Source organism: Eriocheir sinensis, chromosome 1, assembly GCF_024679095.1.
Source record: "Eriocheir sinensis breed Jianghai 21 chromosome 1, ASM2467909v1, whole genome shotgun sequence".
NCBI lineage: Eukaryota > Metazoa > Arthropoda > Malacostraca > Decapoda > Varunidae > Eriocheir > Eriocheir sinensis.
The window spans coordinates 16874089-16999088 of NC_066509.1; the positions used below are offsets into that span (position 1 = coordinate 16874089).

The window sequence follows — 125000 nt, forward strand, 5'->3', positions numbered from 1 at the left end:
GCCGTACCAAAAGATCGGTCACTTGTCAGCTCGCTCAGTCGTGGAGGGTACTGGCTGACGGTCGCCAAGCTGGCCACACGCAGGCGATTGGCGTCACGATATTATGAGGACTGGCGTCAAAAGGCCAATCCCCACCGTGTGTGGGATCTTTCACGCCAGTCGTGAGATAGAATGACGCCGCCTCACGGAATTATGTCTGGTTATAATTGGGTATATTCAGAGTTTCCAGCCAGCGGGTGTCACCACCAACTATGTCTTTGGCCCAAGAAGCAGGGGGAAGTTGTAGAGTTCGATCACGAGTATGACATTTCCGGTCCTCCTAACCTTAGTTTTTAACCTAGGCCAATTATTTTTTAACACAGTATGCAGGGACTTGTGTTGCGTTTGTCAAGGAAATTTCATCAAAACATCTGCTTAAATGTTGAAGAGAAAAAATAATTGTCTGGCGATTTGAGTTTTTTTGGAATTACGTAAATGGCGTCAAAACTATGAAGAGATTATCAATTTCCTTTGGCCCACTGATAGGAGAGATCCAGAAGAACTTACGTCAGATCTTTTGTAAACGTAGCAATAAAGACAAAATTTTCATGACGCGGCCAAAAAACTTATTTTTTCCTTCAGAAAATCGACTTTTAAAATTAAGGCATATATGTATTTGGGGGAGATAAGGCATGATTTATCCCAATTTGACAGATACAAGTGCCGTGAACATTTTGAAACCAAAATAATTAAAATTGCATAATTATTTACCGAGTTATTCTTACTTTTATGCTCCAAAAAGAGTTTTGAGATAATTGCACTTTTATGTTCTACTGTTCACTACCCCATAAAAATGGCACAAAACATTACCAAATTCAATTTTCTACTTACATCACCCCCTCAGCACTTCATGGAAAGTCCGTAGTTGAGGTTGAGGTCATATCAGGTCATATTCATGTCATCTGTATGACCATCAGTGAGGGAAGGTTCTACTTGGCCTGGTTCAGCTCTTTATTAGCCAGGCTCCTGGTCCCCTGTTATTTATATATTGGTGCATATAATACATTATAAGCATATTACATACTCCCTAATACATAAATAACATATTATGGGTAGAAAATAGCTCACAAAATGAACTAATAACAAAAGCAACAGGGGAAGACAGCGCACTGTCGCACTGGCATGATTTGTGTGCGGAGAGTGGCCGTTTTGGCAGTAAACACAGCTCAAACTATCGTGCAGCACTAATGGTCCAAAAAATTACGAAAACAGCAAAACAAATGGTCAAAAAACAATGAAAAGAAAGAGAGACCAATGGGGGCGTGGCAGGAGGGCGGGCGCGTACATTTAAACGCGTTATTACGTGGACAGGTGTTCGTTATTCGTCTGGCAGCTGCTCGCAAGGGGTGAGTTTACATGTCACTATTCCACAAACGAAGTTTGAAAAAATCGATATTTTGGGCCCGAATCAAAGAACTTCCTCCTTAATTCAATATAATAAGTGATACTATTGTTAATAAAATGGTAGTTGTTCATTCTTCTTGTTTTATTTATTGGTAAACGAGAGAAAATAAATGACCGTTGCAAGGCTCTCCTCGTTAAAAAAAAATATTTTTTGTATGCAAAATTAAGCAGAATTGGACTTTTTGAAAAATTATATTTTTACAATATTTGTTGAGTTCCTTCTTAGGGTGTATCAATCTCGCCTTTGACGAAATTTATCAAAAAACATTACGGCATCAAGCAACTTGACAACCCCCCCACCCCAACACTAGGACTGTCAGGTGTTTGGGTCTCCGTGAGGTTACTGGCTTCCGCTTTCAGGCTGTTACACTCCGCCCTAAACTGACTGCCGGTTATTGTGTGGGGTGGACCAAGAACCTGCGGGGCCGCGTACCGCTACCAGGAGGGTGGGCAGGTCAAAGATGATGACGTTTAATGCCAGGAGTTGAGGGCGGAGTGTAACACTGGAAGCGGAAGCCAGTTTTGCCCACGGAGATCAAACAATGGATGATACGGTTTCTGTCGAGATCCTTAACGCCCTTATGTTTTTGATAAATTTCGTCGAAGGCAAGGCTGATACACCCAAAACGGGTACTCGGCAAAAATTGTAATATAAATAGATTTTTTTATAAAGTTCATTTCTGTTTGATTTTGCAGGGCTTTTCTGCAAGAAAGATTTTTAATGAAAGCTTTGTAACGGTCATTCATTTTCTCGTTTACCAATAAATGAAACAACGAGAATAATCAACTAGATTTTTATAAACAATAGAATTACTTATTGTATTGGAGTGTAATTGTTACAAGTCCCAGAGAAACACAGGTAATTTACGATAATTGATAGAATAGTTCAAGCTTCGTGGGCCCAAAGACGTAATCGGTGGTGACACCTGGTAAGGATTAATATACCCCATTTCACATGTGCCCAGAAGAGGACTAGCATCATTGACACCAGTCATCTGCGTGTAGGGACGCATGAGGCTAGGCGCCATTAGTCTGCGTGCTGGGACGGCGTGCGGTACACCAATCGTCTGCAGTTATTTATTTATTTATTTTTACATTTCAGCATGTCTCCAAACACCAGATATATGTCTCCTGAATTCATCCGAGAATTCATTGGCATGTTTAGGAGCTTTCCATTCTTGTAGAAAATTTGAAGTGATGAATATTCAAACAAACAAAAAAGTCACGCTGCTTATGAAAAACTAGTTGAGTTGTGCAAAACTGTGACTGAAACTGCCAACATTGATTTTGTGAAAGCCTTATTGTAACGTCTCGCGGTTCCTTTAGAAAAGAACCCAAGAAAGTTCGGGAATCCAAAAGATCAGGCGCTGGGGATGTTGTGTATGTGCCCATGTTATGGTAGCTCGAGCTGTTCACAGCTGATCAGTAAACTCCGAGAGAGTCTACTTCAAACTTATTAGTGGAACACCAAACCTTAACGACAATCCTCAGCGTGTGTTGGATTTTGACGGACGCCAGGAACCAATGCCCTGTCCACAAACGATAGTCGTCACGCCAATCGTCAACGTGTGAGGTCAACGCCAGCCAATAAGGGAGGCGGTGGCTGAGTGATCAGCGTGCGGGTGCGGTGTCCTGGAGGACCGACGTTCAAGTCCCGCCCCACCGCTACAAGCTGACAATTTTCGATCGCCGAGTGACTTAAAACTATCTACATGCTGTCCTGAAGACCACCTATCTACTCGGACTTTAGCGAAACTCTCTACAGTGGAGCAAAGATGAGTGTCAGGGGGACACCATGAGTCAAACAAGATGGCGCCACTATAAACACATGCCTGCACCACGAACGGGCTGGGGCTGACCAGCAGGCCTCATCAAGATAGCCTACCGGTGCAACAGTCCGAATGTTATAAAAAAAAATGTGATTTTTTACACTTACTGTCCTGCCATAGGTCCCCTTTCACATGGGGACACTTACCAGCGCTACTCAGCAGAGCTGCCTCTGGTAAATACTGGAGATAAATTAAAGCTTTCACACGCAGTCACGACCACGAAAAGTAGCGCTGCAGGCGGATTTGAGTGGTTGGCTTCGCCCTCGGTGCATGGCGACAACAAAAAGTAGCGCTGCTCGTCACGATACATGGCATTCAGTGGGAGCTTTCATGCGTAGCTGAAGCTGCGCCCCTTTTTTTAGCAGCGCGTGTGTGGCGCAACTGTAGCGCTGCTGAAAAGTGCTGCTCATTCGACACCCTCCCAACACTTTCTAGAAAGACAAGCAGCGCTGCTAAAATTGAGTCGCGCGTGAGTAGCACTACTGCAGCGCTGCTGAAAAGCTCTGCTAAGTGTCCCCATCTGAAAGAGGCCTAATTTTAGCAGCGTTGCAAAGTGTCCCCGTGTGAAAGGGGCCTAATGTTAGCAGCGCTGCCATGTGTCCCCGTGGAAAAGCGGCCTAATTTTACCAGATCTGCTAAGTGTCCCCGTGTGAAAGTGGCCTAATTTTAGCAGCCCTGCCAAGTGTTCCCGTAGAAAAGCGGACTAATTTCAGCAGCACTGCCAAATGTCCCCGTGTGAAAGGGGCCTTGGCGTCGCCGACACGCTATACTCTCCCCGTCCTCCTACCGATGGCACAGCCAGACCAGCCAGCCCCCATCCTCTCCCTCCAACCCTCCGTTTTATTGATTTATTTGTATGAAATTTGTAAAGTTTCAGCTTAGTGGCTGTGAAGACTAAGTAAACAACTTATTATCGTCATAATAATATTTTTTTTTATTAAAGCAACACACACACACACACACACACACACACACACACACACACACACACTAAGCTCATATTTTCTGGCTTCAGTTTACTTCAATACCGTAATGATGATGATGATGATAAAAAATTATAATAATAATAATAATAATAATAATAATAATAATAATAATAATAATGACAATAGTAATAATAATAACGATAATAATAATAATAATAATAATAATAATAATAATAATAATAATAATAATTTATAATAACAAAATCAATAATGATAGTAATAATATGATTGACAAAATAATAATATGCTCTTATAACTCATTTTTGCAATTGCCACGACAAAAACAACAACTAGCCTACTACTACTATTACTACTGTTGCTATTGTTGCTACTGCTGCTGCTGTTCCTATTACTACTACTTTTACTACTACTACTGGTGTTTTCTTTTTTTCTTTTTTTTCTTTTTTTTCTTACATCTCTGCCTATAGCGCCGGTAGGCTTTCTTCAGGGGCCTGGTGGTCGGCCCAAGCCCGTTATGGCGCAGGCAATTTTTATAGTGGCGCCAGTTAAGCTACTACTACTACTACTACTACTACTACTACTGCTGCTGCAACTACTGCTGCTACTATATACCACTACTACAAGTAATGCTGCTGTTGCTGCTATGGCGCAACAGCAGCAGCAGCAGCAGCAGTAATAGTAGTAGTAGTAGTAGTAGTAGTGAGGCACTTCATATACCTCATCATCACAACTACACAGGACTTGCATGTTGTTATACTTTCTCTCCTCATTCATCCATCATTAACAGTCCACCATACTTTTTCTACTGGTGCCATCTGCTTTTACGTTTACCTGTCACGTTTTATCTTAATCATGCTCCCATGAGCCACTAAGACACCTTTCTCTTATGGTGCCATTTTCTTATGACAGTATGCAGGTGGTGCCATCTTTTATATATATTTATATATATCTGCCTTGAAATTTATATTTTCTGCTCATAGGGATCTTAACATATGGTTCTTTCTTTATTGTTTTCTGTGTGTTGTCCTTTTTTTATTTTTTTTTCATTATCGCCCATCAGCTGCTCAGCACAACTGTTGCGGCGCCTCTGCTGCTCTGACATGTACTAAGGCTGACCTCCGCAACACAACTCATCATTTGTCTTCAGTAACACTTGTTTTCAGTGCTGTTTAGTTCTTTTCTCTTTTATCAACAGATTCACCTTCTCATTTTTGGTGATTTTTTTCGTTTGGTTTCAGCCCGGCCATGATTTTTTTTTTTTTTTTTCATCTTCTCATTGTTTCTTGACGTTGATAATTTTTTTCGTCACAGCTTTATTTTCAGTGTTTATGTGAGTTTTCTTTAAGTCCTGTTTCAAAACTCGAGTTTCATATATTCATTTGTTTCGTCCTTCCTTCCGTTCTGCCTTATTCTTTTATTTTCTTCTCCATTTCATTTCATGTTTCCAATATATGCAGTATGACTTTTCGCTTCATACTTATGGTTATTTTTATGTCCCCTTAACTTAAGAATCTAGTTCATAAATAAAACATTTGTCATATCAGTTACAATATATTAATCAATTCCTCTTAATTACAGTTATATTATCTAAATTAACATTACAGCTCATCATAGTAGTCCTGTTATTCTTAATTAAGGCTTGTTTCATTTTAAGAAAAGACGGTATCCCATATTTCCCAATTATGATTCCTTGCCTTCTTGATTAGCCCAGTTTTCGACCCAGTAAATCACTTCTTTTCCCTCTCCGAGCCAGTACTCGTTTCCATCACAGTTATTTTTGGCGCTCACAGAGGTTTATTCTTCAATAATCACAGCCTTGAATACTCGGAACAGACTCTCAGTCACTGCCAACACCCAGATGCTGACTGGAAAAAGTGGATTGTTTACAGTCTTAAACATTTATGTTTACCTTTCCTTTCTTCCCCCATCCCAATCTTCTTCCGCGACCTCCTACTCCTGTCCTCCTTGTTGGGAACGATTAGTGTCCGACCCGATCCGATGTACACAAGTACGGGGAATCGCCTTTGCAGAGTCCCTCTCCCCACTGTTGATTTTAATTACTCAACTTGTTGCAATGTACTTTTTGTACTCAATCATACATTCGCAGTCCCCATACCCCCCCACCCCACCCCCACTTACACAATAAAGCAACTAATGTTTTTTGTCTTTTGGTATTCAAAAGCTCAAACAATAAGTGTGCGGAAGGATAATGTGGTCAAAAATCATTGCGAGCTTTGCATGAAAGCATACACAATGAATGATAGTTAACACCTATCATCATATAGCGATCTTTACAATGAATGGTTATTTTCAACAATGTCCAACATATAATGAGATTTACAGGAAATGGTTGTAATAGTGTGGCCGGATAGATGGCCGACGGATATTAGGTCGAATGGAACGGAACGGAACAGCCGACAGCCTTTTGACGGAATGGACAATTGACCGTACGGACAGTCTGCAGAATAAATATTTGGTCGAATGGACATCTGGCTTTTTTTTTTTTTTTTTTTTTTTTTTTTGAAACAAAACTAATTATTGCGATGGATGATTGCCATTCTCTGTTCAAACCTCCTTTTCAATCCTTCAAGGCAGTTTGTTGTTCGTGGAATGCCTCGATGGTTTTCTGCTCAGTGTACTCCACATACTGTGTCCAAGTGGTGGTCCTCGTCGTCTTCCACGCTGCACAACATCAGGCCGTGTTGCTTCACAGCAACCAAGAAACTTTGAGGTTCACCAGTTTCATCGTCTACATGAAAGGCATTCCACAGATAAGAGGGTTCGAGCACTGCTTGCCGTCTGGTTTCAAAACCAAGAAAATGCAGTCCGACTGAGAGTTGACAATTTAGCAGGCAGTATCAGGAGTGGTACTGACTGAGCCGAAGAAATACCAGATTAATTATCATACATAACATTGAAATGTCATTAAGAAAAATACAAAGTATCCCACAATCAACTGAAAATTTGCTTGATGAACAGCTTTTTTTTTTTTTTTTTCTTGGCCTTTGGCGCCAGTAGGTTTTTTTGGTGGAGCCTGGTGGTCGGCCCCAGCCCGTTGTGGTGCAGACAAGGGTAAAGATTCGTTTTAGTACCGTGCCAGTCTTTCATTATCTACTTTATGAAACATCACTATCTCTTCATATATATTTTCTACAAACCTTCAACAGTCATGGAAACGCTTTCAAAATGCGGTGCCGCCGCCGCAGCCGCAAAATAGCTCGCAGAGGGTTTAGAGTGGGGGAGCACATTTAAACTACTCCAACCGAACTTTACGACCTGCTAAGGGGGGGGGGGCTGCGCCCCCCTCGACCCCCTCCTTCTAACCAGGGGGGGCTGCGCCCCTCCCCTTGACCCCCCCCCCACACACACACACATGTATATGCGACTTATTTCTGCAAGGAGGTATTTCTCGCAACACCGGCTGAACCGCAGCCTCAGCCGTCGCCAGAGCAAACCGTTATTTTTAAGCAAATACCGCGAATTTTATCATGGAGCATGAATATAACCTTACCTAACCTAACAAAACCCTCTGCGAGCTATTTTGCGGCGGCGGCGGCGGCACCACCGTCGCCGCGGCCAGCACCAGATGAGGCGACGCGCTTTCGTAAACATTATCTCCTATTTTCAGGAGTAAAAAAAAAGTCTTTGAATTGGATTTTGAAAGCGTTTCCACGCCTGGCAAGTCAACAACTGACCGTATCCAAGCGCTTCGCGTACTGGTGGAGCGCCGACGTGAGTTTCGACATGGGATGCTTTCAGATTATGTCGATCTCAAGAAGGCGTTTGATTCAGTTCATCATGAGGCACTCTGGGATCTTCTGCGACTCCGTGGGATTCCTGCGAGGACTATTGGTCTGCTGACTGGCCTGTATTCTGGGACAGAGAGTGCTGTGAAGTGTGGGGGAGGCTTGTCCAGCTTCTTTCCCGTGAATGCGGGAGTGAGGCAGGGCTGTGTCCTTGCCCCATCGCTTTTCAATACTTGTATGGACTGGGTACTGGGCAGAGTTGTGGGCCAGAGTTATTGCGGAGCATCCATTGGCAATACCAGGGTGACTGACCTTGTTTTTGCTGATGATGCAGTAATCCTGGCGGAGTCGCTGGAGGTTTTGGTGATGGCTCTCGAGGCACTGCACGAGGAGGCGAAGCCCTTGGGACTCCAGGTCTCCTGGGCTAAGACCAAGGTACAGGTGTTTGGAGACTGCTGGATGACACAGTACAGTCTGTTCATTCGTGTGGGGAGGACGTTGAGATCTCAGAAAGTTTCACGTATCTTGGTAGTGTAGTTCATAACAACGGTGAGTCTGGCCAGGAAGTCTTACGGCGGATTGGTCTGGCCCACGGTATTATGGACTCGCTCAACACGAGTATATGGCGTCGGTACCTGTGCAGAAGGACAAAGATCCTGATCTGCAAGTCCCTTGTGCTCCCTGTCTTACTCTATGGTTGTGAGACATGGACACTAAATGGGGACTTGGAGAGGCGGATTGATGCCTTTGGTAATAAGTGTCCACGCAGAATCATGGGATATCGCTGGAATGACTTTGTGTCAAACCGGCGACTACTCCGTGAGACTGATTCGACATACCTGCATAGTCCGTCAACGCCAACTCCGGCTATACGGGCACGTGGCACGCTTTCCGGAAGCTGATCCTGCTCATCGGGTTGTCTCTGTAAGAGACAATCCTGAGTGGAGGAGGCCAAGGGGACGCCCACGGAGTCGGGAGGTACTCGGGTTGGGAAGGGGGCATGCATGGAGAGGAGACTCGCCCGGAAGGACCCCCGGGCTTGGCGTCGTAGGGCGGGCGAGGCGACGCACCCCCCGGCGTATGCCCCCATTAATTGATTGATTGATTCCATGATTGTTGAAGGTTTGTAGAAAAGATATATGAAGAGCTATTGATGTTTCATAAGGTAGGTAATGAGATACTGGCACGATACTAAAACGCATCTTAACCCAGGCAAGTGTTTATAGTGGCTCCATCTTGTTTGACTCATGCTCATGAAAATTATTTATTTTTATTGTTTTCATAATGTGTTTTACAAAGCTCTTACATTCTAATTAATATAATTTATCCACTGGTAATTGTTCATCATTGGTTTTCACATCACGCAATGTAACATTTTTATCACTGGTTTCAAAAAGTAATTACATTGCAAAAACAGTTACATTATATGTTGAAATAACGCCAAATATCCGACTTACTAAATATTCGTTTGGTCTATTGTCCATTGGGCTCAATAGATGTCGCCCCGATGTCCGTTCTGCCAAACGTCTATCTGTAAAAAATCACTGTCTGGCAGCCATTTGACCCGGAACCAACTAAAAGTGGCCAACGTACAAAGAGGTTCTGGAACAGGTCGTGGAGTTCGGCTTGTCGGTATGTTTAAGTAATTTTATTTGACATCTGACCCCGAGCGTTCCGTGCACTGAGCGGTCAACCATGCGTGTAGCCGGATATCAGTGTGTGTGCGTGTGTGTGTGTGTGTGTGTGTGTGTGTGTGCGAGAGAGAGAGAGAGAGAGAGAGAGAGAGAGAGAGAGAGAGAGAGAGAGAGAGAGAGAGAGAGAGAGAGAGAGAGAGAGAGAGAGAGAGAGAGAGAGAGAGAGAGAGAGAGATACAAGACAGCCCGACAGCGTCGAGAAAGAATGAATATTTCCATGTGGAATGTTCCCGCCGCTGCCACACACTTAAAGATTGTGCGGACTTGTGAATTTGCTTAAATTAACCATTCAGAGCATTCACAAACTCCTACGACGTTTTAAGGAGTTAAAGAGGGGAAAAGATAGACGGAGACTCGGTGGACATGCTTGGAGAGTTCCGAACACTCGTAATTAAAGCTGACTTGTGTCTTAACTATGAAAATATATTAGATTTTATTTTTATTATCATTATTATCGTTATTAATATTATTATTATTATTATTATTATTATTATTATTATTATTATTATTATTATTATTATTATTATTATTATTATTATTATTATTATTAGAATTATTATTATTATTATTATCATTATGATTATGATTATTTTATTTTTTTTACAAGAAAGGAGGCAGCTCAAGGGCACACAAAAAAGAAAACAATAATATAAAAAAAGCCCGCTACTCGCTGCTCCTAAAGAAGAAACAAAAGAGGTGGCCGAAAGCAAGATCAAATATGGGAGGAGAGGTGTCCTGATACCCTCCTCTTGAAAGAGTTCAAGTCGTAGGCAGGAGGAAATACAGATGAAGGAAGATTGTTCCTTAGTTTACCAGCGTGAGGGATGAAAGAGTGAAGATGCTGGTTAACTCTTGCATAAGGGGTTTGGACAGTATAGGGATGAGCATGAGTAGAAAGTCGAGTGCAGCGGGGCCGCGGGAGGGGGGGAGGCATGCAGTTAGCAAGTTCAGAAGACCAGTCAGCGTGGAAATATCGATAGAAGATAGAAAGAGAGGCAACATTCCGGCGGAATTTAAGAGGTAGAAGACTATCAGTATGAGGAGGAGAGCTGATGAGACGAAGAGCCTTAGCCTCCACTCTGTCCAGAAGAGTTGTGTGAGTGGAGCCCCCCCACACGTGAGATGCATACTCCATACGAGGTCGGACAAGGCCCCTGTATATGGACAGCAACTGTGCAGGGGAGAAGAACTGGCGGAGATGGTACAGAACGCCCAGCCTCGAGGAAGCTGATTTAGTAAGAGATGAGATATGAAGTTTCCAGTTGAGATTTTGAGTTAAGGATAGACCGAGGATGTTTAGTGTTGAGGAAGGTGATAGCTGAGTGTTGTCAAAGAATAGGGGATAGTTGTTTGGAAGATTGTGTCGAGTGGATAGATGGAGAAACTGTGTTTTTGAGGCGTTGAAGGACACCAGGTTCCTCTTGCCCCAATCGGAAATAACAGTAAAGTCTGAGGCTAAGCGTTCTGCTGCCTCCAGCCTTGAGTCGTTAAGTTCCTGTAGGGTGGGTCTTCTATTAAAAGAAGTTGAGTAATGCAGAGTAGAATCATCGGCGTAGGAATGGATAGGACAGTTCGTTTTGGAAAGAAGATCATCAATGAACAACAGAAAAAGAGTGGGAGATAGGACAGAACCCTGTGGGACACCACTGTTAATAGATTTAGGGGAAGAACAGTGACCGTCTACCACGGCAGAAATAGAACGGTTAGAAAGGAAACTGGAGATAAAGGTACAGAGAGAAGGATAGAAACCGTAGGAGGGTAGTTTGGAAAGCAAAGATTTGTGCCAGACCCTATCAAAAGATTTTGATATGTCCAGCGCAATAGCAAAGGTTTCACCGAAGCGGCTAAGAGAGGATGACCAAGAGTCAGTTAAGAAGGCTAGGAGATCACCAGTAGAACGCCCCTTGCGGAACCCATACTGGCGATCAGATAGAAGGTCAGAAGTGGAAAGGTGCTTTTGAATCTTCCGATTAAAGATTGATTCAAAAGCTTTAGATAGACAAGAAAGTAAAGCTATAGGACGGTAGTTTGAGGGATTGGAGCGGTCACCCTTCTTAGGCACAGGCTGTATGAAGGCATACTTCCAGCAAGAAGGAAAGGTAGATGTTGACAGGCAGAGGCGAAAGAGTTTGACCAGGCAGGGTGACAGCACGGAGGCACAGTTTTTAAGGACAATAGGAGGCACTCCATCAGGTCCATACGCCTTCTGAGGATTGAGGCCAGAGAGGGCATAGAAAACATCATTTTGAAGAATCTTTATAACAGGCATAAAGGAGTCAGAGGGGGGATGAGTAGGAGGAATATGCCCTGAATCGTCCAGATTACTATATTAGAGTTATTATTAGTAGTAGTAATAGTAGCAGTAGCAGTAGTAATTATCATTATTATTATTAGAAGTAGTAGTAGTGATTAGTAGTAGTAGTAGTGGTGGTGTTATTATTATCATCATTATTATTATTATTATTATTATTATTATTATTATTATTATTATTATTATTATTATTATTATTATTATTATTATTATTATTATTATTATTATTATTATAATTACTATTACTATCGCTCCGACATCTCACCATCACGCTCGTCTGTCCCCGCACAATACAGCGGCCATAGTTACTCTATTTTAAGTAAATACAGAGTCAGAGAGGCCCTCGAGTTTCATTTCCCGGACGCCCATTTTCTTTCCGCGGAAGACTGAGGGTAAGCCACTCGAGCACAAGATCGCGCATAGAACAAGTCTAGACTAATCTCGGTTTCGGTAGGTTCGCGAGACTGCCGCTCCTCGCATCAGAATATTTAATATCTCAGAGCCTCCTACACGCAAACTTGAGTTGACCGTTGGTAGGAGCTGTACCGCGGCTCAGAGAATTCTGATTCAATAAAATACCGTACTTAAGTGGAAGACGAATGCGTCGCACGTTTGGGTGGGAGAAAGGAGCTAATCAACCCCACTGCCGTTGCCCTCGCCAGCTATGAAGCCCCGTTTGCGTGGAGCCCACAGTTACAACTCTGTGGTAGGGCCAGCTCAGGGAATTCAGTGGCCATAGGGCTGCCAAACCTAGCCTTAATAATAATGACCTCCGTCGCCTCCGCCTCCGTCACATTATAAAATTTTATAAGTTCTTTCTCCCGTCTGCGGAGCACACGAGAGCGAGTCGAAGTAGCTGCCATCGCGGGTGGAAATCAGGGAGAATGTGACATGGTGTCCATGATCGCTGACAGAGTCGGAGAGCAACGTTGTCACTTGTTATGGAATTTATACAATTCATTAATATTATAAAAAGCTTATTATAATAAAAATACAGAATAATAAATACAGAATAGTGAATACAGAATACTTAATACAAATTCAAATAGTAAATAGTTGACGTAAGAGAGAGAGAGAGAGAGAGAGAGAGAGAGAGAGAGAGAGAGAGAGAGAGAGAGAGAGAGATTGGGGGTGATGCGGCAGGGCTGTGGAGAGGCTCGGGCATCACCCAAACGGACTTCATATTTGTGTCGGACTATAATTTGAAGCAAAATAAGAACGATAAGTCGAAAGAGATAATATGAAAGACAAGTTTCTTTTTGCTGCATAGACTTCCGAATTGGCTCTTCAACTCTACCAAGTCGAAGGGTGATGCGTATCCGATCCCCCTGGCTATTTTCCTCCCCATGTTCATCCTCATCTTCCTCCTCCTCCTCCTCCTTTTCGTTAATATTCTTTTTCTTCTCGTTCTCCTCCTCCTCCTCCTCCTCCTCCTCCTCTTCAGCCCAAGTTAAGGTCAAGGGAAGAATGGAGGTATTTTCATTCACCTTTTTTTTTTTTTTTTTTTTTTTTATTCCGCATCAGTCACGTTCCCATGGCAATCTGTAGCCTAAAGAACGCCTGGATGTCATCACTGATTTCATTAGTTCTTACTCAAAAGTGTGTTACCAGTTGCATTGAGAGCAGTTCTCAGTTAGTTCAGTCGGTCCTTCCTTTAACCCCGCCGACTACCAACTTGACTCCGCCCCTCTCCAGCAGTCTCACGCTCAGACTTTCGTTTTCTCTTGTCATTCAGCAAGCATCCGGGATACTTGTCTTATATAATCGCCAATATGATTTTTGTTTTCCCTGACATTCCAGACCATGAAGATGACTGGCTGGTTTACTTATATTTTATTTAGTATGCATTCATTTCTTCAATAGAATTATTTTTCCTCCACACTGTCACGGCCTCGACCCTCGGGCCGCCGTCCAGAGACCGCTGAGGTCGCCGACGCCATCCCCAGCGTCGGCGGCCTCAGAAGCTTTGGCCTTGTTCGAACATTTCTTTCTTGCAAATTCGCTGATGACTATTTGCTTCTCGCAATGACTTTCTTTATTCACGTTGCTCACGTTTTCTGTCACAGTTTTCACTACCCTGCAGTTATGTAAATGCTTGATGATCATGAAGAACATTTGTCATACTCTACTGTATTTTTCAGTCGCTAGTAATGCTGCAGTCACAATTTTACATTTAAGGAAGTGATTCCTGAAAGAGGAATGAGCTTGATTTGTTTTCCTTTTATCAGTTGTACGTCCTTTTGACAAAAAAAAATCAATTATATAATATTGTGAGCATTCCCTTTATTTTTTCCGTTTTTTCATTAAAAATACCGTTGCCTGTTCCTGCAGCCAACGGCTCCTGACCCCTTGTCTTATTTGTTACAATCTGCAGGACGTTATCAATTACAACTGCCGGTCATTGGTGGCGTCCGTACCCTTTTTTGCCAATGCTGACCCTGGCTTCGTCTCAGAGGTCGTCACAAAACTTAAATACGAGGTCTTCTTGCCAGGTTGGTGTCCCTTAGGAAGCAGCACGAACACTTGTCTCAGTTTCCCGCCGCTGCACAGTCTGGCCTCCCCCGGCCGGGGGGAGGGAAGGCCTTTGGTGCCAGGCGGGTCAGGGGCCCTGGGAAAGCTGGGGCGTCAACACTCCTGGAGCCTAAGGGCCACGATGGGCAATGTGTGTGTGTGTGGACCGCCAACAGTTCATTGGCATTTGAACCACAGCATTGATGCACCAAGTCAAGGCTTTTGGTGAAGCGGAAGGTACCGCTAGATGTGTTATTATGCACTGAATCAATAGTGGTATGAGGAGGTGAACCTGATTGTCACACATGCCCGGAGGCGGTTCAGGGGTGTTGTGTCTTTCGTGAGGCTCGCCACTCGCTCCAGCTTTCCATATCACTTGAAAGCAATATGCTTCATATATATTAGGACATTAACAAATATTCTTGCATTTTAACTGGGGAACGGTCAAATTTCTAATGAAGTTGATAAAGTGCAAAGCAGCTTTGGCAGCAAGCTGTGTGCGGCCCAGACTGTGCGGCGCGGCTCCTCTCAGCCACACGCAAGTGCCAGGTGACCGGGCGCCTCCTCCCTCGTCTCCTGGGCGGTTCCTGGCCACGAGCAGCAGGCGGCAGGCGAGCAGAGTACCGGCAGTGCCCAGAGGAGGAGGAGGGAGGCGGCGCCCAGTACACAGCGGTGATTTTACCCCGTCTACAGACACAGTGCAAATCTCTTCCGTGTGGTCGGGACTCATCACTTGCCTTCATTTTAGTCTAGTTTAGTCATAGACAATAATACATACTATAGTCTCTAATCTGAAGTTTTCAATCACCTCCCAGGACGTGATAAACTTCAACTGCAGGGCCTTAGTTGCTTCCGTGCCATTTTTTGCAAATGCTGATGCACGCTTTGTGACCGACGTGGTTACCAAGCTGCGATACGAGGTGTACCAACCAGGTAGAGTAGTGGCCGAGAGCCACGCCGAGGACAGCGAGTGTAGCATCACGTAGACAAGAAAGCGCAGAGCCACGGGCCACAAATGAACATGCTTTTATCATCACGCCTTCTTGAGCAACTCACAATTAAAGCAAATAAATCAATGAGAACGTAGTTCCTGTAGGCCCGTGGCTCACACAGCAGCTCCTGCTGCCGTGTTGGTCGCTCGTTTGTAATGGAGTCAGTGTATTTCCCCATCCTTGTCGCACTGTCTGGAAGCAGCTAACTCCTGTGCTCAGGGTAGGCCAGGACACCAGGGTGACTTAGCAAGTGTAGAAATCTTTGACTTACCACAGTAGCCTTTGCCCAGTAACTCACCACCAGCCCACTACTACGAACACATGTATGACTACCCATGTAAAGATTTCCTTTTGTATATAGAATTTTATTACCTAAAGTCCATTTAATTTACCATGCAAGTGTCTCAGCATTACACAGTGCTTTTGTTGATCAGATTCGGTCACAGTTGTATTGGCAGTTTACTTGGTGTGTCACTCATAACAGTTGCTTTCACCTTAATGCTTTGACATCTAGTGGCTTATACTGAGACACAGTGTTTGATCTTCCCTGGGAGAGATGCGTCAGCAACCTCTTATGTGGTAGACCCACCTAGGTTGGTATTTTAGCATTGGCACTGGTCATTCCTCTGCCTGGTGTTTCACACTTCCTCTGCCTCTTGGTAATACTCTTCAAGAAGCTTTTGAGTTTCCTACCTTTTTGCTAGTACTCTCAGCATGTTGTCTTGCATGATTTGCTCCTTTAACTTTAATTCAGCTTATTGAAGCCCAAGAGAATTCAAATCTTCTTATATATTATCAATCTATTTACCTGTCCTTAGACATGCACTGTCTTCAGAATCAGTTTAGCATGTACTTCATTAAAAAAAATCTATTGGTTTTTACTTGTCATGCAATCTTGTATTCAGCTACCACAGTTTTTTCTCACCTATTATTGCTACATGCACAAAAGAGACTTTAAGGTTGTGTGGTTCTTACTTTTCAAGCTTTAAACATTCTTAAACATCCCTAAAGCATGACCATGAAGAATGACCACATTGATCACTGCACTTGCTGCTTAGGGAAAAGTTTAGGTCTTTAGCTTTAGTGGTGTTCCGCCTCCGTGCCTGCTGCCTCATGTTGCCCTTCCTGTCGGACAGGTGACATCATCATCAAGGAGGGCACCATTGGGAACAAGATGTATTTCATCCAGGAGGGCATTGTTGATATTGTTATGTCCAACGGCGATGTGGCGACCTCCCTCAGTGATGGCTCCTACTTTGGTGAGATTTGCCTTTTGACCAACGCAAGACGGACGGCCTCTGTGCGGGCGGAGACCTACTGCAATCTGTTCAGCCTGAGTGTAGAGCACTTCAACACAGTCCTCGACTCCTACCCACTCATGCGGCGGACCATGGAGAGCGTCGCGGCGGAGAGGTAAGGGCACTGTGGCTCTGAGTCAGTATTTGTCCATGTGCACAGACAAACCTGATATTTTCGACCTTGATGCTACGCCTGTCGATTGACAAGCTAGTGCTGTTATGTATTAGGTGATCTGAATATTTCTACATTTTATTGTTATATGAAGTTGATCGTTTCAGATTCAATTCCACTGCAGTCATTTGATCAAAATGTGTCGAGTTTATATCACTAATACCACGTTTCTTGACAGGTTAAACAAGATTGGAAAGAATCCATCCATAGTTAGCAACAGAGAAGATCTAACCAATGACTGCAAGACTGTCAACGCAATCGTGAACGCCTTGGCATCTGTGGCGTCGACGGAGCAGTGTGACGGAGGGACCAGCTCAGAGGAGTCCATGATGCACGACGGCTCCAGCACCAAGGGTCGACACCACCACCACAACCTGCTCGACCTTGGGTCCATCGGGAAAGCATTGGCCAAAGGTCACTTACCAAGGCCAAAGAGTGAGAATAACTTCGCCCTCTCTTTAGACAGCCCTTCCCCTCTAAACCGTAACCGCCCTTCCTTTCACAAGTCCGATACTTTCCATAAAGACACTTCGTTCCAATAGCAGGCGGCCCCCGCCCATGCACTTATGCTCGTGGGCGCTACAGCTGATCTTTTTTGTACTATCATGAAACACGGGGAGAGACCAAGTGACCTGCACCAACAAGTAACAAAAACAAACTCAAACTTCCAAGCACATAGTGAACAATCTTTGTGATTTGTAATGATAGTGATTATTATTGTAGGTAAACAAGAATTGTTAGTGTGTTTATTAGGTGCTCAATCCATGAGAACCTCTGCTGGTGAGTAGTGCGTTGACAACCCCCCTTCCCGGTGCATAGCGAGGACACGCGTACACGCTAACAAGTAACCAATCACGACAAGCTTCTGCCACACCTGAACTATCTAACAGTAAGAGGGACACTATTGTTGTGTTGTTATTGCTTCAGAGGATTATCTGTTACTATGAGAAGGTGCCAAAGTCCAAGGAGATCTGGCCTTTTGGGTGGTGGTTGAGTCTATGTTCCTGACAAACATCTGCTGAAGGTAGGTAAGCAATAATATTACGTAATCAAAGCGCATTCTTGTCGAGTGCAGGACAGGCATGACATGGGTACAACATATCTACTTGGGGTGATAAATGTGTTGCTATATGTTGACCTTTTGTAAAGTTTTACATTATATCGAATTTTTTGAACAGTGTTAGAAAGGCTTTGGATATTACGGTCACGACGTGTATCTGTTGTAAACTGGAGTTTTATATCAAGAGAGTGTTATTAAAATCTAGTCGTAAGGTCCCTGCAGCCTGCTGTGTGGTGCCCATGTATGCTGTTTGGAGTTTGTATGCACGATATAGAGCTCACTAAGCCTATATTGAGCTCCTTCATGCTGTATAAAGCTCTCAAGCCTTTACTGAGCTCCTTTGCTGTAAAAAGAGCTCACGAGCCTGTCGAGCTCATCTATGCTATATAGAGCTTATGTTAGCTGTATAAAGCTCATGTATGCTATATAAAGCTCATATATGCATTATATAGCTCATGTAGGGAGCATAAGACTTATGTATACCGTATGAAACTCATACGTATATAAAGCTTATGTATCCTATATTGAGCTCCTGTATGGTGTAGAGACCTCGTGTATGCTGTATTAAGGATTTGTATGCTAACTAGAGCTCAGCATATGCTACAGATGAGTACATGCCTTCATGCGCGTGGAGGACTAGGGCGGTCAGGAACAGTAGACAGTCGGACGCTGGAGTAAGCTGCTTGCGAGGGGGCGTTGTCGGCCCCGTCTGTGATTGATGCAACACTTCATCTCGCCATCCCGCCGCCGCCACCACTGATGCTCCTCCGTGACTCGTACAACGCTCATACTGTACACTGAAAAGCCTACCAATATTCCTAATCCCTCAATATAATAATAATAATAATAATAATAATAATAATAATAATAATAATAATAATAATAATAAAGTTTGAATATAGTTTTTAATGTTACATAGAGATATTTTCAAAATCCTTTATGTTTCTTAATAATTATTCTTTGTATATCTGATAAATGCTGTAAATATTAAAAATTTTCTACTGTAAATACAATAATTGCATAACACTGAAGTACTCGAGTCAGGGATTGTTAGAAAATATTGGTAATAACACTTCTTGTGTACTACAGTTGTGCAACAAGTGTTCAGTGGTGCAGGCAACGTCATCTCCCATACTTCACACACATTCTCAGTGAGACATCTTCATGGTATCATAGTCATGCCAATTCAAGAGTTTATTTTCGCTCGTCAGTGAGGATAGTAAAATATGCAATAATTAATGTCCACATGTAGAACCATAAGCTCAACTAGGGGCCCTAGGGAGGTAGTGCTAATTTTGACATTGCTATCTAGCCTAGACCAAAGCTCACTTCTTGCAGCCACACCAGAAAGACTAATTCATTAAGTAAATGAGCACCCCAGTCGTGCTTCATAAAAGGAACCCATAGATATACATTATTGTGAAAGTGCTTCTTGTAGGTTATAACTTGTTGAGGTCATGTTTTCTGTGTGAATGTCCTCTTAGCCAGTAGCCCGTTGGTCACCCACCGCTCCTCCCTCTTTGAGTGCGTCACCCCAAACCATTGAACCCGTAGCACCAGGAAAAGCAGTGTGATTCTTTCCCATTCTCCTTTCGTTTCCTCTCACTTGCCATTGTAGTGATCACGTAGTCGAAGTGCCTCAAGTACTGAAGCTGTAGAGTTTAATCTTCTCAGCATCCTCTCCACAGCCTCTCATCAGTCATGCTAACGCCAATTTGGGTACGAATGTCCATGACAACCATGCTAGTTTGCAATGGTCATGTTAAGTTTCCCGTAGTGCTTCCCTTTCCTAACCCCACTGCAACCACCACGGCCTTCTTTTCCCTCCTTCTCCTCCTCCTCCTCCTCCTCCTCCTCCTCCTCCTCCTCATTCTTCGTTTCCTCACCCTCCGCCCTACGAGAATGATGTGACAGGCATTCAAGATCTGAATAAGTTAGGTAACGTCAATCACTCTCAAATTGTTTGTACACCGAATTTACCCAATCAGCAGAGATAACGGTCTGTCGTTTCAAGCGAGGTGATTCAACATACATTGGCAGGATTTTTTTTTCTTACATCATATAGAGTAATCTGTCATCAGAACAAACTACCAGCAAAAGCAGCTAATTTGAAAATGAGCAACTCAATAAAAAATCCCATTAACCTATATTTTGTTGCGACAGGTGTGAATTGAGAATTATTTTACATACTCTTCTTCAGCAAGTGCTGTAATCCGTTCTGCAGGATACTGGGGCATCTGACAAAGAGATTAAATCGTTAAAGAGGGTATCCTCGAAATTAAGCAACATGCTTTCTGTTGCCTGTTCGTACAAGTTTTTTTTTCTTCCTCCTCCACCCATCGCGCCAGTAGTTTCAATTCCTTCACCCAGCCTTCCCCTATTTTTTGTCATGGATATTCTGCCGCAAATAAATATATTGCACATTGTTTTAGGTGAAAATTATAAAATATCAAAAACTGTAAATTTGTTAACGCCATGCTCCACCGCGTTGTTTGAGAAGCATGCGTATGCAGTATATATATTATATATATTCTTTATTTGAATTGTTGATCATTTCACACAGTAAGTGTTGGTCAAGGTTAGGGTATAATAAGCTATCCTTCCATTTTTATGATAATCATATATTTCAACAGGTATTATTTTAGCTCCCTACAAGCAGTAATAAGCTTATTACAGACATAATAGAGTTGCATAATGTACAACTGCATAAGATAACCATTAGAGGGTATTATAATAGCAAGGAGAGTTATGTTAATTTTCCTGTCAATATTTTGTAGATTCCTTTGGCCACCGTTGTTCTGGGATGCTCTGTTCTTGACGGCAGGTGAACGCTGCACGTAGGTAAGGTACTTTCTTGCCACCTACGTCTATTTTGAATTTCAAGAACACCAGCCATCCTTAGGCGGGGGTTGGCGCCTCCCCTTCGCCACAAGCTGCCGCCCCCGCCGCCCTCCCCCAATTTGTGCCCGGCCTTCACGCCCCAGGGCTCCTCACCCCCTACCCCCATCATTGTTATTGTTGATTTCCTTCCCTCTTACTACAGTGATGTGCAGTAAGACGAGGTTTCCAGTTCAAACCTAGATATTCGTTTCATTACCCAAGAAAAATGTTTCATATGCAAGAGAAAACTGTTCAAATTGTGCTACAATCATGTAAATTAACAAAAATGTCTTATCATTAGTTCATTCCTTTGTCTTGATAGTGACTATTCATCTAATAGATCAGAGGGTTTAGCCCGACCAGTGACGGTTTGATGAACATTACTTTCGTTTTACACCTAATACTTAAACAAGGTAATTTATGTCTTTTATATGATTATAATTTTTTAATGCTAACTTATGTGCTAGCATATTGCTAGTTTATGTAAATAATTTACATTATGCAGAGGTTATTAGTTAAGTGTGGTTTCATTTCCTCCTTGTGCGTGTGTGCATGGGTCTGACACAATGACGCCTTGATTGTAAAGTTCGAGTCCTGGAGAAGCTATTGAACTGTGAGGCTCATGGCGGGCTGCTTCACTGATGGTTCTTTCCAGAGTTCATGTTTACAGTAAAAGAAGTTTGTTCAAAAGTCAAGTAACAAGTTTGAAAAATGATCAGCTAGATGCTCATGCAGAAATATAAGGGTAGGTTATGGAATTTCATAAAGGCGCAGAGCAAATATTTTATGTGCTCTAGATGTAGGAAGGTAGAGAAGTAAGCTGAGCCAGACTGTTTCAGAGCTTACCAGAGACAGACGAAGGAATAAAGCATATATCGACGTCATGATATGGATTACATTAAACAATATCGTCCTTTCAAGTAAACAAAAGGAAAAAAGAATTGCTACACGGGAGACCAAAGAAACTTGAAGATTGAATTGAAAACTGGAAGCAGGCACATTCATGAATCTGAGTTCCCGAAGCATCCTGTTTCGAGCAGTGCTGTGAGACCACCATTGCGCCCGCCCAAGGACTTCTTGATCTTGCGCTTGTCAGTCACTGTGGAGCCTTGCTGGAGGGGGAATGTGATAAACGATCCCACTGCAACTTTTCTCCTTCAGGTAATTGTCTCACTGCTGGTGTATATGTCTAAGTGAAGCACAGCCATACTTAAGGTGTGATAGAGTCTCTCTCTCTCTCTCTCTCACACACACACACACACACACACACACACACACACACACACACATTAATTAAGTATATAAAATGTCCCGTAATACACAAATTTCATTTATAGAAGTTGTTATGATTTATATTGCTGTTTATAATTTATATCAGTGATCTGGATACTGGAATTAGTAGTGATCTGTGTAAGTTTACGGATGATACAAAGATCAGCAGAGTAAGGGAATCAGTCAGATGCTATAGTATTACATACATAGAAATACATACATAGGAAGAACAGACACCAGAAGACCTGGCGGTCTACGGCGAGGGTGTCTGTCTACTACCGCTACTACTAGTAATCTACGTGTGGTAGGACAGGATAGAATAGATGAAGGCTCCTCCCCAGTCCCACCCACCTCTCCCTCCGGCATTGTATGACTGAATGGATAACTGGTCGGAATAACCCTTCACATAATTATTCCTTGAGCGATATTACCCTAAGCAAGTCTAGGGACCAACAGGGTACTGGGTTTCACTTTTAAGGAGCGTAAGCAATAGAAGCTCTGAATTCATCCTCAAGCTGTATTTAGCATTAGTCAGACCTTATCTCGATTAAGCGGTTCAGTTTTGGTCACTTTACTATGGAATGGACATAAAGGTAATAGAATGTGAATAGAGAAGGATGACAAAAAATATTCAACAATGGACAAACTTGTCATATGAATAAAGTTACTTCAATCTGCGTTCTCTAGTAAGGCGAAGAGTGCGGAGACTTAGTCGATTTTTTTTTTTCTTTTACACTGTTTACACTTACTTAAAATGTGCAGGCTTTCATAATGATATGTGCTAGCCGGTCCCAGCTCGTTAGTGGCGCAAGCCAGGGTCCAGAGAAAGATAGGGTCTGATCACGCGCAGCTTGAAGCCGAAGAGGGCGGGGCAAAGCGCGGCTGTGGCTGTGACGTGACACAGTGCGGGTGGCTCTCTCCCCTACCCCCTACACCATGGAGGTATGAAGGGTAGAGTGTCTGTGAGGCGCGCGGTCAGTACTGTCATGGGTGAAGCCACCGCTCTCACCCGTCCGCCATATTGTTGTAGGAGCTGTCAATTAAGTAACATTTTTTGTTTTACCCCATTTTACACTGTTAACACTTACTTAAAATATGCAGGCGTGTCAAATGAAACTACAGTGTTACTGCTACCCATATTTGGCATGCCAACAGGTCCTTAAGACTAGTTATTATATATTATACACAGAATCACATTCCACTAAATAATACCAATTTATTCATCCTAGCTCTACTTTTGCCAGTAAACTGTCTGGCTGCATATATGTACCTGAACTGCAGACAGGTCTCCGCTACAGCCTTGATCAGTAACACAAGATGATTAGTGAACGGATCACTGTCTAACATGTGTTGTGCCAGGCTGCATAAGACATCCCTCTCCTGGAACTCAGACAGTGCAAGTGTTACAATGTCGTGCCAAGCATGTGTTGACAACTTTGCATATGGTTGGTCACTATACTGTAAAATTTTCTCTCTGAATTTTCTTTCACACACAAGACATATGGTAACAACATCTCTGAATGGAAAAGATAGGTGGCCTTTATTTTTAACTGAGATTAATCCGTCAGTCGCATCCAGATGTTGGGTAAATAAAGCATTGCAGCACGACTCACACTTTAAAGATCTCTTAAGTTTTAAGCTGACAAATCCGGCTATTTAGCCAACGATCTTGTCAGAGAGATGTTCTTAACACTTAGATCAAATAATCAATGTGCATATGTCCTGTGCATCAGTCTTGTTTATGAAAGTCATGCACGCCTGCTAGAACATCAGATATAAAATTGAATCAATAAATAACTTACTGGTGAAAAGTAATGGATGGATCAGATTTTTTGTTCGTTTGTTCATTGCACCAAAATGCAACACAGGTAGTCAGCATTCCAGACCACACACGGAGCGACACTCCTGCCTTTACTCTAGCTGCACGAGATCTCTACAGAATTATAGACAGAGTATGTGTGGATCGACTAGGCTCAAGACCTGACACCCCTTATCAATTATTATCTGTCCTAACTCTGACCTCGGCTTATTTCGACCTGAGTCATCATTGCCCAATCCTTAAACAGACCTGACTCTCCATATTAACTATGTGACCTCACCCCAACCCCCCCTTTAAGACAGGGGTTGAACATGCCTTCCAACGTAGCAATATACTTCCATGACGTGTTTCATCACTACCCGGCAATCGTTGCCTAGTCCTACAAAAAGACACCTATCATCACTATAGCCGATCCAGGATTCAGGACGTTTCCTAAGGTAGAGGAGGTAACGTTATAATTGTATTTCGTAAAGAATCCTTACAACCAAAAACTAACTAAAATTATGAGTATTCTTTTTCCTGAACACAACATTGAATAAACAACAAAACAATAATATGAAAATACGTATAGTCATCGTTGCCAAATTGTCGTACTTAGAGCATAGTATTTACCTGTTTCTGACGCCTAATTATTGCCAAGAAACATCAGAATCTAACTTTTAACGATAACAATTAATTATGTAGTTTCGTTATTGGATCCCAGAAGACAGTTTGGGGTAGGAAGTCGGGAAATATAATCGGCTGAGTACGACTGTCTGGCAACGTTGAGTCTGTAGCTCCGAGTAGAGTCCCTTTATAGAGAGAGTCCCGACATAGGCGGCCCTGTATATAATGCTGCTGGGCGCCATTTTTGGCCCTTCGAGCACCGCGCCGACTTTGAACTGAGGTAATAAAAACATAATTTTACCTATTTTGGAAGCGGATTCGGCTGCTTTTTAATGTAACATTGCCTTGCTGCCTAACCTTCGGCTTTGCAACATGCCACAGAGGGGATACAAAGTGTATAATTTAACTGCAAGGCCGCTGAGAAGACAGACAGAGGTGTACTAAGTCAGTCGTCTTGGGAGGACACCATCGGTTATGACAGCAAGACACACACACTGCCATTGTGTGTGTCTTGCTGTCATAACCGCCCTCCCTTTGTACTGTCTATGGAAAACTGGAAATTATTGTGAGAGAGGCACAGCTACAAGGATTGAAACAATCGTTCACATCGACCAGGTCCAGCCATCGAAGCTGATGAGGGAAGCTGTGGCCCTTATGGCCAAAATTATTGGATGTGATCTCTCCCACAGGGCTCTAGCTGTTATTACAGACTCACAATGGATATTTCACACTCATCAAGGCCACAATCTAATAGACTGGACGTATTACAAGAGTTTAATGAACAGAAGCTTCCTTTTGGTGAGCCATACCTATCTTGGTAAAACTCTAGAATCACACCCAACTCACGCTAAAAGTTAACACATTATTTGTTTAGATTATATTTGCTAATCATCACTCTGGTAACCGTTTCCATTATTATTATTCGTTTATGAGATTTTAAAATGCGGGGAAATACTATTTCAGCGATGATAGGTTAGGTTACTATTTGCTCATGTACGTGAAGGGTCTTCAGCTAGAAACTCCTCTAGCTTGGGTCATAAGTGCATTTTTATTTAATAGCCTAATGTATAAGGCTGCACAGTCTTCATTTTCATGGGTACCAATGTTATTATATGTTGGAGACATGTGCATTTTCCTACAGTATTCTCTAAACCTAGCTATTTTGACCCTCAAGCAAAATGAAACACGTTTACATGGCCTTAGTATTTTACTGAATTATTTTTTTAATCAACAATAGGCATTTAAATTAAATTAAATGTTACTGAGTAATAATCATTGATGACTTATCTTCACAATACCTTGGAATCGCACAAAACATTTATTGCAGCAATTGTGTGTGTGTGTGTGTGTGTGTGTGTGTGTGTGTGTGTGTGTGTGTGTGTGTGTGTGTGTGTGTGTGTTAACACAATAAAGAAAGCAGCACCCCCAGATAATTAGTTTACGCTAATTTTCGCTCCATATGCTAAAGTTTACTGCAAGTAGGTAATGGAAAGGAAGCAAAGTGCCTTTGCATTGATGGAGCTTGGGTAGTGTGCCAGCCACGTGGCCCATGACAAGTATATCAAGGCTCATGACGTTCACAGGCAGCGTCCCTCCTTGCAGGCAAGGGTCAGGCGATGAAGGGATATGTAGGTAATAGAAAGACTTCCCCAATTGCTGCCGATAATGTTTTACAGCGATAAGTGTTGCTAAATCCATCCATCACAGCAGCAACACTCAAAGAGAAGTACCCAGACTTGTGTGAAGTCTCTCAGTACCTTCTGAGCGCTGCCGCCTCTCAAGGTCGTCAGCAACCCGCCGTGACACGCATATATCACAGGCTACGTGGGTTACTGAGTGCCTATACTGAGACAATGGCTGATCGTAAGGCTAATAATAATCTCCTGTCACCTTCTTACGGCACATTCCAACGGCTGGTGACCAAATTATGGTAAAGTATAAGGGCGTAATATTACGGTGGGTTGGCGATACCTGTTGATGTAGACACAAACTGCCTCTAATATACTTTCCCAGAGCTCGTTGGGCGCTGGCTCCCTGCTGGCTGTTAGAGGAAGGTGTGCAGGTCTGACACAAGTGTGCTAAGTTTCATTGGACGACCCGTATGGCTGTGAAACAGAAATACAAAAGAGAGCGTGTGCTAGCGTTTGAAAAGCGCGGCGAAAACAGTGCCGATAATGGCGTCCAAATCTTAGGTTATCGGGACTCTCTCTATCAAGGGACTCTAGCTCCGAGGCCAGAGGCAGCGCGCACGCCATTTTGAGGGTATCAGATACCTTAAATAGCATATTTTTACTGCACAAAGCAGGTGATGTTACTTATTGTGGCTACGTAAGCTTTCATATTCATCTATTTGTGTATATTTCACAGTGGCAAAACTTAAATTACTAGTTTCATTTTTACCAGTGACACGAACTTGTGACTGTTTTTCACAATAGAATTTCACTCTAATAAGTGAATCAGACCCCACAGAAATATTACCAGTGTGTGTATGAACGAATACAAAGACAAGCACATACTTTGATTTAACTCTAGGATGTCTCGTGGATCATTAATAAATAAAGACAAAATATCCGGATAGGCCACTCTTTAGCCCGTTACCTTCAATGGCCCCAATAACAGTCCCTGCGCCAAGTTTGTACCCCACATTTTGTTGTTGTTAGGTGCGCCTATACCTCCATGCCCTACCCCTCCCTCAGACACACACGCACACACACACACACACTCTCTCTCTCTCTCTCTCTCTCTCTCTCTCTCTCTCTCTCTCTCTCTCTCTCTCTCTCTCTCTCTCTCTCTCTTTATTTTATTTTTATTTACACAGACACTTGGTTACATCAGGGCCTAGTACCTATAACATTACATTATATGGCGGCACTAGTTTCTAGGCTAAAGGGAACATAGTTGGTATCCCCTATCTGAAAGCCTAACCTGTTCACAAATTGTTCAGCCACTGGTTCACAAACAGTTTATATTGTTACCGGTGTGTGAACTGCTGAGGCAGCTGACCGGACGCAAGGAGACTGTTCCATGTCTGCACGTAAGTGTTTATAAACTGCCTCTGGTAGTGAGTTGTCCGGCATCGCTGTACCACCAGAGCCGTGGGTGCCGCCTCCGCTGACCGGGTGTTGGCTGTCACCTCCTGCCTGGCTGGCGCAGCGTCCTCAGGTGTTCCACTCCCTCCTGCTGTATTTTGTACAGAGTGGTGAGGCCGGCCACGTCTCGCCGGTGTTGGAGGGTCTGCAGGGTCGGTAGGTGCTCCGGTTGTCGATCCGCGATGATCCTCCACGCCCTCTCCTGGATCTTGTCGAGGAGCGCGAGATGGGTACTGGCAGCTCCCCCCCACGTTAGGCACGAATACTCAAGGGAGGATCGGATTTGTGCCTTGTATAAGACCTCGCGCCCTCGACTGTCCATCAGCCAGGAGATTCTGCGTAGGGACGTCAGCTTCCGTGAGGCTGCCTTTGCCAGCTGCTGGATGTGCGTGCGGAAGGTCAGCCTGGAGTCATATGTGAGGCCCAGCACCTCCACTTCCTCACGTGGCGTCAGCTTGAGTCCCTCAAATTCAAGCTGGAGATCCACAGGTGTCCTGGCCACTACCAGCAGCTGAGTTTTTGCTGGGGCAAACTTAACTTGCCACTTACTCCCCCAATCTGCAATTCGCCGGAGTGTGGCTCTTAGTTGGCGTGCTGCCTGGGCCTCTCCTCCTGGCTCTATTTTGTGAGTCAAAGTGATGTCATCGGCGAACGCTTTGGCACTAGGAACAAGATGGAGGAGGTCATTTATGTACATGTTCCATAGAAGTGGCCCGATGACGCTGCCTTGTGGCACGCCGGCGTGGATCCGTTGTGGGGAGGACTTGTGCCCATTGAGGACTACTTGAAGGTGGCGTTCCTCTAAGTAATTTTTCATCAGGCACAGAAGCTTTCCCTCCAATCCGGCTGCTCTCATTTTTTCTAATAGGGCGGTGTGCCACACTCGGTCAAATGCACCCTCAATGTCTAGTGCCAGAGCAGCAGTGGCTCTTCCTTGGTCCAGCTGTGAACTCCATTCGTTGGATAGTAGTAGGTGGAGATCGGCTGCTGACCGGTTTTTCCTGAAGCCGAACTGCCTGGCACTCAACAGATAGTGCCTATCCAGGTGTCTAGTGATCCGCTCAGCCACTATTCCCTCCAACACTTTTGCCACTGCTGATAGGAGGGACACCGGCCTGTAGTTCCTCACGTCCGTTCGGTCGTTCTTCTTGTGCACAGGAACAACATGGCTAGTCTTCCACTTCTGCGGCCAGGTGGAGGTATGAAGGCATTGGTTGAATATCTTGGAGAGGGAAAGAGCGAGTTCCTTGGCACACTGACGCAGGAGGCGGGGGCTGATATTGTCCGGGCCAACAGCCTTATCTGCGTCTAAGGCCTTCAGTGCCAGATACACCTCCACCTCCGTTGTTGAGAGGCTTGTCAACTTTTCTTTTGTAACTGAAGGAGAGTCGGTGGCTCTTTTTCTGGGTGAGGGGTCATTTTGGCAGCAAAAGTCTTGGCAAACAACTCTACTTTTTCTTTATTGTTCAGTGCCATGGTGCCATCCTCTCTTCTCAAGGTCGGAACTGTGCCTTCTTGCACCTCACCTTGATGTTCCTTAACCAGGTGCCACCACTGCTTGCTCCCTACCTGGCCTCCTTTTAGTTTGTTTTTTGTGGCAGTCACCCATTGGTCCTTAGCCCAGGCCTGGGCGTCTTGCATTTGGGCTGCTGCCTCCCTGTGCCTCCTCTTGTTGAAGGCAGTTGGGTTACGCTTATACGTTAGCCAAGCGCGGTGTTTGGCGTCTGATGCTACACGACACCTCGGGCCGAACCACGGCTGGTCGGACGGCTTGGATCTGTACTCGCGGTGTGGCACCCACCGGTGTTGCTCCTTGAGGACAGCTTCAGTGAACTGGTGCACCTGCTGCTCCACGCTGCCACTCAGAACCGCGTCCCAGTCCAGCTGTTGCAGGGCTGTGCGCAGCCTCCCCCAGTCAGTTGCCCCCCAGCGCCACAGAGTCCTTGTGGTGCTCTCCTCCCGGTGACGCTTGAATGCCACCTTGGCGAGAACGGCCACATGATCTGAGGTACCCACATAGCCCAGCGGGTGGCATTGCACAGTGTTTGGAGGGAGGTCAGTGACGACAGGATCCAGCGAGGATCCGGAGTTGTGTGTGGGGAAGTTAACATAGTTGTCCAAGTCGTACACTGCTAGTAAGTTGTCGAACTCCCTTTGTGCTGTGCGCTGATTTAGGTCCCCTACTATAATAATGTTGTCACACTTATTTACAGTCAGAATATTATCAATGTTATTCAATAAAAAGTTGAAGACAGCAGGACCTTGTGCCGGAGGTCTGTAGCATCCACAACACAAAATGCCCGCGCCATTATTGTTTATTATTTTGAACAAGATTATTTCTAAGTTTTCAGGAATGTCACACTCTATAAGTTGTACACTCAGTGACTCCTTGTGGCACAACGCAACACCGCCTCCTTGTGATGATCGATCTTTTCTGTACCACTTAGAGTAGCCTTTAATTCTAGCATAGTTTTCAGGCACTGTGTCATTTAGAAAAGTTTCACTCAGAAATACTACATCGGCATTATTTTTTATCACATACTGATGTGTGAGCTCACCAATGTTAGTATGGAATCCCCTTAAATTGGCAGATACTATTCTTATTTCACTATTACGCTGCCTGTGCGCCACTGAACTGTTCGTAGTAGGCATTTTGCTGGCCTAGAAACACAGGGGAGTGAGGAAAGTTGTTTTGTTGCAGCTGAAGAGGCACGTGCTGGGTCTGGGGGTTTGTCTGGGGAAGAGGATGGTGTTGGGTCTCTCTCTCTCTCTTTTTTATTTTTTTATTTAAACGTGTTCAGTACATTAGTACATGGCAGTATTATTTGTCTATGCTAAAGTTCCCCCGACCGTTGGGGAGCTATTTAAAAGCTTCTGCCGATTATATTATACAATTATTATACAATATATTATACAATTATATACATATTTACGGTGGGTGTAGGAGTAGCCACCTGTGGGACGCAACCTTCATCTGCTGAGTGGACAGTTGTGTCACATCCACATCAGCAGTGAGGTTGTTCCACCACACCACCGCTGCGATGGAGAAGGCACGTTGGTGGGTGCTGGAGCGGGCCATTGGCACTTCCAAGAGGGAGGCGTTGCTCAGCACCGTTCTCGTGCTGCGCTCAGACCTCCTCCAGGTAGCCCTCAGGTCCGTCAGGTGGGGCACTAGGCCCACTTGTGCCTTGTGTAGCACCGTCAGGGCAGCGACGCGGCGACGGTGCTCCAGGCTATTCAGCTGGTTCGTGGCTGGTCTTGCCCTTCCTTCGTGTGGGTGTTGTTGTTGTTGTTGTTGTCGCTGTGTCTCCCACTGGCTCGGTCGGTGATGCTGGGTGCCGTTGATGAGGCGTTCAGCCCTCCTCTGCACCTTGTCTAGCAGGTTGAGGTGGCAGCGGGCGCTGGCCATCCAGGTGAGCGGTGCATACTCCATCACTGGACGGACTTGTGCCTTATAGAGGGTGTTCAGGCCTTCAGCATCGAGGAGGTTCTTCATGCGGCGCAGGAGGTTCACCTTCTGGGAGGCTTTTTGCGCCACCCTTTCAAGGTGACGGTCAAACCGCAGCTGGGAGTCCACCTCCACGCCCAGGATGTCGACGCTGGACTGCAGAGGATGGTGTCATTCCTGAATCTCAGTCTGCCGTGGAGTTGCCTCGCGTCCTCCGAGAACGTGATATTACCATGGCCTGGGTTTTGTCAGGGGCAAACCTGACTTGCCACCTCTTTCCCCAGGCCATTATGTCTGCCAACTGTCTGTTGACGAACTCTATCACGTCCTGGGCTTCCTCCCTCTTGTATGTTCTGGAGAGGGTGCAGTCGTCGGCGTAAGCGCTTGCTGCCGGGATGGTTTGCAGGAGGTCGTTAAAGTATATGTTCCACAGAATAGGTCCAAGGACGGACCCCTGTGGAACGGAGGCCTCCACCGGGAAGCTGGTCGAGGTGCTTCCGTTGACTGCTACGTGGAGGCTCCTGCCTAACAGGTAGTTTGAGAGCAGGCGCAGCAGGTCCCCCGTGATGCCTAGTTGCTGTAGCTTCGCCGTCAGACCGCGGTGCCAAACGGAGTCGAACGCGCCAGCTATATCCAGGGCAATCACGAGAGAGGGTGGCTGTCATCAAGGGCGTCATGCCAGGACTTTGAGAGGAGAAGGAGGAGGTCTGAGGTAGAGGCCCTTCCGAAAACCAAACTGCTTCGGTGACTGCAGGTGGTTTTCCTCGAGGAAGGATGTCAATTGCTCTCGATGATCCTCTCAAATATCTTGCTGATGATTGGGAGGAGTGATATTGGCCTGTAATTGCCTGGCTCGGACCTGGATTTTTTCTTGTGTACGGGTGTGACTCTGGCCTCCTTCCACTGTGCAGGCCACACCCCGCTCTGCAGGCATCGCCGGAAGATCTGGGCGAGGGGGCTGGTGAGCTCATCGGAGCATCGCCGCAGTAAGTATGGACTCACGCTGTCAGGGCCTGGCGCCTTCCTGGTGTTGACGCCTCAGATGTCTCCTGACAGCGTCCTCAGAGATTAGCACATTCTCTAGTCTTGAGGCGATGAGTTGGGGAGGTGGGCGGCTGCCTGTCGGGCTCCTGGGTTGTCATCTTTTGACTGAAGTGACAGGCCAGCAGGTCAGCCTTTTCCCGGCTGGTGATGGCCAGGTCTCCGTCAGGTTTCCTCAGGGCGGGATACGTTCCTGGGGTATGGCCTTGCTGTTCCTTCACCAGCCCCCACCACTGTTTCTGGGTCGGTTTGGTTAGAGGACAGCTTTCCTCCTGTCGGCGTCCCACCTTTCTTTTGCCCACTTTGCTGTCCTCGTCATATTTGTGCAGGCTCGTCTGTGTTGGGCCTTATTTTCCTGCGTGGGGTGTCTTTTATATCTTGTCCAAGCCTTGTGTTTCCTTTCGGCTGCAATACGGCACCTGTACCCGAACCAAGGCTGGTCTTTTGGGCTGGATGAGTAGGTGCGGTGGGGGACGTGTTGCTGCTGGACGGTATTGAGGACAGTGGTGAGGGCGGAGACGTCATGTTGTGGGTCACCGTTAAGGACTGTGCCCCAAGCAGTCGCTGCCAGGGCCTGCCTTGCAGCCGTCCAGTCCGCGCGGTCCCACAGCCAGATGAGTCGCTGGTGTTCCTCTTCACGCGCTGGGGCCAGGCTGATGGTGGTGAGTATGGCATTGTGGTCGGAACTGCCCACACGGTCTAGTGGGCAGCACAGCACGCAGTCACTCGGCAGGTCTGTGAGCACAGGGTCCAGGGAGCCTCCTCGCTGATGTGTCGGGAACTCAACATGGTTGTGCAATCCATGCACCGCTGTGAGCTCGGTGAAGGCCCTCGCCACCAGGTGTTGATTTAGGTCGCCCACAACCATCGCGTACTGACAGCTGTGGGCAGCCATAAGGTCGTCCAGGTGCTCTGTGAGGTAGGTGAGGGGGGCGCTGCCTTGCCACTGTGGCCGGTACATGGCACAGAGTAGCGCGCTCCTGTCCTCGAGAATGATGCGGAGGAACATCATCTCCATTTCCAGGGGAGTGTCTGTGGTGAGGGCGTCCATCTGCAGGCCGTTTCGGTGGCAAACAGCAATGCCTCCCCCCTGTCCTGTGTGGCGGTCTCGTCTGGCCCAGTGCGAGTACCCGGGGATCTTATCACAGGTGGTGGCACATGTGTCGTCCAGGAAGGTCTCCACTGTCACCACTATGTCGATGTGGTGCCTGAGGACGAAGGCGTGTGTCAGCTCCCCGATGTTGGTCCTAAAGCCTCGTACGTTGGCGGACAGAATCTTGAGGCCGCTGGTGTCCGTATCGCCTTATCGGATCAGCGGAAGGGGAGTGTGCGGGGGATGAGGCCAGGATGGGTAGGGCGGGGCGTGCACCGCTTGCTGGTAGGGAGCAGGCTGGGTGATGGGTGGCTGGTGTTCAGACAGGATTGCTCGAAGCAGTCGTTCCTGTCTGATGTCGGCGGCTCGAGCGTAACACTCGTCATCGGTGTGTCCTCGCCGCTGGCAATACGCACACTCTAGACTTCGCTTTGCTTCTGCCTGCCTCTTGCGACACTGGTCAGCGAGGTGCCCACGTCGGCCACAGAAGTCGCAGATGGTCTCAGAGCAGTGATTAACTGTGTGGCTGCGCTGACGGCACCTGCCACAGAAGGGTGGTGAGGCCTGAGTCCAGAGGGGTTGGGGCGATGGTGTGTGTGTGGTGTGTCTCCGCGTCCTCGGTTGTAGTGGTGATGGTGGCGGGGAGGACGGGAGGGGGTAGGAGGAGTGGATCGGCTGGGAGAGGGGGGGTTTCTGTTTCTGACAGAGGGCGGGGGGGTCTGTGTGGCCTGGGTGGGTTGGCCCGGCCGGCGAGGGGGTGGGGCTGTCTCGGCGTCTTCTGGGGGGTCGTGAGTCACCTTCCTCAGTGCTCTAGGCTTCCCTGATTCCCACCAGCCGCGCCACCTGGGGTGGGAGGAGCACACCTCCTGCCAGTCCTGGTCAATTTTACTTGGCAGGGCACTTGTAGCTTGTGTGGTGGGGGGAGGGATGGGGGTTTCCTGTTCAACTCTCTCTCTCTCTCTCTCTCTCTCTCTCTCTCTCTCTCTCTCTCTCTCTCTCTCTCTCTCTCTCTCTCTCTCTCTCTCTCAGCCACGTCCTTCCATCCCGCCCGTGTAAATGACACCATACACCGCAACAGACTCGTAACATTGAACCCTCCAGTACCACCACCTCTATTACCAAGCTTCAAGATAACCTAAGAGTCCTTAGTTTCAATGCGCGTAGCCTAAGAAACAAGTTTGATGAACTGCGATGTCTTGCTCTGACAGAAAACTTTGACGTAATTGCTATAACCGAAACATTTATCGACACCACAAATATTGATTTAAGTTCCGAATACAACATAGATGGCTACAGATTCTTCAACAATGATCGTGTAAACCGTAGAGGGGGTGGTGTCGCCCTTTTTGTCAAAAGCTATTTGCAACCCACTGACAAAACACCAAGAAACAGTAACGTTGAACATTTGTGCGAGTAAACACTGCAAAGTCAATTTAAATATATCTGTCACTTACAGGCCTCCGGGGCAATCACTCGATGCCGATCTTGAAATGTACAGCGTCTTAAGGCAGTCACTTAATAACAGCGACTCACTGATACTAGGAGACTTTAACCTCCCCCATATCGACTGGGCGACACTGTCGGGTACAGAAGGTGAGTCCCATAGAATGATCGAATTTCTAGAGGAAAATTATCTAAGCCAAATGGTTTCTGAACCAACTCGACAAAATAACATACTTGACCTTGTTATAGCGATCCAAGATAACCTAGTCAGTAATGTCACGGTAGGAGAACACCTCGGTTCCTGCGATCATAAACTAGTGCGCGTTGACATTAGAGCTCAGACATCGGTGACTGAAAATAAAGTAAAGGTGCCCAATTTCAAAAGAGCCAACTTCGTAGAAATCCGACGAAAACTAATAGATATGCAACTATCAGATGACGGCAATGTAGAGGACGCCTGGCTAAGCTTTAAAAATCACTTACTCACTCAGCAGGACACATTTATCCCATTGTGCGAGAAGCGAATTAACACTAACAAAAGTCCACCTTGGTTTAATAGCGAAATTAAACACTCAATCAAGGAGAGAAAAGTGTTTTACAGGTTAAAGAAAGAGCGAAGCACGCCCGAAAACATTAGACTTTACAATGATGCCAGGCGACGAATAAACAGATTAGTGCGTCAGGCAAAGCGTAGATATGAAGAAAATATTGCAGCCAACTGTAAAAATAATCCGAAATCCTTCTTCAGTTACAAAAACAACAGAAAGGCGATCAGAAGTGGAATTGGACCTTTAACAAACAGTGACGGTGCACTAGTGACTGACAGCCAACACGTTGCAAACCTATTAAACAATTACTTTTCCTCGGTGTTTAATAATAACAGTCCTCCCACCACCACCACCAACACCAGTACTAATGTAAATCCTGAGCATGCATTGCCTAACTTTGAAATAAAACCCGATGAAGTCCTTAAAGCCCTCAAATCACTTAAAACAAATAAAAGTCCTGGACCTGACAAAGTATATCCAACTCTGCTGAAAGAAACAAAGAGCGAAATACTCTCCTCCCTCACAACCGTATTCAATATGTTCTTGCGACAAGGCATCGTCCCTTCAGATTGGAAAAAGGCTAACGTGACACCGATTTTTAAGAAAGGAGACAAAAAAGTACCAGGTAATTACAGGCCCATTAGTCTAACTTCGGTTGTAGGTAAGTTACTTGAGGGCATAATTAGAGACAAAATTGTGAGTTACCTTGAAAGCCACTCATTAATTGGAGACTCACAACATGGCTTCCGAAACAAAAGATCCTGCCTATCAAACCTATTAGCTTTTTATAACGACCTCTTTACTGTTTATGACGTAACCAAATCACTGGGCGTAGTCTATCTTGATTTCCAGAAAGCGTTTGATAAAGTCCCGCATCATAAATTACTTTACAAATTAAAGCAAATAGGTATTGACGGTCAAGTAAACCAATGGATCGCGAATTGGTTGAGCAACAGACAACAAAGAGTAGTGATTGACGGATTTAACTCAGAGTGGGCGCCGGTCACTAGTGGCGTCCCTCAGGGCTCGGTTCTTGGCCCAGTGCTCTTCATTATTTACATCAACGACGTGGATGTTGGACTCAATAACCGCATTAGTAAACTTGCAGACGACACAAAGACTGGTAACTCGGTTCTCACTGACGAAGACAGGCAAAGCCTCCAAGAGGATTTGCACAAAATTTCAGCTTGGTCTGATAGATGGGAGATGCCCTTTAACGTAGACAAGTGCCAGGTCCTTCAAGTTGGAACAAGGAATAAGAAGTTCGATTACGAAATGCGCGGCGTTAAACTCAAAAGCGTTCAATGCGTCAAGGACTTGGGGGTCAAAATCGTGTCAAACCTCAAATTCTCACAGCAATGCATCGATGCAGCAAATAAAGCGAACAGAATGTTGGGCTTCATTAAAAGAAACTTTTTATTCAAGAATAAAGATGTAATACTCCCGCTCTACAATAGTGTTACGCCACCCCCCCTACCACACACCATACACGGGCAGGCAGGTGGCGTGATCCCCAGAACAGCCACACGGGCACCAGTCACTCACAGCGGCCCACATCGAACACCGAGGGGAGGAGGGGACGAGGCAGGGCACAAAGGATACACGTTCAACACTAAGTTCTAGTTTAATGACAGCTAGGTTCCTCACACAGTACAGAGTACAGCAACTTTCAAGGGCACAGAACAGTTAATCAGGCACAGTACAGGGGCACGGCAGACACGCACACCGGATGCACACAGCTCGCGAGCGGAGCACACAGCTGAACACTCTCTAAGCCCAGACACGCCACCCTCAACTTCCCCTCAGCGCCTCTCGCTCGCCACTCTCCACTCTGCCGACTCAGCACTTCCTGCCCGGCGGCCGGAGGCCCCGGGCTCCCCTCTGTCTCTCTTGTCCCAACAAGTAGAGTTGCACCATGCTGAGCTAACATTGCATCATGCTACAATTTCCTCACATTACACATACAATCATACACATACAGCACATTCGTAACACTATCTCCCCCTTCAGAAGGCAGTCGACCCGGCTGCCCCAACATTCAACAAACAAAACACATGAAATTAATCAAACTAATCAGTCCCCTGGGACATCACTAAAGTCTCTTAACCATCCCGGCCGACGCCTCTCTTGCTGAGGGCGCCGCTGGGATGCGGGCGGCGGCAGGCAGGCGGTGGCACCCAGAGCCGCGTCGTCGGCCCCAGGTACTTGCTCAGGGTCGTCACTGACATCTGCCGCTTCGCCCGCACCGCCCATGTTCTCGTTCGCCCCTTGGTCGACCTCATACACGTCCCCTTCGCTGCTGCTGGGGCTCACGTCCCTCTTGCGCCGGTCGTATGTCTCCTTCATTTCATGGCCTGGCCTGCCCCCTTGAGCTTGCCCCGTACGCGTCGGTGCACCTCAGCCAGGCTTTCCTGCAGTGCCGCTGCGAAGCCAGAGGTGACGGTGGGCAAGCTCACGTCGGGAGGCCGCCCCGTGGCCAAATCCACCGGTAGCCTGAGCTCCCGGCCGAGCATTGAACACAGAAAAATACATGCAATACACATAAATCAGTCTGTCCTCCACAGTCTCTTCTCGCGCCCCCAAGGGGCTCCGCCTGTCAGCCACGCCGTCGACCACCCGCCAGTCCTCAGTGGGCTCTTCCACGCCATCCACTCCACGTGACGCTCGGGACAGTCGACACCGGCTCCACGTGACGCTCGGGACAGTCGACACCGGCTCCTGGCCTCCACCCTCGGGGCAAGGTGCCCTCGCTCAGCCGTGACTACCTCCCCACGCAGCCATGCTCGAAAACCTCCTGGAAGCAAAGGGCACCATTCCGGTCACCCTCTCCAGCTCCCGTCCGAGGCCACCACGAGCCTTACTGGCCTGCGTCAGGTAGTCGAGGCCCAGCAAGCACGGCTCGTCTCGATCGGCGACGTCCATCGGCCGGCGCTCCACAGCGCTGCCTACGCCGATACGAGCCTCCACTGGCCCCTCCAGCAGCACACACTACCCCGGGTCAGGCCGCGCCGAGGACTCCTCAGCCCCCGGTGTCCACTGTCACGCGTCGTGGCTACAACTGCTAAGCCTCCCACTGGCAACACGCTGGTCGGGCGGCGGCAGCTTACACAAGGCGGGGCCCGAGGGCGGGAGACGGCTGGAGGTCGGCTCCCTTCTCCAGCCCGTCCGCGCTTCCCGCCCGCGCCGCGTCCCTGGGCCTGGGACAGGCACTCAAGCGGTGGCCTGACTGGCCACAGTCCTTACAGCGCGGCTGGAGGGCGTCGGGGCTCAGCCGGTCGAGGGAACGCGTCCTTCGCTCCCCCAGGCACCGACTGCACCTATGCCCCCTCTTGCCACAGCCCCCGCACGAGCCACGGAGACCCTCCGGGCTCGCGTTCATCGACGCTGCCTTCATCTTCACCTTCGCCATCCGGCCCCGGAGGTCATGGCAGGGCGGGGCGGCCGCCGCTAGGCCGCTTGTCGTCGTCAACGCCCCGAACTCCAAGGCCTTCGTCAGCGCGTCATCGGTCCACGGCAGGGGGTGGGAGTCCTCGCCAGTTTCGTCCCTCAGCGCCCGGCAGTCCTCACAGAAGCGCTGTGTGCCGTCCTTCTTCATATCCAGGACGACTGCTGAGGGCCACGGACAGTCTGTCCGCTCCATCACCCCCTGCGCCGCCAGCTCGTTGACGGCGCGCTGCAATTCCTCCCGCCTGGCCGGCACGACACGTCGGGGCGGGCTCCTGGTGGGCGCACCATTTCCCGTGCTGATGTTGTGATTCAACAACCCCGTGCAGCCCAGCAGGTCCAATCCACCCCCGCTGAACACGTCCGCGCACCGAGCCAGGGTGTGGCGCACCTTCGTCTGCGCCTCCGTCAGGTGAGCGGCGCTCCGGTGCACCGAATCCTCCAGGAAGTCGGGCAGCGGCCTCACAGCGGCCGACTCCGCACTCCCCGACGCCTCCTCTTGTTGCTCCACCTCTACACAGGTGCCCAGCTTGGCACCAGCGGGTACTTTCCGAGCCTCGTCGGAGGAGTTAGCCACCAGCACCGTGACTGACTCCTCCCCCGCTCCTTCGAGACTCCCTCCGGCTGCCACACCACCAGGCAGCTGCAGGCCCTCCGTGGACTCCACCGTGCCTTCCGCTGGCATCGCGTCCGACCGGCAACACAGGACCCTAGCCTCCGTCCCCGGGGCAAGGTGCAGTCGCTCCGCCGCGACTACCTCTGCACAGCCGACCTTCGGGAGCAAAGGCGCCTGTCCGCGCAGCCTCTCCAGCTCCCGTCCAAGGTCGGCACAGGCCTCGCCCTGCGGCAGGTAGTCGAGGCCCAGCACGCACGGCTCGTCTCGATCGGCGACGTCCATCGGCCGGCGCTCCACAGCGCTGCCTACGCCGATACGAGCCTCCACTGGGCCCTCAGACTGCACGCAGTGCCCCGTGACGCCACACAGCCTCTGTGGCGCGTCCTGGAGTCGTGTAGCGGCCGGCATGTCAGGCCGCCCCAAGGTCCTCTCGGCGCTCCCCACCAAGCGGCCGGGCCCGTCCACTGAGCCCCGTAGCGCTGTCGTCAGCAGCAGCGCCTTCTCATCCTCGCCCCAGCTCTGGGCAGCAGCTGGCATCTTGAACTGGGCCTCCCATGCCAACTTCCCGTCGTGCCCCGCTGGCTTAAGCCTCCCTGAGCACGGGGAGGCCGAGGGGCCGCAGAGAGGAGCGGGCGGACCACGTGGGCTGCAAGCCGGCCGGCATGGCGGAGAGGGAGGCGGTGAGAGAGGCAACGAGGCAGGGTTAATGGGTCCGACTCCAGCACCAGCTGGACCCAAGGGAGCGGCTCCGACGGCTCCCCAGCCTCCTGCAGCCTCCACCGGCTCCGCCACGACGCCACCGGGCTTCAGGGGCCCTTGCCAGGGACCCCACGCGGAGCCCCGCCAGTCCGCCACCCGTGCACCCGCCGCCAGCACACGTGACGCTTCTTGTTCCTCCCCGCACCACGTTGCCACCTCTCGCTGCTGCCATGGGAGAGAGAGCGGACTACGTGACCTGCGAGCCGGCTGGCATGGAGGAGAGGGTGGGGGTGAGGGAGGCAACGAGGCGGGGGCTCCCCAACCTCCTGCGGCAGCTATTGGTTCCGCCACGACGCTACCAGGCTCCAGGAGTCCTTGCCAGGAGCCCCAGATAGGCCCCTGCAGGACCGCCGCCCCGGCGCTTCCTGCCAGAACTGAGCCTTCTTCCTCCGCGTGCGACGGTGCCACCTCTCGCAGCTGCCTCTCCGCCTCCCTCAGGCCTCGGACCTCGCCTTCCGGGTCCGCACCTCCTCCAGCCGTTCACCTCGCGCTGTCGCAGCCCTGGTCGGTGTACTGCTGGGTTTCCACCTTCAGCGACGAGAAACAGCTCTGGAGGACATCGGCAAGATGGCGTGCCTGCTCGTCTGCCCTCTCTTCTGCCCTCCGAGCCTGCTCGCGTGCCCTCTCGTCTGCCCTCTGAGCCTGCTCGCGTGCCCTCTCGTCTGCCCTCTCTTCTGCCCTCCGAGCCTGCTCGCGTGCCCTCTCGTCTGCCCTCTGATCCAAATCCTGCCTCATACTGGCCAGCATGGCAGCGAACAATTCCATCTGGCCCGGCTTCACCTCACCCGGGTCAGCCTCGGCCTTGCCCGTCTCCTCACCCTCACGGCGATCACTGGGGGACGCCATGACACTCGGCGCGCTTCACTGTTCACTTATCCCACTCCTTTGACACCAAATGTTACGCCACCCCCCCTACCACACACCATACACGGGCAGGCAGGTGGCGTGATCCCCAGAACAGCCACACGGGCACCAGTCACTCACAGCGGCCCACATCGAACACCGAGGGGAGGAGGGGACGAGGCAGGGCACAAAGGATACACGTTCAACACTAAGTTCTAGTTTAATGACAGCTAGGTTCCTCACACAGTACAGAGTACAGCAACTTTCAAGGGCACAGAACAGTTAATCAGGCACAGTACAGGGGCACGGCAGACACGCACACCGGATGCACACAGCTCGCGAGCGGAGCACACAGCTGAACACTCTCTAAGCCCAGACACGCCACCCTCAACTTCCCCTCAGCGCCTCTCGCTCGCCACTCTCCACTCTGCCGACTCAGCACTTCCTGCCCGGCGGCCGGAGGCCCCGGGCTCCCCTCTGTCTCTCTTGTCCCAACAAGTAGAGTTGCACCATGCTGAGCTAACATTGCATCATGCTACAATTTCCTCACATTACACATACAATCATACACATACAGCACATTCGTAACACTAGTTTAGTCAGACCCCACTTGGAATATGCGGTACAGTTTTGGTCCCCCCACCATGCAAAGGATATTGCTAAATTAGAAGGTGTTCAGCGTCGGGCAACGAAAATGATCCCTTCCTTGCGCAACAAATCCTACGAAGAAACGCTTTCTACCCTTAATTAACATGTTCTCTCTTGAGAAACGTCGCCTCCGAGGAAAACTGATCGAATGTTTTAAAATACTTAATGGTTTCACGAATGTAGACAGATCAACATTGTTTATGATCGATGACACTTTGCGCACGAGGAGCAATGGCGTATAACTCAGATGTAGACAAGTTAATTCAGACTGCACCAAATTTTTCTTCACCAACGTTGTAGTGCGAGAATCGAATAAGCTTCCACCATCAGTGGTCCAGTGTAACACGATTGACTCCTTCAAAAATAAGCTCGACCGTCACTTCCTTCAACTTAATATCAACTAGAGTAGAAATGCAACGTTTTGGAGTCTTCTGATTAATGTAAAATCACTTAGGTTTAAGGACAGACCACCAAGTCTGGACCATGGGGTCTGTTTGGTCTGATTTTCTATGTAAATCTGTGTAAATCTCTCTCTCTCTCTCTCTCTCTCTCTCTCTCTCTCTCTCTCTCTCTCTCTCTCTCTCTCTCTCTCTCTCTCTCTCTCTCTCTCTCTCTCTCTCTCTCTCTCTCTCTCTCTCTCTCTCTCTCTCTCTCTCTCTCTCTTTCTTTTCTTTCTTTATTTTTACATCTTACATATTGTAAATGTGTACATATATGTTGATGAGCGGGCAACGGCCCGCCGCTGGGGACTCTCTCTCTCTCTCTCTCTCTCTCTCTCTCTCTCTCTCTCTCTCTCTCTCTCTCTCTCTCTCTCTCTCTCTCTCTCTCTCTCTCTCTCTCTCTCTCTCTCTCTCTCTCTCTCTCTCTCTCTCTCTCTCTCTCTCTCTCTCTCTCTCTCTCTCTCTCTCTCTCTCTCTCTAAATCAATCAATTTATCTATATCTATAATCAATCAATATCTATCATGAGCAAGGATACTAATGTCTAAAAGAAAGCTCAAGAAATTTATTGCAAAGCTTCATTCCATTATTTATGATGATCATTAAACCTTACCATGCCTATGTAGCTGCTGAGATAAGGTGTATATCTTTTTCTCTGATATATATATATATATATATATATATATATATATATATATATATATATATATATATTTAGAGAGAGAGAGAGAGAGAGAGAGAGAGAGAGAGAGAGAGAGAGAGAGAGAGAGAGAGAGAGAGAGAGAGAGAGAGAGAGAGAGATCATATATTATTTATTTTTTTTACAACAAATGAGACAGCTCAAGGGCACAAAAAAAGCAAACAATAATAAAAAAAAGCCCGCTACTCGCTGCTCCTAAAAAAGAATCAAAAGAGGTGGCTAAAAGAGAGGTCAATTTCGGGAGGAGAGGTGTCCTGATAACCTCCTCTTGAAAGAATTCAAGTCGTAGGCAGGAGGAAATACAGATGAAGGAAGATTGTTCCAGAGTTTACCAGCGTGAGGGATGAAAGAGTGAAGATGTTAGTTAACTCTTGCATAAGGGGTTTGGACAGTATAGGGATGAGCATGAGTAGAAAGTCGTGTGCAGCGGGGCCGCGGGAGGGGGGAAGGCATGCAGTTAGCAAGTTCAGAAGTGCAGTCAGCGTGGAAATATCGATAGAAGATAGAAAGAGAGGCAACATCGCGACGGAATTTAAGAGGTAGAAGACTATCAGTATGAAGAGGAGAGCTGATGAGACGAAGAGCCTTTGACTCCACTCTGTCCAGAAGAGCTGTGTGAGTGGAGCCCCCCCACACGTGAGATGCATACTCCATACGAGGGCGGACAAGGCCCCTGTATATGGATAGCAACTGCGCGGAGGAGAAGAACTGGCGGAGACGATACAGAACGCCCAACCTCGAGGAAGCTGATTTAGCGAGAGAGGAGATGTGAAGTTTCCAGTTGAAGTTTTGAGTTAAGGATAGACCGAGGATGTTTAGTGTTGAAGATGGTGATAGCTGAATATTGTCGAAGAATAGGGGATAGGTGTTTGGAAGATTGTGTCGAGTTGATAGGTGGAGAAATTGAGTTTTTGAGGCATTGAAGGACACAAGGTTCCTTGTGCCCCAATCGGAAATGATAGCAAGGTCTGAGGTTAAGCGCTCTGCAGCCTCCAGTCTGGAGTCGTGTACTTCCTGTTGGGATTGCCTTTTATTGAAAGAAGTTGAATAATGCAGAGTGGAGTCGTCGGCGTATGATTGGACAGGACAGTTTGTTATGGAAAGAAGATCATTGATGAATAACAGGAAGAGAGTGGGTGATAGGACAGAGCCCTGTGGAACACCTATGTTGATAGGTTTAGGGGAAGAACAGTGACCGTCTACCACCGCAGAGATAGAACGGCCGGAAAGGAAACTGGAGATAAAGGAACAGAGAGAGGGATAGAATCTGAAAGAGGGCAGTTTAGAAAGCAAAGACTTGTGCCAGACTTTATCGAAGGCTTTCAATATGTCTAGTGCAACAGAGAAAGTTTCACCGAAACGGCTAAGAGAGGATGACAAAGAGTCAGTTAAGAGAGCAAGAAGATCGCCAGTAGAACGCCCATTGCGGAACCCATACTGGCGATCAGATAGAAGGTTAGAAGTGGAAAGGTGTTTTTGAATCTTCCGGTTAAGGATTGATTCAAAATCTTTAGATAGACAGGAAAGTAAAGCTATTGGGCGGTAGTTTGAGGGATTGGAACGGTCACCCTTCTTAGGCACAGGCTGTACAAAGGCATACTTCCAGCAGGAAGGAAAGGTAGATGTTGATAGGCAGAGACGAAAGAGTTTGACCAGGCAGGGTGTCAGCACGGAAGCACAGTTTTTAAAGACAATAGGAGGCACTCCATCAGGTCCATAAGCCTTCTGAGAGTTGAGGCCAGAGAGGGCATAGAAAACATCATTTGGAAGAATCTTAATAACAGGCATAAAGGAGTCAGAGGGGGGATGAGTAGGAGGAATATGCCCAGAATCGTCCAGGGTGGAGTTCTTACAGAAAGTTTGAGCGAAGAGTTCAGCCTTAGAGACAGATGAGACGGTAGTACTGCCGTCAGGGTTAAGGAGAGGAGAGAAAGAGGAAGAAGTGAAATTGGAGGAAATATTATTGGCTAGATGCCAGAAGTCACGGGAAGAATTAGAAGAAGCAAGGTGTTGACATTTTCTATTGATAAAGGAAGTTTTGGTAAGTCGGAGAATAGATTTGGCACGATTCCGGGCTGAAATGTAAAGGTCATAGTTAGCGGGAGTTCGAAGGCTCTGGAACCTTTTGTGAGCTGCCTCTCTATCTTTAATAGCACGAGAACAAGCATGATTAAACCAAGGCTTTTTAGCATGAGGAGTATAGAAAGAACGTGGAATGTATGCCTCCATTCCAGAGACAATCACCTCTGAGATGCGCTGGGCACATACAGAGGGGTCTCTCTCCTGGAAGTAGTAATCATTCCACGGGAAATCGGAAAATTACATCCTCAGGTCGTCCCACCGAGCTGAAGCAAAATGCCAGAAGCATCGCCTCGTCGGTGGGTCCAGAGGATGTACAGGAGCGATAGGACAGGAAACAGAAATAAGGCTATGATCGGAGGAGCCCAACGGAGAAAACAGTTTGACAGAATAAGCAGAAGGATTAGAGGTAAGGAAGAGGTCTAGAATGTTGGGCCTGTCTCCAAGACGGTCGGGAATACCAACTGCTCTAGGTCGTTGAGGAGAGCAAAGTTGTAGGCTTGTTCACCAGGCTGGTCAGTGAAAGAGGATGAAAGCCAAAGCTGGTGGTGAACATTGAAATTTCCAAAGATGGAGATTTCAGCGAAGGGAGAGTGAGTCAAGATGTGCTTCAAATTAGAATTCAAATAGTCAAAGAATTTTACATAGTTAATAGAGTTAGGTGAGAGATAAACAGCACAGATGTATTTTGTAATAGAATGACAATGAAATCTTAGCCAGATGGTGGAAAATTCAGAAGAGTCAAGGTCGTGGGCACGAGAGCAAGTGATGTCGTTGCGCACGTAGGCGCAACATCCAGCTTTGGATTGAAATTTAGGATAGAGATAGTAGGAGGGAACAGAATAGAGGTTGCTGTCAGTATCCTCAGAAACCTGTGTTTCGGTGAGGAAGAGAAGATGAGGTTTAGAGGAGGAGAGATGGTGTTCCACAGAATGAAAATTAGAACGAAGACCACGAATGCTGCAGAAATTGATAAGGAGGAGGTTCGAGGAGTTATCAGGACACCTCTCAAGTCGGCAACCAAAAGGGGAGTCCTCCCTGGGGGAATTTATGCCCCCCCCCCCTCCCCCCAGGCGGGGACTCCGAGCCAGTGTTGTTTCTCGCCATTTTGAATTTTGAATTTTGGGAAAAGGTTTGTGTGTTGTGTGAATGTAGTGTGGTGTAGAAAGAGAGAGGAACTGTCTTTAGAGAGCATGCTGAACTGCTCACTAGTGTTGATGAGACAAAAGGGAAACGGTTAGTGAGGACATGGGAAGGGTCTTTGCAGGGCTTCAGCACCCTCCTAACTTCCCATATCTTCACCGGGAGTAGCTCACGCCCGTTCGGTAGGTGTCTTCCTACCTCCTCCTGCCTCCTGGAACAAGAAATAAGAAGTTCGATTACGAAATGCGCGGCATCAAACTCAAAAGCGTTCATTGCGTCAAGGACATGGGTGTCAAAATCGCGTGAGTGAGTGAGTGAGTGAGTGAGTCACTCACTCACTCACGCGATTTTGACACCCATGTCCTTGACGCAATGAACGCTTTTGAGTTTGACGCCGCGCATTTCGTAATCGAACTTCTTATTTCTTGTTCCAACATGAAGGACCTGGCACTTGTCTACGTTAAAGGGCATCTCCCATCTATCAGACCATGCTGAAATTTTGTGCAGATCTTCTTGGAGGGTTTGCCTGTCTTCGTCAGTGAGAGCCGAGTTACCAATCTTTGTGTCGTCTGCAAATTTATAACTGCAACTATGAGTCCAACATCCACATCGTTGATGTAAATAATGAAGAGCACTGGGCCAAGAACCGAGCCCTGAGGGACGCCACTAGTGACCGGCGCCCACTCTTAGTTAAGGGTGCCGCACACCCTTGGCCTCCATAATGGCCCGGGTCTATTTAAGCACTAATATCTCTTTACCATCGTTTTACCCGTGACATTTTACATAGTTCGACCAAGTTTCAAGTTCATTGGACAATAAATAGTATTTTCCCGATTTTTTTTCCCGACTTTCTTCCCCGAGTCAAACAAAATCCTCAGAAATTATGATAACGCAAAATGCTTCCGTATGTGCCTCCCTACTCTATTTTTCAATAAAAATAAAGAATATAATCCCTTTATGAATGCTAGAAAGGTGAGAAATGCAAGCTTGAAATACATCTCCATCAAGCCACCATGAAAAAAATGTTTCACAAGCGACATATACCATCATATCTCTTTTTCCTTCTGTATAAAGATGCCTATGTAATCGATTTGCAAGTGCGGCAAGTTTGAAAGGAATCATGCAGAAACTGTATGTGTAGTTTGCCAAAACAGGAGAAAAAGCATGTTTTCAGATATTAGATATCAAAAGTTATAACATCAAAAATCATAAGAAACTCTCTTTATTTTCGTCCCCTCTCAAGTTTGGACGTTCATAAGAAGAGATGGGAAACAAATGAACATCAGATAAACGTTCAGTAGGAGTAAAGAGTCTGCATTGAAGATGTCTACTCCAACTCTGGACGGAGCCTACATCCCTTGGGACCCACGCACGCACGCATACACACTGATAAGCATAGCTGGGCGTTATCGCGATAAGTTATCGCGATACTTTATCGCTGATAACAAAATCGGATCATCGGCCATCCGCTACTAATTTAAATATATATCGGTATCTTCGTTACTTTTGTAACCAAACTAGCGATAATCGTTACTTTTTTTTCCGCCTCAGAAAAAAAACGTTGTCTCCCTACTGCGCATGCGTGGCCCGGTGTTGTATGAAAAAACTTCGGGGTATGAAATATCTTCGGTGATGAGATTTCATACTTAGATCATGAAAATTAAAACACTAGGTTATTTTTTTATGATACTCAAAAATCAATATATCATAGAGAATAATCATTTAACTTTGCCCCCCAAAATGATTATTCACTGCCTCAAATTTGATATTCCATAATGAAGGCACTCGGTGTTGTGTTATTTGGTGTCCCATCGTCAAAAGCTGGCGCTTTTGTTTACAAACACTGGTCTCTCGTGAACTGCGCATGATCAGACCATTAAGTGTAGACCTGTACAGTCTCACAATGCTTTTTTAACACATTAAGAGTTGCTGGAAAGCTGAATCAAACACACAGTACCACCATCCTCGCTGTTTCTAGAACGACGTACACTCTGTACATATAAATACAACTCGTACAGAGTGTCGTTCTAGAAACAGCGAGGATGGTGGTAGTGGTACTATATGTCTGATTCAGCCTTCTAGCAACTCTTAATTACGGTTTAAAAGCTTTGTGAGACTGTACAGGTCTACGCTTGCTGGTCTGAGCATACACCGTTCACGAGAGACCAGTGTTTGTAAACAATTTTTGACAGTGGGGATGGTTTTCAGGTTTTGTAAGTTTCCTAAAATACAGATAATGAAAATTTGAATTCATCAATGTTGTTCTATCTGAAATATCAATATAGTATCGTTTTCGCCTATCGGACTTATCGCTAGCTAGTATCGGAATTGTGGATTTATATCGAGTATCGGTTATCGGTTATCGCCTATATTTGTGTCTCTAGTTAACGAATATCGGTTATCGCCGTTAAGGTTTTTCATTATCAGTTATCGGTTATCGGGAATAAGGTTTTATGTTATCGTGCCCAGCTATGCTGATAAGACACTTGACACCTCTATTTTTGTACCAAGCTCCACGCTGTGGGTTTCCCAGTGGATGAATACAATATATATTTGGGATGTATTGAAGTATTAGTATATTACAATAAAGCAAATATGCATAATTTTGATATGGGGGTGAGGGGAATGGAGGGGCGGGAAATGGGTATGGGCCCGATGAATTGGGTTATGGGGTTGATATGTGGTTCTGGTGATTTCTGCATGATTCTGGATGGATAATAAAAATGAAGCAAATATGCTGAATTTTTAAAAATTTGGGGTATCGGGGGGGGGGGGGGGATGGAGGGGCGTGGAATGGGTATGGAAGCCAATAAATGGATTTTCCTGTTACTACATAACTCTCCTACCCTTAGGGGACACATAAGGCGAAAAAATGAAAATGGTCAAAATTGAGTGAAATTTGGTCTCTAGGGGTGTGCGAGACCCTTAAATCCGTCAATCACCACTCTTTGTTGTCTGTTGCTCAACCAATTCGCGATCCATTGGTGTAATTGACCGTCAATATCTATTTGCTTTAATTTATATAGTAATTTATGATGTGGGACTTTATCAAACGCTATCTGGTAATCAAGATAGACTATGTCCAATGATTTGGTTACGTCGCAAACTGAAAAGAGGTCGTTATAAAAGGTCAATAGGTTTGATAGGCAGGATCTTTTGTTACGGAAGCCATGTTGTGAATCTCCAATTAATGAGTGGCTTTCAAGGTAACTCACAATTTTATCTCTAATTATGCTCTCAAGTAGGACAGAGAGTCCAAGACAGAAAGAGACAGTCCAAAAGAGAAAGAGACAGAGAGTCTGAGAGAGCAAGAGAGTGAGTTTGAGAGAGTCTAAGAGAGAGTCTGAGAGAGACAGAAAGGGGTGGGTTCAGACAAGCATGCATGGATTCATGCAGAGAGAGAGAGAGAGAGAGAGAGAGAGAGAGAGAGAGAGAGAGAGAGAGAGAGAGTCCAATAAATATCTATATCTATATCTATATCTATATCTATCTATCTATCTATCTATCTATCTATCTATCTATCTATCTATCTATCTATCTATCTATATCTATCTATCTATCTATCTATCTATCTATCTATCTATCTATCTATCTATCTATCTATCTATCTATCTATCTATATCTATATCTATATATATATATATATATATATATATATATATATATATATATATATATATATATATATATATATATATATATATATATATATGTATAATATATATACATATATATATATATATATATATATATATATATATTGGAATTACATGACTCCAGGCTGGAAGCTGCAGAACAACCTCAGACTCAGACCTATCATTTCCGATTGGGGTAAAAGGAACCTTGTGTCCTTCAATGCCTCAAAAACCCAATTTCTCCACCTATCAACTCGTCACAATCTTCTAAACACCTATCCCCTATTCTTCGACAACACTCAGCTGTCACCATCTTCAACACTAAATATCCTCGGTCTATCCTTAACTCAAAATCTTAACTGGAAACTTCACATCTCCTCTCTCACTAAATCACCTTCCTCGAGGTTGGGCGTTCTGCATCGTCTCCGCCAGTTCTTTTCCCCCGCACAGTTGCTATCCATATACAGGGGCCTTGTCCGCCTTCGTATGGAGTATGCATCTCACGTGTGGAGGGGGCTCCACTCAAACAGCTCTCTTGGACAGGGTGGACTCTAGGGCTCTTCGTCTCATCAGCTCTCCTCCGCTTACTGATAGTCTTCTACCTCTTAATTTCCGCCGCCATGTTGCCTCTCTTTTTATCTTCCATCGATATTTTCACGCTGACTGCTCTTCTGAACTTGCTAACTGCATGCCTCCCTCCCTCCCGCGGCCCCGCTGCACGCGACTTTCTACTCATGCTCATCCCTATACTGTTATAATTTGACTTTGGGGCAGTCTTGCCCCGGGGCGCGGGATGGACTGATACATCGGCACTGGATGTTGGACTCAATAATCGCATTAGTAAATTTGCAGACGACACAAAGATTGGTAACTCGGTTCACACTGATAAAGCCTCCAAGAGGATTTGCACAAAATTTCAGCTTGGTCGGATGTAGATGGGAGATGCCCTTTAACGTAGTTAAGTGCCAGGTCCTTCAAGTTGGAATAAGAAAATTAATAAGAAGTTCGATTACGAAATGCACGGCGTTAAACTCAAAAGCGTTCAATGCGTTAAGGACTTAATTGGGGGTCAAAATCGCGTCAAACCTCAAATTCTCACAGCAATGCATCGATGCAGCAAATAAAGCGAACAGAATGTTGGGCTTCATTAAAATAAACTTTATATTCAAGAATAAAGATGTAATACTTCCGCTCTACAATAGTTTAGTCAGACCCCACTTGGATTATGCGGTACAGTTTTGGTCTCCCCACCATGCAAAGGACATTGCTAAATTAGGTGTTCAGCGTCGGGCAACAAAAATTACCCCTTCCTTGCGCAAATAATCCTACGAAGAAATTTAAGGCTTTCCACCCTTAACATGTTCTCGATCTCTTGAAAAACGTCGCCTCAGAGGAAAACTGATCGAATGTTCTTAAAATACTTATACATATATGGTTTCACGAATGTGGACAGATCAAAATTGTTAATGATCGATGACACTTTGCGAATGAGGAACAATGGCAACTCAAATGTAGACAAGTAAATTCAGACTGCACCAAATATTTCTTCACCAACGTTGTAGTGCGAGAATGGAAGAAGCTCCCTGCACCTTCGATCAGTAAGTGGTTCAGTGCAACGCGATAGACTCCTTTAAAAACAAGCTAGCTCGACCGTCGATGACTTCCTTGAACTTAATATTAAGTAGAGTTGAAATGCAACGTTTTGGAGCCCTGATTAATGTAGAATCACTTAAGGGACAGTTCACCCAATTTTGAGTGAAATATTGATAATTTTATGAAAACAAGGGAACCCCACAAAAAAAATCGAGAGACGTTGTGGGAACACTGTCCTAGACTTCCAATTATGGTGTTTTTTTAAGGTTTAAAGGGCGGGAGGTGTGGCACGCTACACTCAGACCTTTAAACCACGTTCTCAGACACTTCAGTCATCTCTGTTGTTTTTTTGCGATTTTTTGCCAATTTTTTGCGGATATTTTTTAGATAATATTCCAGAGACATTTGATATCTCAGTGTGTGGGTGTATGTTGGCCTTGAGGAGAGCCGAAGGGCACTTCAAGAGAAAGCTGTTTATCTCAAATGTAAGTTGTTGTTCTTCAAATTGTTATTGTAGCATCAGTTTTTATGCTATTTGTTTCTTTTTTTTTTTTGCATTGAAATCGTTAATATTTTTGCTGTTAAAACTATGATTGGGTGTTACAATATGCATACATTATATATTTTATTTTACACGCTTATAAGCAAATTTTCTACGCTACGGGGAAAGTAGTAGCTTCATATATTTTTTTTCAAGTTTTTAATGAATACATGGGTAGTTGAAATCCTAGCACGTTTTTATTAGTGATTACTTTAATCACTGATAATTTTTATTTAAGTCTATGCTAAATAGTTTCGGAGCAGTAGTCAGGTAAAGTTTGCAAAAATATTAAGGGTTTTTTAATATGAAACTATTTTTTTCTTGTTTTTTTTTCCTGTATCGTCTCTCAAATTTCTACACACGTAAGTAGGTGTCATAGCTATCTGTAAATAAAATTGCATGTAAATTGATGCACACGATCATTAACCACATCAAAAATGGTGAACAGTCCCTTAAGCCCCGTTCACACTGTGCCAACTCTGGGCCACGACTACCCATGACTCTAGGGTACACGAGGTCTTGTGTGTTGATGCGAAAGGGTCGGGCATGTCTTGAAAGAGGTCTGGAGACTGTTGCCGAATGCTGCACCGACGTCGTGACAGGAGTCTGGAGTCGTGAGGGTTAGCACGACCAGGATCAAAGGACACAGGGTCTACCGGAGAGCGCATCAAATTTTTAATCAACTGGCGCATGACGTCATCAGGTGGAAGGTTGCTGGGTTCAGCTATGGCTGGTGTCACATTTTAGGCGGATTTGCCGCGCGGTTTCGCCGAGCGGTTTCGCCGCTTTTACGATAACACACACAAACCAATTGGAGGTGTCACACTGGGCGGTTTTGCCGCGCGGTGCCGCACGGCAGCCGCCCACCACCGCTGTATGCTGCGGCAGAACCACCCTGCCACGCTGCCGCTTCCCACCGCGATTGAGGACACAACACACACAGTTCAGTGCACGTGGTCACACTGGATGGTTCCGCCGCGCGGTCGACCACCATGTTTGACGTTGATTTGTTTATTCAATTAGTGTAATTGTCAATCTTTCCTCGGCAGATATTGCCCTCCTGAACTGTGTGTTTTGTTTGGAGATGTGAGGCCTTAGAACTTGCAGCAATTTATCAAATGAAGCCTTGGTCATTCGGTAATTAAGAACATAAGAACATAAGAACGTAGGAGTCTGCAAGAGGCCGGTAGGCCTGTACAAGGCAGCTCCTTTGAACCTAAGCTCCCGTGAATCTAACCCCACCTAATATCACTGTCTATGAATTTATCTAATCTATTTTTCAATGCGACAATTGTACTGGCACTCACCACATGACTCAGCCTGTTTCACTCATCTACCACTCTGTTAGTAAACCATTTTTTTGCCTAGTTCCTCGTTGCATCTGAATTTATCCAGTTTAAACCCATTGCTACATGTCCTACCCGGTTCTCTTACCAACAGAACCTTTTTAATATCCCCCTTATTACAGCCCTTCATGCATTTATAAACCTCGATCATGTCTCCACGCACCCTTCGCCTTTCTAGAGAATGCAAGTTTAACTGTGTGAGTCTTTCCTCGTATGGCAAGTTTCGTAACCTTTAAATCATCTTAGTCATCCTTCTCTGCACCGATTCTAACATTTTTTATATCCATTCTATAGTAAGGTGACCAGAACTGAACCGCATAATCAAGATGAGGTCTAACTAATGCTAAATATAGTTTAAGGAAGACTTCGGTGCTTCTCTGTTGCTTACGCCCCTTGAAATAAAACCCAGTACCCTGTTTGGTCGATTTCTAGCTTGAATGCATTGTGCCCTTGGACTGAGATCAGAGCTCACTAACACCCCCTATTCTCATAAAACTTCTCAAACTTTTCACTAGTTTCCCTCTCAGCATGAAATGGGTGAACCCAATTTCTCAGACATGTGGGCTCTTTCAGTAATCCTTTTGCCTCAAGGACACAAACAACCTTGAGGTTAGCGCTGCCGCGCGGCGAAACCACCAAAGTGTAACATGGTAGCCTACTGGTTAGGCGGCGTCGCCGCCCTTCCCCACTCAGCGGTTTTGCCGCGCGGCGAAACCGCCCAGTGTGACACCGGCCTATGGTAGTGTTGTGCTGGAAGCTTCCCCCGGCGACCATAGGCCTCTAGAAGGCTCCGGGAGAAGCGAGCAGGGGGGCGGGGAGCAAGGCGAGCCGTCCGCGCCCCGTGGGGCGCGGCCAGACGCGAGGCGGGAAGTGTTGCCAACTCGCATATATTTTTGCTACATGTTCTTGTATGATCTAAAATATACTGTAACATTCTAGACTGTACTGTTCTGGATATATATAGGAGAAGAGGGCGAGAGAGCCCCAGCCCCAGTCATAGTAAGCTAGTGGTAAGTGAAGAGTCAGAGTGAATTGTACTACTAAGGAAGAATATTAAACTACAGAAGCTGTGCAAAGTGTTTACATATCTCCCTCCCATGGAGTCTCCTGACGGCGACACGGAACCCAAGTAACACGTCCGGCATAACAGTAGTATATGGTAGCCAGCCGGAAGTGGTGGTGTACGGGTTGCTTGTTCTTGTCAAATCACAATGCCTTGCAGTTGTTCAGTATCTGGCTGCAAGTCTGTAAGTAGGCTATTTAACGCTCTAGGGAAAGCATGTGCCTCTTAGTCTGTCTAGGTCAGGGGTGTCCAAACTTTTTTTCACAGAGGGCCACATGCGGAAAATATACGAAGGGTCGGGCCACTCAGTATATTTATGGATGGAGATGTATTTTAGAGTTTATAGTTTTACAGGAACTACCACGTGTAGGTCAACTGGCCTCTTGCAGATTCCTTATTTTCTTATGTAGGTATGTATTTTTTTAAGGAATGTAAGTAGAATAGGCAAGTATACCTTTAAAGGAATCTATTTTCTATAATGTCTTATTTATGTATACAGGATAAACTACTGAATCCTATTGCAAGAGGATCGAGTAGCATCATGCTCGTTAGAGAGGATTTGAATGTAAGCTTATAGTTTTCATTGTACTTACTATTATTACACAGCAAGATGAGTCGTTACAAAGGTAATCCCACGCTTACTACTGTGAGCCATAACAAAGGGACGGGCAGTCATTATATTCTTAGATTTAAGGTTTAGGCTCTTCCATTGCGGCCAAAAAGGTATTTAGCATGTTTTGTATTTTTATACGGTGTCTAGATATGCATATATAGACACTCAAGTGAATTATAGTGTGTATAAGCAAGAAAGATTACCTAAAGATGTGTGTACGTAATTTCTTTGTGTGTTAAATTCACTACAGAAACCTCCAGAAGATACGATATTTGTCAATCAAAGACAAAGACAATGAAAGCCTGTTTAAATTATATTTGCGTTACCGCTCGACGTAAATACTTCCGATTCTATTTGAGCTACCGTTCGACGTGAATACTTTCGTTTTCTACTTCATCTCTCCTCGCTCCACCTGCTGACGTCATTTTCTGCGCGCCGGTTGACCCTGTGTCCTTTGATCCTGAGCACGACATGCCGGCAACTAGTTGGCCGAATGTCCCAGACAGTCGGCAAGACACCAAGACCCCAATAAAACCTCCCCCACCTTCTTGGAGCGTGGGAACCAACTTGTCAAATGGAAAAGTCGTAGGGTTGGCGTGCCTGAGTCGGCACAGTGTGATCAGGGCTTTTGGTTTCCGGGGTCTGTGTGGTCTGATTTTCTATGTAAATCTATGTAAACTTGATATTCAATAAAAGTAGAAATGCAAAGTCTTGGTGACATTAAATTAGTAGTATTAAGTCCCATAGAGTCTGTGGTACGAGTATCTATGTAAATCTATGTAAAAATATATCCTCACTGACCATCGACAATCAATCCAAAATTTAATTATTTAACTTTGTTCATAAAGGGACTTGGGTAAAAATACAGTAATAGAAAATAAGAAGAGAAGGATATATATTTTTTCTATCAAGTAACTTATTAGATAATAATATGTATGCCAAAACGTGTGGAGCAGCACCAAGTCGAGGGTTAGCGGCGGCAGTGTTTAGGCGAGCCGTGTTGTCATTCCAATCCCAGCCCGCGACGTCCAGGCTCCGGTGAGGCTCCCGCTCCCCCTTGACGTCTGCACTTCTGTAACCTGTGTGAATTGCAGGACATTATCTGACTGCCGTTGTATGGAAGTAAACAGGTCCCGGGCCATAGAAAACTTGGAGGCCCGTTGGATGTCAATTGTGTCAAGATTCTGTTCATGCACCCTTCCATCTCGTTTCCTATTTACCCAACTGTCCTTTTGTTCTCACAAGTATCTTCTATCAATCTTTAAACCTGGAAAACCATAGGAGAGAATGTAGAGCTTAAAACCAGTGAAAATAGCCATGTAATGTGTGAAACCTGCATAGCTGCAACAGGCGAAGTTGCCCACAGCGTCCTCACAGTAACTATAATCCACAGCTATAATCCAATAGGAGTGTTCACCCTATTGCTAACGAGGGGGCTTTGTCCCCATCGACTCCCCTTAGGGTCATCAAAATACAGGCTACCTAATATGAAAATAAGGGTAATAATCCCAAGGTTATTATTGACATTGTATTGTGTTTTACTTCTGTTAATGCAGTGCAGTAACTATTACCTTCCAGAAAACCAAAGACTTGGATAATAACAAAACCTTAGCCACCTCTGGCAAAGTTACTACTTACATCATGGATTTCTTTTTGGTCCCTGAATGCAGTATAGTAACAAGTGACTTCCAGAAAGGAGAAAGAATCCAATTCAGGGACTATTTATTGTTGAAAATAGGGGATAATACATGAAAGCGTCGCCTCCTCTGGCGGCAGCCGCGGCTATGGTGCCGCCGCCCCAGCCACAAAATAGCTCACAGAGGGGTTAGGGTGGGGGAGCATATTTAAACTATTCCAACCGAACTTTACGACCTAACAGCTAACGGGGGTGCTTTGCAGAATCTTCAAAATATTGATAAGTTTGACCACAGTCAAGCACATATTTTGCCAGTGAAGGGGTCTAGGAAGGATAGGTTAGATTTAGTTTTGTTAGATTTGTTGTTTAATTGTTTAACCCTTATAGCGCGAGCTTATTTTGCTGTGTCTATCCTCCCACGCGGGCATATTCAGGCTAAAACATACCTCACTTCAACCTTTCATACCTTCACTCCTACTTAACTCACGTAACTGAATGAAGTACCATTATAAAGTACATACCCTTAGCTGTTTTTTGACGTTAAGTTGAAGACTACATGACCTTTGGTTGAGTGAGTACGCAATATTGAACTAGGATCACTGAGAGCACATTTTTATAGACAGTTTTCCACCCCGAGTGGACTTCCCTTCTTTGATTTAGCAAAAAGAAACATAACTTTTATACAGTTTATGTGAACCACACCCCAAAAAGACTTAACTTCTAGGCTTTCTTGATGCCATTAATGGGTATTGAGGTCAAAGGGTCCCCATCTTGTGGATGAAATTTACTGAAAGGTGGGATGTCTAGCGGACATCTTCTCAGAGTTTACTCAAGTCATACACTGACCAATAATTAGTCAAAAGAGCATGGTTGGTTATTGTTTGAAAGAAAACGACATGCTTACCATACCTCAACATAAACAAAATAAATTTGACAGTTCCCAAAGTCAAAAAATGCCTTGTTGACTCTTGTCGACACCCGCAGTTTGAGCCCAGGCACCGGCTGTCGACTAATGTCGACACCCACGCTTTAAGGGTTAATGTAAATAGGTACCTGTGATATGCTTTGCACGTCACCATTGCCATCAGTGACAGCAGAGGAGGCTACGCTCAACTCCATATTCCCTGACAGGTTAATATACATGAATCTCCCAGTTGGGGGCTTTATTCCCCTCAACTTCCCTGTGGTTCCACATTTTGTCACATTGGGCTGCTCTGTCTCCTACAGCTGTACAGGTTCTCACATAATCATACAGGCCATTGGACGCAAACATGGTACTCACTCACCTTTGCTATTGCACTGGACATATCAAAAGCCTTTGATAGGGTCTGGCACAAATCTTTGCTTTCCAAACTACCCTCCTACAGTTTCTATACTTCTCTCTGTACCTTTATCTCAAGTTTCCTCTCTTGACTGTTCTATCTCTGCTGTGGTAGACGGTCACTGTTCTTCCCCTAAACCTATTAATAGTGGTGTTCTGCAGGGTTCTGTCCTATCTCCCACTCTCTGTTGTTCATTGATGATCTTCTTTCCAAAACGAACTGTCCTATCCATTCTTACGCCGATGACTCTACTCTTACTCAACTTCTTTTAATAGAAGACCCACCCAACAGGAACTAAACGATTCAAGGCTGGAGGCAGCGGAACACTTAGCCTCAGACCTTACTATTATTTTCAATTGGGGCAAGAAGAACCTGGTGTCCTTCAATGCCTCAAAAACACAGTTTCTCCACCTATCCACTTGACACAATCTTCCAAACAACTATCCCCTATTCTTTGACAACACTCAGCTATCACCTTCTTCAACACTAAACATCCTCGGTCTATCCTTAACTCAAAATCTCAACTGGAAACTTCATATCTCTTCTCTTACTAAATCAGCTTCCTTGAGGCTGGGCGCTCTGTACCGTCTCCGCCAGTTCTTCTCCCCCGCACAGGTGCTATCCATTTACAGGGGCCTTGTCCGCCCTCGTATGGAGTATGCATCTCATGTGTGAGGGGGCTCCACTCACACAGCTCTCTTGGACAGAGTGGAGTCTCAGGCTCTTCGTCTCATCAGCTCTCCTCTTATTGATAGACTTCTACCTCTTAATTTCACCGCCATGTTGCCTCTCTTTCTATCTTCTATCGATATTTTCATTCTGACTGCTCTTCTGAACTTGCTAACTGCATGCCTCCCCCCCTACTGCGGCCTCGCCACTCACGACTTTCTACTCAAGCTCATCCCTTACGCCAGCATCTTCACTCTTTCATCCCTCACACTGGTAAACTCTGGAACAATTTTCCTTCATCTGTATTTCCTCCTGCCTACGACTTGAACTCTTTCAAGAGGAGGGTATCAGGACACCTCTCCTCCCGAAATTGACCAATCTTTCGGCCACTCCTCTAACTCTTTTTAGGAGCAGTGAGTAGCGGGCTTTTTTTTCACATTTGTTTCCTTTTTTTTATGCCCTTGAAGTGACTCCTCTGCTGTAAAAAAAATAAAAATAAAATACCAGTAGTATAAATATATATGATTTCAATACTATTAGACTTGGAGCAAATCATAATTTCAGACATGCAGAATTGTCATACACATTTGCTGTACTACAATACCACCATGAATAAAGGGACTATATACAATTGAACATTTCTGTTCTTGACATCTAAAAGTTAACATTTTTGTAGTTAAGATGCTAAGAAATCTTAGAAGTCCATGAGAACAAATATGATAAAGTTAATAGGATATGAAGGATGATTTTCAGTAGTTATCCCCATTTGTACAAAAAGATCGACTTTCAGTACTTTTTGTTCATGGAGCAAAGGCAAGCTGGTTTCTAATCGGAGGATATAAATCTGGTAGTTAATCACATGAAAGTGATGAATGGTAGATTCATGCATCATAATCCTTGTAGTTTCCTTGCCAGACAAAATGCCAGCCGAGGAAAAAGCACCCGAGAAAAAGAAATCAGCAGAAAAGAAGTCGGCAGATAAGAAGACCACAGAGAAGAAAGGCACCGAGAAGAAGAGTACAGAAATTGGGGGAGAAAGTGCACTGCGGGACACCAATGTCATCACAGATGGAGGTCGACTCGTCAAGATGGAGGTGGACTACTCCACAACTTGTGACGAGAAGATCCCAACTGCTCAGAAGATGGCCAAGGATGGCAACGTGCAGGAGGCCGTGGATATACTGATGGTGTTGGAGAAACAGACCCGAACAGTAAGTCCCTGTCAATTACTCATAAATATTAATACTCCATCGTCTACCTTTTTTTTTTTTCTGTTTGTCTCCTTTTTCAATTTTTGTGGGGTTAGGTGTCTGATGTGTCTTCATTCTATCCTTATCATTTTATGAGAGCTCATTTGTTTACAGCCACACTCCCTTTCTGATGCCAACCCCTGTATTGTAGTGGGTTATGGGTTACCATATATCATCAACCATCAAGTTCAAGTAATAGCCATCATCGGGTCCTGGCAATTAGCTAGGAGCTTAGATTGGCTGCCACCCCCAACTGCAACCATCCATACTCAACCCGGATAAGCTTTTTTTTTAACTTGATTATTTTGTATAAATTTCATTTACAGATAATTTTTTTCTGTCTTATTTTTATTTATCTACTCTAATGCCTGGGCAAGCTGCTTCTAGTGGGAGCCCACAGTTGATGAGTTTCCACCTTCTACTTAACCCTCTCGCGCAGCATGACGCCAATGGCATGTAAAAAAATTTAGGGCCATTGGTGTCAATTTGAACAAAAATATTACTTTTAAATATTTATATTCACTACAATTGCATCATTTTTTGTATGAGGGTAAGTTTCCTCACCCTCTCCAAAATTAACTAGTTGGCAACACTCTCCACGTGCACATATTTGAGCGCGGTTGAGAAAACACAGACAGTTTCCAGTCACTCTCTCATCAGTCAATCTGCATGTCTCGCTGCTGTGGGCTTTAAGCTTTTTGTGGGCTTCCGCGTGCCCATGCGGCCCACCCCATAACAGTGATAATAGTGTTATATAGTGTAATACAGTCATTTGATTAGGTGTAATTTGTATTCTATTCTCCTTACAGCCAGTAGCGTATTATATTTTGTGAATTACGTTAGGACATAAATACGTAATGGCACGGAGGCCCCTGAAACCTGAGGAATACTACCCACTCTTGTACTCAGACAGTGAAAGTAGCGGTGAGAGTGAAACAGAAACAATTCCCCACTTTGCGAGCGAAAAAGAAATTAAGGAAAGGAAATTAAGGCATAGAATGGGACAGCGTGGACAACAGGACAGGACAGGACAGGAGTCGTACTTTCATCCCTGCTGGACCCGCTCCCTCCTCCCCTACTCAATATTTTTACTTTTCCGCAAACATTTCATGGTGCTAATTGTCCGATTGGAGATTTGAAGGAACCATAAGAATCCTGATAAAATTCTGCTATTACAAATACATCTACCTTGTAAAGTTGACCCACAAAGTTTTTAGTTCTGGAGGTGGGAACATGACTTAAGTAGAAAAATTGTTTATGTGCACTTTATTCCATGTCCATAAACGGTCCTATGAATCACTATCATTATTTCTTTATTGATTCATGAAAAACTACAACATTGATATATTATGTATAATGATAAATGCGGGTTTGGGTGAAGAAAGTAGCTGAGAAACAAAAAATTTCGGCGCTTAAAAAAAACTGCTTCGACCGGCAAGAGGCCTGATGTTTGTAATGAGCGCGGAAAAGAAAACTTATTGAAACTTATGGTGCACGAGAGGGTTAATATAATAGTCTTTCGCTCTCAAAATATATTTTAAAACCCATTTTACCAGTGGACAGTCCCCTTGGACATACTACTGCATTGCTTTTGCAAACTCTGCCATTTCAGTCTCCTTTTGTAAATGGAGGCATGCTGACCAAAGGAATGCTCTGCATGATGCCCCATTGAGACGAGGATTGCATCCATCAGAGTTGTTTAATGTAACTATGTTTTTAGACTTTTTATTTTTTTCATTTACAGTGCCCTCTCGAGTTTCGCGGTTAGTCCTAAATTCTTACCATCCCGACTTTGTGGCTATGGCAAGAGAGAGAGAGAGAGAGAGAGAGAGAGACTTATTAACACGTTAACCGCGTTTGAACTTTCCGCCGCCTCCTCCCTGTCACGTTCAGTTCAACTCGGCAGGGCCTCAATACCACGCGAACCCCTGACTCAAGAGGAGGTGTATAGCTTCACTCTGGTTATGAGCCCCTCTCGTGAAAGATGAGATAGAGAGGATGAAAACAAGGAGAAAGGAGAAGGGTGTGGGGAGGGAGGGTCAGAAAGGAGAGTCCTGACCTGACTCAGGTCAGGACATGACCTGACCTGAGTCAGGTCATGTCCTCAGGTACCTGTCACACACACAAAGAAGGTGAAATGAGAAGGATTTGGGGAGGATGGGGCAGAAAGGAGAGTCACATCAGGGCTTTGGTCAGAACATGACCTGACTCAGGTCAGGTCATGTTCTGACTTGTCGCATACACACACATGGTGTGGGGAGGGAGGGGCAGAAAGGAGAGTCAGATAAGGACTTTGGTCAGGGTATGACCTGACTCAGGTCAATACATGACCTGACTCTCCTTCCCCCCACTCTTCTCATTTCCCTTTCTGTGTGTGTGTGTGTATATGACATGACTTGACTCTCCCTTCTGCCCCTCTCCCCCCACACCCTTCTAATTTCCCCTTATGTGTGTGGCACACACCTGGAAAAGTTGCCGGTTGCCCAAGCTGCTGCCAACGTGGTGGGAAGAAAAAGGCCCAGTGTGACACCAGCTTAAAGACAACCAACAGCGCGCTCTCGGATGGGCGTAAGGGCATTGCCAGTAGCCACAACGGTTAGAGGAAAACGGCCAGTGTGACTCCGCCTTAAGGCAGTGAGGCCGCTGATTGGGTGAGCGCCGGCGATGACGTCATCAGACTCCCAGCGAATCACAAGCGTGTTTTCAGAGCTCAGCCAATCGTAAGGCTTCATCTGTGGCTTTAAAATGACCCGTTCTCTCTTCCTGTTTTCTTCCTTTTTCCAAGGTACATATTTTGAGATAACAAGGGAGTAAAGGAGGAAAAAATGAGAGCTCCAGGGGGCAGCATGAGCCAATTATAATGGCGCCACTATAAACAGTTGCCTGCGCCATGACAGGCTCGGGGCCCAGATGGATAGTCTACCGGCGCCATAGGCCACGTGTAAAAAAAAAATTAATAATAATAATAATATAAAAAAAAATCTCCACGGGTCAGAACAAATAAGCGCTTTTTCAGTGTTTTCAATACCTTGAGTTTCACGCTATACCTTCGGAACGAAGCGAGCACGAAACTCAAGAGGGTAGTGTACTTGATTGATTATGATTAGGTCATACTTGCCTTTTATGTAGTTGTAAAAAATAGATTTCATGGTTTGGTGTTATCCTCTAGGTCAGGGGCAGGCAACCTTTTGGTAGGGTAGGCTAGGTGAGACTTTCGGGAGCAGGCCGCAGGCCGGAGTGAGAAACGAGAACCTCACAGTAAGTGAAAAACATACAGATCAGTGAGACAAACGATGCTGCTTGCCATGAAGGTGTTTCAGTGTCTGACTCGGTGTATGAGGTAGACAACAAAATAATGTTATTAAGGTGGAGGTTCGAGAGTTGGGAGCAAAGACGAGACTTCGTGTCCTTCATTTTGGAGAAAAGCAGCTCACGACAGTAGATGCAGTAAGGCAGGGAAAATACGGAAACTTAACCTGAGACAGCTGAGCACGTCTAAACCTAAAATGTGTGCGTGCATGTCTGTCCGGATAATGTCTTTGCCTTGCAGCTTCACATTGAGGGCATTCAGATGCATGGTGATTTCCATGAGATTGCAGGTCAAAGTGATCAGCGTGGGAAAGATTCTTCTGACGGAGGAAAGTGGCGATCTCCTGCTGCAGGTCGCATGCACGTGACAGCATTATCCCATGACAAGACAGTTTCAGCCTGTCCTTTTTGGTTTAAATTAAATAGGACAACCAGGGCTCAAAAAGGACAGACTCTTTAAAGGGAAACCAACCTTGCTCATCGGGTTTTCTTTGTAAGAGAGAATCCTGAGTGGAGGAGGCCAAGGTGATGCCCATGGAGTTCGTGGCTTGAGCAAGTCGCTAGATCCTGTCAGGATACTTTAGATGGGAAGGGGGCCTGCATGAAGACTTGCCTGGAGGGGCCCCTGGGCTTGGCATCATAGGGTGGGCAAGGCGATGTGCCCCATGGTGTATGCTTCACTCCCCCCCCCCCTTTTTTTTTTTACAACAAAGGAGATGGCTCGTGGGCAACAAAAAGAGTGGGAAAAAAGTCCACTTCTCGCCGCTCCCCTAACAGATAAGAGTAAAGAATAGCCAAAAGAGAGGTCAATTTCAGGTGGAGAGGTGTCTTGATACACTTCTTGAAAGAGGTCAAGTCATAGGCAGGAGGAAATACAGACAAAGGAAGGCTGTTCCAGAGTTTACCAGTGTAGGGGATGAAGGAATAGAGATACTGGTTAACTCTTGCATAAGGGGTTTGGACAATATAGGGCTGAGCATGAGTAGAAAGTCATGTGCATTGGGGCTGCGGGAGGGGGGGAGGCATGCAGTTAGCAAGTTCAGAAGAGCAGTCAGCATGAAAATATCTGTAGAAGATATAAAGAGATGCAACATGACGGCAGAATTTCAGAGGTAGAAGACTATCAGTAAGAAGAGGAGAGCTGATGAGACGAAGAGCCTTAGGCCCGTACCAAGAGTCATGAAGGATTAGCGACGAAGATCGAAGGGAAGGACGATGCGTACCTAGAGTCACTAGCATTTTTGGAACGAAGGTTTACGGGAGAGACGAAGGGAAGGCAAGGTCTTCCCCGCATCTTCCCTTTTACCTTCAAGGAAAATTATGTGTATTTTCCAAATTTGGCATGGCAAATAGATGTGGTTGAGTTAAAGCAACCTAAGAATTTTTTTCCCTAATTGGAAAGTCGTATAGTATAGTTGCAACGAATATGTTTGTCTTGTTTACAACAACAGCACGTGCCTTCAAAGCACAGAGAAACCATCCAGCAGGTGGGAACCTTCATAGCTCACATTCTCCAACGATCTATGGTTTTTCAAATTCTTTGATTGATAGCTCATTTCAGTTAAGGCATCTGGCTCTGCAAGTGCAAATAAAGAGTATCTTAATTTAGTGCATGTAAATAACAATTAATAATGGAAAAAAACATGAAATAGTGAATGATAACTGTTGAATGCGATGCTAGGCTATTTCAAATATTAGGCTACCCATGTTATTTATACATGCAGCACATCAAAATTCTTTATGTATAGACACTTGCAGAGTCGTATGTCACTTTATGTACCTGAATGAGATGAAATATGAGTATCTGAAAGGCTATAGGTCGTTCAAGTATGATGAGACTATACTGTTTGATATACAAGTTGTGTCTTTGTGTCTTTGTATGGTATAGATTTAAATCTTCTGTTTGCAGTTCATATATGATGGTTTGAGGATTATCACTGAAAATATAAAGTTGATCTTCATGCAATCACAAACTAACAATGCGCAGGTGCCACAGACTTACATATATGCTACATCTACTTTCGCAAGTGGACAGACGGAATGAAAAGGACTATAGTATGCTCTAATAGCACTGTATTTACCTAGTTGTAGTTTTACAGGGCCTGGGCTTATGCTCGTGTGGTCCCGTCTCCGTATCTATAATTATCCAACTTTTCCTTGAAACTTTGCACACTCTTCGCCGATACTATTTCTTCACTTAATCTGTTCCAAACCTCTATATTTCTTTGTGGGAAGCTATATTTCTTAATGTCTCTTAAGCATTTTCCCTTCCTCAACTTTTTACTATGTCCTCTAGTATTCCTGCTGGAAGGTTCCTCTCTTAGTAGCAATTTCTCGTTATCTACTTCTTCCATTTTACTCAATAGCCTATATATTTGTATTAGGTCTCCTCTTTCTCTTCTTTGTTCTAGTGTTGGCAAGTCCATTTCCTTTAGTCTCTCTTCATATGTCAGTCCCTCCAGTTCTGGAACCATTTTTGTTGCCATCCTCTGTATTCTTTCTAGTTTTACTATGTGTTTCTTCATATGTGGAGACCACACTGTTTCTGCGTATTCTAGTTTAGGTCTGATCATAGTAGTTATTAATTTTTTCATCATTTCTTTGTCCATGTAGTGGAATGCTATGCCTATATTTTGAGTGATGATGTTATTTCATTAATTGTACTGCGCTCTAGGCCAGCAAGTGCTTCCATGACAACAGTGCAGGGTGAGAAGGCTACACGTAAGGCGTGTGTTGCCATGACTGAAACACCCAGCTCTGAGGAGGACTGAAAGTAAATGAGTAAAGTAGATGTCTAGATATGAGTGAGTGGTCGTGGTCGTGAGCAGATATGTTGCGTCTTGCTCCACGCAGAAAGTGCTGTGTCGACATGGCTGTCAGGGCCAAGGGCGTGAGGGATTTGTGTTACATTTGTGAGTATTTCAGAGGCGAGAAGTGAATTGGATGCTGTTTGTGTCCTAAGTGGTGTCATGTGAAGTGTGCTCATTTATCTTGAATTAAGCAGGATAATATACCCAGAATCAATTGGACTTGCACCCCATTCCTCCACAAAGTATCTCTGACTACCAAAATTGTGGAGAAATTGGATGAATTTAAGCAAGAATCATCTAAGAAATATCTGTGGTTAAAGATGAGGTTGAATCAAGGGCTGAGAAGGTGCAGGAGGATCTGGGATCAGTTGCTGATGCGCTTCATGCAGACCAAGCAAATCTTAGTTGGCCTGAGGTGGCGAAGAGAGACAAGAAAGTCAAGAAGAATCTCCTGGTTGTGAAAGCAGATATGAAGGATGAAGTCTCCCAGGCATTGAATGACATTCAAATAACTGATTCAAGATTCACAAATGGAGGCAATATTGTCATGAACTTTGACAATGAAAACCCAAGGGATGAGGCTGCTCAAAAATTGAAGACTGTTGAGCAAATTAGTACCAAGAGTGTTGGAAAGATGAATCCAAAGATCATGATATGCAATGTGCATAAAAAGGAGGCCAAGGAAAAAATAAAGGAGACCATCTTGGGCCTGGATTCATCAATCTTACCAACCACGCCTCCGGTATCTCTCACATTTACTGGAGCGCTACCAGAGCTGCGGCATCTTTCAAACAAGGCATTCATCAACGGTATGGTAACGCTCCGGTAACTCGCACCCTAGCAACGATTGGTTGGGCTGGATAGCCAATCACGTGCGACCTTTGATGCTGTATTTCAGCTTTCACGTGTCGTTTGTTTACTAATACACAGACTTCAAAATGAAGACATGTGTATTGTACAAGCGTAAATACTGCCTTAAAACAAATAATTAGCGTGGTGATCCCTCAATTAGATGTGTTTTTTACGAATGAATGCACGTTACTTGTATATTTATTCTGGAAATAAAAATATACTCGCTTATGTAGCTAGCCTAGCAATATTCTGAACATTTTTGTATGTTACCTTCATAGTTTTCCAGCGCCAACAACAGCTGCGTGCCTCGCTATCACAAGATTGGGTATTATTCTAACCCCTCGCAACCAAAACTGGCTAGGGGGCCATTGTCATCATGCCTCACTGGTGCTGCCAAGCAATGGGTGTGGGCGTGGGAAGTTGTGGCTGCTGAGGTGAATGGCGTGAGTGGCTTCGTGAGTAGTGTGGAGGAGGTCAGAGCAAAATTTTACGACGTTGAACTCCACAGCAAGAATATTGGAGACTTGAGACGGGAGGTGACTGTCACAGACAGAACATTATTCCCTCTGCAGTGTTTTAACAAGTAGGGAAAAGTCATGTGGGTGGACAGTTCCACAGACTTACATACTATAGAGTGCGGCCTGCAAGTGAAGCCGGCCTGAGGCCGTGCACGGGTCTGCCCAGTTCATCCCAAACCAACGACTTCACACACCTCACTCCCACCCCGTTTCCTGACCCCAACATTCATTTTTGAGAAAAATGGAGACCACCATCATCTTCCTGAGAAAATTCTGCATTACACTAGCATAAAATTGTAACAATAATGTGTAAATACACATATGAAAATCAAAGTTAAATGAATAGGGAGTACACATTTTCTTGCATTTATTTCTCTTCAACTCCTTCGTACTCAGCTGGTTTTCGTCACATCTTCTATAATCCCAGATCCTAAATCTGCATGCTTTTCTGCTTCTGATGGTGTAGGGCATGTTACGAGGTAAAAAATACATAGGCTCAAAATTGCCTTCAAACATGAGCTGCAGCAGTGTCTACCCACTTACCACGCCTGCAGTAACTCAGTTACAGGTGCTCGGAGCCGCAGTAACTTTTGGCCTTACCACAGCTCCAGTAAGTGGTTGATGAATGCCGATTTACCGGGTGGGCGGAGATACCGCGAGACTTACCAGACAGAGGTCTGGTAAATGGTTTGATGAATCCCGCGCTTGGACTGCAATGAGCTCTTATACACAATTCAAGGTGCTGAGAGAATAAAATTGAGCTGATTTTAGTAGCGGTACAATGCACTACATTTTGAGGTGCGACCCAACTGTGAGAGAGATGATTTACTAGAATCAAGACAAGTTAGAAGTAGAACAGGGAATCTACACAATGAGAGACAGATACCATGCAATCATATGTTACTATTGTCAAAGATATGGCCATCTTGAGGCCAACTGTACTGCCAAGACCAATGGAGAAGCCCCAGAGTGTTTCAAGTGTGCTGGTGTCTGGTGGTGGAGATCATAAATCAAAGGATTGCTCCATGGCTGAAAAGAAATGTATAAATTGTGTGAGGTACAAGAAGCCTGAAATCTACCACTCCGCGAATGACCAGTGTTGTGTAGTTCTTCAGACTGTAATTGAGAGAATTCGTAACATAACCAATCATGGCTATTAATTAGTGTTCGTACTTGAAGATAAATTGTGTGTGATAAATGTTCAGTGAGTTGGAAATAATCATTGGATATTTAACAAACCTCAACACAAGGTCAAGTGACTTTTATGATGCCAAGTTTATTAAAAGGACATCAGTAGGCTATTCATGAAAGCAATTAAGATTCACTCACTCACTACGATGTTTGTGAACAAGTGCATGGGAATCATTATCGAAACTAACATTATAATTGTTGACGGCCCTGCGGAGTGCTGCTGCTGGCAGTGGAGCGGGGCCTGAAACCTCATCAACGGTAAATGTTAAATTCAGGGTTGGCGGTTTAAACCAATGAAAAAAAACAGTGGTTTAAACCAACTAATAAAACCATTTTTTTTCTTTTGTATGTATCTTTGTTAGTTTCATAAGTATTGTGGTTTTAACTATATGTAAGATTTTAATTATGTACAGCAGGGTTGGCAGTTTAAACCAGGGGTGTCAAACTCAAAACCCTTGGAGGGCCAATTCATGCTCTGAAGTGCCGTCATGGGGGCCAACAAGGGTAGAAAATACATTGACAAATATGGGCCATTTATGACTATCCACGGCCATGAGTTTGAAAAAAACATCAATAAAACCAGTGTTTCTTGTGAATTTTTAGTTTCATCAGGTAGTTTTAATTATAATATATATATATATATATATATATATATATATATATATATATATATATATATATATATATATATATATATATATATATATATATATATATATATATATATATATATATATATATATATACATATATAATGTACCAAAATTATGTTTTCAGTTACTCTGAGTTACAGCATTTGAATAGAGATTTGAGTTTACCAACTGACATTTTCATCCTGGTGTTAGTAAAATGACTGTGCATAATAAAAATAATAAAACCACAATACCTGATGAAACTAAAAAAGACTCACAAAAAACACTGGTTTTATTGATGTTTTTTTGGTTTAAATCAGGGGTGTCAAACTCATGGCCCACGGAATAGTCATAAATGGCCCATGGTATCATGGTAACTTCAATCTTGCCAATGTATTTTCTACCCTTGTTGGCCCCCATGATGGCACTTCAGAGTATGAATTGGCCCTTGAAGGGTTTTGAGTTTGACACCCCTGGTTTAAACTGCCAACCCTGCTGTACATAATTAAAATCTTACATATAGTTAAAACCACAATACTGATGAAACTAACAAAGATTCACACACCAAAAAAAAATGGTTTTATTAGTTGGTTTAAACCACTTTTTTTTTTTATTGGTTTAAACCATTTGTGGCTTAGTGCAGTACAGTATGTTATATGCATTTGCTCAGTAAGTTTCAGAAAACAATAAGTATGAATAAGTATTGTACTACTTTTGAATTTACACATAATTTAGCTACCAGTATTTTTCTGTATGCATTGTTGGAAAGGATTTTTCTTAAAAAATTTATCTGCTGTTTAGTGAAGTGGCAAATATATATATATATATATATATATATATATATATATATATATATATATATATATATATATATATATATATATATATATATATATATATATATATATATATATATATATATATATATATATATATATATATATATATATATATATATATATATATCTTACAACTGTTTTTGTAGCATGCAACTGGAAAATTAGAAGAGGTCTTTCATGTTTTACTACTCTTTAACATTGCAATTAAAAAGCATGTTAGAGAAGCTGGATTTTGTCTCTTACAGATTGTATGAAGATCAAATGAATATTTTGCTAAATCCATCTCTAAATCTATCTATAATTCCTTTTCAGACTCATATATGTATATACAGATAGAATTACTGGAATAAACATACTGAAAAGCAAAAAAAAATGGTTTAAACAAAAAAAATCATGGTTTAAACAAAAAAAAACATGTTTTTGTTTTTTGTTTTTTTTTAAACATTGGTTTTTGCCAACCCTGGTTAAATATTTCAGTGTAAAAAACAATTCATATTATTGACATTCAGTTGTGCAAGGGAGGAAGTGTGAACTTGAAGCATGCTGTCACCATGGCCAGCCTGTGTTGACATGTTATGTGTCCTGGGTGGAGGCTCCTCCAAGCTCCCCGGAGCAGTGTTTCATGGCGGCAGCTCACACCCTGGCTATACTTCACATGCTCTAGCGTGACTATTACACAACGTATCGCAATTTCAATTTCACCGCTGTGCTCAGTGAGTTAAGATGCTTCAGACAATGTGAATAAGCAACAACAAACTAGTAGCTGTTTTTACCCGTATTCAGGGACCATTCAATGAAAACAATACCTGTCGTTTAAGGGTTAACTGTAACTATTATTTTTGTTTTCATTATTATTATTATTATTATTATTAATATTAATATTATTATTATTGTTATTATTATTATTATTAATATTATTATTATTATTATTAATTATCTTTTTTATTTTATTTATTTATTTATTTTTTTTTTTAAATGGTTTGACAAAACCAAAGTTCATTCCCTCTCTTTCCCTGTCTTTTGCAGGGAGCTGATGCACATTCCACCAGTCGAGTCCTTGTTGCTGTTGTGGAAATATGTTATGAGGCTGGTGAGTGGAACTTGTTGAATGAGACCATTGTGACACTGACCAAGAAGCGGTCCCAGATCAAGATGGCAGTCACCAAAATGGTCCAGAAATGCTGTGACTACGTTGATAAGACACCCAACAAGGAGGTGAAGCTCAAGCTCATGGACACACTAAGGTCAGGAAGATGTTGAATTTGAGGACCAGAAATATACACTGCATTATATTTGATTTATAGAGTCCAGTCTGTCATCCTTTTCATTGATGGTATAGTGTTATGGTGTAGGTGGTAACTGTATATGACATTGAAGGGGAGACAGTAGCTGCTTCAAATAACTGTATGACATAAAGGAAATGTTAGTTATTTCAGATTGTTGTATGACATTCATGGGAAAATATCACAATTTTAAAGATGAAAAGCTAGAGACCTGATGATAACTCCCATGCTTCAACAGAACGATCACCGAGGGCAAGATCTATGTGGAGGTGGAGCGTGCTCGCCTCACCCACAAGCTCGCCGTGATGAAGGAGGAAGAGGGGGACATTACTGAAGCAGCCACCATCCTCCAAGAACTACAGGTGGAAACATTTGGCTCTATGGAACGTAAAGAAAAGGTGAGTCTTGCTGCTGACGTATTTTTAGTATTAAATGGTTTAATCATATTTTCTTGAAAAAATTGAAATGCATGCCTTTCATTGGTTTTATTTTGAATCACCATATTCAGCCTTATTAACCCTTGATCACCAGGGCTCCTAATATTACATCATCACCAGACATGTCTTGAATTCCAAACAAACTTTTGGGGTTAAAAAATACATTTAAAAATGGCACAAAGTTTATTCTCATATTTTACACATGAAATATATGCACTCTTAAACTTAATTATAAATTACTAATATTAGGCCATGAAGTTTGAATTGAAAAAAAAATATCAAATAATGTGTAAAAAATGGGGGGAAAACAAAGTACAGTAAACCCTCGATATTACGAAACTGCTTATAACGGATTTCGGATGTGACGGACAAGGTGAGTGGGTCAGAAATCCACAGGGCTGACCGAGAATATTTTTTTTAACCAACCGCACCCGTTAACTACAATAGCATCTGCTAGCCACCTCGCCCTCCTCCCTTTATCTGCTGACCCATCCTTCGGTTACTGTAGTCTTTTTCAGCCCACCTGATGAAATATTTTCCTCCTTGTGGTTCCCATTCAAATGAAGAACATATTTACACCACAAGAAAGTCTTATGCATCAATCCAATACATAAACTAAATATAATGGAAAATAGCTAAGTGTTTGTGAATGCCAGCACTGACAGCTTAAGGGGGGCAAAGCCCCCTTCCCCCCATTAAGTAGGTTAGGTTAAGTTAGGAATGATTAGTGGGGCGGCACACGATGGAACATGGCGGCGGCGGGGGTGGACCACTACCCGGCCCGTGTTGCGAGAAATACCTCCTCGCAGTAATATGTCGTTCTGCTGTCTACCACAGATGCACACTGGGGATTTACACAGCAGCAAAAACTTTAATTTGCCTGGTTTTGTTCTAGTTTGTCCACTTCTGATCTTTGTGAGCAGTGAGTGAAATATATAGAAACAGTAAGCAAGCTGAACCTCTCTCTGCAAGCTCTTTTGCGACTGCAGCTGTGGGCGGCGGTGGGTGTACAACAGGCATTGAAAAGTCAATCATTTAATGATTTGTGACAGAAACAGTTATCAGATTATTTCATAAAACACCGACAACTACCAAAAAAAAAAAAAATTGTCTGCCAGTGCAAGATTGGCGCACTTGTAAAATTTTACCCTTATATACCCGTAACAATGTGGCGCCCCTCGCCGGTCCCCACTGCCAACCTGGCAGCCTCAGTGCCTCGCAATCCATCACCAAGTGTGCTGTGTGGCCATATAAAGTGCAGATGTGGTGCCCTTGGCTCTCCTGCTCTTCATTTAAGGCACCACTGAGTGTGTGGGGGTTCACAAGAAAACAAAACTAAAAACCATAATAAAAAAATAACCGCGAAACCAATTGCGGTGTGGAATGGACTCTAAGACAATCAAGAGAACGTTAAATTACTCTGACAACCCTACTCTCTCATCGCGTCTGTGTTAATGAAGAGAGAGAAAAAAAGAATTTTGGTAGCGTGTTAAGTATGACACGAAGGAGGAGGGAGTAAGGGAGACTCCTACAAGTGATTAACGTGGAATATGGGGTAGGGTAGGGAGGAAACAAGCAGTGTTACATTATATGGTCTCGGTTTATTAGGACACTGGGTATTTACAAATAATCTGCCACCCCTTATAGAGGGGGGGGGATGATTTAACTCTCAACCTATCCTGTAACGGTGACGGGACAGCGAGTCTTAAAAGGACCAAGGGCGACAGAGGCCTCTATAGTCACAACCCTGTCATTATTCTGTTATTACCAATATTACAAGATAACGCAATATATACAAAGAAAAGGGGGGAAAAAACATTTATAAATATATAGGCGACGGCAACACTCCCCTTCCTCCTACCAGTCACAAAACTCGCTTAGCGACACTCACATCAACATCTCTGTGATGCGTCACAGAGGCCACGACAGGGGGGGGAGATCGCTAAACCCCTTACAAACACAACGATTTGACGCCCATCCTAACTAATGTGTGTGTTGGGGAAAGAAATTAAAAGGGGCTTCCCAATATGACTGAGGAGGAGGTGGTTACAGGCATTGAGGGATGACTTATCTGCCGGCGAGGTGATGTCTCATGGCTCCTGGGCTGGCTGCTCCATTCGCCAGGACGGCGAAGGTGCCGTGGGCACCCACTGTTAGCTGCGAGCAGGGCGAAGGGTATCAGATGACTAACTGTGGTAACCCTTATAAATCATGTGAACACTGTAATTTTAACTGGGAAGTTATATCCAAGGAGAACAGCGCCTACCTGCGAGCAGGGCGAAGGGTATCAGATGACTAACCTCGCCCAGCGCGGTGGAGGCGGGGGTTACCTCGTGAAGGGGGAGGGGGTAAGAGAAGCAACGGATAGGAGAGAGGCGGAGTGCATGCCGCTGATCGCCAGTTACCCTAACTAATAATTATGCAGGGAAGGTTATATCCTTCGACGATGGTTCGAACCTTTCTCGATAGGTTTGTAGAGGAAAATTAATGTCCAGACGTTATTTGCTCGTTTTGGGGGCACTACTCGGACAACATACACAATAAAAAAACTATATTATTATATTAGTTTCGTCGGTATTATTATACGTATTTTTAAATTTCCGCCACTTATAACGGACTTTCGGCACTAACTGACTAAGTTCCCCCCAATTAGTCCGTTATATCAAGGGTTTACTGTATATATTGAAAAAATCACAGCCAGCCACAGTGTTGAGGTATGCTGCTCAAACTTGCCACAAGTGGAGTCGAGATCTCCCCCAGGATGCTCCAGCCTCCCCAGCCCTTATACATCACAGGCTGCTTTGGCCCATGCTGATGTGGGTTCACGTCCTGCTCACCGCCACAGGCTGGGATTTTTCAATCACCGCCGAGTGGCCTAAGACTACCCACATGCTGTCCTGAAGACCACTTATCAACCTGGACTCTAGATTCTCTCTCTAAACAGAGGATCAAAGATTAGCTCCAGGGGGCAACATGAGCCAAGCAAGATGGCTCCACTTTAAACATTTGCCTGCGCCATAATGGACTGAGACCGACCATCAGGCCCCACCAAGAAAGTCTACCATCGCTTTTTTAGGCTGAGATGTAAGGAAAAAATGTACAGTATAAAAAAAAATGTAATATGTGGGCAGCAGGGGCAAGGACATCGGACTTCTCCTCCCGGCCGACACTAGCCCTCCCTAGTCCTCTCCCTCCTGGGCAGCCCAGCCACACACAGATCAGGATAGGCTATATTAATGAGAAATGTACTGAAGTAATTCAAAGGTAAAGAAGTGATATGAATTAGGAATGAAATGTATATACTGGAAATGGAAAAGTAAAAATAAATGACATATATGCAAAATAGGATAAGTATATGACATTATTGGGAATAATAAATAATAGGAAGGAAAATGATGAGTTGTGAAAACAATATTAGCACATAGTCTTCCACTCAACCCTTGGATATGCAGCTGATGCAGTATGTGTACACGTGGCCTTGCAGGCCGTGCACATGTACAGCAATCCCTCGCCATATCGCGGTTCACTTATCGCGGTCTCGCTGTATCGCGGATTTTTCACTATCGCGGGATTTTGTGGTAAAATAAGCATTTTCTAGCCAAAAAATGAAAACGATATAAATCAACGTAAGTAGGAACACACTAAAATAAGCACCTACGTCACCCACCTATTTTTTATTTTTCCGTCACGGCCTATTGCGCCGTTAGTCTTTTCCCTGGTTCACTCCTCCCCCATTTCCTTTCTTTCTTCTCCCTCTCCGTCCCCGTATTTTTCTCCTTCCTTTCTTCTTTTCCTTTCCCCTTCCTCCCAGTTTGTCTTTTTTAATCTCTTTCCCTCCTCCTCTTTCCTCACCTTTGCCTGACCCTCCCTACCTCTCTCTTAATCTCTTTCCCTCCCACTCACACCCTTTCTCTCCCCCACTTTCCTCACCTTTACCTGACCCTCCCTACCTCTCTCTGTTAATCTCTTTCCCTCCCACTCACACCTTTTCTCTCCCCCTCTTTCCTCACCTTTACCTGACCCTCCCTACCTCTCTCTTTTAATCTCTTTCCCTCCCACTCACACCCTTTCTCTCCCCCTCTTTCCTCACCTTTACCTAACCCTCCCTACCTCTCTTTTTTAATCCCTTTCCCTTCCACTCACACCCTTTCTCTCCCTCTCTTTCCTCACCTTTACCTGACCCTCCCTACCTCTTCTTTTCCTGTCCCATTTCCTCCACTCATTTCCCTTGTTTCCTCCTTTCTCACACCCTCTTATCTTTAGTCTTATCTCTCACTCTATCACTCTTCCTCCCTTTCTCCTTCCCCATTAGATTATATGAACACACACACACACGCTCGCTCGCTCGCACACACACACACACACACAGAAGGGGAAATGGGAAGGGTGTGTGGAGGGAGGGTCAGAAGTGAGTCAGGTCATGTCCTGACCAAAGCCCTGACCTGAGTCTCCCTTCTGCCACTCCCTCCCCACACCCTTCTCATTTCCCTTTCTGTGTGTGTGTGTGTGTGTGTTTACAACTATAGTGAAACTAAATTGTCGAGTCCATTTGGGCGTTGGCTCCCGCGAGTCCTTTCCTCCCCTCTGCTCTGCCACACAGTCACAACACCTATCTCTTCCTCTCATATGTAAGCTATAGGTAAATAGGTGTTGGGACTGTGTGGCAGAGCAGTGGGGAGAAATGGACCCACGGGAGCCAACCCCCAAATGGACTCGACAATTTAGTTTCACTATAGGTAAACACACACACACAGAAGGTGAAATGGAAAGGATGTGGGGAGAGAGGGGTGGAAATGAGAGTCAGGTCATGTCCTGACTGAAGTCCTGACCTGACTCTCCCTCAGGACCTCACCTGACTCTCCCTCAGGACCTGACATGACTCTCCCCACTGTCCCTCCCTCCCCACACCCTTCTCCTTGTTTTCATCCTCTTTATCTCTCCCTGTTTCCTCCACTACTTTTCCTTGTTCTCCCTTCTTACATCCTCTATTGGTATTTTTTTCATGACTCACTCTGTCCCTCTCCTCCCTTTCCCCTTCCGTATTTACCTAATTGTAATATAAAAGAAGTGAGCTACGCTCATATTGTCCTTTCTCTGAGTATTCTTCCGCCCCCGCCAAACTAATTCCTGCGTGAAGTTCGTTTTTACGAAGCAAATGTCTAAAGTCGAAACAAGAATTAGAGAATCATTTATTGGGACCGCATCGTAACAATGAAAGGTCAATAGGAGTGTGGGAAAGATTTGTAAGAGTGTGGGGAGGGTTTATAAAGCCTTAAAATATATATAAATAATAAAAAAATTATAAGGTCGCTACTTTGCAGATTTTCGCCTATTGCGGGGGGTTCTGGAACCTAACCCCCGCGATAGATGAGGGATTACTGTACTTACTCTTCACTCCTTGCGTCACTTCTCATCGTTGAAGTAGTTGTGCAGGAGCACCACATCTCTCTTGGGACCCTCTACTGCACATGTATGGAGTGGGCCTTCTGTCAAAGGTCTTGCATATGAGGTCCCTCAGGTCCCGAGGGGGAGTGGGGATGTTCGGAATCTCAGACGGCATTATATGTCCTATTTCACCAAATGTCCAGAATCCCGGACAGTGGGGCTGTAAATTTATGCTATACATAGGAGCCCCATGAAAGCACCTCACAGGGCAAGACCACAACTTAAACGGAGATATCAATGACAGCCAGCCTCATAGGTCCGGGAGGACACCACAAACTAGGTCACTCAACGGAATCCCGGACAACCCTGGTGGTAAAGGGTTAAATGCTGTATGGTGTAAGGAATATTTTAGGCACCCTGTGTTAAAAGGGGGCAGTGGCTGAGTGATTAGCTTGACAGCGCTGCGTCCAGGACGACGCAGGTTCACACTCCGCTTGGTGCCACAAGCTGAGATTTTTCACCGCCAAGTGGCCTAAGACTACCTACATGCTGTCCAGAAGTAAACCTATCAACCCAGACTCTAGATTCTCTCTAAAAGAGAGGGTCATTGATGAGCTCTGGGGGACAGCCTGAACCAAGCAAGGTGGCGCCACTATAAACACTTGAATGCGCCATAACAGGCTGGTGCTGACCATCAGGCCCCACCGAGAAAGCCTACTGGCACCATAGCCGGAAAAAAAAAAAAAAAAAAACTGGCCAGATGCCCTTTTTGCTTTTTCCATGGTAATACCATGTTTCAGATTCCATTTTCCTGTTGGTGTTGGAGGAAACCCTCTATCTAGACTGTCATTATGGTAAAAAAGCACACAAAAGCATGTTTTAGATTTTCTTTATGGCCACTGAGTCACTTCACTGAGCCACATTCCCAAATGAGGTTGGCTGGAGATTACTACTACCGTATGATTAATATGTCCATAATCCTTATTATTCATATTAATAGTCTAACAATGTTGGTACACTTCTAATAAACTAAAACCATAGTCAATAATATTGGAGTGAATGAATGTGACATAAATTGTGTGCATCTTTGGTGTCTGTGCACAAATGGGATAGCAGTCAAGGGTGATTGAAGAGGTTGGGGAATATTTTTATGTTCTTTACAATGTGAAAAAATCCCATACACATTCTATTTACATACCACAAAATGCCTTCAAACTTTCATCAAAGATTAAACCACCATGACTATATTAATGTGTCCATCATTAAAAATTTATGCAATTATCACAAAGCTATCCAGAGAGCATGTACCTATTTCAGACTTTGTTAAAAATGAACACTAACTCAAAAAATAAGGAGATTTTGGTTGTTTGAACTTTAGCAAACTTTTTGTTGATTTTTTGACTTTGGAAATGGTCTGTCACTCCCTCGTAATGCAGAGCACCACATTTCTTTCACAGTTTTTGAGTAATAGCCCTTCCCATATTCCCACACTTTCCACTCATAGTTTTTAAGGGATTTTAGGGAGACTTGTAATTGTTTGGATTGTATTTAGTTGTATGTTATATTGGATAAGAGAAAAATAAAACTGGTTCTTGTTTTCAGGTCGAAATGATCCTGGAGCAGATGCGTTTATGTTTGCTAAAGAAAGATTTTGTTCGCACTCAAATTATATCGAAGAAAATTAGTACAAAGTTCTTTGATAGTGAAGAAGTTGACAACCTGAAGCTTAAATTCTACAAGTAAGTGATATAAAGTTTTTTTATCTGTTTAGCTGGAAACAAACAGCACATCATATATATCATACATGTAATTATAAACCATGTTACTTATTTCTCAAAAGTGCCAATTCTTCTAAAGAATTCATAAGAGCTTGATAAAGAAAACTTGCCTAGTTATAGGTATTACATATCATATACGCACACATATAATATATATATATATATATATATATATATATATATATATATATATATATATATATATATATAAATATATATATATATATATATATATATATATATATATATATATTTAAGATTACTGTAATTTTTCAAAGACTGTAATTTTTCAAAGACTATCTTTCCATATTATAGTCATCTAATCACCACCTTGTCTTCTTCACCCTCATTGATTGTATAAAATTGACCCTTTATTTCTAGCTGGGGTGTAAAGTCATATTTAACCCGTACAGTGTCGTCTTTTGTCATCAATAGGGGTCATGCCAGGTTGCACTTTTTTTTCGTATTTTTTTTTATTTGCCCCTTAAAATGTAAAAAAAATACAAATTATTTGATATATATATTACTTATATGTGAGGAATGGAAGCGCGGCTACCCTAAAGTGTTCGTCCTCTTATTTTTTCTCCATCTCAGAGCTGACGATGTCATGCCAGAAAAGAGAAATTTATCTTAAAAATTTTTAGAGCCTATATTCTTTACATTATAAACACTTCTCACAACCCTATATCGTGAGTAATGTATAAGTACTTCTTTACATCACAAAAAACTAAAAAAATAAACAGTAATAGTAAGTACAAGAAAATGGTTGGATGCGCATCAGGCAACACCGCTCGCTTCAAGGCCGTCTCTACTACAACTGTAGTTCTCAAAGCTCAACATAATACTATGATGCTTCCGACGATCAGTTTTCATTTCCGATTACTTTGAAGTGTAATTTACAATTCCTCATGCCTTACTGATTATAGAATCAAGGAGTAATTACCTAGAAGAAAGTAACTTACCTTCTTGTATAATGATTTTTTTTGGAATGCGGACAAATGTACAGAAAGGCCCTTTAACATCCATTTAAAGATACAAAAACTTGTCAAATTATTGCTCTTTACTGTCAATGAACAATGTTACATACACAAACAAAAATAAAGTGCATATAAGCCCTCAAAACAGCATGAGTATATATACGTACTAAACATTTCCCTAAGAGGTACGTATATGTAAGTACTAAACACTGTACGGGTTAAAATATTCCAACTCCGACTCCAAGAAATTTTAAGGTTGTGACTCCAACTTCGACTCCACCCCCTCTCCTTGAAATATAACATTTCCACCTGAAATCAATATTTCCCACAAATTTCCCATGAAGTGGCAACACTGGCCTAGCAGTGTGCTCCAGTACTTTACACAAGAATTGATCACCTAAAGGAGTCAAAGTCGGAGATATTTTTACCAACTCCAACTTCAGTCAAATGTAGCTGACTCCTCAACTTCTAAATTTGACTCCAACTCCACACCCCTGATTTCTAGGACCTCAGTTTCCTGTAGTCTGGACTTTCCATTTAAAATTCTTATAATCAAAATCTTTATATGCCACCATTTTCTGGATGCTACTCATAATTTGAGACATCTACCAGTTAGTGCATGCAGTAGCAGTGTTGTTTTTGTTGCAAGGTCATAAGTGTGGTGGTTGTACAATGAGTGTACATATATAGTCAACATTTGTCCATTCAGTTCCATTTTATTTCAGATAATATCTGTCATTACAAATAGCTTCAAAATCATCAATAAGCTAGAATTAACAGTAGATGAGCACTGTTCCTATCTCACCACTACCCCATTAATAGAGCAAAGGCATGCAAGTGGTTGTCTGCTCTATGTTAACAAACTTGGTGCCAGATGATGCGCCACCATTTATCATTGAAAAACTTATCTATTACAATAACAAAGAGCATGAAGAGGGACACAAGTATCTGCTTGATCTTTGTTTACAAATATTGTCCTGGCCAGCTGAGAATGAATGTCAGCAGTATTTCATATCCATATCTCTATATATCAGATGTCCTATCCCCTCATGGGAACTTTCCCCAATGTGGTGGCCATGGTAGAAGCATCTCCAGTATTCCCTATTCTGGCACACCCACTCAACACATTAAATTCCTTGCCTGCTAACTTTCACTTTTCACCTAAATTCCCTATTCTAGTTTTTATTTCTCTCGTCTCAAAAATGTCAACCTTTAGTGTGAATCTCAGAATTCATCTAAAATATGTGTATTACATATCAAATTAAACCTTGAACCTTGAATTTTATTTATCTGGACATAATTTAAGAACTGTCTATTAAGAGTGAGGCATTTGATAATGTCATAGCATGTCACCGAATATTAATTCATGCTGAATTTTGTGATATACATATCACTGTTTTAGCTAAGTAAGCATGTGTTTGGAAAGCTGTCCTTGATTTTTATATAAATTACAACTATTTAGTTTTGTTTATAGACTGTGGCACGGTCTTGAAGTGAAAGTACTTTGAGTGTAATGTGTGATGTTTTTTCCCATTTTTCCCATACATAACTTATGCACTGGAGAAAAATAACATAACTATATTATAAATAGGATTCCTAATACCTTACTATTGATGCCCTAAAATATCTTGTAAGAGACCCCAGTAGGCCACAGGCTCCGTCACACGTTACATGCGTAGTGTGAGAAACGTTACCGAAGCATGCGGTAACGTTTCTCACGCATGCCATCTCTTAGTGAAATGTCAGTCATTCATTACACAGCCAGAGTCTACCACTGAAGTTGAACCAGCTCCCAAGCCAGTACCAGGTAGCTATGTACTGGTTCATTATACAACCAAGAAGATATCTAAACATTATGTTGCAGTCATTGAGTCAGAGTCTGAAGAGACGATGTTCAATGTAAATTACCTTAGAAAGAAGGGCACCGACAGACTTGGTCATACTCATTAAAATCCGTTAATTCTAAGCAGAGTTATGTTGCGGCAAAGTATGAAAAAGTAAGTTTTCAGTAAATGGACATATGTAGTTCGCTGGCACTAAAAGCCCGTCCATTTAAAGTTAAAACTCCTCAGCTGCATATTCTTTTGAGTCTCCCTTCACTCTCTTATGTTGTTTTTGCCCTCCCACACTCCCGTTTTCTATTTTCTCTTTCGAGGGCAACTTTTCCTATATATGTAGTTGGTAATCCAAGCAGTGGCTGTATATTTCCAACTTTGTAACCTGCGTTATAGTCATAAAGTCTTCAGAGCAGCACGGGCCTTCTCTGCACTTTTATGTAGTGCCTTCTTGCCTTTCTTGACACCACCCATGATGTAGAAAGGCAAGTTAATGATGAAGTATGAGGAGACCAGAATTAAAGTATAACCCGCTCTCTGTTTGTGTGTCACTGGGGCCTGAAACAAAGGGAAGGGAGGCTATAGCTTCATCGAAAAGATGCCAAAAAACTCCAGCAACATTATTTTATCCACTGAATTGAAAAAATATTTATATATTTACCCATATTACATTATAAACAAGTGTTATGCATGCATATGGGGTTGCCAGATGTTGCCAATATTTTATCTAATTTATTAAAAAAAAAAATTCTTGTATTCACACCACAGAACTTTTTTTTTATGTTTGGGATACTTTCAGTTATAAAAAATTCACATTTTGGATCAAAATGAGTGTTATTATAATATATATATATATATATATATATATATATATATATATATATATATATATATATATATATATATATATATATATATATATATATATATATATATATATATAGTAACAGTGAATTGTATACTATTTTGTTTACATAAAAATCGCACAAGTAACGTGTCCCACTTTTCCGGTAACGTGTATGACGGTCACATTTCCGTTAGCACAATAATTATTAGGAATAACCAAATTTGCTGGCTACAGTAGGTTGCTTATCTATTTATCTATTACTGATATGAAGCACTCCTTAATTGAACCAGTAAAACACAGAGTTAATGGAATTACGCAGGCAAAGTCGGAGAGGAGGTAGCATCGCAGTAACGTTCCTCACGCAGCTTTTGAAAATATATATAAAATCTGGATTAAAACATATAAACAAACTGATTGTGGCATGAGGTAGACTGAAGTACTGGTAATATATCTTGCACACTTTTAATAATATAACTCAGAGTAGTTCAATAAGTTGTCTCCAAATGTAACGTTCCTCACGATGGAAGGACCCTCATACAACCATCCATGAAAATATGAAATGGCCATGGTGACAACACACCTCTCGCACACTAACACAAATTATTACTCAACTCGCCATTCACGGCCTCATCCTTACAAATAACCTGATGCCCTCAAGTAAATGCCCTCACATACCATATCTTCTCAGAAAATTCTATAAAACCTTCCTGTCAACTGTCATAAGCCTACTCCAGGTCCATGAAAGCAACAAACAGCTTTTTACCCTTCTCTGGTTACTCTTCAATTATCATTTTTCGTGCTAAGATCTGGTCCACATATTTCTTCCTTTTTCTAAATCCAACTTATCCCCTACATTTTGTTATTTTTATTATCCACTCTTTAAAACCCTTCCAGGTGGTGTTATCAAAAAATTGGCTATTCTTCACAATAGGAAAGAGCACAATGACAGGCTCAAACATCTACCTTCTCTGTATTAACAAACATGGTACTGGCCAACTTGGTCTGGCAGTGCTTGCTGTAAAAGAATTTGATGAAGATTCACAAAACCATTTGTTGCTTCATTTTTCTACTTTAATTCAGAAAGTCTGGACTCAAGTTTTTCAGGCAACCGCTCTCCGATATTACTAGTTCATGAAGTCAAGGGACTATTGTACTTTATAGTATGCACCCATTCCATATAGTCATGCCATACACCAGGGGATCTACATTTCCATTTGATCCTTATCTGCAATCACAATTTTTTCCTCAGCCTCATGATTGACCTGGATAGCCACGAGGGCTCCTTCCTGAGCATCTGCCGCCATTACCGTGCTATCTATGACTCAAAAACTGTGCAGAACAGTGAAGAGGAAAAGAAACGGATTTTGAAGCATGTGGTGTTGTTCATCATTCTGGCCCCGTACGATAATGAGCAGAGTGACCTCCTTCACAGAATTAAAGAAGACAAAACCCTGGAAGAAATCCCAATGTACAGGTAAGTGAAGGTAAAGTTGAAAGCTTACGCTAAGCTGTGTGTTGCCTCTGTGCTCATCTGTCTTTAGCTCTCGTGGTGGGTAAGAACTCGTAGCCTAGGAACAAGAGTGTATCTTATTCCAAAGGATTTGTTAATGTTTATGGATTCAGTTTTATTTTACTCTGCTTGATTACCCATAGTTTATGGCACTGACAATGCACCAAACTATTTACATCAATCTCTACCAGATGGAACTGTTGACAATTATAACTTCAGCAATTGAATTTTAGAATATCCTCAGCTAAGATATCAATCAACATTAATATTATGGGTGGTTTATCCATAACTTACCATGCTTTCAGAGACCTCCTCCAGTTGTTTGTGACTGCTGAACTAATCAAGTGGTCTGGTCTGTGCGAGGTTTATGAGAAGGAGCTGAGGTCCGATGCCACAAATGTTTTTCCCAACAAGGAAGAAGGCAATGACAGGTGGACCAAGTTGAAGGACAGGGTTGTGGAGCATGTAAGTTATATACTACATTGACTGTATGCACTATGAATTCACAACTTTACCCTTGAATATGTTTTAAAGACATCAATTGAAGCCAAAAAATTTTTTTTTAAATGCAAAAAAAAAAAAGTTCCTTAATTTGTAGGTAAATCACTTTATTCTTCCTGTGTGTGTGTGTGTGTGTGTGTATATATATAGGTCTCTCTCTCTCTCTCTCTCTCTCTCTCTCTCTCTCTCTCTCTCTCTCTCTCTCTCTCACACACACACACACACACACACACACACACACATTATAGCTAATAAAATCATCCTGGAAGGCAATAAAAAGTCAAATATTATTCCATAGATAGGACAAAAATTGTGTAAGCATTTCATGTGTTCTGTACATATGTCTACAATGCCCAATCTCACAGGAACTTTCCTCAAGAGGGTGGCCACGGTAGAAACATCTCCAATTTTCTGTTTTCCAGCACGTTAGATCCCATTCCTGCTAACCCTCTCTTTTTCTATCTAGTATTCATAATTCTGTTGATCCATCCCCTGACACACTCCTTCAATCCTACCCTTATATACTCTTCACAGTCATCCTCAGTCATTTTCATCACATTTCCAAACCATCTTGGTACCATGTTGCACCTGTACAACCACTCCATAATCTAATCCCTTCGCTGTTGAACATGAAAACTCGTACCATATTTTCGTACATATTTTCATTACATTCTTCATCCAAACCTGACGCGCCACATTCACTTTTTTATGTACCTCATTTCTATTTATTTATGATTGCTGTGCTGCTTTCCATGTCCATGTCTAATCCATATGACAGTTGAGAGGAATATTCTGTTTCTTATACCCTCACAGCTCTCCTTTCGTGACTTCCCTGCTCATCTATTACATGTCTACCTTTCACTTCTCTCCCCTCCAGGCTTACATAATGCTGTTCAGAAGTACTTAAATTCAACCATTTTCATCATTCTTTCATCACCCAAACAGATTTTACTCTGTTGTGCTCTCTGCTTTCATGCTGTATAGCTTTGCAAAATCATTAATCTATTTTCCTGCCCTCACAAATACCATTACCTTACTCTTGCCAACTTTTTTCTTTTAGCTTTATCCTCTTACATACAGTAAAATTCATCCACAGTCCTCTGTACCATTCTCATATTATCATACAACACTGTAGCCATCCACTGCAATTAGGCCTGCCAACAAAGACTACTCCATATATCTCAACCTTGCACCCAAATCCACTACTCTTCTTGCTTTAATTTTTCTCATACAACAATCCATACAAATATTAGTGGCCTTCACACACTCATCTTGCATCCTCACCAATGCCAAAACTCACCCAGGTCCTTGTTCATGCTCACAGAAGCACACTCATCTTTTTACAGAGGACCCAGTCCTATCAAGTAAACACCGTTTTACATCATATATCATCAGGATATCCAGTAAACATTTCCTATCAACCATGTCATGTACCTTTTCTAGATCCACGAAACCAGCATAGCTTCCTACCCCTCTAGTTACTTTTCCATCATCATTTCAGTACAAAAATCTGATTCCCGTATCCCATCCCCATTTAAAAATCCCTTATTCCTCACCAACACTTTTATTGGTTATTTTTAAACCATATTAAGAAAAATCTACAGAGTTGTGAATCATCAGTCCCTAACCTTATTGTAGCATACAGCACAAGTTTAACTTTTCCCTAGACCCTGTCTAATGGATGGATTGAAGGTTTTGAGGAGACCTTGTAGCTCTACATAATTAAAAGGTTTGTTGAAAATCTAAATATGTTTGTTTTATTTTACAGAATATTAGGATGATGGCCAAATATTATACTAGAATTCATTTGAAGAGGATGGCTGAACTTTTGGACCTTTCAATTAAAGTAAGTAAATATGTCAAGACTGCTTACTCTGGATAGTGTTGGTACCTTTAGTAACCATTTGAAGACTAGTAGTACTTGTAATCATAACACTTTTCTTCAGCTAGCCCAGGTTTCATTCTACAGTACCCTCCCGAGTTTCACGCTTGCTTCATTCCGCAGGTGTAGCGCTAAACTCGGGGTATTGAAAACATTGAAAAAGCGCTTATTTGTTCCGCCCCTTGGAGAGAAAACGAGAAAACGGGTCGTTTTGAAGCTGCAGCTGAAGGCGGCTGGCTGCCTAGGAGGTCCTTGACTTACGACAGAGTTCCATTCCTTACAAATAGGCACCTGTCACCCACATTTTTTTATGTTGCGGCCTATTGTGCCATTAGGCTTTTCCCTGGTTCTCTCCTCCCCCACTTTCGTTTTTTCTCCCTCTCCATCCCCATATTTTTCTCCTTCCTTCTCATTTTCTCTCTCTTCTTTTCCCGTCCCATTTCCTCCACTCATTTCCCTTGTTTCCTCCTTTCTCACACCCTCATTTATAGCCTTATCTCTCACTCTATCACTCTTCCTCCCATTCTCCTTCCCCATTAGATTATATGAAAACACACACACACACACACACACACACACACACACACACACACACACACACACACACACACACACACACACACGGGGAAATGAACACACACACATGGGGAAATGAACACACACACACGGGGAAATGAGAAGGGTGTGGGGAGGAAGGGAGAGTCAAGTCATGTCCTAACTGAAGCCCTGACCTGACTCTCCCTTCTGCCCCTCCCTCCCCATACACTTCTCCTTTCTCCTTGTTTTCATCCTCTCTATCTCTCCCTGTTTTCTCCACTCCTTTTCCTTGTTCTCCCTTCTTACATCTTCTATCTGTATTTTTTTTATCACTCACTCGGTCCCTCTCCTCCTCCCTTTCCCCTTCCCTGTATATACCTAGTTGTGATACAAAAGAAGTGAGCTACGCTCATGTGGTCCTGTCTCTGAGTATTCTTCTACTGCGGTCAACAAACCAGTTCCCGAGCGAAGTTGAAGTTCATATTTACGAAGCAAATGTCAGAAGTCGAAGCAAGAATTATTTAATCATTTATGGGGACTGCATCGTAACCACAAAACGTCATAGGTTGAGACCGTCGTAACCTGAGGATCCCCTGTAAGGAGATTGATCTACAGGATGGCCACCTAACTGAGGTTACACAATAACGGGGCTCATCCTTCCTGATAAGACGAGGGGTTGGAGTTCAATGTTGTTGATGTCACTTTCTTCACCACTAACACCATTTTTGAAGTTTGAAAAAGTCAGTTTCAGCTCTCTCCGAGTTGCACTCACACAAAGAGTTTTTTTGGGAGCAAGAGGAGGCTTGTGAGGAGTGGAGGTCACTGGCTGTGGACACTCAGGCGCGGAACCAGACGCAGAAAATACAAAAAACTTTCCTGACATTGTTACAGTCACGGAAACACTGAGAATGGCACGGAGAAGTTGTGTGGCAACCTAGTAGTCACGCTGAACCATATGACCCCACACAAATTTCAAAATTACAGCAGAAAAAGGCAGAAGAAAAAAAAGAAAAAAGAAAAAATTGTACCTTCAGCGTATACCGCGCAGGGGTAACTTTCTGGCATTTTTTAAATGAAAAAGGTGCGCGTTATACACCACAAAATACGGTAATATGCCTTACAATAAGGGGGGACCAGATACTAGCTATACACCAGAATGCAATGTGAATGTCATATAACACTTCGAGATTGATATGGAGAGCGTGGCTGTGAGAGAAAACAAACAAACCGGCAACCGCTCAAGTGCACCATGCCTTTAAAAACTGTGCTCTTTAAACCTCAATATCTCAAAACTAGTATATTTTTTTGTTTTTCTGCAACTATTTTACCAAACTGAATGAGAAACTCATCATTGGATAAACAAATAAAAATGTGATTTTTTGATCGTTCAACATTTTTCAAGTATGGATAAATTGTTGTACAAATTGAGAAAAACTCACAAAATAAAGAAAAAAATTCCTTACTAAAAAAAAATGATCAATCGTTTAGTTATTCTATAATGCATATTTGGTATTTTTTTCATCGCTGTAAGTTATTAGATAAGAAAGTAGTTGTGTTATATTTAAAATAAAAAAAAAAAATAAGTTCAGAATCAAGCTATGGATCTGAAAATGAGTGCAGATTATTTCGGCATAGGCATATGTTTCACATAAATATAACCATGGCAATACACTGGTAATTAAGAAATGGTTTGACACTTCCCTTAACCCCTTCACTCCGGCGACGCTGATGTCGGCGTCCAACGGCATCACTGTATGGAAAGGGTTAGTCCTTCTAAACCTCTTAATCCTCTTCCATTTCCTCTTAAACCTCTTCTAAACCTCTTAAGAGGAAATGGAAGAGGATTAAGAGGAATTTAGAGGAGGATTGAGAGGTTTAGAATAGGATTAATCCTCTTCCATTTCCTCTTGACCTTTTCCACACTGTGACACCGACGTCTGCGTCACAGATGGAAAGGGTTAAGCGCTGCAGGAGGCGAAGCCACTGGGACTGAAGGTCTCCTGGGCCAAAACCAAGGTCCAGTCATTTTGAGGCATGCTGGATGACAGTTCAGTCTGTTCATGCACGTAGTGAGGACATTGAGGTCACCAAATATTTCACATACCATGGTAGCATAGTGCACAATAATGGTGTGTCTTGCCAAGAAGTCATTCAATGGATTTACTGTACTTGGTCCACGGTGTTATGGACTTGCTTAACATGAGTGTATGATGTTGTCGATATCTATGCAAGCAGACAAAGAATTGAATGTTTGTCACCTGTGCTCTCAGCCTTACTGTATTTCTGTGAGATATGGACACTGAATAGACTTGGAGGCATGTTGATGCCTCTGGTATCCAAGTGCCTTTGCACTAGAATTACTTTGTGTCGAACCAGCAACCATTTGATGAAATTGAATCAAGGTCTGTTACCAACTTAGTCCTGAAAAGCCAACTCCACCTACATGGGCACGTGGCACATTTCCCAGACATCGATCCTGCTTATAGGGTTGTTTTTGTAGACAACCCTGAGTGGAGAAGACCAAAGGAGTGCCCATGTAACTCATAGATGGGGCTTGGAATGGAATGGATAGCTGCGTGGAGGCTTGCTCAGGGGGACAGTCAGGAGTGGAGGCAGCAGTTGATTGAAGCAACTCACCACCTGGCGTAACTCACTCGCCATTACTCATATGCTATTGATCCATTTCCCTGGTGGTCCTCTCCCCTTCCTGCCCTCATACACTCTTATTTACAAAGCTATCCTCATTCAGTCTCATCACACTTAAATCTCAGTGCATCATTCTTCACCCATTCACCCACTCCACAGTCCAGTCCCTCTGCCAAAACTCTCATACACATCTTTTTTTCTTTATCTCATCTTGAAAGAGCATATGCACATCTTATATTGCTCATTCCCAAACGAATGTGGCAACATAACCATTTGAAAATACTCATCCTATCCATCTATACTTCCATAGAAGACCTTGCCTGCTGTGTCTCAGTTTGTGCTCAAATTTCCAAGGGATATGTCAATGTTTGTAGAATATTACAACTACTTAATGAGGAGACGTCCAGAAATCAAAATCACCAATAACTACTGTATTCCAGGAGAGTGAAGAGTTCCTGTGTCAACTGGTGGTATCTGGAACAGTAGTGGCTCGCATGGACAGGCTGGAGGGTGTGGTCAACTTCGGCACCACCCCAGAGCACTCGCAGCTCCTCAACACCTGGTCAGACTCTCTCCACCACCTCATGGCTCTAGTAAACAAGACAACACATCTCATCAACAAAGAGGAAATGGTACATAAGCATCTCCTGCAAGTTAAAGAATAGCCATCTACCCTAAAAGTAAAGTTTCCTCTGTATTTTTGAGGGAAGTGAAGTGATAGGTAATCTGTTCTTTTTAGGATGTAGGTATATAATGGAGCAGCAGCATATGCGATTACCATCTTCTATTTTTAGTCTGGGTGTCTTCAAGGTCAAGGTGTCACTAAAGGAATGCTAATGCTGCAGTAATTGTATAGGAAATATTTTTAATGTATCAAAAATAATGCAGGTTAATAAAGGCTGTCTAAAAGATATTCAGTTTTGTAATTAAAATTTCACATTTGACAATTTTTTTACTGACCCTTCATTTATTTGGGTGTGGCTAGGGTGGTGCATTTGTGATGCCTGTCTGTGGAACCAAGCCTAGGTTAACCTTTAAAGGGTTTTAGTTTCTCATGTGGGCTCCTGGATCACCAAATGCCTCCCCTATCTGATGAACTCACTTAAACCTTAAATTACAGGTGAGTGAATCAGTCGCGGTGAGTGAATCAGTCGCGGTGAGTGAGTGAGTTAATGAATGAGCGAGTGAGTGAATGTGTGTGTGTGTGTGTGGGTATGCATGCACGCGTTTTCGTATTTTTCTCAAATATTCATCCACAAAACAATTTACGTTAACGCCTTTACGAACGGACATAAAAATAAAGTAAATAAAAATTAACACTGTACTAAGCCCAGTGACGTATCAGCTAAAGGGGAGGGGGAGGGAGGAGGACCATATACCCAAACATTTCGGCGTCCAACACACACACACACACACACCACGGGGCGACTGTTTATACGGAGCGCACACAACACGTTCGCCAAACCTATATATGTGTGTATGTGTGTGTGTGTGTGTGTGTGTGTGTGTGTGTGTGTGTGTTTCCCTTCCTCGATTACAGGGAAGTTCACCCCGTCACCTTCTGATAGCACAAACCTTGTCCACAACACCCATTTTAAACTCCATGCGGGCCATCACCTCCGCGACGGGCAACGGTACTCACAAATCCACCATATCCCTTTCTCCAACAGTTCGCTCCCCGCGCCACCTCCGTGTGTTAGTCGTAAATTTACAAATCTTTGCGCCGTGAGATCCGCCTCCTCGGCCTCGGGGTGGGCGGAGGTTGCCGGGACCACCTCTCGGCGCTGTTCCCTTTACCTCGGGCAGAGACGGCGGCAGGGGCTGCCGACGCCCCGACACGTGGCGGCCTAACCACGGAGCCGCGCCTCCTGGGAGACCCTCGAGCCGCCCCCGCGCCGCCCCCTGCACGGAACGCGGAGGCCCTGGACGGCATAGACACACAGCCTCTGCGAGCCGTGTAGTGTCGCCCAGTACCTTCTCGTTCCGTGCAGGGGCGGGGCGAGGTCGAGGTCACGGAGGTCTTGCAGGAGGCTCCGCGCCCGTCTTGGGGCGTCCGCGGCCCAGCGCCCCGCAAACCCGCCCAGCGCGAACCCGAAGAGAAGAGCCTCGCCGAGGAGCCGGACCACAACGCCACGACGCAACGATCTGTGGGTTTACGCCACGGTAAAGATGACTGCCATCCTTACCTTGGGGTTACACCGACACGAAGGCTGCGCGTGTGCAATGTGCATGGGTGGGTGAGTGAGTGAGTGAATTAATGAATGAGTGTGAGGGTGAGTGAATGAGTCGGTGAGTGAGTGAGTGAGTGAATGAATGAGTGTGAGGGTGACTGAGTGAATGAATGAGTGTGAGGGTGAGTGAATGAATGAGTGAGTGTGAGGGTGAGTGAGTGAATGAATGAGTGTGAGGGTGAGTGAGTGAGTGAATGTGTCGGTGAGTGAGTGAATGAGTGTGAGGGTGAGTGAGTGAATGAATGTGAGGGTGAGTGAGTGAGTGAATGTGTCGGTGAGTGAGTGAATGAGTGTGAGGGTGAGTGAGTGAATGAATGTGAGGGTGAGTGAGTGAGTGAATGACTCGGTGAGTGAGTGAATGAATGAGTGAGTGAGTGAGTGAATGAATGAGTGTGAGGGTGAGTGAGTGAGTGAATGAGTCGGTGAGTGAGTGAGTGAGTGAACTGTGAATGAACGAGTGAATGTGTGTGGGTGGGTGGGTGGGTGGGTATGCATGCGCGCGTTTTCGTATTTTTCTCAAATCTTCATCCACAAAACAATTTAAGTTAACGTCTTTACGAACGGACATAAAAATAAAGTAAATAAAAATTAACACTATACTAAGCCCAGTGACGTATCAGCTAAGGGGGAGGGGGAGGGAGGAGGACCATATACCCAAACATTTCGGCATCGAACACACACACACACACATACACCACGGGGCGACTGTTTATACGGAACACACACAACACGTTCGCCAAACCTATATATGTGTGTGTGTGTGTTTCCCTTCCTCGATTACAGGGAAGTTCACCCCGTCACCTTCTGATAACCCAAACTTTGTCCACTAAAACCCATTTTAAACTCTGAGGTCGGTATTGTCAGACGCTTCCACCTCTCACAAACTATTTCCAAAGGGCCGAGAAGAAGGATAATCAGGTTCTCGTGAGTGTTTCTTCACATTCAGGGTACAGAGGAAGGGTCAGACTACCACCATAGAAAATGAAATACACAAAAAGAAATAGTGTAAAATACAGCTGATTTGGATTTGAATTATAAACTTTCTTGCCTAATAATAGCTATACGATTTATATGTTTATTTATTCATTTATTTTGGATATTAAATTATGTTTATAGGCATCAGCTTAATCAATTGCAGGGTCATAATACCCCTGGAAATGCCCTAAACTCCTATAAAATGAAAGTCCTGTCAAATATGTGTGCTTGAGAGCCGAAATGTTTAAGAAGAGGACCCTCAGACCATGGACCAAAATATCACGAGCTTGTACACGACCGGTAGAATCAGTGTCTTAAGTTCTGAGTGTATATATACGTCACACGTTTAAGTAGGCTAATTCGTTCGTGGAAAGTGTAAATCCGTGTGAGAGAGAGAGAGAGAGAGTAAATAGATGAAGAGAAACAAGAAACAACAATTAGTGAAGTACAAAAAATATCATTAAGTCCAAAATTATTCAAATAAGATTGAATAATGAGAAAGGGAGAAAGAAAGAAAAAGAAAGAAAGTAACGAAGAAGATTGAACTTTAGAAGAAGAAACCATAAAGATAGATAAATTGATAGATATAGATAGATAAACAGATAGATGGAGATAAAAAAATAACAACTGACTATCAAGGGTCTAGAAATATTGTCACACTGTTAAAGGTTACGAGAATATTAGCCTCATAAAGATTTCTACAAGACTGGCGGCGGAGGTGAAGTCGAGAGAGATGGAAGAGTGAGTCACGTGTCCGAACCCCACTACTACTACTACTACTACTACTTACTACTACTACTACTACTACGACTGGCTGTTGATGAAATGGACGCGTATTGAAGTTATGAGTCAGTGGTAGAGTAATTCACAAGTGTTTGAATAATTTGTATTGATGAAAAATATGTTACCAGTTGGAATAATGAATCACCGTTGCAGTTCTGTGATATTTGTTGCAGTAATAATGATGGTAGTAGGGGTAGTGGTGGTAGTGGTGGTAGTAGTAGTAGTAGTAGTTATTGTTTTTGATGTACTAATACTAATACCTCTATACTATTATTGCTGCTACTACTACTACTACTACTACTACTACTACTTTTTTTAAACGGGCCTCCATCTATTTGAGTTGCCTTGTGAGCGGTATATTCTCTCATATCCTTTCACAAAGCAATTCATTGGCCCCACCCCGCCAATGACTGTGGCCGACAACCATCTTTATTTAATATTACAAACCTTACTAAACATATTACTTTTAAGCTAACAGAGCTTGTGGTTGATACGACTATCAACCACCGTCGCCTCAAAGTCCAGGTCGGCAATGCGGGTGGTTTTGGGTGCAGGTGACCTGGTTCCTCTCAGGCAGACCAAGGCTGACCTCAGGAGGGAGAAGGACAGCCTGCATCTCATCCAGGCGACCACACTGCATCTTGGCTGCTGTTTCTTATCCACCAGTGTTTCGGCGAGTCTTGCGTAGAAGCTCTGCGCCTTTGGTCCCATCCCTCCTGCCGTCGTGAATACTACCGGGGTGAAGGAGCCCTGGTCCACATTCTGTATTCTTTCTTCATATGCTCTGTTTTTCTCTTGTTCGTTTCTTCTGTGGGCTGCATCAAGGGTCAGGTCTCTGTGGCAATGGGCCATGGGATCAAAGATCCTTATGTCAAAATATGCCCTATGTCCACGAGTCCAAAACCCTCTGGCGCTAACATCCACTCGTGCTTCGTTCGAAACATTAGCGGTGCGTCTGGCGAGGAGTTCGCCTTGCAGAGGGAGCAGCATGGGTTCCACAGTCACGTCGTGGCAGACTTCTTTCAGCATCTGAGCTGTTACGTCTCTTACTTCATCATGTCTCATGCAGACGAAACCTCCTCTCTTGCATGTCATGGCATGATTTTGGTTGAAGGGTGAGCCACAGTTACACATGTTTGGGAGCCCATCCACTGGCCAGCCATACCTGAGGGCAAGGGCATCAGTGAATTCTTTTTTGTTTAAGTTGAAGCCTTTTGCCCTGATAGGTAGTGTGGTTAGCCAGTTTGAAGTGCCCACTTCTTGTGCAATATCTGTCCTCCTCCTTGTGTCTTCTGGGAGTTCTCTCATTAGGTCACTCAGAGTGTCTCTCTGTTTTTCTTCTCTGTTTATGGAGATTTCATTCCTTAGTGACCTAATATCTTGAGGGTTGTCTTCTCCCCTTTCATTTTGATTGGTAATATATCCGGTCAAGGAGGCTGTGATTCGGATTGAGTTCCCGAATTCAGACTCAGCCAGATTTTGCGGGTTGGTGATGCCGAGCCCACCCATTCTTGGCGGCAACTCCAGCAATCTTCTCTCCTGGTCACTGGGACATCTCCCATTTGCTATCGCCGGTATGAAGGTGTTTCTGATAGCATCTTCCAGAGGTTTTAGTAACGGAGCAACATCAGGAACTGTCCTCATGAGGTAGTTCCATTTATGCTTGACACCGTACGTAAATGCTGCGTAGGCTGCCTGTGGTTCTGTTTTGGCGATCTCGCTCAGCCTCTGCAGTTCGGACTCCCAGCGCTTTACAGCTGTTTTCACATATTCGGTTCTGTATTCAGCTGTTCCAATGACTGCCCCGAGGTGTCTTTCGCCAGTCACTGACAGTTTCACGTTACTGCCCTGGAATGCTGTTTTGGCCCGATCGTATGCCTCTGGTTTTACAATCACCACAGACTTCGTGGCATTGGGACGGTACCCTATTTTAGGGCCGTGTTCATTGACGAGGTCCCACCATTTCCTGAGGTCTGCAAACTTTCCTACCCCGGTGAGGTCATCCGCATACGCCACCTGTTTGACGTTGGTGTTTTCATGGCGGATGATGTCCTGCAGCTTCATCATTCCCAGGGCAAACATTGCCATGGCCACTGGGTCCCCCTGGGTGGTGCCCTCTGAGGATTGTATGGCCACCGGGTCTCTAAGTCGTTGGTCATTATGACTGCTGATGAACAGTCTGGCAGGTTCCTTGTATGTATTTTCAATATATTGGGCGAATATAGGGCACTTGATTTTGATGTTGTGCAGTGCTGTTTCCCTATTGATGTTGTTGAACGCATTTGCAGGCAGCAGCGTCCACCATCAGCACCGCCTCGCATTCTGGGTCTTCGAACATTTTCCTGACGGCGTGAATGGCAGCTTCACACCCAGCCTGCTGACCCTCACACACTTGGAGGTTTCCCACCGCCTTCCTCACGTCGTTCTTCACCACCTCCATGACAGCCTTGCCTATGATCCTCCTGAGCACCTCCCCCATCCTGATGGGGCGACAGCCTGGTTTTTTATCCAGCGGGATGAGCCGGCAGGCCATCAAAGGCTCGAGGTGTTGGCAATTCTCTGACGCCAATTTTCTTGCTAGGGCGGCTATTGCGTCGCGAAGAGCCACAGCTGGATTACCAAAGTTGTTCTTACTGAGGAAGTGTTTCTACCCCTTGGCATCCAGGCCTGATGGTCCAGCCGCTCCCTGCGTGTGAAGGGCGTGCTTCCAGATCACGTCACCACTGATATGGTCGAAGACAACTCGATGCGGCGGGGTGTAGTCCCCAGGGAACTTCATTTCTGGGTGTGCAGGTCTAGCATCTGGATGCTTGTCCTTAAGGATCTGGCGTGTCTCTTCCGTCATGGGAAGGACTCCCGCTGCCTCATCTTCTATTGACAGTGATCTAGTTGCCATGGCCACTTTGCCTTGTCTCATCTTGTCAGCAAAATTTCTAGCCCTGTCGTTACTGTCCTTCTTGCGAATGTTACGTCTGCCTAGTCTCTCCTGCAGTGTTTTAGCCTCGTCAAGTAGCTTCCGGACGTCCCCTTTCCTCCACAGCTCCATTCTTCTTTGTACCACCTTCACGTCCTCAGATTGTTTCGACTTTTTGTGAGTCCGTTGGCATATGAGGTGCGGTAGTATGGCCAGAATCTTTAAAGCATAGGGGGCGATTTGCGTGGAGTTGTTGTACGCTCTAATGAGGTAGGTTTTCTCCTCTATCAAGGTTTTGGTGGCGTTACATCTCGGAGCCTCAAATACGTTATTGGGAGAAAACGTTACCACATGATTGTAAGCGTCTCGCACCCACTCCTCTGTCTCCTCGAGTGTCCACCTCTGCCAGAAGCGGAGCTCGCGCGAGGCGTCCTCACCCTGGTCACCATGCCCTTGTCTCTCGCCACCTGCACCCCCCTCCACCTGATCATCTCCAGCGCCTTCATTGGCCTGTCCACCCAGCACCACTTCTGGTTGCTCACCATTTTCCACACCCTGCCGTTGATGGTTTGGGTTTCGACAATCTCCACCTCTCTTACAGTTCACACAGGGCTGGCCTCGTCTTACGCACGAGCACTGAACACAGTTTTGATTTCGAGACGAACAAATGCAACATTGAGGGGGCTCCATTTCGGTGCTATTATGCATGCTAGTGTATCTTAGATGCTATTTATGGTGATGAATAGAGCAATAGTAGTAGATCCCACTTTGACTCTTGTCTCCCCCCCATATACCTACACACAGACATACACTTACATATACTTACTCTGCCTCTACGGTAATACTAGAATGATTGTTTATTTTTCACTACCATTGCTCCTCGCCAACACTTAGATATATAGATAGGTTTATAATTAATACAATAGGCTGACACATTGTTTTCAAAGGGTGAGAGAGAGAGAGAGAGAGAGAGAGAGAGAGAGAGAGAGAGAGAGAGAGAGAGAGAGAGAGAGAGAGAGAGAGAGAGAGAGAGAGAGAGAGAGTAATAATTGAAATTGCATCAGAACAGAAGTAAACAAAGTATTAAAAGTATATTAATGACACTAACGTCAATAATAATGTAAGCAGTAGTTTTGATAGCAGTGATAGTATGAACACAAGCAATATGAATAATAATAATAATGACAAGAATATTATAGTAATACTAATAATAATAGCAATAACAACAATGGCAACGCTAATAATAGTAGCAATGACAAAAATAATAATAATAATAATAATAATACCAATAATAATAGTGTCACTAAATAAACGTTGTAGCCTATTTCAAGGTGTATGAAATGATTAATTGATTCATATGACAAAATTTAAGCTGCAAAGGCGCTGTGGCTGGCTCCGTTTCTTTCCTTTACGTTAACTTATGTCTCCATATCAATCATTTCATTACGCTAAGTATATATTTTTTTTTCTGGTGGATATGAAATATAAATGAAAATATTGATAACACTGATTCGACCTTAACCAACAACAACACCGCCCCACCGCACCGTATGCAGTTGTCTGCGGGTCGACTGCCAACACCGGTTTTTCACTCTCTTTCAAGGCTAATTTGAACTAAATACAAGTAATAAATTAAATATACATAGCTACAGAACCGCCAGTTTGGGAGGTGTGGGGCGAGCCTCTCTTGTCGCTTCATATGGTTTTCCTGTGGGTAGCTGGCAACCCTCCGTCCCAGCCCATTAACTGCTCGGTCAGAGGTCAGGGCGGGGCATCGACGGTCGCCACCCGCCGTTCTCTCTTAAGATGCTCAACCCGTGTGTTTCACGATATTTATAAATCACACATCACTATAGACACGAGCCTACACGTCCATCGAGATTTCCTTGCTGCACTGATATTCACTTCCTTAATCACTATGTCTATTTTTACAGACTCAAGGTGTTTGCACTACTACTACTACTACTACTACTACTACTACTACTATTACTACTACTACTACTATTACTACTACTACTATTACCACCACCACTACCACCACTACTCCTACTACCATCATTATTACTGCGACAAATATCACAGAACTTCAACGGTGATTCATTATTCCAACTGGTAACACATTTTTCATCACTGATATTACAAAAAACAAACTACCTTCTCAGATCAAAACTGTAAATCCCTCGATCGAATATCAGCTTTCTCTTTTAACGCTGAAAATCCTCGCCTTATCGCTCACTGCTATCAAAAAAATCCTTCGTGACATTGTCGAAACACACACACACACACACACACACACACACTTCCCCCCTCCCTACCCCCACACACAACGGCAGCTGGAAACAATGGAGGAATGTGAAAGGCAAGGGAAGAAAGGTTTTAAAATGTTGATAAATGTTGATAAAAAACATATAATTATATACTCCAGAAGAATTGAAAGAAGAAACAGAGAATGAAACTTTTTTAAGGGATAGAAACTTGCGATAAATCATACTATTTGAAACACACTGAAACACTTATACGTACTTCGGTCTTATGTGGAGGAATTTCAAAAGCAAGAGGAAGGGTGTAGTCGCGCCTACGATGTGTTGTATGTATGATGGTTACTACGTAATGACGTAAAGTCATATCGTTATGGATTGCATGTAATGTCTTGATGTAATAATGGTATATGTAAGATGGTAAATGTTTGTAATAAGGTAAGATAGTAACTATAATGGTAGGTGGTAATGCAAGGGAATAGGGAATGAAGGAGGAGGAGAAGTGAGGAGGTGGAGAAGTGAAGAGAGAGGAGAGAGGTAACGTGAGAAGGGATATGGGAGGCAATTCATCGTCTGGAATGTTATGACACCTCGACCCGAGAGGTCACAAAATCCATTAGACGGCCTAGGTCCCTCGGACAGAAGCACCCTTGTTGGTCCTGGGGACAATCTGGCCTGAAGGGAGTGAGGGAATAAAGGAGAAGGCAGACTGTTAAAGGAAGCAAGAAAGGGAAGACGTGGAGGACGTGTCCTCCGACTTCACCTTTGCACGACTAGACGAGGGATAGGAGGGTGAGGCTTCCATCCGGAGGCGAGGAGACAAGAGACTGGAGCGCAAGGCCGTTGCGGCGGATGACGAGGCTATTATTAGACCCCTCAATAATTGTGAGTATCAAGTTTGATGTTGTGTCATAGGATAAGGTGACATTTGGTGTATTAGGATAAGATTACATTTGGTGTATTTGATATGGCTGTAAGTGTTGTATTGTGTTGTCTGACAAGTGTTGATGAGACGTATTCCTCTACCTCACTCAGGTTTACACGCATATTTAAAAGCGAGTAAAACAAGACGGGTCTTCTGATTTATCCTGCCCAAGCCGCCACATCGCGGCTACTGTAAACAATTACCGGGTCTATCGGCGATTGAAGTGCCAACTGCGAGGACCGAGAGAAGGGGCGTGGGCGGAGAACGGTATCCAGGTCGCCGCCGCCGCCGCTGCTCCTCTACGCCGCGCCACCGGCAGAGCCTTGGGCGAGGAGAAAATCTACGGGTGTTAAAGGAAGACTTTCGCCGACACACTGGCCACCAGGCAACAAAACATTCAGCTTACTTCACTGCACCCACAGGTATGAGAGTGACTAGTGATTGGTGACTGCGCTGGAGCCGCTTGGTGCCTTGTGTTGGGCGTGATTGGCGTCACTCAGTGCTTTCTCGACACGGGGCGAGGCGGTGACCGCAGGAAAGAGGTACCGTGACGTCTTGAGTGACTTGTGGGATGAGAAACTGTTCATCACGGATGACCAATTCATCGAGTGTTGCAGGCGACACCTTAGCGTTGTGTCGCCACTGTTACTTCTTGGGTGATTACGGTGTCAGGTGTTGCACGTGACATATCAGTGTTGGGTGATCACGGTGTAGAATGTTGCAGGCGACAGACTAGTGTTGTGTCGCCACTGTTACTTCTTAGGTGATTACGGTGTCAGGTGTTGCAGGTGACATATCAGTGTTGGGTGATTACGGTGTCAGGTGTTGCAGGTGACATATCAGTGTTGGGTGATTACGGTGTCGAGTGTTGCAGGCGACAGACTAGTGTTGTGTCGCCACTGTTACTTCTTGGGTGATTACGGTGTCAGGTGTTGCAGGTGACATATCAGTGTTGGGTGATTACGGTGTCGAGTGTTGCAGGCGACAGACTAGTGTTGTGTCGTCACTGTTACTTCTTGGGTGATTACGGTGTCAGGTGTTGCACGTGACATATCAGTGTTGGGTGATTACGGTGTAGAATGTTGCAGGCGACAGACTAGTGTTGTGTCGTCACTGTTACTTCTTGGGTGATTACGGTGTCAGGTGTTGCACGTGACATATCAGTGTTGGGTGATTACGGTGTCGAGTGTTGCAGGCGACAGACTAGTGTTGTGTCGTCACTGTTACTTCTTGGGTGATTACGGTGTCAGGTGTTGCAGGTGACATATCAGTGTTGGGTGATTACGGTGTCAGGTGTTGCACGTGACATATCAGTGTTGGGTGATTACGGTGTTCGGTGTTGCACGTGACATATCAGTGTTGGTTGATTACGGTGTCGAGTGTTGCAGGCGACAGACTAGTGTTGTGTCGTCACTGTTACTTCTTGGGTGATTACGGTGTCAGGTGTTGCAGGTGACATATCAGTGTTGGGTGATTACGATGTCAGGTGTTGCAGGTGACATATCAGTGTTGGGTGATTACGATGTCAGGTGTTGCAGGTGACATATCAGCGTTGGGTGATTACGATGTCAGGTGTTGCAGGTGACATATCAGCGTTGGGTGATTACGGTGTCAGGTGTTGCAGGTGACATATCAGCGTTGGGTGATTACGGTGTCAGGTGTTGCAGGTGACATATCAGCGTTGTGTGATTACGGTGTCAGGTGTTGCAGGTGACATATCAGCGTTGGGTGATTACGGTGTCAGGTGTTGCAGGTGACATATCAGCGTTGGGTGATTACGGTGTCAGGTGTTGCAGGTGACATATCAGCGTTGGGTGATTACGGTGTCAGGTGTTGCAGGTGACATATCAGCGTTGGGTGATTACGGTGTCAGGTGTTGCAGGTGACATATCAGTGTTGGGTGATTACGGTGTCAGGTGTTGACATATCGTGATTACGGTGTCAGGTGTTGCAGGTGACATATCAGCGTTGGGCGATTACGGTGTCAAGTGTTGCACGTGACATATCAGCGTTGGGTGATTACGGTGTCAGGTGTTGCACGTGACATATCAGCGTTGGGTGATTACGGTGTCAAGTGTTGCAGGCGACATATTAGTGTTGTGTCGTCACTGTTACTTCTTGGGTGATTACGGTGTCAGGTGTTGCAGGTGACATATCAGTGTTGGGTGATCACGGTGTCGAGTGTTGCAGGCGACATATTAGTGTTGGGTGATCACGGTGTCGAGTGTTGCAGGCGACATATTAGTGTTGTGTCGTCACTGTTACTTCTTGGGTAATTACGGTGTCAGGTGTTGCAGGCGACATATCAGTGTTGGGTGATTACGGTGTCAAGTGTTGCAGGCGACAGACTAGTGTTGTGTCACTACTGTTACGTATTGGGTGATTACGGTGTCGAGTGTTGCAGGTGACATATCAGTGTTAGGTGATTACGGTGTCGAGTGTTGCAGGTGACATATCAGTGTTAGGTGATTACGGTGTGGAGTGTTGCACGTGATATATCAGTGTTGGGTGATTACGGAATCGAGTGTTGCTGGCACCACCCTAGTGTTGTGTCGCCACTGTTCCTTATTGGGTGATTACGGTGTCAGGTGTTGCGGGTGACATATCAGTGTTAGGTGATTACGGTGTCGAGTATTGCAGGCGACACATTAGTGTTGTCGTCAATGTCATTTATTGGGTGATTAAGGCGTCGAGGGTTACAGGGAACGCATTGGTGTTGTGTCATCATCACTATTCAATACGGATGAGCAAGTCATCTCTGTCAGGTTTGGAATGATTAATGAGTGATGCGCGACCCATAGGAGCAAGTAGAAGGTCTCCTGACGTTGCCACTGGGCATGGTTCGGCTCCGCTGGAGTGACAGAGAAATGAAGACTGATGATTGAGACGTCACGGAGATTAATAAACAAGGTGAGAGGCTGGCGTTGGCTGAATACGTTGCAAGGCAGCCGCCTCTACGGCTGTCGTTGCCTCTGTGGTGGAGTTACGTAAGGTGCTTGTAGTACCATCTGAGACCGTTTCAGACGCAGACACTCTTGCCAGACAAAAGACTCGACCTGACGTTAGACACCCGACTCGGCGGTCGTGCTTGAAGCAGCCATGGACCCCCTTGCTGACCTTCAACCTCCCTCTTCTAACGAAGGGGGCCGGAGTCTAGGGTCGACCGATGCACCAGGGCAGTACCACGAGGGTGAGGAAACGGCAGCTGCCATTGGAGGGGGAAATGTCGCGAACCAGGAAAACATCGGAAGTATCGGGCCCCAAACCACCGCAGCCAGAACCGACGTCACGCTTCACTTGGCTCCGAGGGAGTACCTGGCGACGCTAGACGAAACCGGAAAGAAAGATCTCCTGAGATTGTCGCTGTCGACGCTGGATGCCACCGCAGGGCGAAGTTTAACGAAAGAAATCTGGGGTGAGGAGTCGCCCCACAACGTTGAAGTTCGGGAGGAGAAGGAGAGTGGTGGCGAGAGCTGCCATCAGCCCCGAAGCGGGTCACACGGATGTAGCTTTGAGCGTTGCGCTTCCGTTCATGTAAGTGTTGCACGGAGCAGTCCATCTCGGGGGAGATCTCGCGAACGATGTGACCGACGCACACGCGAAAGACTAGGCGTAAGAGGACACAGCCCATTTGTGCGCCGTAGCCGGTCCCGAGGGGGAACAGGTCGAAGAAGCCTCGGTCGCGAAATTAATCCACGGGCGGAGGAGGGCAGAAGCCAGAACCGTTGGCGTTACAGCAGACGTTGTAGCGTTGCTGACCGAAACTCGCTCGAGAAAGAAGGATACTGGACGACTGCTAGGCACACATGCACGAGAGGGTCATCAAAACGTAGTTGGAGCCCCCCTCACCGGGGGGAGTCCAGAGGCCGCGTCAAACGTAACGGTGGAGGAAGCTCATGGAGCTCTCCGAGTAGTTCCCCGTCCACTGAGTCGGACGAGAGAAGCGCGTCTCACAGACGCCGAGTCTCAAGAGTACGTCGCGATCCGGACAAAGAGTATGGAAGACAGAATCCAAAGGACCGTGAGCGGAGAAAGAGTCGGAGATACTGGAGCGCAAAGTACATGGGCCCACTACCAACCCCAGCGCTACCGCGGTTCGATGATAAGACGAAGGACAGTTACGTGCGATTCATCAAGCACTTCCGTGCCGTGGTGGCGCACACGGATTATACAGACGAAGATCGTTTGAGATTCTTGGCAGAGGTTTGTGACGAACCGGTGTCCAAGCAGTATCTGCAAATGATCCAGGCCTATGGAGCAGAGGGGGGGTATCAAGAGGCTTTGGAATACCTCAGTGACAACTTCGGTCTGAAGGTCGGAAAGACTCAGCGCTTACTAGAAAAGTTAAGGGAACGTAGTAAAATGGAAGAAGGGGACCTGACTGGCGTCAGGCAAGTCTATGCGGACCTACGAGAGTATAGTCTCCACCTCCACGCTCAAGGGGGATCTAGCTCTGGAGCGGCAGAGCTGTTGCGACGGGACGTAATTGGTTGCCTACCTCAGTCCCACGAGACCCGATACTATGTAGAGGAACGACGGAGGAGTTACAAGATGATGTTAGAGCATCTGATTAATTACGTAGCCGAGACCATGATGATCATGCGATCAGTACGACCAAGGGAACGGGAACCGGAGGAATCGATAACGAATAAGCCGAAAGCAGAATACACTAAACCCAAGAGTGGGGCGGAAGTGAGGGAGGAATGTTGTTTGTGCTTATCGAACCACCCTCTCAGAGATTGCCGAGCGTTCAAGCGAATGGATCCGAGCTCTCGGATGTCCGTGGTCATTAGGCACCGCGCCTGCTACCGGTGCTTAGGCAAAGGACACAACTCATCCACTTCTACGAGCACATCCGTATGTGGGGAAATAGGTTGTGGAGGTAAACACTCAGTCCTACTTCGTGGTGCAATGACACCTCTCGGAGCAACGCGTCCGGCACGAGGACGGGGGAGTGCTGAGCATCCCTCCTCCTCATCAGCGAGGCGCATGCCTTACCAAGGGTTCGAGGACCAGAAAGAGCGATGGAGAAGAGACAGTGAGGTACGACCAGCACGGAGCACGAGGGTCTCCCCAGATGAGGTTGAACGAACCATGACACCAACAACAGCGGTTAGCAACCCAGCCTCTGTCAAGAGTAACCCGACGAAGCTCAAAGAAGGTGAAAAGTTACTAGAATAGTACCATAAGACTGCCTTACCGATCGTGGAGGTTAAGGTCGGAGCTGTAGGGGGGAGAGAACCCAGGGGTGTGCGAGCCTTGGCCCTGCTAGACACAGGGAGTGATCGTTCATATTGCACCAAATCCTTAACGAAGAGACTATCGGTAGTGGGAGTCCCAACCACAATAGAGATCAACACATTGGGGCATTAAACACGCACGACGATGATGCAGACTCACGCAAGAGTGCGGGGCACGCGCGGACAGAAGAATAAGGCTATCGTTATGCACAACGTGCTAGTGGTCCCGGAACTCCCACAGGCCCTAGGGTCCCACGTAGCACAGGGAGACGAAGTGAACAGTTGGAGCCACCTTCGAGATCTGGATTTAACCAATGGAGACTTGGGCGGAGAGGACCTACTTATTGGACTAGACAATCCGCTAGCTATGCGGCCCTTGGAGGTGAGGAGGGCAAGCGACGAAGAGCCTTTTGCTGTACGCACCGCATTAGGATGGACCATCAACGGATCACTTACACCGACAAAATTAGATCCTACAGCAACTGCACATAGCTGTTTGACCATCTTCGAGTAAGAAGGGGAAGGGAACAGTGCACACGCTACGCTAGAAGAACAAGTACGCTTATTCTGGGAGATGGAGGAACCAGCGTTGAATACTCCAGAAAAGGAAGGCCAATCGGTTGATGACAGGGCGGTGCTGAGACTATGGGATGAGACAGTCGACAGATGGGGTTCGCATTACGTATTCCCGATCCCTTTCAAGAAAGACACTGAATCAAGACACGACAACCGTAGGATGGCCGAGAGCAGACTGAATAGCTTGAGAGCGCGACTTTCCAGACATCCGGCCCTGCGAGAAAGATATGCCCGAGAAATCGACAACTACTGATGATGGGGCATGCAGAGAAAGTACCGATCGACAAACTGTTCACGGGTAAAAGGACCTGGTATTTTCCCCACCACCCAGTCTTTAACCCTCGCAAACCAGAGAAGGTGCGGGTAGTGTTCGACTGTGCCGCAGCCCAAGATGGAGTTTCGCTCAGTTCAAAAGTCCGACAGGGCCCCGATTTAAATAATAACTTGTTAGGGGTCCTTGTCCAATTTAGACAAGAGCCCATCGCAGTGACGGCGGATATAAAGGCCATGTTTCACCAAGTACGAATAGCTGAAGAACACAAGGACGCTTTGCGGTTCCTTTGGTGGCAGGAGCCGAGCTTGACGGGTAGGCCGACCACCTTTCGGATGATAGTTCATCTGTTCGGCGGGATGTGGAGCCCATCTTGCCCTGCCTACGCCCTGAAGAAGACGTTTAGGGATTACGGGATGAGCACCCACCTGGAGTGGAAGGCGCGGTGAGGAATTTCTACGTAGATGACCTTCTCTTATCAACCGTAACCGTGACCGAGGCAATGGAGATGGTGCGAGAACTGACTGCTCTCCTAGAGAAGGGGGGCTTTCACCTTACTAAGTGGACTAGCAACAGCGAACCGGTAATCTCGACCATCCCGATGAACGAGAGGAGTGATGTCGTTAAGGAACTCGGGCCGCAGACGAGGGGACGACCTGTCAGTCAAGCGCTGGGCATAATCTGGGACACAGAGAGAGAGAAACCCCTCAGCAAAAGAGTTATACTGAGCACGTACAGCGCGGTCTATGACCCACTAGGGATGCTAGCACCGTTCGTCATCCGGGAAAAGATACTTTTCCAAGGGCTGTGTAGGGAAAGCCGGGGCTGGGATGAAACTCTGGATGATGAGACCGCGAAAAAATGGCGCGTGTGGCTATTAAAGCTGGAGTCACTTGCAGACTTCAGTATTCCAAGGTGCTACTGTAACGTACCTGCCGGCATACCAACACCGCAGAAGCCAGTTAAAAGCCAACTGGGAAAATTGGGAATAATCCCTTGTACATGGCCATGGTTATTTACCGGATCCAGTTTCTCCTCAGCCGAAACAATACCCGTAGAGGTTAATATGTCATAAGTAGATAACCACTTGCACGCATGTATATTTTTGTATATATAGATATTTACGTTAGGACTTAGAAATTAAGGGAAAATTAAGTTTAGAATTAACATACAAAAAGACAACCTCAGAAAGACAGAGGAAGGATAGATTAATGTACCAAGCTGAAAGGCGAGAAGGAAGTGTTGGAACCTTGAGGTGGCCACGTCGCCAGGAGAGGTAGCGAGGAAACCGCTCTGCCAGGCCAGATTCATTCTGGACTTAACCTTTCCGCACGGCACAGGTAAGCTCACCGCTCGCTAGAGTCCTGAGTGCCTGGGAGTGAGAGATAGCCCTAGCCGGCGTTCATTAGTGATTCATTCGGGACTTAACCTTTCCGCACGGCACAGGTGAGGGCGCGAGACAGCTGTCCAGGGGTTAGACAAGGCGAGTGGCCCGCCATCTTGATGCCGCCCCCATTGAGAGTCGGGAATGGACCCAGACGCCAGTGATGGACAAGGGTCGTGGCCTTAGTCATGAGTGCCTGAATGGAGCCAAGGTAAGGGCGAGCCAGTCCAGTCCCTGCCGCCCCCGCGACCACCAGGCTGGTGAAGGGAATAGAAGCGTTTCCGAAACCCCCCTTTAGGCACGGCACAACAACATAGTGTAGCTCGCAGGCCTCCACCAAGCCAAGGAAATTGTGTAAACCGGGTAAGAGGCATCCGCTTGGTGGACGAGGGGCAAAACAGTGACCTCAACCCCCCTTTAGCTGTAACAGTCTGATCTTTCTCTCACACTTACTCTTTTCTTCCGGTTTTTGTTATGAATGTGTTTTTTTGTGTGTGTGCACGCCGGTGCAGGCAGTTGAAATCGGAGTGTCTAGCCAATCGGGCGGTAGCCCTGTGATATATCCCGACATGGGTTCATTTCTCTCGCGTGTAGCATTTGTCAATAAGAATATTAGGGATTAGAAGAAAGGTTTTCACATTTGTAAACAATACATGCTACACTTCCTTCGTCTAGTGAGGATATGGTTAGAACCAGAGACCCCTAGACGACTTTTTCTAGAAGAGGCTCAAGCCTGTGACTCCAGGTCCATAGCCTCAGTCAAAATATTAGGTAGGGTTTTCTTTTTTTGGTGGATATTGTGACTTGTGTATTAACCAAAACATGCTACACTCCCATCGGGAGTGAGGATTATTGTTAGGGGGAGCAAATCAATAAATTGTATTCTGTCTGTCCAGTGTTAATGCATACAGTCTTCCTAGCCTAAGGTGCAGTCTCGCAATCTCCCCCACCACGACCTCCGAAGGTAACCACGACCCCACACTACCAAACTTGGGACTGAGGATACCATCTACCTCAAGGAACAACCCATAGTAAGCTGGGGAACGACGGACACTATCTGCCAGGTGGGACAGTTGTTAAAGTCAAGTGTAGCCAGGGCAGGGAGAGTCTGGGGACTAAACAGTTAGTTTAGTTCCGCCCCACCTGGTTCATAGAACTGCCGTTCCTCACTTACAGGCTTTGGGGGTTGTGCCATATTACAACCTCCTGGTGGCAGCTTACCGAGAGGGAACAGCAGGGAATCGAACCCAGCTGTACACTCTCTGAGGTTGAGGAATCTTAGCGTCACTATTTTTCCTCTTCCTCCCCTTTTTTTTTTTTTTTTTAACCTGTGATGGCCCAGGGGTCGAACCCGGGGCTGTTATATTGGTGTTTCAGCGGTGGGATTTCACTTTAACTAGTTGAGAATTGAACCATTGGGGGAAAATTAACTTATTAGAAACTGATTTTCAGTAAACTTTACAGAGTGAGTTCATGGTGGCTAGGTGTTAGACTGCACCTGAGAGGAAGGTTAGAATATAAGATTTTTTTTGGTGTGCATTTAACCTTATATTATCTGTCTGAATTATGCCGAGGGTCGCCTTAATGGGCCCTAGTCAATTACCGGTGCACTGGAAAAACGTGTCATGGGAGTTTGATGTTAACCTAAGCTGTAAGAGGTAGGATTGCTGGAGAAAGATAAGGATGTCACCAATGTTTTATGTTATGGGTTGTAAGTGGTAAAGAAAGGGAGTGTTGATAAGTAATTACTGTAAGGAAAACACCTTTGGAGACGCTAATGAATTACCCTAACGTCCCCGGGGACTGATGGTAAAGTGGGATCGAGCCCATATTCATTAACCTCCCCAATGCGTTTCCCTCCAAGATTCAGGTGATGATTATACTTCCCCCTTTCTTAGCCATAAAAATGAACAGGATGTTTTGGAAGAATAGTATCGTTCGCCCTAAGGTATCTAGTGTTCTATGTTATCTATTGTATTGTAAGTAATGGAAGATTATATTTCCAACCACCTACATCAACGTCAGGCAAACCTGGGCACATGTAGATGTTTTGGAATGAACCGGGGTTAGGCAAGGGTGAAGCCGAAACTCCCGGAGAAAGAGTGATAGTTCACTAGTGGTAGTGTATCCACGAATGTGACATTTGTATTAGGGTGAAACTTCCGTCCGCCTCGATTTATCAATGTCATGAAATCTACTGCTTTATTTATAAGTCGTGCAGCAGCACGCAGCTTACAGTCTACCCAATCTGGTACGGGGACATTCACTTCAGGACTTCCTAGGCGCTGAACTAAACTTTGCACGCCTTGCTGCGGAAACGGATGGCGAAAATGTCAGTGGGTGTATGAACCGATTTATGTGTTTTGTTTTTGTATATGTGAGGATTATTTTTATTTTGTGTTTTGATTTGTAAGTGTATTCTGTTACAATTTTTGTTGGTTATGTAAGGTCAAGGGTGCACTGTGTTTAATCTTAGGAACGAGAGCGAGGGAGGCTAGTCTCGTCTGACACTCCTTACCTGTAGCCAGGTTACTAAGAGAAAGGCTGGGGCAGTGGACCGATGACAGATAATCGAGCCATGCTAGGTGAGGCATCTTTGCTTTTGTTTAAGCAGGAAACGGGATTCTAGTATAGAATACCCTTAGGAAGTAAGCCCCAGGGTAGCCGTTATGTTGGGCAGGCCCTTGTTGTATTATGGTACTACCGTGTTAGGGTAGGCGTTGTATTGTTGAAATCATGGAGCAGTGCTAAGTCGCTGTCTCTGTGCCACACGGACGCCTGATAGGAGAAGGAGGGTAGAGTTGGTTGATTAATGATATCCAAAGTATAATAACATAGTGCCTTAGTGGAAGGAAGGTATTAGGCTTCGGGAGAAACTAGGATCTTAAGGGAGGTGACACTATTGTAACGTACCTGCCGGCATACCAACACCGCAGAAGCCAGTTAAAAGCCAACTGGGAAAATTGGGAATAATCCCTTGTACATGGCCATGGTTATTTACCGGATCCAGTTTCTCCTCAGCCGAAACAATACCCGTAGAGGTTAATATGTCATAAGTAGATAAGGGAAGAGAGCGAGAAAGCTTGCTTGGGTTGGCACCCCTGATATGAATCCACTTGCACGCATGTATATTTTTGTATATATAGATATTTATGTTAGGACTTAGAAATTAAGGGAAAATTAAGTTTAGAATTAACATACAAAAAGACAACCTCAGAAAGGCAGAGGAAGGATAGATTAATGTACCAAGCTGAAAGGCGAGAAGGAAAAGTGTTGGAACCTTGAGGTGGCCACGTCGCCAGGAGAGGTAGTGAGGAAACCGCTCTGCCGGGCCAGATTCATTCTGGACTTAACCTTTCCGCACGGCACAGGTAAGCTCACCGCTCGCTAGAGTCCTGAGTGTCTGGGAGTGAGAGATAGCCCTAGCCGGCGTTCATTAGTGATTCATTCGGGACTTAACCTTTCCGCACGGCACAGGTGAGGGCGCGAGACAGCTGTCCAGGGGTTAGACAAGGCGAGTGGCCCGCCATCTTGAAACCGCCCCCATTGAGAGTCGGGAATGGACCCAGACGCCAGTGATGGACAAGGGTCGTGGCCTCAGTCATGAGTGCCTGAATGGAGCCAAGGTAAGGGCGAGCCAGTCCAGTCCCTGCCGCCTCCCCCCCCCGCGACCAGCAGGCTGGTGATGGGAATAGAAGCGGATCCGAAACCCCCCTTTAGGCACGGCACAACAACATAGTGTAGCTCGCAGGCCTCCACCAAGCCAAGGAAATTGTGTAAACCGGGTAAGAGGCATCCGCTTGGTGGACGAGGGGCAAAACAGTGACCTCACCCCCCCTTTAGCTGTAACAGTCTGATCTTTCTCTCACACTTACTCTTTTCTTCCGGTTTTTGTTATGAATGTGTTTTTTTGTGTGTGTGCACGCCGGTGCAGGCAGTTGAAATCGGAGTGTCTAGCCAATCGGGCGGTAGCCCTGTGATATATCCCGACATGGGTTCATTTCTCTCGCGTGTAGCATTTGTCAATAAGAATATTAGGGATTAGAAGAAAGGTTTTCACATTTGTAAACAATACATGCCACACTTCCTTCGTCTAGTGAGGATATGGTTAGAACCAGAGACCCCTAGACGACTTTTTCTGGAAGAGGCTTAAGCCTGTGACTCCAGGTCCATAGCCTCAGTCAAAATATTAGGTAGGGTTTTCTTTTTTTGGTGGATATTGTGACTTGTGTATTAACCAAAACATGCTACACTCCCATCGGGAGTGAGGATTATTGTTAGGGGGAGCAAATCAATAAATTGTATTCTGTCTGTCCTGTGTTAATGCATACAGCCTTCCTAGCCTAAGATGCAGTCTCGCAATCTCCCCCACCACGACCTCCGAAGGTAACCACGACCCCACACTATCAAACTTGGGACAGAGGATACCATCTACCTCAAGGAACAACCCATAATAAGCTGGGGAACGACGGACACTATCTGCCAGGTGGGACAGTTGTTAAAGTCAAGTGTTGCCAGGGCAGGGAGAGTCTGGGGACTAAACAGTTAGTTTAGTTCCGCCCCACCTGGTTCATAGAACTACCGTTCCTCACTTACAGGCTTTGGGGGTTGTGCCATATTACAGCCTCCTGGTGGCAGCTTACCGAGAGGGAACAGCAGGGAATCGAACCCACCTGTACCCTCTCTGAGGTTGAGGAATCTTAGCGTCACTATTTTTCCTCTTCCTCCCCTTTTTTTTTTTTTTTTCTAACCTGTGATGGCCCAGGGGTCGAACCCGGGGCTGTTATACTACAGTCCAACGCCCTTGGCCGAAGACACTCATACTGACCTACACGTTTTTGCGGATGCATCCCAGTTAGCCTATGGGGTGGCATGCTACCTGCGTTACGCTCAACCGGACGAGGAGGTGAGTGTGGCTTTCATATACGGGAAGGCCCGGTTGGCTCCGCTGAAGCAATTAACAATTCCCAGGCTGGAACTGTGTGCAGCCCTCCTTGCGGCACAAGTCGCGAGGACTCTGGAGGCAGAACTTACCGTTACGATACACAGGATCATTCTGTGGACTGACAGCATGCTTGTGCTGTAGTACATTCACAATCCGAGTCGGCGCTTCAAGACCTATGTTGCCAACAGGATCGCCAGCATTCAAGGTCTAACGCAGCCAGACAAGTGGCGACACGTGCCCACGCACCAGAATCCGGCGGATGACGCTTCACGAGGGCTGACGGCTGCTGAGCTACTCGCCGATTGTCGTTGGAAGACCGGTCCTCGGTTTCTGATGGAGGTGGAGGCACAGTGGCCACGGTTACCTATAGTTCCCACTGACCTCTTAGACATACCTGAAACGAAACGAGAGGAACGAGCGGCAGTGCTACTGACCACGGAGGACTTCCCGTACACCCTTTGGAACCATCATTTCACCTGGACGAAACTTCTGCGGGCAGAGGCGATTCTCCGCCGCTTCCTCGACTGGACGATCGGCCCAAACAGGGGCCGCCGACAGTCGCCCTTGTTGACGGCCATGGACTTAGACGGGGCCGAATATTGCGTAGTAAGAGCCGTACAGAGCGAGTGTTATTCAGTAGAATTGGCAGCCTTGCGAACGTTTCTTGGACCCGTCGGGCGCCATCAGGGTGGGCGGTCGGCTAAGTAAAGCCCCGTTGGATCCTAGTGCCCGTGAGCCGCTCCTCTTACCTAGAACACGCCCACTCACCGTCGTTGTCGTTCGAGAGGTCCACTAGGGAGCTGCTAAATATATGGGCAGAGCCCACACCATCGCTGAATTAAGGCGCAGATTTTGGGTGCCGAGTTGCCGCCCCATTGTTGACCGCGTGTTGAAGCATTGTGTGGTCTACAGGCGGGCTAACTGGTGCGCGAAACATCAGCGGCAGGCCGACCTGCCAGAAGACAGAGTCACACCGGGCCAACCGCCGTTTGCGTCTACGGGACTGGATTGTTTTGAGCCCCTCCTCACTAAGACCGGCAGGAGGCGTACGAAGCGATGGGGTTGCATCTTCACTTGCCTTGCGACGAGGGCCATACACCTGGAGGTCCTGTCGTGCCTAGACTCCCCGGCGCTATTGCGTGCTATACGCAGGTTCATGACCCGGCGGGGGAAACCCAAAGTCATGCGTTCCGATTGCGGTACCAACTTGGTTCGCGTAGAGAAGGAGCTGAGAGAAGCGGCAGGGGCTTGGAACGACGACGGTCCCTTCCAGGCTGCCTTGGCAGATGACAGGATCCAGTGGCGCCTTAACCCACCTGGAGCCCCACACGCGGGTGGTGTGTGGGAGAGACAAATCCGCACAGTGAAGCGGATCATCCAGACAACTGTAGGCGATCAGATCCTCGATGATGACCGTCTTCTCACGCTTTTCTGCGAGATTGAACACGTTGTGAACTCTAGGCCGATCACTGCCGTCCCTAATGCCGCAGGGGAGCCGGAGGCGCTCTCCCCGGCTCAGTTGCTGCGGGGCGCAGCTGATACGGCACCGGCACTAGGACCTACCGATATCGTACAAGCCTACCAACGGCGATGGCGCCACGCACAACGGTTATCCGACCAGTTCTGGAAACGATTGTTGAGGTAATACCTCCCTCTACTGAGGCGACGACAGAAAGGAAACCCGTCCCCAGGCTAATTTCCGGGTAGGGGATGTGGTGCTGGTCACGGGGGAACAAACCACGCGGAACCAGTGGCCGCTGGCTCGGGTCACTCACGTCCACCCGAGCGACGATGGTCTAGTTAGGAAGGTCTCTCTAAAGACAGCCAAGCGAACGCTGGACCGTGCGCCGGTCAAGCTCTGTCTGCTGGAGGGAGTCTCCGCGTAACGCTCCAGTACCGGGCGTGTCGTGCCTGTAGCCTTCCGCTGCTGCGGGTACCGGCGTGTGTTTCAGAGAGCGCCTTCCGCCACCCACGTTGTCCCGGGCGGTTTCGCCAACTCCGCATCACCCTGGGCGGTCTCGCCAATGGGGAGTAGGAGCGGTCTCGCCATTAACATCTTGGGAGGTCTCGCCACACTGACTTTTGGCCGGTCTCGGCCACTGACGATCTCGGGCAGTCTCGCCGCTCTGACTCCTTGGGCGGTCTCGTCGTACTGATTCCTTAGGCGGCCTTTCCGCCCGCGGGCAGTCCGGCCCCCTCAGTTGTCTCGGTAGACGGTCATGCCAGCCACCCACGTCGGGTGCCTTCGCGTTCTCCCGCTGTTGAGGGTGCCGTGTGGGATGCCCGGCCTTACCTTGCCGACGCACTTCCCTTGTTGCTGCTAGGGTCAAGATGGCACGTGTTGGTGCACCGGCCGTGGCGGAGCGACTGCGCCGAGGAGTTTTTCCCCCGCAGCTTGTCCTTTAACGTAAATGTCGGGGTTTTTCCACTCACTGGCGCGGTTCCTCCCTCACCACGTGCCCTTGTCTAGCTCATGTCTTGAACACGCCTGGCGTGTCCAATGGGGGGACTGTAGTCGCGCCTACGATGTGTTGTATGTATGATGGTTACTACGTAATGACGTAAAGTCTTATCGTTATGGATTGCATGTAATGTCTTGATGTAATAATGGTATATGTAAGATGGTAAATGTTTGTAATAAGGTAAGATAGTAACTATAATGGTAGGTGGTAATGTAAGGGAATAGGGAATGAAGGAGGAGGAGAAGTGAGGAGGTGGAGAAGTGAAGAGAGAGGAGAGAGGTAACGTGAGAAGGGATATGGGAGGCAATTCATCGTCTGGAATGTTATGACACCTCGACCCGAGAGGTCACAAAATCCATTAGACGGCCTAGGTCCCTCGGACAGAAGCACCCTTGTTTGATGTTGTGTCATAGGATAAGGTGACATTTGGTGTATTAGAATAAGATGACATTTGGTGTATTTGATGTGGCTGTAAGTGTTGTATTGTGTTGTCTGACAAGTGTTGATGAGATGTATTCCTCTACCTCACTCAGGTTTACACGCATATTAAAAGCGAGTAAAACAAGACGGGTCTTCTGATTTATCCTGCCCAAGCCGCCATATCGCGGCTACAAAGGGGAAAAATAGCTTAGAAAGTACGCGATAAAAAAAAATAGAGAGAGGGGATTAAGAAATGAAAAAAAAAAAAGAGGGACTTTGGACAGGAGAAATAGCAGAAATAGGAGGGATGGCATACATAAATTAGGACGTGCAGTAAAGAAGGAATAAAAAAGAGAGAGAAAGAAGGAAGAGGGATTGAAATGATAAAGGGACGAAGCTTAGAAAAGAAGAAAACAATACATAAAGAAGGAGTGGAGGAGAAGAAAGCACAGTGAAAGAAGAAAACTAAGTAAAAGAATGAACGGTGGAGTGAAAGAAATTAAAGAAGACAAGAGAAAGAAGAAGGTTAAGCAAAAGAAGAAAGAAAGAAACGAATGAATGGGGAGTGAATGGAAGGAAGGAACAAACTGGAGAAGGTTAAGAAGAGGAAGACAATAGATCAAAGAAGGAACGAGGGGTGAATGAAATGGAAGAAGACAATAAGTCAGTGGTATTAATGACTCAATTCACGGCTCTCGAAAAATATATAAATTAATTGATAAAAAAAATACATAGAAAAATAATTTAATAATTTATCAAGAAAGATATATATTTTCATGAGGTGAGATGGAAGACAAAGTCACAGTAAGCGATAACATTCTAACATCCCTGCCCTAGTCTTACAGAAATCATACGTGTCTACTACGGGAAAACTGATCAGCGACACGTCTACGTAGTTCTAGGCCGCGCGAAATCATACGTGTCTAATACGGGAAACATCAGCGACACGTCTATATATTAATTTAATTAGTTGAGTTACGCTAACTTGCAGTAGCTGCGGCTCTCTAAATCAATGTGTTTAACCAAAGTGGCTCTCTTGCAAAAATTAGTGAATAACACTGCAATAAGTGAAAGAAGAAAAACTAAATAAAAGAAAGAAGAAAAACCTAAATAAAAGAAGAAGGGAGTGAAAGAAAGAAGTCGAAGGGAAAGTAAACATAAAAAAAGGAATGAATGGAAGAATGAAAGAAGACAATTGAAAGAAGAAAGCAAAAGAAAGAAGAAAAACTGAATTAAAGATAGAATGGGGAATGAAAGAAAGAAAGGAAGATGAAGACAGTAAAGAAAAATAAAGACTAGGGAGTGAAAGAAATAGAAGAAAGAAGACAATTGAAAGAAGAAGAAAGCAAAAGAAAGAAGAAAAACTGAATTAAAGATAGAATGGGGAGTGAAAGAAAGAAAGGAAGATGAAGACAGTAAAGAAAAATAAAGACTAGGGAGTGAAAGAAATAGAAGAATGAAGACAAGTGAAAGAAGAAAGCAAAAGAAAGAAGAAAAACTAAATAAAAGAGAGAATGGGGAGTGAAAGAAAGAAAGATGAAGACAGTAAAGAAACATAGACTAGGGAGTGAAAGAAATGGAAGAAAGAAGACAACTGAAAGAAGAAGAAAGCAAAAGAAAGAAGAAAAACTGAATAAAAAAGAGAATGGGGAGTGAAAGAATGAGAGGAAGATGAAGACAGTAAAGAGAAATAAAGACAAGGGAGTGAAACAAATAGAAGAATGAAGACAAGTGAAAGAAGAAGAAAGCAAAAGAAAGAAGAAAAGCTAAATAAAAGAAGGAGTGGTGGGGGGTGAAAACATAATGAGGGATTGAAGCTTCTGTTACTGCCGCGCCGCTGAAATGTCACGATGTTATTTTGGGCCCAGCGAGAAGGGGACGAGACGATCTTTTTTCTTTTTTATGTATACCTCGTTCGTCTTACTGAAGGTTGTTAGTGCATCTTTGTCCCTGTATTCTCTAACGCTAACGTTAACTAACTCTAACGCTAACACACACACACACACACACACACACACACACACATTAGGCAAGCTGAATGGAACTGTGTTGGGGAGAAAAGAGAAAAAAAAAGAAAACTATAAGATGTGTGTGTGTGTGTTTGAGAAAAAAGTTAAACCTGACGGACGTTCTATTTGCCACTTCAATCAAGTAAACACTGACCTTTTTCCGCACAGAGAAGTGGATTAGAACAGATGAACACTTGCTATGAAATTTTAAGTCTTTAATACGATAACCTCAATAACTGGAAGACATCACTACAACGTTATTCGTCAAGTAAAAGGCATCGCTACAACGTTTGGCCACAGTGAGATGAAGTATAATAAATGAACGCTTGCTACGAAATTTCATCATCTTTAATACGATAACCCTTTTGCCAACTCGATGTCAGAGGAACCAGGACGCCCGTGGAACAAGATTTGGTCACCTCTTTAGCCTCTTCCTCTATTCCCTCAACAGAAGCCGATTTTAACGAACTTACTCAGTGAATCCTCTATCATGTAAAATCCGATAACCCTTTTTGTCAACTTTAAGGAACAAGGACGCCCGCGGAACAAGATTTGGTCACCGCTTTAGCCTCTTCCTCTATTCCCTCAACAGAAGCCGCAATTTAACGAATGGTTATTTCTCTTACGTTTTCCTTCAGTGAATTCTCAATCATGTAAAGCCCGATAACAATTTACGTCAACTTAAGCTATCGCCGGTGTGGTGTCATCTGCCATCCACGTATCCTAAGACATCCCATCATGATTGCGCATGCGCGGGCTTTGTTTACAAACAGAGGGTAGATGAATTTCGACACGGTGTGGTGTCATGAGACATCCGGGTATCGTGAGACATCCCATCCTGAATAAACACATGAATTTCGACACAGTACCGTGTCTTTCGTCGACTGCTTGTCGGGATCTGTCCCACCAACTTTATTTATTTTATTATAAAAGCAAATGACGACGCTTGTATGTATATAACTAGGATATCAACAATCACTCTTCTTCTTCTTGTGACCTGAACCGCTTTTCATCGCTTTTTAGGTCCTCCTTGGTACTTTTTTACACTTATAAGATGCTTCACGTGGGTTGGCAGCTTAAAAAGCCCGCCCATGAACATATATTTTAAACATCCTGAGCACAAGAAATCGGAGTAACTACCCTATATAAACCTTTCTGCCCATCACAGGAGATGATTATCGATGTAGTACTTACCTCATGTACGAAACATGGATGAGAAAAGTCGAATTAACGAGGTGTTGGTCCACGGTCACCGTTGCCAGATTATCATACTCATGAGCCGCGTATATACCGGTTTCTGGTCCATTACTGTTGCCAAGAAGCACCAATAATTAACCAATTAAACGATAACCATATATGAAGGCAGTTATTTGGGTGATGAAAGCAGTTTTTGGGTCGGAAATCGGCAAACATACGAGGCAGAGTACGACACCCTGGCAACGTTCAGCTGACGGTTGTTGGAACACGCGGTGGTGCCGCTTCCTCCATGTGAAAAGGGTATAGCTCGAGCAATTGAATATTTCGCAGTTCTTCTACTTCCACTTATGAATAAACAAAATCTGATTCTTATTCTGATAGCATAATTCTCGCTCATACGTTTCACTTTAGAGAACATGCTTTACGCTGTCAATAAACATGACACCCTGCAGGAAAACATCACTATTTCTTCACTTCTACATTAAAGTCTTGTAAATGTGTTTATATCTGTAATTTTTTCATCATATTCGGGACTGAAATTTCCGTATTTTACGCCAGCGAGAATATACTAGCACTTCATCGTGCATAAATGACGATATAATGCCTAATTATGTCCCAAGGGAAAGGTCCAAGGGACCTCAGGTCGTACCTTGGAAATGCTAGGTTTTACTTCGAGGATGATGTTGCGAGACAAGCATACCGCCCTGAGAGCTGAGGCCAGAGAGGGCATAGAAAATATCATTCTTATGAATCTTAATAACAGGCACAAAGGAGTCAGACGGGGGATGATTAGGAGGGATATGCCCAGAATTGTCCAGAGTGGAGTTTTTACATTTTGAAAAAATAGTTCAGCCTTAGAGATAGATGAGACGGCGGTGCTGCCGTCAAGGTCAAGGAAAGGAGGGAAAGATGAAGAAGTGAAATTGGAGATGTTTTTGGCTAGATGCCAGAAGTCCCGGGAAGAATTAGAAAAAAGCAAGGTTTTGACATTTTCTATTAATGAAAGATGTTTTGGTAAGTCGAAGAATAGATTTGGCACGATTCCGACGGAAATGTAAAGATCATGGTTAGCGGGAGTTCGAAGGCTCTGGTACCTTTTGTGAGCTGCCTCTCTATCTTTGACAGCACGAGAACAAGCGTGATTAAACCAAGGCTTTTTAGGATGAGGAGTAGAGGAAGTACGTGGAATGTATGCCTCCATTCCAGAGACAATCACCTCTGTGATGCGCTGGGCACACACAGTGGGGTCTCTCTCCTGGAAGCAGTAATCATTCCACGGGAAATCGGAAAAGTACATCCTCAGGTCGTCCCACCAAGCTGAAGCAAAATGCCAGAAGCATAGCCTCTTCGGGGGGTCCAGAGGGTGTACAGGAGCGATAGGACAGGATACAGAAATAAGGTTGTGATCGGAGGGCCCAACGGAGAGAACAGTTTGACAGAGTAAGCAGAAGGGTTCGAGGTAAGGAAGAGGTCTAGTATGTTGGGCTGGTCTTCAAGACGGTCGGGAATACGTGTAGGGTGCTGAGCCAACTGCTTTAAGTCGTTGAGGAGAGCAAAGTTGTAGGCTTGTTCACCAGGCTGGTCTGTGAAAGAGAATGAAAGCCAAAGCTGGTGGTGATCATTGAAATCTCCCAAGATCGAGATTTCAGCGAATGGAGAGTGGGTCAAGATGTGTTCCACTTTAGAGTTCAAGTAGTCAGTCAAAGAATTTTACATAGTCAGTAGAGTTAGGTGAGAGATAAACGGCACAGATGTATTTAGTAATAGAATGACTGTTACCCTTTTTATATTATTAGTTTTTATAGTAACTGCGGGTAAGTGTTATGTTTTGTGATAAGGGCACGAACTGCTATCTCTCCGCTTTCTCCAGTTGATTGAAGTTGTTGAAATAACACAATACCCCTTTTAGTTAAGTGATGTGGATTATGTTTTGGCCGAGCGGAGCCGTTAAATTCACTTTGAGTTCATTTAATTTACTCTCTCTCTCTCTCTCTCTCTCTCTCTCTCTCTCTCTCTCTCTCTCTCTCTGGTATATTAAAAACGTGCTGAGTTTAACTATATTAACAGTTTTACAGAATAATTACAATTTTTGTGAGCAGTCGTACACCCCCCCCGAGCAGTGATCTGCTCGTCACCGCCGCTCACTGTCTTCTGCCGGCTTCAGTCCGGCTGCAGGAATAATCCGGTGCCAAGGCTTGTCAAATCAGCACCGTTCCCACGGCAAGGAGCACCTCCGTAAGCACCACCTAGCACCTACGTGGTATTAAATATCCTGTGCACGGCACAGCCATGATGTTGCGACACATACAGTCACACATTCACATGTACATTATAATATACACATTACATGACAATGAAGTCTTAGCCAGATGGTGGAAAATTCTGAAGAGTCAAAGTGTGGGCATGAGAGCAAGTGATGTCGTTGCGCACGTAAGCGAACATCCAGCTTTAGATTGAAATTTAGGATAGAGATAGTAGGAGGGAACAGAATAGAGATTGCTGTCAGTAGCCTCAGAAACCTGTGTTTCGGTGAGGAAAAGAAGGTGAGGTTTAGAGGAGGAGAGATGGTGTTCCACAGAATGAAAATTATGGGGGAATTTGTGCCCCCCCCACCCCCCACACACCAGGCGGGGACTCTGAGGCAGTGTTAAAGTACGCCATTTTGAATTTTGGGAAAAGGTGTGTATGTTGTGTGAATGTAGTGTGGTGTGGATAGAGAGAGGATCTGTCTTTAGAGAGCATACCGAACTACTCTCTGGTGTTGATGAGACAATAGGGAAACGGTTAGTGAGGACATGGGAAGGGTCTTTGCAGGGCTTCAGCACCCTCCTCACTTCCCATATATACCTCACTGGGAGTGGCTTGCGCCCGTTTCGGTAGGTGTCTTCCTACCTACTCCAGCCACTGACACTCTTCTATCGCTTACATTCCGCCGCCATGTTGCCTCTCTTTCTATCTTTCTCTTTCTATCTTCTTTCGATATTTTCACGCTGACTGCTCTTCTGAACTTGCTAACTGCATACCTCCCCCCCTCCCGCAGCCCCGCTGCACTCGACTTTCTCCTCTTACTCATCCCTATACTGTCCAAATCCCTTATGCAGGAGTTAACCAACATTTTCACTCTTTTATCCCTCATGCTGGTAAACTCTGGAACAATATTCCTTCATCTGTATTTCCTTCTGCCTTTGACTTGAACTCTTTCAAGAGGAGGGTATCAGGACACCTGGCTACTCGAAATTGACCTCTCTTTTGGCCACTCCTCTGAACTCTTTACAGAGGCAGTGATAGCGGGCTTTTTTACTCATTATTGTTTTGTTTTTTCCTTGAGCAGCTTCCTTTCCTGTAGATTAGTAGAAAATGAAGAAGAAAACACAAGGCACTTGATATCCTTCCTGCTAATGGGAACGGCTAAGGGAATGCCGGCACGCCGGCCGCTCAGCCAGCGCCTGTATTAACTACTTGGTTCACGGCTAGCATACCAGCGCATAAGGGAGGGAAGGCCACGCCATTATAACCAGCAACGGAAGTGAAGTATGATTATTAGAGGGAGCCATTCAAGGAGAGACAAAGGAGTAATAAACGATTAGAAGGAAGGACAGACGAGAGAGGAGGAAGGGAAGGGGAGAACGAACATGAAAAACGGAAACAGAGAGTAAGAAGAAAGGAGGAAAAGACAGAAAGGAAATTTCTCCGCTTACCAGGAAGGAAGTAAATGATAACAATAATGATAATAATAATAACAATAACAATAATAATAATAACAATAATAATAATAATAATAATAATAATAATAATAATAATAATAATAATAACATTAATAATAATAACAATAACAATAATAATAATAATAATAATAATATTAATTACATTAACAATAATAATAATAATAATAATTATAATTATAATTATAATTATAATAATAATAATAATAATAATAATAATAATAATTATAATTATAATTATAATTATAATAATAATAATAATAATAATAATAATAATAATAATAATAATAATAATAATAATAATAATAATAATAACAACAATAATAATACTGATAATGATAATAATAATGATAATAATAGAAATAACAGTGAATCCTACACTATGGACCGGAAACTTGCCCCAGCCCTGTCATTAAGCCGCGAATTTTGGAAAATCAACCGCATTGGTGCGAATCGCCACAACTCCCTTATTTCTGGGGCTACAGAAATGTTTTAGGTATCAATCGACGGCAAAATGAAAGGGCTATATTTGTTGAGAAGCGACCGGGCTCAAAAACCGACTCGAAAGGGTAACAAATCGAATAATTCGCAAAAAACGACTCAAAAAAAACTATTTTTGAGTTCCCAACCTTGAAACCCACTCATTTTTTGAGAATTCCATACAACTTATTTAACAAATAATTTAGCCCTACCAATGTGCTTTCCAATATGATGCACAACATTTCCCTACTTCCAGTAGTTTCGTCACTAGAGCTAAAAACGTAAACCCTTTTGAGAGCGATTTTGACGAACTCCAGACACTTTGACGTTTTGTCTAGTCTGGCATTGCTATTGCCTCTAGAAGGCTGTAATTTGGCATGTAATCCCTCTTGGCAATGTAGTTTGACAAGCTCGAAGGATTTTTTTGATAGCTCGATTCCAAATTTGTCGTCGAGCCGTCACAATATAGCCTGTTTTTCGGCCCTTTTGCCGCGATTTGGACAGGTCCTAGTTTTTTGCTTATAACTTTTTTTTTATGTAGTGCTTTCAATTTTTTTTTCTGATTATTAATCTGTATTAATAGAGCTTTCATTTGCCACCAAGCACGCCTTCCTACCTTCAGTAGTTTTTGTTCGACCTTGACCAGAGGTTGCGATGAAAATTCGCCGAATCTGACTCATTTCACGCGCCGCGACGAAAAACCTTCCTGACGCCACAAAAATTAATATATCTGCATAAACATTCATATATGAACACTTCAATATGTTGACTATCTTGTATTAAAATCATTTTAAGATATCTATATAAAAATTTACTATTTTTATATAATCATTTCACTATATATATCAACCTATATTAAGCGCCTTATTATACATGTTATTTTATATTTTATTTAGTATTCAACCCTATTTCTTCCCATTTATGAATAATACATTTAATTTGCTTTCTTTTGATACCAAATATGTATATATATAATTATATATATATATATATATATATATATATATATATATATATATATATATATATATATATATATATACAGGTAACTCTCGATTTACGCGAGTATTGCGTTCTTGGAGAGGTCGCGTAAATCAAAAACAATGTAAATCAAACAAGAGGTAGGTTTCTGTCGAAAAATAAATACCGTATTTTTCAGCGTATAGCGCACACCTTTTTCTCATAAAAAATGCCTGAAAGTTTACCCCTGCGCCTTGTACGCCGAATGTACAAATTTTTAATGATTTTTTTCTTCTTTGGGGTGTTTTTAAGGGTCTGTTTTTTGTCTTATCCAATAACAACGGCAAACTTTCCTTTATCATTGTATATAATCCTTCATAGTCCGTAGCTGTCTTATAATATGTTACCATAGAATACAGGGCGATCTAATAACTACTATACAAAATTGAAATCGATGGAGGATTGCCCATGCCTTGCTGTTATCCCGTTTTTCCGTCGGGCGCCATTTGTATGATCTTGATCTTGATGTCACAGGTGGCTTGATTGTTTGACTAAAAAAAGGAGCAGTACAAGCTACATAAAAATTCATATTGGAAAAAAATATCCATGTGTTCATTATTAATTATTAATATTAGTGAGAATAATGGGGTAAATATGATATCAGAAACTGTATATCATGAGTCTTGTACGAGGAGATATTTCGCGCAATACCAGCCAGGCCGCCATTTGCATTGTTTACAAACCACACAACCACACCCATACAACAAACAGCTGCATGGCGCGTGTCACCAGAAACGTGTGAATTGTGTCTTGCCTAGTTCTCTGTCATAACCTACGAGTGATGGTGAGAATAATATGCTTATTCACTTCATTCAGTGGAGAGAGAGAGAGAGAGAGAGAGAGAGAGAGAGAGAGAGAGAAGATCCATATCACCGAGATATCCACTCAGGCACTCAGTCTCAGCCTCACTCGTGTGAGGAAGAAATGAGGGACACCATGAGTGGCTAGCTAGTATTGGTACCGGTACCGAGCAGTCTGGTACCGGTACTGTACCATATAGCTAGTACCGTTAGTACCGGTAACTGCCCACCCCTATTGTTGAGTAGCGTGGCAGCGTGGGTACTGTATTGTTGTTCAAGTGGCGCGCGGGAAGAACTGAGTTCTGCTGTGTGGCCGCGGCGCTATGTGAGTCCAGTTGCGTGAGACATCTGGTGGCCACTCCATAAAATATCACGTATAAGTGGAAAAAACGAGTAAATAATTTTTTATTTTTTTATATTTTGGACCCCGCGTTATTTCAAAAACGCGTAAACCAAACTCGCGTAAATCGAGAGTTACCTGTATCTATCTATCTATCTATCTATCTATCTATCTATCTATATATATATATATATATATATATATATATATATATATATATATATATATATATATCTATATATATATATATATATATATATATATATATATATATATATATATATATATATATATATATATATATATATATATATATATATATATATATATATATATATATATATATATATAGGTAGGCCGAAATGGTAGCGTACTGGGCCCACATTCACTGCGTGATGGACGACGGGTTCGAATCCCACGCTACCACTCGGATTTTTCAATCACCGCCGAGTGGCTCAAAACTACCCACATGCTGTCCTGAAGACCACCCATCAACCCGGACTCTAGAGGACGCCGTCCAAGCGAATCAAAATCGAGTTCCCCGGGGGGCAGCATGAGCCAATGCAAGATGGCGCCACTATAAACACTCGCCTGCGCCAGAACGGCTGGGCCGACCATCAGGCCCCACCTGAAGAAGCCTTGAGCCGACCATCAGGCCCCACCAGGAAGATGCCTACCGGCGCAACAGGCAGCGACGT

General features: G+C 44.7%; 3 protein-coding genes and 1 long non-coding RNA gene across 6 annotated transcripts in view; all 4 read left to right on the forward strand.

Moving 5' to 3' along the window:
- LOC126995624 (potassium/sodium hyperpolarization-activated cyclic nucleotide-gated channel 2-like) overlaps positions 1–21402 on the forward strand; it is a 57598-nt gene extending 36196 nt beyond the window's left edge. For both annotated transcript variants that reach the window (XM_050855344.1, XM_050855354.1), the window contains 3 exons: positions 15297–15414; positions 16610–16886; positions 17122–21402. In XM_050855344.1, coding sequence (XP_050711301.1) covers positions 15297–15414; positions 16610–16886; positions 17122–17485 — 759 coding nt within the window. In that variant the 3' untranslated portion in view covers positions 17486–21402. The remainder of the gene's footprint in view (positions 1–15296; positions 15415–16609; positions 16887–17121) is intronic.
- Positions 21403–55643: 34241 nt separating this feature from the next.
- On the forward strand, positions 55644–90297 carry LOC126995632 (26S proteasome non-ATPase regulatory subunit 12-like). 2 transcript variants are annotated; one of them, XM_050855367.1, is made up of 9 exons: positions 55644–55742; positions 59247–59542; positions 70759–70976; positions 71254–71413; positions 78440–78576; positions 83524–83748; positions 84090–84249; positions 86054–86131; positions 89791–90297. In XM_050855367.1, exons 2-9 carry the CDS (start codon positions 59252–59254, stop codon positions 90013–90015), a joined length of 1494 nt encoding a protein of 497 aa, XP_050711324.1. In that variant the 5' UTR covers positions 55644–55742; positions 59247–59251; the 3' UTR covers positions 90016–90297. The 2 variants fall into 2 exon arrangements, with proteins under 2 accessions (XP_050711324.1, XP_050711334.1); XM_050855377.1 differs by having other exon boundaries at positions 55645–55742; positions 59235–59542.
- A 10333-nt stretch (positions 90298–100630) lies between these two features.
- LOC126995641 (uncharacterized) lies at positions 100631–101316 on the forward strand. The gene is made up of 3 exons (XR_007750562.1): positions 100631–100879; positions 100966–101094; positions 101138–101316. It is a non-coding gene; the product is annotated as an uncharacterized LOC126995641 (long non-coding RNA).
- A 1219-nt stretch (positions 101317–102535) lies between these two features.
- Positions 102536–111218, forward strand: LOC126995640 (uncharacterized). Its single transcript, XM_050855378.1, has 2 exons — positions 102536–107118; positions 110534–111218. Exon 1 carries the CDS (start codon positions 102536–102538, stop codon positions 104615–104617), a length of 2082 nt encoding a protein of 693 aa, XP_050711335.1. The 3' UTR covers positions 104618–107118; positions 110534–111218.
- The last annotated feature ends 13782 nt before the right edge of the window (positions 111219–125000 follow it).

Excerpts from the sequence above, each read along its gene's own strand:
- LOC126995632 (XM_050855367.1), top strand. The coding sequence starts at position 59,252 with ATGCCAGCCGAGGAAAAAGCACCCGAGAAAAAGAAATCAGCAGAAAAG. Across the intron at positions 59,543-70,758 it reads TGGAGAAACAGACCCGAACA|GGAGCTGATGCACATTCCAC; the intron begins GTAAGTCCCTGT and ends TGTCTTTTGCAG. Across the intron at positions 70,977-71,253 it reads AAGCTCATGGACACACTAAG|AACGATCACCGAGGGCAAGA; the intron begins GTCAGGAAGATG and ends ATGCTTCAACAG.
- LOC126995640 (XM_050855378.1), top strand. The coding sequence starts at position 102,536 with ATGGACCCCCTTGCTGACCTTCAACCTCCCTCTTCTAACGAAGGGGGC.